Source organism: Myodes glareolus, chromosome 18 (genome assembly GCF_982192425.1).
Source record: "Myodes glareolus chromosome 18, mMyoGla1.1, whole genome shotgun sequence".
NCBI lineage: Eukaryota > Metazoa > Chordata > Mammalia > Rodentia > Cricetidae > Myodes > Myodes glareolus.
This window is the reverse complement of record NC_142043.1, coordinates 23,659,029-23,803,207: the sequence shown is the minus strand read 5'-3', so window position 1 is coordinate 23,803,207 and position 144,179 is coordinate 23,659,029. Positions and strand designations below refer to the sequence as shown.

The window sequence follows — 144,179 nt, the reverse complement described above, 5'->3', positions numbered from 1 at the left end:
CGAAAAACTATCATAGAGACCAGCATCCCCTCCCCAGAAATACTATCACAGAAACCAGCATCCCCCTCCCCAGAAAAACTGTCACTGAGACCAGCATTTTCATTTTCTCTAAGTTTTGGATTCATCCGAAGTGGCCGGGTTTAGGTTCAATGATTCCCAAGTATGTCTTCGTGGTACTAAGGTAAGGCTTAGGCTTAAACAGGGGAAGAAGTATGAAGCCTGCTTTCCTGCTGGAGTGGTCCCATCTGTCACTGACAGCACCTGTTACTCCAGTTATCAGAACTGTGCGGAATCTCTCCTAGAAGGCAATTTACTCCTGTGGCTGACATTTAGACGTTAGTCTTTCTCTTCTCCCAGTGTCAGATTCCTGGGGAAACTTTTTTCAACAGTCTGGGGACAAGAAGTCCCCTACTTTAAGATACAGGACCTTCTGCCGGAGAGTTGCAGTCGCACTGAGAAGTACTACAGAGGACACAGTGTCTTAGTGAAAGCTCACAGGTACCATTAGAATACAGAAGATCCTGAGGATAGCTTCATTTATGAAGCTTACACTATGTGAGGCACCTGCTAAGCTCCCTTAATTATTTTACTTGATTCCTGAGGATAATTCAATGATAGGATGATGTCCGTTGTTCAGATCAGGAAGTTAAGGTTTAGGAAAGACAAGCAAATGGCTTAGGAGTCACAGTCATTAAACTGATGTGAAATTGCTCCTTTTAACTACCAGTAAAATGTGATGGCTGATGCTGCTTGTCAAATTGACCACACCTGGAATCAACTAATATCCAGGATGCTGGGCACTCCTAAGAAGGATTCCTTAATCAGATTATGTAAAGCCGGGCTGTAAGTGGCCTAAAGAACCACCCTGAATCTGGACCACACCTTTTAGATAAAAGGACCCAAAAGAAGGGAGTTTTGCTTTGTGCCTGCTTGCCCTCACTCCCAATAGCAAGTTTCTCTGATATTCGAACAAACTTCTCTGGGATTCCACCATAGATGGAACACTAGCAGCTCACCAAGAGTCCTCATGGGCCAGATTGGGACTGCTTAGACATGCAGCCTTGGGGACTGAAAAACTACCAGATTCTCAGCCTTTTCGGTATGAGATAATTATCATTGAACTCCCGGTGCTATACCATATCCTGTAAGTGTACGCGCGCGCACGCGCGAGTGCGTATACACACACACACACACACACACGCATGCACGCACACATGCATATATAATGTCAGCATATATATGCATAAACACATATATAACTATCATTTCTGTTCCTTTAGGTAACCCTGACTAATACACCAGCTAAAGCAAGGAACAAACAGGTTTTGAAAACGCTGCCTATGGAAAGTTGGCTTTTTAAACCCACATCCACTCAGCCCTCTTTCTGTGCTGATGCGTCCTTCCAAGAAGGAGGCAGCAGCATTAGTCAGATCTCATAGCGCAAGGACAACTACTTCAACCCTTCAAACCTCTCTTTGCAAATGTCATAGAGATGTCGCCTGGAATGTTCTCCTCTGGTATCACAGTGTAGATTTGACTGCTTCCTACTAATTTTATCAAGGCAGATGACTTGAATGCACCCCAGTTCAGCAATCAGAATAGCACGATGCATTGAATGGACCCATGTTCGCCTTTTCCTAGAAGACAGAACATGTAAAAATAATTCCCCCTGCTGGACATGGCCAGATTCTGTGTGCGAAGAGGAAAATTAATGAATTCTTTCCTGATCGGCAAAGGATAGAAAGTCCAAGCGAGGCGACCGAAATCCATTCTTTAATTTGCAGCCAAGTAATTAAGCGGCAGTGAAACGCATCCTGAGTCCCTTGTAGAAAGCCCAACAAACAAGCAGAGAGAGAATGAGCCTGCAATTATTTCAAGACAGTGGAAGTTTGTATATATGCTAATGACATGATAGAAAATAAATCCCTTATCAAAAGAATGTCTAACAGCTGAGAAAAGTCCACAGCATCCCTATGATGAAAAGAGATTTAAAAAAAAAATGTAGTTTTTTTTAAAAGTGTCCGTCTCTAGAAGCCGTTGCTCATCAGACAGGAAAACCCTGGGATGGAAACTATTCAGCTTTTAATCCCCATGTTCTTCCTTGTTCAGAACTGATCATAATACTTTGGTACTGTAGAAATGTAGTTCTTTGAGGCTTGAAGAATATTAAAACTTGAGTGTCAAACATCTCATTAAACTGGACAGTTTTGCCTTCTTCCAGACAACAGAATAACTTAAAATTGGAACCTGGTATTTTTATTACAAAACCAAGGTCCTATATTTTGAATATAAAGTAATAAGTATATGTGTGTTTTATGCGTTTTGTATAAAATTTTTCTCTGATAGTATTTTATACACTGTAATTATATAGAATTACACGTACTTACTGTTTGCATAATTGTAAATTTTAAAAAGAAACGAAAGTCAAATTGTAGGCTGACATTTTAAAATATGTTTTAAGTACAAATTGCAAGTCGAGTAGCATCCACTTTTATATTTACTGAGCTGTGATCTTTGTATTGGGGGCTGGAAATGCATTCCTGTGTCACTAAAGAAAATTCCAAGCACATTGTCAGCTCCTTACTATGTTAAATATGATTTATGTTTATACTAACATTTTTTTTCTATTTCTAGCTTTTGTTAAGATTTCTTATTCTATTCATCTTCAGATATGGTTCAGTCCTTGAGTAAATTAACATTCAATTCTACTATTTCAGAAACAAGCCCTTTTGATTTTTAATAATTGCATTCATGAGTTACCTTGGTTTTGTTCTAACTCTTGACTCCAAGACTATTACTTGACTCCTTTTCCCCTATCTGACCTTCTGCTTTCATTTCACATGGCCCCTCAGAGAAGTGAGCACATGACTGTTGGCTTCCGCTGTGTGCTGGTTTGAATGAACATGGCCCAAGATAGGCACAAATGTTTGCATTCTTAGTATCTTGTTGTTGAACAGTTGAGAAAGGAATATGAGGTGTGGGAGTAGGTGTGTCCTTGTGGGAGGAGGTGCAACACTGGAGGTGGGCACTGAGATTTCAAAAGCCCATACCAAGTCCTGTGTCTCTATCTCTGTCCCTCTGTTTCTCTCTCTCTCCCTCCCTCCCTCCCTCCCTCCCTCTCTCTCTCTCTCTCTCTCTCTCTCTCTCTCTCTCTCTCTCTCTCACACACACACACACACACACACTCCCCACTGCCTGAGGATCAGGATGCAGAACTTTCAGCTAATGATCCAGTGCCATACCTATCTGCTCCCCACCAAGATGATCACGGGCTTGCCCTCTGAAACCCATAAGCAAGCCCGCCAATGAAATGCTTTCTTTTATAAGAGTTGCCGTTGTCATCTTGTCTCTGTCATACTAATAGAAGAATAAGTAAGACATGTTGCTATTCAGCTGCTTGTTTTTTTCCCCAGTAGTGAGGGGCAGAGTCCTAGCTCTCTACTGTCCTCTTCAGCAGGCTCAAAAGGTCTCTACATCTTTGAGGGACTTTGACTCAGTCCCATTCAGGATTCATGGCTTTGATGCAGAAAACAATTTCAGGCCCAGCCAATTGGATGCAAAACTGGAGATTTTGTTAAAGATTATTTCCTGTAGGCTTTAAGTGAGGGTTTGGAGTTGGAGAGATGTGCATAGAGAAGCTAAGACATGTCAAGTGAGTTTCCCAGGGGAAAATAAGAGCTAACTTTGAGTATGGGCTCCTCAAAGGAGAACCACTACCAGTATTACTTAATATTAGCCATATATACCATCTTGGTAGCTTATAAATTATAGTCCAAAAGACTGCTATGATGGCTACTCTTAGTTGTCAGCTTGCCTACATCTGGAAATCAACTAAAATACAAAAATGGAAGCCACATCAGTGAGGGATTTTTGCTTAATTTGAAGTAGGAAGATCCCCTTCAAATTCAGATTTTTGAGGTAGGAAGACATGCCTTTAATCCAGCTCTTTTGGGGTGGTAAGACCCACCCCTAATCTGGCCCATACCTACTGCTGGAAACCTATATAAGGACATGAAAGAAGGAAGCTGTGGCTCTTTGCCTGCTTGTTCTCGCCTTGCTGGCAAGTCCATTCATTTACTGGCATTAGAGCCTACTTCTTTGGGATTCCAGTATCTGCTGAAGACCAGCTGAGACATCAAGCCTCGTGGACTGAGTAACTTCTGGATCCTTGAACTTTCTGTTCACAGCCAGTCATTGTTGGATTGTCTGGACCACAGTCTGTAGGTCATTCTAATAAATCCTTTTAGATGACAGATAGATAGATAGATAGATAGATAGATAGATAGATAGATAGATAGATAGATAGATGAAAGATAGATAGATAGATAAAAATTCATTCTATAATTTCTGTAATTCTAGAGAATCCTGATTAATAGAGTTGCTAATAAAATTAACTTTCTTAACATTTTTTCTCTCTTTTGATGTTTATAGGGTGTCTCTGCAGTTGCTTTAGATGAAATTTTAATCTGATAAAATAAAACCATGTGCCACCAGGCATGCACAAAGGAGGGGGATAGTATATACCTTTTCTCTATAAATGGTACTTCTGATGAGATTCCTAGAAATTTTCAGGTTGAAAATTTTCAGGTTGAAAATAACTTGAAAGGGAACAAGGCCTTAAGGAGTTGTTATTTGTTCTAGAATTCTTGCTTCTTTACTGACGAGAAGCTTCAGCTGAATTCCTGAGTGAGAAGCTCGTCTATATTCTCATGTTCCCAATATTCTCCATCTCTTCATCCTGCCTTCTGCTTCAACTCATCAGTTGTCAAAGGGATTCTTAAATTTGGCCAGTGACAATATGGTAACCCTACACCCTGGATACAAGTATTGGAAGACAGAGGAGTCATTATAAATCAGGTATAAATATTTTTATTGCCTGAAAAAACAAAAGAGATCCTTTACATAAATTAGCAATCATTCTATAATACTGGTATCCAACGTACCATCTGTTGCTGGGTTTTGGCTTGCCATTCTTTGAATTTATTGGTTGCTTCTTCAAGGTGGGCTTACACATATCTACATCCTATCAGAAAAAATTCTCTGGAGTCTTCTTTAATTTATATTCACAAGGGACTATAGTTTATAATTACATTATTGATCTCTAGAACAGCATTCTACAACGTTCCTAGATTAAGAGAAAGATAATGAGTTTAGTGCTAGACCTGACCAGTAGACATTAGTAAACCAGAGATATAAAGAACAAGAAAAGCCACTTCCATTTGCCCAAGGTGTAATGACTGTTCTGTCTTTTTAAGAGAAGACACGCCCACTCCCTCTCCCATCTGCTGAGGCAGGCAGATCTTCCTTCCTGCTTGCAGTCTTAGTCTTACTCTCTTTTCCCTCTCAGAGAGGCAGCTTCAGTCTCTCCTCTCTCTCTCTCTCTGTCTCTCTCTCTCTCTCTCTTTCTCTCTCTCTCTGTTCTTCTCTCCTTCTCCCTTCCCTTCCATAACCACTAAAATATATCCAACCTCACTCTGCATGGTGTGCCTATCCATCTGGCTCTCGCCCACCACCGCCATATTGCTCACCACTGGGGACTAGCCACCTTTGGAGACCTGCCATGTGATCCCATGCGCTGTCCCTGCCTGGGACTGGCTACTCTCAGTACCCGCTTCCCCCTGCCTGCCATCACCAGGGATCCTGCAGCATTTTTAACTAATCCATTACATTGGTGCCGCAAGACTCGGGAGGCTTTCCCGCCCTAGTCTCTCTCCCAGGGTCAGGATCCAGAATCAGGTATTTTTTTCACAACAACCACGTGTTCCGTATGCCTGACCGCAATTTCTACTCACAACACTGGCTTCCGTTGGTGAGTTTCCCCCATTCTGCTGTGGATTGCTTCCCTTAGTTAAAATTGTGATGGGACCTCCCATGCTAGCACTACACACTCTGTGCCTTGCATTCAACTGGGGGGCCCAGGGTTCCTCAGATTCTTCTTTCTCTTTTTTTTCCCATTTCTTTTCTTTTTTTTCCTTGCCGTAAAAGACTGCTCAAAGCGGCCTCTGGCCTCCCTGGGTTTCGAGTCACCGACCGGATCCAGCCAGGCCTTACCTTACCACTTGTGGCCTGAGGGGACACCCTCCCATGAGTCTTGCGAACGTCATACTGATTCACACCCCACCCACAGTCAAGAAACATCTTACTGTGTGCCTTGTGGTATTGCCATTTGGTGGATTTTCACAGTTTTGGCCTTGGGTAGCAAGCCATCCATGTTCATCTCCCCTAGGAAGGATGCCTTTTAGAGGCCCTAAAACCATAGGCCATAATACCCTACTCCTTCAGCTCTTACCCTCACTTTGCTGGAGAATTGTTTGTATTCTGTCAATCATGTATTTTAATAAAACGCTGATTGGCCAGGCAGGAAGTATAGGCAGGAAAACCAGACAGGAAGTAGAGGCGGGGCAATGAGAATAGGAGAAGTCTAGGGAGGAGGAAGCTCCCTCCGCCATTCCTGCCCAGACCACTGAAGAGGCAACATGTAACCTGCCCAGCTGGAAAAGGTACTGAGCCATGTGGCTAACGTAGATAAGGATAATGGGGTAACATAAGTTATAAGAGCTAATAAGTAGCCTGACCTAATGGGCCAATCAGCTTTATAACTTATAGAGATCTCTGTGTGATTGATTTTCTTTGGGACTTGCCAGCTGTGGGGTATCAGGCGGGGACAGATACCCCAACAAGCCAGCCCTTCATGTTACATATGGCGCCAACGTGTGGACAACTGTATCCATATAAGGCCTGAGACAGCTTGGGAAGTAATTCTAGAACAAAATAACAGCATTATGCATGATTTCTTGGTAGCAGCAATTTCTCAGGTCTGCTCTGCTTGCTAGAGGCAAGTAAGCACTCTCATCTAAGAGAGGTTTCCTGACTCAGCTTTAGCTGCAAAACCCTGCAGCTCTTTAAGAGGTCCTGCCACGAAACACTTAAATAGTGTTGATGAAAAGCTGAATGCATGCTTTTCAGTTTTCAGTTGTAACAGGAAAAAAGCTGTGCTGTTTTAAAATGCCAGCTTTCTGGGCTGTCCTGCCAGGGCAATCTCTGACTCTTTCAGGCAGGCAGTCCTACTGAGTGTGATCTATGAGGAGAATGCTGCAGCTTGCTTGCTGGCAGGGACCTTGAAACACTGTAGAGTTGTGACGATAAAAATGGTTCTGGTGGTACTTCTGCCATGAGGCTGGAAAGCTAAGGAATGGGCTGGATCTAGATGTCAAAGCCACGGCTCTCCATATTGCTTAGTAAATTAAAGGCTCATGTGATCAAAAAAAGATAGATATACAGTAAAGAGAGATTCAAAGTTGAAGAAAACCTCTAAATGGTTTACAGTGTGTTAAAAATATATGCAGGATAAAAGTTAAAGTTCTTAAAGTAAAAAGAAAGAAAGAGAGTAGTTGGGTGTGGTGATACACACCTTTAATCCCAATGCCTGGGAGGCAGAGACAGACAGATCTCTGAGTTCAAGGTGTGGTAACACACACCTTAAATTCTAGCACTGGGGAGGCAGAGACAAGTGGATCTCTGTGAGTTCAAAGACAGCCTGGTCTACAGAGTTATTCCAGGACAAAGATATACAAAGAACCTGTCTCAAAAAGTAAAAATAAAATAGAGGTTAAAAAAAGCCACATAAAGATGGAAAATACACAGAGAATCTTAATACTGTATGCTATTATGCTCTCTTTGAATTGTTTGAATACTTTATATTTAATCCAACTTTCATTTAAAATATATTAAGCTGTTCTCTACTATTGTCAGTTCTGCCATTAACCTTCTATTGCAAGCAGTTTCTTCTTCTTTCTGTCTTTTTACGAGTGTAAATCTTACCTGTTAAGTTGAGAGTCAGTGCGTTCAAGCTCAGACCCAGCTCTTCAGGCAGATTCTATACTGTAGTTATATCTGACAAACAGCCCTCAACTGTTCAGAGATCTGGGGAATATGGCATTTAAATATTTAATTATTAAAAAAAACTTTTCATAACAAAAAGAGACAGGTTGACTCCTAGCAGCAGCACTCTATTTCCTCCAAAGAAGACAGAAGACAAATGGGCACAAAACAACCTCCATTTGCAATTTACTTCAACTGTCAAGCTCTGACTACTGGGCTAAACTACCTTTCATCTAAACTGAAGATCTCCAGACGTGGACAGAATCGCTGGAATCAACAACCTAGCTGTTCAGGTCAAGGTAGGCTTGTCTTCCTACAGATTTCTTAGTCCACAGGATCTTCTGGAGCCTGGCAGGCCCTGCACAGCTTGTCTTCCTACAGATTTCTTAGTCCACAGGATCTTCTGGAGCCTGGCAGGCCCTGCACTAAATAGCAAAAGGCAAATGTGACCCTCATCAACCATGGAGGACCCTGAAGAGTAGCTCTGGGTGCCTACTAAGTATGTTCTCTATTGTTTTTTAATCAGTAATTCAAGTAAAATTTTATCATTCTCAAAGATCTCTGATGCAGTTTGACAGCTGAGAGGTTTTGTCAGTTTAAAAGGGCAACCTGACCAAACAAATTTCAGATCAAATTTCTCTCTCATGCTGCCTTCCATAGTCTTAAAAATACTTTTCATTGTACAAAAATATCTGTCACAGTCATTCTGACATAAATATGCTACTGTTTATACAATGTATATGTCTAAAACTTCTGTTTTCACAAACCTAAAGAATTCTTGTGAATTCCAGGGAGCCGAATTGAAGAATCCACCTTAAACAGGTCAGATACATCCCTCTCAATTCCCTGGTCCTAAATCTTTTTTTCCTTAACTTAACTTTGTTCTCTGTTAAACAGGTGTAAGAGACACCAGACAGGAGCAAAGAAACCAACTATACCAACTATATCACTAGATGTGACCAGCACCCAGCCTTCTCAGGTTCCCCCCAAAGACAACGCCCACAAATAAGCAGGAAGAAATCTTAAGAATCCGCTGCCCCAATTCCTTTAACCTGTGGTGCCTAACCTCCTGCTTTTTTATTATAAAAAAGAGGTGGGAATGTAATGATTGTTCTGGGTCTTTAAGATACAAGCCATGCTCACTCCCTCCCCTATCTGCTGAGGCAGGCAAGTCTTCCTTCCTCCTGCTTGCAGCCTTAGTCTCTCTCTCTTTTCTGACTCCTCAGAGAGGCAGCTTCAGTCTCTCCTCTCTCTCTCTCTCTCTCTCTCTCTCTCTCTCTCTCTCCTTCTCCCCTTCTCCCTTCCATACCCACTGAATAAATATCCAACCTCACTCTGCATGGTGTGCCTATCTGTCTGTCTCTCACTTGCCTCTGGGGACCAGCCACCTTCGGAGACCTGTGGCATGGTCTTATGCACAGTCCCTGCCTAGGACTGGCTCTGGCTGCTCTAGGGACCCCCTGCCCACTGCCTGCCACCACCAGGGACCCCACAGCAAGCTACTCAGGGATCTGCATCAATTTTTAATAACCCATTACCCATGGGGCATGGGAAAGAATATTTGGATTTATCTTTAGGCCCCTGCTACTTTCTAATTGCTGATGTAAAAAGAAATTTTGAAGATCAATTCTATGGAACTGTGTATTAATAGAAATGATACCATTGGTCCACTTAGTTTAGCATGGATAAGCTTCTGACTCCAACCCCAACTCCCTACACACACATGTTAATACTCATAGCTTTTGAGATCAGATTAGAAAGTCATTCAAGTAAAGAAGAAGCCTATCATGAGAACTAATACTTGCTGAGGATTTAGTATCTGACAGGTACACTTTTTAATTTTCACACCTGTGAATCTATTTTAGATTTTTAAATCCCCAGAACAAAGCGTTCTAATCCCATTTCACCTGTGAAGCAACTGATAGAGTCAGTTACACAACTGGTACATAAAGAAACCAACATTGGACAACTTCAATACCCAGGCTCTTAATCAGCAAGCTCTGCTTCTCTGGATTTGCCCAGGAAAACACACACACACACAGACCCAAATACAGACAGACACACAAACACACAGACAGACAAACACACAGAAAGATGCTCAAACATATGGACAGGTACACAAACACACATCCAGACAGTACACACAAACAGACACACACACACAAACACACAGACTGACACTCATATATACAGACCCGCAAACACAGAGATAGACACATACACAGTGAGACAGACAGGTAAACACACACACATACGCACATGTCTGAAGCCAGGTACCCTGTTAAAGCATCTGAGTCCCAGCTTTCAAATGGCATTTTGGTTTATCCTTCATTAGGTCTGAACAGCCTCCTCTGCTATCCTGAGAAAGGAGGTCGGAAGAAGAAACCAGTAATTCTCCCACTTGCTGCATCTTACTAAAAGTTTCAGGTATGGTCTGTTGGGGCCAGCCTTGGCAAGATTCCTTTCTTCTAGAGTGGAGGCATGGGAATTAGAAGTATAGTGAAGAGTACAAAGACATGAACGAAAATAATAAAATGCAGAAACATATAAGACAGTATCGGGAGGAAATTTCAGTGAGTACTGAAAATTCATCCATGTTTAATTTCAACTGCTTAATATACCCCCCATTTCAAAAGGTAGGAGTAGAACAGAAGGACTGCATTACCATACAAATTGAAAGTCATGGGGTACATTCATAGTTCATGCCCTTGACTCTTGCCCTAAACCAAACACTCTGTAGGCAAACCACTCCCTGGGTGGAATCCCAAGTTATTTCCATAAAGGGAACAAGAACCTAGTTGGTTCCTTAAACTTTTGTTTTAGGTAGGAACCAACTACTTCCCTATTTCAGGGGCTGGCAACTAGCCACACCTGTTTACAGTGGAGGTGAGAGAGCAGAACTCTGCTTTACAACTAGGTGGAACCTTCCTTTGAGTTAGAAGCACAATAATCCCGAACTAAAAACAAGTCCCCAAACTCTGACTTTTGGCCTCTTTGGGCCTCCACAATGATCGAGTTCCGGTGGCCGTGTTTCCTTTGTGACTTCCTTCCTCACTGTAACTCCTCGTGTGTTTGTTGGTCTCCGAGGCACCATCACCCTTGTTGCTTCTCTTCCATGCTGCTCACACCACTGTGAAATGTCTGGTGAAGATTGACTGACGTGGATCACCAGTTTGATAGGATCTAGAATCAAACCCTAGCTACATCCGAGAGCTGGTTTCTAGACAGAGTCAACTGAGGTGGAAAAACCCACCCTAAATGCGGTAGTATCCATTTAAGGAGCTGGAGATTCTGGGCTGAATAGAAAGCAGAAAGTGATGTAAGCACCAGCATTTGTCTCTCTCTGCTTCCTGACTGCAGACGCCACCTCACATACTTGCTGCTCTGTCTTCCCTGCCTTGATGGGTTGCATCCTCTAAACTGTGAGCTGACACCCCTTCTTAAATTGCTTCCGATTGGGTATTTCATTTCAGCAATGAAGAAAGTAGTTAACACAAGTTTTGTAATTAATTGCCCCCAGCAGTTATATAGTCAAATACGGGTCTCTTTTATCAAGTGGACTGTCACATGCCTTTCCCTCCTCCCTGGTCCTCTCCAGTATCTTCAGAACGTCACAGTCATTAATACATATCAATAGATAAAGTGTAGAGTGAGGCATGAAAGGAAGGTTTGAAATGTCCCCATTATTTCCACTTGCTTATTCAAAATACACATTCTGAGCGTTTACGACTAGCTAGGCACTGTGCCGTATGCTGAGGGTGCAACCATAATAATAACCATGACAGAATAGGACCTTACTAGCATGCAGCTGACATTTCAGGAGATAGAGCAACAAATAATCAACAAGCCTTGTAATTTGATAAGTACTATGACGAAAATAAGTAGACTAGTGATACAGAAGGCAGCTGAAGGCTGAGGGAATGCTCGTTCAGCATGATGCTCACCAGAGGTTGCTCTGAAACACTATCCTTTTAGCCCAGCACAGTAGAAATCACTGGTGATGTGGAGAGATGAAAATGCAGATCAGTCCATGCATAAGCAATGAATACCAAGACCGCAAAGAACAGAAGCACTTTTGATGAAAGGAAAGAAAGTGAATGTGGCCTAAACATGGCAAGGAATGAGGAGAAAGACATAGAATGGAAAAAATAAAGCTTTCTAATTCTTTAGAAACTGATCATTCTTTGGCTCCAAGAAAACTTAAATCTGTGCAGTACTAATTTTGGTCAGGATAAATGCAAAGAAATTTGTCTTAAAAGAGTTCACTAAGAGGAACAATCAAGAAATCAGGAGGGCTCAAAGGTAACATAAGGCCTTGTTTCTGGTATGTTGTATTTTAGAGCCAATAATGAACATTTATGAGATTAAGAGCAATAGGTTTTTTTCTTTCTTTCTAAGAATAGCACTCTATGGTCCTTGGAGTTTCATATGGGACTTGGTCATCTGTGAGTCAGAAATAGCCCCTAAAGTCATGTCTCCCTAATTTTCATCTCTTTATATTTTGAATCCATATGGGTGGGACTCCATACTTCAGATAGAAGCTATTTTTCAGGACTGCGGAAATAAATCAGCTGACAAAGTGCTTGTCATGTAAGTATAAGGGCCTTGGTCCAAGACCCAAACCCATATTATAAAAAATAAAATAAAATAAAATAAAGGTAGGTGAAGCAACCCATGTTGGTGATCCCAGGACTTCAGAGGCTGAAACATGAGGATCTCTGGGACTCTGCAGCAGCAAGTCCAGTTGAATCAATGACAGCCAATTCATTGGAAGACCTGGTCTTGAAAGAAAAAAAACTAAAATGGAGGGCAATCGAACCAGTTACCTGGCATTGTTCCCCTGGCCTCCACACCTGCAGAGTTTCATTTATGCCTTCTTGCATACCCATGAGATACATGAATCCACTCTGACTGTGTTTTCTTGTGTCTGCTCCTGAATACACATTTGCAATCCTGTCCTAATTTAATACTTCAGTAGTGAACCCACTTCTCCTTACTCAAATTTAGCATGGAAGATCCAGAAATGAGGTTAATCTCTTGACCATACTGCATACTACATACTGAAAGAGTTGGATTTATGCCTGAAACCCTAGTGCAGCAAACAAGGACATGGCTCAACTTGAATATTAGAGTCAAAGCCTAATGAGCTGGGATGGGAAATACAAAAAGCAGAAGTGAAGTCTTCCTCGGTTGAAGGGCTTGTGGACATATGCTGATTTGTGTTTATTTGTTGACATTTTTAGGATTCGGGAGGACTTGTCCCAGTGGTCAGTGTCAGCACTTCTGGGCAGTGAGCAATTCTGCAGATGACGGGAGTGCAGTTAGAGGATTGGGATGTTTTATTTCTCAAGGGTCCTCTCCAAATCACACAGACATGTCATTCGCCCATCTCTGCAAACATCCAAGCACTGCTGATAAATGTTAATTCGGTTCCGTGTTAATTCCGCATCCTTCAACCTGCCAAGACTTTCTGATAGGAATTCGTTTTTATGCCCTGTGCCATTTGCTTTACTTCCATTTCCTATTTACAAATTTTAATTTGTCTACATTTATTTATCCCCAAAGAGGGATGAACAACACCCAGTAGTGCTAGATAAATAAGTATATGATAAAACCTGAGCACGTGTTTGCAAAGGTGCCAATACTGGAAGCTTCCATAAGGAACCTTCACATCAAGATTGCCTTCAAACCCCTGAGACAAATCTCCCCAGTTAACTGTGAATCTATGAATTCCTCAGTTCTGTAGAGAGGTCCTATCCCAATTCTGCTGTTCTCGCTGCTCTCCGTGAGTACAGAAGCTTCTCTGTATCTCCCCGATGCTCATCTTTGCCGTGACACCCATCAAGTTTCTGTGAGGCCCATGTGCTTGGGCCTAGGCAGTGATTCACATGCAGATCTCCACTGAGGCTGAGATAGGAGCCGCCTCTGACAGACACCATTGCTAATGAGCAATCCATCACTGGCTCCATACGCATCCTGATGTGTCTCTCTTTATCTCTCGGCTCTCCATAGCTCCATTTCCCATTTCTCTTCTCCTTTTTTTCCCATCCCATCTTTAACTGATCTACTCAGAAACCCTTTTATGCTCCTCACGTTGGTGACATTTCTAGGTGACCTCCTTCATACACTTAGCAGTCTATGCAGCTTAGCAGACTTGGTGACTCTGTACCTCCCTTTGGAAATATATCTCCAGATGAAGGAGTAAGACATATAAACTGGATCTGGGTTTTTAACTACTGAAGTGTTTGAAGGTGCAAAGGTCTTGATAAAGTTAGAATTATTTTGTTTTAAAATTACTTCTAAATTTACTTCCTTTTTCCATCAATGAGGTAAACCTAACATAAATATAAGCAATAAGGATGCCCGTTTAAGATGGTTGCAGAGGTGGCTCAGTGGGTCAAACGGTTGCTATGCAAGCGTAAGTGCCTGAGTTCGTATCCCCAGGACCTATGTACAAGTTAGTTGTGGAGGCATGTCCCTGCAAGCCTAGGTCTGGGCTTGTTGAGCCTTGGGAGTTTATTGTCCAGCCAGACTAGTCGAAATAGGGAGTTTCAGGGTCAAGGATAGACCCTGTCTTAATAATGATGATAATGATGATGATGATGATGATGATAAGGCAGAGGGACAGGGATATGGCTCAATGGGTAAAAATGTTCCCTAAGCAACTGTGAGACCTGAATTCAGACCCCTGAAGCCCATGTAAAAAGCCAAACGTGATCGTACCTATCTGGAATCCAAGCATTCCTAGAGCCAAGATGGGAGACATAGACAGAAGAATCCTCTGGAAACTAGCTGGCCAAGTTGAGGGCCAAGCACAGTGGCAGAAACAAGAGCGTCCCCCTTAAATCAAGTGGAAGGCAAGGACTGTCTCCTGACCACACACAGTCACACCATGGCACACATTAACATTCACATATCCACACACCAGTTTGAATTATATTTGGCCAGGACAGTTTGTCAGCAAAATAAACAGGGACCAAAGAAAACAGGAAAACCAAATTGGGTTTCAGAAGAAGGGGAGGGATGTTTTTCTTTCCTTGTCTAGTTGGCCAAACTACGTGTTTGTAAGTAGTATTTATTTCTTTGTGAAGAACCACCTTGCAGCATCAGAGAGGACATCAATATGATCTAATGAAGTTAATGAAGGTCTGTGGATGAGAACATACAACCCTGATTAACTTAGCTGCTTTTCCCCCCGTCTCTAAACTAAACACTTCTAAAGCAAAGTGGTTTAAATGGAGCAAATTGCTATTTCTCTGGTCTTTCCAGACACATCTAATAAAATGAACCCAAATCCATTTTTAAGAGATGTCGGCCAGTGGGTATTTTGCAGACAGAGTGATGCTTGACTCCTGGAAATTTGAGAACATCTACTGAGGAAGAATCAGTTTCCAAAACAAGTCAACCTGCATCATCTGAAGAGGATCAGTTAGAGTACAGAGTTTCAAAGAACAACAAGAAAAACTCCTTGGAAATCACAGGGCATTTGTTGTCCCAGAGGAAAGGGTCTCTACGTCACTGGAGTTTGCTGATCTAAAGAATAGGGAACCAAAGGATCGTTGCTGCCAGGATCAGTCTCCTTTCTAAAATCACATTTATTAATGAGTTTAGATATCAGCCATAGCAGCACCAGACTTCTCAGAAGCATATTCATGAGCAAGAAACAAAAACGCTAGAGTTTCATTCTAGCTACTGTCTTAAATGAGCGTACGTGACCTTCAACAGAGGACACAAACACCATTTTCAACAGAGCCACAAAACTCCTTAGATTAAATTCAAGGGAAGGCGAATAAACAGAAAACAGTAATCTGGGTTTAAACACCTATCTCCCACTAGCATTTTGTCCACACTAAAGTAGAACAAAACTGCAGGAGCTCAGAGGTAAACATTATCCCAAAGTACGTTTGTTGCAAAATGATTTTATGAAGAAGGTAAAACCTCTTCTCAAGGAGATAAAAAGTGGACGGGATATCTATTAAATAAGATAAATAAAACAAGTCCAAGGCAAAATAAAAAGAAGATGGAATCCATAGTAACTCAGCTGCGGTCGCTGTTGGGAGCAGCTACAAATGGGTCACACTGAGAAGACACAGAGGGCAGGGGAAGAGTGTGAGAATCGTGAAGGGATTGCTAGGAAGCGCATCACTTCACTGCCTTGAGGTGTTCAAGAACAGAGTGTCAGAGTACAGCAACGTCATCAGGTGAACTTCTACTTTGACAAAGGAATCTGTCCTTAGAGAATGGGCTACCTGGAGGAGAGAATGAATAGAGAATGCGATAACTTGCTCAACCTATGCATGGGGGTGCGGGGGGGGGGGGGGCGGAGGAGTTTAGGCCTGCCTCAATGTGGTGATGGGACAAACTTAGTTGACTTCCCAGGGGAGGCCTTACCCTCTCTGAGGAACAGCTGGGGGGTGTGGTGGGGAGAAGGTGCGGAGAGTGGGAGAAGAGGAGAGAAGGGGAACTGAGATTGGCATATAAACAAACGAATGAATGAATGAATGAATGAATGAATAAAAGGAAAAAGGAATCTGCCATGAAACCTATTCTTAGCACATAGTAGGCACTTTCACGCATGTTAATTACAGCCGGAAACATAAAAAGGCACACATCCTGACAAATTGGGGAATCAACAAAGAAGAAGGAAGTAGCCATCGTATTCTGGCTACTGAAGAACAAATATAAATTGTGGTGATGTTTTATTTGTGATCTAACAAATAAAGCTTACCTGAAGATTAGAGTGTAGAGCTAAGCCACTAGTTAGCCAGAGCGGCCAGGCTCTGGTGGCACATGTCTTTAATCTCAGCACTAGGGAGGCAGAGGCAGATGAATCTCTATGATTCATCCTGGGCTGCTGGAGAATCAGTCTAAAAGAGAAACAGAGTCAGCAGTGGTGGCTCACACCTTTAATCTCAGTACTTGGGAGTCACGTGCCTTTAATTCCAACACTAGAGAGGTGGAGACAGGAAGGGATATGGCTGAGCAGAGAGAAGAATATAGGGCAGGAGGAGTCAGGAGCTGAGTGCATTCAGTCTGAGGAGTCATAGAGACAGGATCCTACCTGTTCAGTCTGAGCGTTCAGAGAGCTAAGAACTCTAGTGGCTGGCTGCTCTGCTTTCTCTGATCTTTCAACTTTCACCCCCTAATATCTGACTCTGGGTTTTTATTTAATAAGACGAATTAGACTTGCATTGCATAAATAAATATTTAAAACATGATGATCAAGAAGAAGTCCAGAAATTTATGAATGACAACCTTCCCCCAAGCACATGGACATAATGGGTGTTAGCATCACCATGGTGACCCGCCTTGATTGTCAACTTGATAGTCATCATGGAAATGACCCCCTGTGTGTGCCTTCAAGAGATTTTTTTTTAGATCGAATTAATTGAGGAGGGAAGAAGAACCCCAAATGTGAGTGGAACCGTTCATGAGCTGAGACCCATGACCCGGTAAAGGAGAAAGTTAGCTGAGCATCAGCCTTATCTCTCTCAGGTCTATGGCTTCATTGTGACCAGCCACCTCATGATGCTACTGCCCCCACAGCCTCTGCACCGTAGTGTACTATACCCTGGAACTCAGCATCAAAGTGAACTCTTCCTCCCTTAAACTGTTTTTCTCTGGCATTTTGTCACAGGAATGAGACAGGTAATGTGACCCAAACATAGCAACATAACAACTAGGTTTAGGAATTATTGTGAATCGGTTGGACCAAGAGTGAGCACAAATTCGAATTCTCTACTTCTCCTTCTGTGACTTCTATCTGACCCTAACAAAGTGCTTTTCTCTGTATTTATTGAACAGCACAGGAAATATGGTATGGGGAATAGATGAGGGCTTCGTTACAGAATTTTTTAAATAGAGTTTTATAGGAGAAGTTACTTTACTGACTCCAGCTAACCCTTAAAAAGTCCTTAAAATCTCAATAGGTAATAACCTACATCCACATGTTCATTAATATATTTATGGGTTGTGTGTCTTAAGGTTGCTTTAAACAGCAAATACTTACATCCTCATACATTATTCTGGGTCAGGGCATGGAAGAATATGTACCTGAAGATTAGAGCTACACATTTAGTTTCTGTTGTAAAAGATGATTGCATGAGATACCAAATGCATGGCAAAGTTGGGTGCATTGTTCCCTTAGAGGCACGTTAGACTCAAGCAAGCTGAGCACACAGAAGGGCAGGAGGCTAAGTGCATAGTTGTAAACCATCTCAGGGTTTATCATCAACTTGACTGCAAGGTCCAGTGGAAGGTCAATCTCTTTGGGATCAAGAGATGTTTTCAGAAAAATGCATCCCCGTGGCGTTTCAGAGAATTTGTACAGTTTAACTTTTCAGATGAACATGATGTCTGCAGAAACACTCATGAATATATGTGTATATATGTGTATATTTACATATATAATATATATATGTAAATTTAGTAGGAAAGGTTTAAAAAAAATAAGAAAATTAACTATTCTAAAGGATTTTTAAATCCTGGAGTCTGGGTGTAACATGAGGGCCGGCTTGTTGGGGTTTCTGTCCCGCCCGGTACCCCACAGCCGGCAACTCCCAACGAAAATCACACACAGGACTCCATAAGATTATAAACTGATTGGCCCATTAGGTCAGGCTTTTTATTAGTCCTTGTAACTTATATTAATCCATTATTATTATCAATGTTAGCCATAATGTCTCAGTACCTTTCTCAGCTGGGCAGCTTACATCTTTCCTCTCCAGTGGTCTGGGCAGAACTGCAGAGGGAGCTTCCTGCGTCCCAGAATACTCCCAGTCTCTTTTCTCCACCCCTACTTCCTGTCTGGCTTTCCCGCTTATATTGCCTGCCTGGCCAATCAGCGTTTTATTAAAATATGATTGACAGAATACAGACAATTCTCCCACACCATCTGGGGTTCCAGGACAGAAGGACCATGAATGTAGCTTCTTGTCATCAAGCTTTCAAAGGAAACATTTTAATGTAAAACAATTCAAAATAATCTGATTTGATATTTGATTTTGAGGAGTGCTGATAGTGCTGAGGAGTGTTTAGGGTTAGGGTTACCGTTATATTTCTAAAAGAGCAGAAAACTTGGTGTGTACAGTAAAAAAAAAAAAAAAAAAAAACTGTCACCCATTATCACACAGGAGTCCTGAAGTGAATGTGAGCTGATGTATTCCAGGCCGTGTTGTCAATGTATGATGTCTTGGCATGCACAGTACAAATTACAGTTGTGTGTTCTGTGCTCAGAACCATGGCTGCAGCAAAGTCAGGTCAGAACCAGTAACAATGGCCAGGAAGTGTCCCAGATTCTTATGCCTTTGACATTGAATTAGTCACTGGTCACTGGGTGTTCAAGAAGCCCATTGTGTTGCGCCAGATGTTTGTTTAATGACCCCTCCCCACACATTCAGTTCTGCAGCTCGGGATCCTAGAACACTCTTTGTGAGTTGCAAGTGGAGCATCTCATTTAGTCTTACAGCTGACAGCCACCAGGCTGGCTATAAGGACCGCTGGTCGTTCTTCCTAGCTAGAATGGCAACTGATGGCTGCTTATTCTGCTCCACTCAAGCATGAAAGAAGTCAGGGTTTTCACAAACAAGTTAATAGCAAGGATACTTTAAAGAATAAAAGATTTATGCAAACATTGTCAAAGGATTAGAAAATATTAACACTCCGCTTTGACTTATGATTTGGAAAACAAATATGTACAGGCAATAAGTAGACTGATTTAGAGCAATACCAAGCACACTTAAAAAAAATTATCCCCTGTTCTTCAGTGGCCGTTTCCCACTTCCTCGTGTTTCCTTAGTCCCTAAGGCCATCTGAATACAAGCAGTTCCTAGTTTATAAATAATGTCAAAAACTTAATCAAATCTGCTTTTCAAAAGCACCCCTTTCATCTGAGCATTCAATCCTATATTCCCATTTTAGCAACATCTGGAGTCAACATTTTTAAAAGCAAAATAACTCTGGTTAAAAAGTTAAAAGAGGCAGTGGAGAAAATATGCCCTCCTTTCCAGAAAGTTGCTATGGGAAAAAAAAAATCTGCTTAAAAGTTTAAGATAGATCTGAGAGGCACATTAACATCGAACTCACCGCATCGCCCTTACAGAGCCTGAGACCTGCCTGTGTGCATGCTTCATTCACGTCAAACTTCTTAAGGCTGTACTCAGTCTGATTGGTACGGTGAAGTTTGATATTTCCGTGGCATTTCTCACTTTAAATGTCTTCAACCTTTTTAAACTTTCATACGTGGAGATCTGGGGGAAGGTTTTGTTATTAAAAGCTAAAGCGAGAGAGATTGAATTACATACTATGCCTTCTGTAGTGTTGTGGTTTCCTGAGTTTGGATCCCAGACCTGCTACAGAAGACTTGATACCCAGTAGGCTCTCAGAAAGGAGTGGTACTTCCAGGTTGTCAGACTGACCTTTCACTTGCCACGCCCTCCCTCTTTAGCTCGCCCTAGTTTTGCTCTGTGCTCTTTGGCCTGCTTTTGTTTTCCAGACTAGCAGAATTTTCTCTTTTGTGACTATGTTCTCTTTCAATTTGTCTATTGATTTTTGTTTGTTTACTTGCTTTTTGAGACAGGGTTTCTCTGCGTAGTAGCCCTAGCTATCCTGAAACTCACTGAAGAGCTGACTGACCTTGAACTCAATGTACAGCTGGGCTGTGGTGGTGCTGCCTTTGATCCCATTTACTTTCGTTGGAAGTATCATTTTATCTCGATGTCAATCTTATGTACTTTGGTATGGTTTATAGTATCTTGGGTAGGGTACACTAAGTTGTAAAACTTTTACCTTTTTCCACTTGTTTTGCTGGAGGGTGGAGAGCCAGGGTTTTAGCACTGTTGATCCACCTGGTCTCGAGCCTGCCTCAAACTCAAGTGACCCTCTTGTCTGAGCCTTCTGAGTACTGGGATTACAGTTGAGCAACATTGTGCCCATTTTCATGGCCATTTAAAAATATTTTAGAAGTAGGCGAGCCTTTAATGCCAGCTCTTGGAAGGCTGGGGCAGGCAGACCTCTGAGTCTGAGACCAGTCTGACCTACATGGCAAGTTGCAGGCTAGCTAGAGCAAAATAGTGATGCTCTGTCAAAAAAAAAAAAAATAGTGTTGAGATTTTGATGAAGTTTTCCAGAATCTGCATATTAATCTGGGGATAATTTACATCTGAAAATACAGAGCCTATGATTCGTGAATATATTTTCATTCACTTAGGAGCTTTCTCAACAATGTTTTACAGTTTTCTAAGTCTCGTATACATTTGTCACTTTAAATCTTAAGTATTTAATGCCTAATACTATTGGAAATTATATTATTTAAATTCTGACAGCACATTACTTGTATATAAAAGTGCAACTGGTGTTTTATATCATCTTTAAACTATTCGACCTTATTTAATTCATCTTTTCCAGAATTTTCTTCACAGATCTTGCTGCAAAGCCAGTTTTTCTTTTCTATTTCAATATGCATGCCTTTAATTTCTTCTGATTGCTTTTGAAGCTTTCCCTTTGAAGTATGTTTTCAAGATCACAAATGTTTGAAAGGGAGGGAATTTCCCCCCACAAATTCGGGCACTTTCCTTAAGAAGGGCACCCTCTAGTCAAAAATCTCCCTCTCTGTTTGTAGATACTCTGGCAGCTCCAAATTCTATCCTTTGATACCACAAAGACAGACATAAAGACATTCCTTGCTTGAGATGTAATGGTCTTGTTCCCTGCAGGATGGAGGGACCCCTTGAGAAATAGTTATCTAAAAGTGGGTTTTACTTCGTGTACTCCTTTGCTTTCAAAGCTGAATTCCTTCGGGTTTTTCCTTGCTTTTGATTCCTTTCCAGTGCTGTTCTCGTTCTTCTTCGCCTTTAAACTTTTAAACTTTATTTAGAATTTGTCATTGTTAAACTTAGGAGGGAGGCAATTCTCCATGATGCTACTAAACATTTAGTGACATAGTTTGCCTCAAAAAAAATCTTCCCAAACGTGTTTGAAAGAGTCCTGAAATGTACCACTTCCTGCTCCAATGCGTCATGAACAATATGGCTTTTATTTTGATCCAAGTCTCTATTTTAGGAGTATGGATGGGGCTATGGCAGCCTAACTTGTTATCTTGAAAGTCCAGTGCTGGACAATAAGCTGGTCCTTGTGCCTTTACTCCATTAGACAAAAGTCTGAGCCAGTTTTACTTATTTATTTTTGTGCTGAGTATAATATTCCATGGTGTGATGATATGATAACACATTCAACACAACATTTACATATTAATGGACTTTCCCTTTGTCTTAGTTTTCCTGGCTACCTCCCACTGCCACTTTGAATAATGTAGCCGTGTGTGTGTGTATATATATTTTGTCAAAATTCCATTCTATTTGGGCGTGTGTATTTTTTAGCTACTGTGATGGCCAGAAACATGATTATTCTTTTTTATGTTGTAATTCTGTTGTCAGTGTCATGACTGTATTTATTATCTTTTACCACAGGGATATTTTAGTGTTTGTATAGTCAATTAAATATAACTGTGCAGGTTTAAAGGTGACTATTTCTAGCCTGAATAAAATCAAACATAACCAAAGTAATTCTAAGTGCCGTAGATGACAACTTTGATAAGCCACCCTTGTCTTTCAGCTTCTTGATGGACATAAATAGGAGCCCTGCAGATCCTCTAGACTCCAAGTTTCAGAGAACTGCAGTCTTCTCTCTGCTCCCCCGGACCTAGAGATGGGGTGGTAGTGATAAGGGCAGTGATAGCAGAAGATCCGCACTGTGCAATTGACAGTCTTTGTGTCTTCACCGGCCCTGTGCCCTTGGTCCTTCCAACACTGTGCACTCAACTTTCTACATCAAATATTCTCTGTTGAGATGATGAGTGTATGTCTTGCTTTCTGACCCTTCTACACAATTATTTAACCTTCCAGAGTATGGTGGCTGAATAAGAATGAGCTCCATAGGCTAATCTATTTGAATACTTAGTCATTAGGGACTGGCACTACTCAGAAGGATTAAGAGGTGTGGCCTTGTTGGAGGAAGGTGTGTCACTGGGCACTGGGCGTGGGTTGTGAGGTTTAAAGAACCCAAGCCAGATGCAGTGGGCGGTTCTTTCTGCAAGGATCTGGATGTAGAACTCACACTACTTCTCCAGCACCATGCCTGCATGCTTGCTATGCATTCTCCATGCTGATAATGGACTGAACCCCTGAAACTCTAAGCCAGCCCTAATTAAATGCTTTCTTTTATAAGCATTTCGATGGTCATGGTTTCTCTTTCCAGCAATAGAACACTGAGTAAAACCAAGAGTTAAGTTTTAAAATATATTCCATAAACAATAGATTATGTTTATCTTCTCTTAAGTATTTCTATATGATTTTTTTCTATACATTGAAATCTTTGATATGTATGAAATTAGGTTGGAATCATGGTATAAGAGAAAATTTTAATTTTATTCAAAATGAATATTCTGTAAGAATAGTAATCATTTCCTAACTAGCTCACCCTAGGCTCTTTAAGTCAGAATATTAAATTGTATTGTGAATTACTATATACTAAGATATTTATGATTAACTTCTGAAATCTGACCAATTTTTAATTTTCTTCTGGACTCCCCACCATGAGAAAACAAATACACATGTTTAATATTGAACAATATTATGTTTTCTTCTTTTTACAAAGGAAAACATTTAATATGGGTGGCTTGCTTACACTTTCAGTGGGTAAGTCCATAAAGATCGTAGTAGGGAGTGCAGTAGCAGGCAGGCAGGCACTGGAGAAGGAGCTGAGACTTCCATATTATCCGCAAACACAGTGCAGAGTTGGGGGTAACTGAAAATAACAAAAGTTTTTTCAGTTTACAAAGTCCATACTTTTAGAACACCCTGTTATAGCTTTCTTTATGTCTGTATTATACAATGTTCAGTTAAACATTAATATCTTTCTAACATAATTTTTACTAAAAGCATTCAAGAGTCTTTCATCTAACTTTTAAAAAACATATGGCATGTTATCAGAGTCTATTGTCAACCACTATCCCACTATCCCAGTACAACACAGGGACCTTTCTTGTGTCAGTACAACGATTTCCCTTTACCTGCATTTCTACACTTCTACCTCTCTCCCTCCTCGACTGACCCCAATAACCACGATTCTAACTCTCATTTCCTACACGAGTGTCATTTCTAGATTCCACATATGGATAAAGTCATGTGGGGGCTCTCTTCCTGTGCCATTCATGTTGCTCTAAATAATAGGATTCCATGATTGTTTTTCCCCTTTTAACAACGCAATTATATTCTGTTATGGGTATTGTGATGGTTTTAAAGCCATTTACCAGTTGGTAGACACTCAATTGTTTCCAAGACTTGGTTTTTATGAATAATGCATTAAATAAATGTGAGTCTGTGGTGGCTGTTGCATTGAAGCAGCGTTTCATATCTTTCGGGTGGATTCTTGGGAGTGGTATTGCTAGGTCATAGGGCAATTGTATTTTTAATTTCTCAGGAAGTTGTACATTGTTTTTCACAGTGTGTGTGCTCTGATATTTATTCTACCACAGTGGACACAGCTTCCCACTTCTCATATCCTCATCAATACATGTTCCTTCTTATCTTATTTCTTTCTGAAAGTAGCTAGTACAACAGGTATTATCCCAATGAAGTTTTGGTTTGCATTTCCTTGAGGATTATCTTGACACCTTTTGATACATGTTGGCTATTTATGTATGTCCTTTTGAGAAATGCCTATTTGGGTATATTAATAATTTTTACCAAGTTATAATTTTCTTTTGCTATTGATGCTTCAGACTTCCTTATATGTATATATCTTGGTTGTATCAGATTTTGTAGTCATAAATATTTTCTTGTTTCTGTAAGCTGCCTCTTCACTTTGATTACTATCTCCTTTGATAACCAGAAGCTTTTTGTTTGATGCATTTATCTATTTTTGTTTCTTTTTCTTTTTCTTTGGGTTCTATAAAAAGAAGACCTGGCCATTCCAATGCAGTGAAGCAATTCTCTAGAGTTTTCTTCTAGTAGTTTCAGCTACTGTATTTTAAGACTTTCATCTATTTTGTTTTCGTAAGTTGGGAGAGATCAGCACTGTTTTGCTCTTTTGCATATGAGTATCCAATTTACCTCCATGAAACTCATAAAAATACCATACTTTTCCCAAAGCACTTTTGTCAAAAACCAGCCGGCTGTGGGGGTGAAAGTTCGCATCTAGGTTCTCTTTCACGTTCCAGTCATCTCTGTCTGTCCTTGTGCCGTATTGTAACAGAGTAGTACATTTGAAGGCAGGTATGGCAATCCTTCATCCTTAGCTATTTTTGGTCAAAGTTGTTCTTTTGAGGTTCGATACAATTTGAGGTATCTTTTTCTAGTTATACATAGAGCATTATTGGTATTATGATTGGGATTCTGTTGACTCTGTGGAGTGCTCTGGATAGTGTAGCCACTTCAACAGTATTTATTCTCCCAACCCATGAACACATGTTGTTACTCTATTTTTTTTGTACTGTATAATTTTCAGTATCTGTCATAAGTGTTTTAAAATTTCCTTTATAGAGATTTTTCCCTCTTTGACTAAATTATTATAGGTATTTTATTATTTTTAATAAGTAGAAATGAAAAACCTTTTGATTTCCATTTTGGCTAATTCACTATACATATATAGAAATTTAATTAGATTCTGTATGTTAGTTTTATATTCCAAGATATTCAATTTTTAGCTTATGATAATTCATTTCTTACATTTTGGTGGAATATTGAGGCCTTTCAATATATAATATTACACCACCCGCCAAGAGTGACAATCTGACTTATTTGTAATTTTGATGTTTTCTAGTTCTTTCTCTTGCCCAGTTGCTCTAAGACACTCAGTACCATGTTCATTCATCCATTGAAATTGTTGTTTTGTTCCAGATCTTAGTGAAAAGGCTTAAGGTTTTTTTCCTGTTTAATAAAATATTGACCATTGACTTATTACCAATGGTCTTTATTATATTGAGATATGTTTATTCTATTTCTAATTTATTCAGCAATTTTATAATGGATGTTGAATTTTTGTCAAATATGATCATATCATTTTTGTCGTTTATAACTTGAACTTTGTGTAGTATATTGCACTTTTTAACTTTTATGTGTAGAGCACTCCTAGCATTTCTGGGATTCATCCAACCTTAATCAAGGTGATTAGTCTTTTTAGTGTGTTTTTGAATTCACTTATTTCATTGAGGAGTTTTGCCATGTATATTACTAAAGGATATTTGTCTTCTCCCCTTTAATTCTGCTTTTGGTATCAAAGTGTCATAGGATTTCCATTGCTGTGGTAAAAGAACATGACCAAAAGACACTAGGGGAGACCAGGCTGCTTCATTTGGCCTACATTTCTCAGATCACAGCCCACTGTGGGAAACCAGTTCAGAAACCTGATGGCAGGAACTGAAGCAGAAGGGGATGATGCTTACTCGCCTGCTCAGTTTGCTTTCTTATTTGCAAGAGGACCACCTCCATAGGGTGGCACTGACCACTAGTAGTCTGGCTCTCCCCACATGGACCGTTAACTAGAAAAATAGTCCACAGATTTGCCTACTGGCCAACCTTTTTTTCTGAGAAAACCATTTATTCCATTGTAAATCAGAATTTTTATTTAAAACTTTTTAAACATTTCCTTTAATAGCGTGAACTTTTAAAAATCAAGGAATTCCCTCAAAATTCCTGTAGCCCTTTTTCCTAGATTTTCAGAATATATAATTTCTTTGGTTCGGGACTTAAAACCATTAAACAGTCTCTCTTTAGACAGGATTCAACACAACATGAGTAACAGAGAAGCAGAATTCTTGGCTAAAATGTGGTCTCCATTTTCTTTCACTGTAACATGAAGAGGTCGGGCCTGCTTGTTTGTGAGTTTTTCTGTCCTCCCACCAGGTCCCCACAATTGTTTAGTCCCAGAGAAAATCACCCACACAGAGGACTCCGTAAGTTATAAAACTGATTGGCCTGTTAGGTCAGGCTTCTTACTGGCTAACTCTCACATCTTGATTAACCCATTTTTCTGATCTATGTTAGCCATGTGGCTCAGTACCTTTTTCAGCAGGGCAGCTCACATCTTGCTGCTTCAGTGATCTGGGCAGGAGTGGAAGGAATCAATTTCCTCCTCCCCAGAATTCTCCTGCTCTCCTTGCATCATTTCCACTTCCTGTCTGGTTTTCCTGCCTACACCTCCTGCCTGGCCAACCAGAGTTTATTTAAAACATAATTGACAGAATACACATAATTCTCCCGCACCACTTCCCCCTCTTTTTTAAAAAACAAAGGAAAATATCCATAGTCCATTTTGTGAGAATGTGGGCGTAGTATTCCAGGCTACTTCCAGCTGGTTGGGGGTGCTGATAATTTTATGGGGACCTAAAGAAAATTTAGAGTTATGATCAAGTCCTGACTGAAGTATCCTGTGAGTCTTGATCATCTCAGGCAGCAGTCTTGAACCTGTTCTGGATGAAGAACTCAGACATCTGGGTCATCTGTTCTTACCAAAGATTGCTCAGGTGGTCTCCCTTGGTCAAAGATGATTTTTCTTAACTCCGAATAAATCCAGAGCCTCTCATTTTCTGTGAAAACAAAAGCAAAATCTCTTCTCCAAAGTAACATACCTTTTGACTTCAATTTTGAAGCCAAGGCATTTTCAAAATACCTATCTTGGATTAATTCAGCAGCATTTATAAGCAAATATCTTTTAGCAGCTGTTAATCCTTCCTCAGCATTCAAACAATTTAAAGAGAGCATAACAGCAAATAGTATCAAGATTCTCTGTATATTTTCCATCTTTATGCAGCTTTATTTTAACCTCTATTTCTTTTATTTTTACTTTTAACTTTGGCTTTTTGAGACAGGTTCTCTGCATATTTTTGTACTGGAACTCCCTCTGTAGACCAGGCTATCCTTGAACTCCCAGAGATTCCTCTGTCTCTGCCTCCCCAGTGCTGGGATTAAAGGTGTGTACCACCACATCCAACTACTCTCTTTCTTTCTTTTTTATTTTAAGGCTTTAAACCTTTTTTTTTAAGCCCGCATATATTTTTAACACACTGTAAACCATTTAGAGGTTTTCTTACTATTTGAATCTCTCCTTACTGTATATCTCTCTTTTTCTGACCACATGGGTCTTTAATTTGCTAAGGAATATGGAGAAGATAACACTCAAAAGCTCTTAAGGTGTTTCAAGGTCCTTGCCAGGAAGGTCCTTGGCAGTCTTTCAAGCAAGGACTGCCTGCTTGAAAGAGTCAGAGTTTTCCCTGGCAGGATGGCCCAGAAAGCCAGCATTTTAAAACAGCGCAGCTTTTTTCCTGCTACAGCTGAAAACTGAAATGCTTTACCCTAGTCTTTCCCAAGCTTTCTCGGGCTTTCTGTGGATGCAGTTATCCATGTGGGCGCCATTCTGCAACATGATGGGGCCGGGCCTGCTTGTTTGTGTTTCTGTCTTGCCTGGCCCCTCAGCTGTTTAGTCCCAGAGAAAATCACCCACACAGAGGACTCCGTAAGTTATAAAACTGATTGGCCTGTTAGGTCAGGCTTCTTACTGGCTAATTCTCACATCTTGATTAACCCATTTTTCTGATCTATGTTAGCCATGTGGCTCAGTGGGGCAGCTCACATCCTGCTGCTTCAGTGATCTGGGCAGGAGTGGATGGAATCAACTTCCTCCTCCCCAAAATTCTCCTGCTCTCCTTGCATCATTTCCACTTCCTGTCTGGTTTTCCCGCCTACACCTCCTGCCTGGCCAACCAGCGTTTATTTAAAACATGATTGACAGAATACAGACAATTCTGCTGCACCATTTCACAATGCCCACTAATTCAAGATTTTTGTGGGATTTTTGTTCTTATTGGATATTTTATATTTTTAACAGTTGAAGAGTAGGGGATGCACATTAGTTCTTTTTTGATTTCATACTCTACATCAAGACAGTACAATGGCGAATACTATATGTACCTATCTCATTGAATATGAATAAGTTGGGCTGGTGACTAAACAAATCCTTAATACCTGCTGATTATGTTGATGCTACTGGAAAGTACCCTGCATACTATCAGAGGAGAAGAGAAAAACTACAAACCCTGCAATCTACCACAGTGATCTGCCTGAATAATATGCTAATGTAACATTGGCACAAACATGCTGGGAGCAACCAATCACATTTTAACTGGATTTAAGGTTGACCCCACAAGATGGAACCCATGCCTCACACTATTTGGTAGTTAAGAACCTGAGACTCAGCAGATCATGGGCCTAAGAGAAAACCAAACACAACTGTACTGCTTAAGAAACACTGCAGCAAAATGATTCTCAAAGACACTGCCGCACCTATAAATCAGTGTCTCACTCAAGCATCATCAGAGAAAACTTCCCTTGCAATAGATAGGAACCAACACAAAGACCCACAACTGCGTAATATGCAAAGAATGAGAGACCCTAGAACACCCAGGTCTAAATGGGATGTCTTTATCAAACCTCTTCTCTCAGGGATCTTGGGGCTATGCTGAAGAGGAGGTGGAAAATTATAAGAGCCAGAAGTGGTAGATGATTCCAAGGAAACAGTGTCTTCAAGATACAATAGGATTGATGAGCATACAAACCCACAGAAACTGTGTCAGCATGCACAGGTTCAAACTAGACAGGACTTGAACTGACAGAGGGAAGTGTACACAGGCTCCCATCCCTAACCAAGAAGCTTTCTCTAACTGATAATCTCTTGCAAAGGAAAATTCTCTCTAGTGGAGTCTCACTGGTGTATCAAACAAACCCAAAAATCGGTCTATTATTGGATAATCTTTTTGTACAGTGTGAAGATGTGTTGTTTTTTTTTCTACCAAGGCACTTTGTGATTGGTTTAATAAAGAGGCTAACTGGCCAATAGTTGGACAGGATAAGGTTAAACTGGAGAACCAGACTAAGGACACTGGGAAAAAGAGCAATGGAGTCAGAAGGGTTGCCAGGGAGACATGGAAAGAAAACAAGAGGTACAAGATGAAAGGGAGGCAATATCATGTGGCAGAATGTAGATTAAAAGAAATAGGTTAATTTAAGTTGTGAAAGCTAGTGAGTAATAAGCCTGAGCTATCAGTTGGGCACATATAATTAATATAAGACTCAGTGTCAGTTCTTTGGGAACTGGTAGGTGGGAAAGAATAGTGCTCCTCCAAATGGCACCCAACATGGGTACCAGGTATTTACCTAACTATTCTTTATCAATAAAAAATCAGGAGTCAGATATCAGGGTAAGAACCTGATTGATCAGAGAAGCAACAGAGAACCCACCAATGACCTTCTATCTCTTCCATATCTCAATCCAAAAGCCTGCGATCTTCTTTCAGCCTTGCCTTACTAATTGCTGTCACTTATCTGTCCCCAAAACCCCTATGGTTAAGTTTGGTCAGCTAGAGGCGAGCTTCACCCTCTGATTTAAAGCAAACTTTATTGTCAGAATGTAGTGAAAAATATCATACAACATAGGTCCCATCCTCAATAGTAGATAGCTATCATGAGACAATTTTTTGTTTATAAACTTCCTATCTCATGTTTCTTTTTTGGACATTTTTCATCTTACTGGTCTCTTGTTTTTATATTTTGTTTTCCAGTTTTGTGGATGTGTGTGTGTGTTTGTGTGTGTGTGTGTGTGTGTCTATGTTTATGTTTTCTCCTTATTTCTATTTCTATTATGGTTTGCTTGCTTCTTTTGTTTATCCGTTTATTTTCTGGAGAGAGAGAGAGAGAGAGAGAGAGAGAGAGAGAGAGAGAGACAGAGACAGAGAGAGAGACACAGAGAGAGAGACAGAGAGAGACAGAGACAGAGAGAGAGAGAGAGAGAGAGAGAGAGAGAGAGAGAGAGAAAGAGAGAATGAAAGAGAGGGAGAGCGAGAAAAAGAGAGAAGGAAAGGGCTTGGAGTTGGGTGGGTTGGAAGGTGGAGGGAGTCAGAGGAGCTGTGATATAGGAAACTTTGATAAAATATATCACATGAAAAAAATTTCTTTATCATCAACAACAAAGATAGGGCAATAGATCTTCAAATAAATTGCTTGAAAGTGGAAACAGATGACTTGCACTGGAAGACAAAATATAAATGTGTGTATATAAATGCATATGTAATCTGACAACCTCCTTTACATTGATATACTTAAGTTTTAATTCACAAGATATGACTATTTCCCTCAGATAAAAGGAATGAAAGTTCAGAAGCTTAGTTGTGGTCACTGTGTCTCCCATTACCCTGCTACAGACTAATCTTATGGAGGTATTTTCTAAACTGATTGTTTCTTCCTAGATATGTCTAGGATAGATATGTATTATCAACATGTAAGGTAAAGCTGTTTAGAAATTTTCTTTATTTTCTTAAATATTTAACAAGAATTGTGGCAGTTCTTTAAATGTTTGGTAAAATTCAATAGTGAAACCATCTGGTTGTGGGCTTTTCTTTGATGGGGACTCCATGATTAAGTTTAGTTACTTATCATTGCTCAGTCCAGAATTTCTTTTTTGTTCATAATTTAGTGGTAGTAAGATCCATGTGCCCAGAAATGTCTCTTTTTTTATGATGATGAAATTTTCTCGCATAGAACCATAGAAAAGAATTTCCAAAGAGCTGTCATATTTCTGTGACATGTCAATAAAATCTTTCCCTTTGCATACATATTTTCTTTGAGTCTTGTCTTATTTTCTTAGTCTTTTTGTCTATTTTATGTTTTTATAGAAGCAGGTCTTTGCTTCAGTGATGTTTGTGTTTTGTAGTATACAGTCATTTGTTTCTTCTTTAATGTTTTTTCTTTCATTTTAGTTCTTTAAGCTACAGAGACAAGTCATTTATTCAAGATCGCTATAACTTTTTTGATATGGACACTGATTGCTATACACTTACCGCTAAGTATTACATATATTGTATCTCCACTTTGATTTATTTCAAGTATGTCATGTCTCCACTTTGATTTATTTCAAAAAAAATTAATTTACTGCTTCAAAGTCAGCCACAGAGGTATATGTCCATAATCCTTGCTCTAAGGCATCTAAAGCAGGAATAGTGCTTGTGGTTAGCAGGGGACACAAAGTAAGTTCAAGGCCAGCTTATCCAATAAAGTGAGATTATCTCAAAGAACAAAAAACAGAACTCAGAAATTTACTTCTTGATTTTTTTCCTTTTTTTGCCTCGAACTCTTATTGTATAGTAGGTTTTATAGAGATGGAGAGAAAGCTCAATGAATGAAGTGCTTGCTGGGTATGAAGACCGATGCTTGAATCTTTAGAACCTACACAAAGCTGGGCACAACACCATGTTTCTCTAATCCCAAGGCCCCTAGAGTGAGGTAAGAGGTGGAGACAGAAGAATCCCAGGAACCTTGGGCTAACCTGACATGGACAGTGGTGAACAACAAAGAGACAGTGTCTCATACGACATGGAAGGTGAGGGCCACTGACTGAGGTGGCCTCTGATCCCTAGTAGTGTGCTCCATGGTACATACTTATGCAGACTTGCCCCAATGCTTGCACGCTCACACACTCCCCACAAAAACACATCATACACACATATGCACAAAGTAGATTGCGTAATTTGTATGCATTTGTGTGTGTCTTAGTCAGTGTTCTATTGCTGTGAAGAGACACCATGACCATGGCAATATTTATAAAGAGTTGATGCTTGCTTAGTTTCTGAGGTTTTAATCAATTGTCATCATGGGACAGAGCATGATGACACGCAGGTAGTCATGGTGCTGAAGAAGAAACTGAGAGTTCTACAACCAGATCCTCAGGCAGCAGGAAGAAGAGAACCACTGGACCTGGCTTGGGCTTCTGAAGCCTTAAAGGCCATCCCTCCTCTCCCCCCCAGTGACATACCTCTTCCAACAAGGACACATTTCTTAATCCTTCTAAGTAGTGTCATGCCCTGATGACTAAGAATTAAGTATATAAGTCAATGGAGGCCTTTCTTTTTTTTTCTTTTTTCTTTTTTTTTTCTTTTAAAGTTTATTAAATTATAAAAGTTTCCATTTACGCCCCTCCTCCCAACACCCTCCCACTTCCCCTACTCCCTCTCCTCCTCCCTCTCCCTCCCTAAGAGTAGTCAGGGTTTCCTGCCCTGTGGGAAGTTCAAGTTCCTCCCCCCTCCTTCCAGGTCCAGGAAGGTGAGTATCCAAACAGACTGGATCCCAAAAATCCAGTATATGCAGAGGAAACAAGTCCCAGTGTCATTGTCAATGGCTTTTCAGAAAGACTCCGAGCCAGCCACATCCAGAGAATCCGGCCACATTCAGAGAATCTGGTTAGATCACGTGCTCGTTCAGTTCCAGTCCAGCTGTTCCAGTCCCCTTGTATCAGTGGGTGATGGCGCCCATCGCAGTCCTGATTTCTTTTTTCATTTTCTTCATCCTTCTGCTCCTCATTTGGACCGTGGAGGGCTCCGTCCGGTGCTCCAATATGGGTCTCCGTCTGTATCGCCATCCAACGTCAGATGAAGGTTTCCTCTGCTCTTGCCTTCTTTGTTCACGTTCTCCTTCCTTCTGCCTCTCCTTTGGACCTAGGGAGCTAGGTCCAGTGTTTCGAAGTGGGTCTCTGCCTCCATCTCCCTCCATCACCAGATGAGGGTTCTATGGTGATATGCAAAATGTTCATCAGTATGGTTGTGGGCCAAGGCCGGTTCAGGCACCCTCTCCTCTGTCCAGAGAACAATCTGGGGATCTAATGGAGGCCATTCTTATTCAAACCACCACAGTATTTAAATTTTTTTCTTGTAATTGATTTCTACTTTTATTGCATTGAAGTCAGAAAAAAATATTTGCTATAATTTCAGTTAAAAATGATTTTATTCAGAATGGTTTTGCAGCCACTCATAGGATATACCTGGGGAAAATGTAGCATGTGGTGACAAGAGAAATCTGTACCCACTAGTGTTGGGTAGAATGTTGTAGAGCTCCCAGGTTTTTAACTCTGGCTTACAAACTTGTATGGGGTTGTATAGCTGAATATGGAGGTTGGAAAATTTTGCAATGGCAAAATATATCTGAACATGCAAAAACCACAAGTGAATCTGAAATTAAATATAGTGGTCACAAATGATGGATCATGCTACTTAACTGTAATCTTGCGTACTTGGTGCTGCATCCCACTATGCCCCCTCAAAGTCAACAAAGCTATCTGAAACACCTTGGCTCAAATTCAAGACTATTGTCTTTTATGAACTGCAGTGGCTTTTTTTTTTTTTAAAAAAAAACATGCTTATAAAGCTTTCCGATCTTAGAGTAGCGTAACAGTTTAAAATCTTTCAGTATTTTCTTACCCCATTCCTCTGCATATAAAACCAAACTAGTATGTCTTTGTGTTGTGTTAGAACGTTTGATTTTAAAAACTGATATTTTAAGTGCTGACTTAAGTTTCATTAAAAATAAATTAATTTGGGCCTGAGAATAGGATAGAATTTCAAGCAATTTCTGAAAAGTACAGTTATGCTTCTACCATTTATATGAAGTGGTGTCCTTGGTATTGATGATTATAGGATCAATACAGATCAACTCTGGAAACCATTGAAGATGTTTTGCATTCTGCATTATCAAATATTCAACCTCGATCTGATTCATTACTTAAAAATATAGAGGCATATCCAAATAGTCAAGCTAGCTTTTGCCTTCAGTAAACAATAATATTACACATATATATGAATATATAGAGAGCAAAGAATTGTTTTAATTTTATGATTTCATACTAGTAAATGCTTGACTTGTGCACCTATTTTGTATCCACAATTACCTGGAGTCCCCATGAAAACTTCTCAGGCAAGGGCTTAGGTAGAAAGTGAAGATATTAAGAAGTCTGTTCTAGAATACCTGCTGACTACTAGAAGGCACCATTATGTTTCAATTGATTGACTATCAGTCAGATTCAGAACTGCTTTTGAGCAAAGGTTGTAAATTATGGAACCAGATGATACAGGATTTTGGAGATAATTCTCAACTACAACTGTCATCTATAGATGGGGAGGAGGCTTGGCAATGATGGCTATGGTATTATTGATGCTCAATGACTCTGTCATTCATTAATCAAATCTCTCTTTTTCCAAGATCTCATGAGGGCGTCTGTGTATGAAATGTGAGTTACTCCAAACTGTGATTGTACCTTTCTGCTCCTTTTGACTTGAAATAGCAATATCACCCAGGTTCTGCCACACAAAAAAGTTTATACCATGCTTCAGTTCGTATTGAGGATGTAACTGTCACCTCGTATAATGATAGCTGTTATTAAACAACTAAAGTAAGGATTCTTCTGTAATTAAAGACTTATCTAGATTCTCCGATGTCAATATCTGTTCATGAAGATTGACTAAGTTATCTTCTAGGCAAGATCTCTCAAAAACTGCACAACTTACAGGCATAGCATAGCAATGACCTCAACACTTGTGAGTGGAGTCAGTAAAATCATGGGCCAGTCTAGGATACGGAAACAGACAAGCAAACAAAACAGAAACATGCAAACAGACAAAAATATGACTCATAACAACTGTTGATGTTTGTTTTCTTTCCACAGAAGGTTGTCTGCTGAATCTTCCATGCCTAAATATTCCCAATAAAGGTAATTTTTATCCAGGTATAGGTATAGTGGTATCTGTATTGAGGGGACTGGGGTGAAACGTTGTAGAATAACAATTTAAGATGTGTACTTTAATTCATGCTGTGGAATATTTGTTTAATGATGCAATGATGTGTTACATTTATTTGATTAAATAAACTTAACCTGGGGTGAGGAGGCTCAGTCAGCAACTAATTTACAGGAAGTGGTAGGGAAGAACCATGTGTAGCAATAATTTTTTCCCCCTTTGGTTTTTCGAGACAGGGTTGTCCTGGCTGTCCTGGAATTCATTTTGTAGCTGGGGTTCTAAAGTGGGGGCAGAGCAGAAGGATGCCCATTTGCAGGGAAACATGCCAGGAGAGAAGATTAGCTACTTGCTATTCAGCCTCTCTGAGGGTGAAAATTTCACTTCAACCTTTGAATCCTTAGTTCTATAGAGAAGGATAGAGATCTAGATAACGTTTCCTTTAGTGGCTGTGATAGACCCAGTGCCCGAGGGAACAGAACACCTGCCTGAGTTTGGCCAGTGCTGCCATTAGGACAGCGTTTGCTTAAGAGGCAGCTACTGAATTAAATGAAAAACAATCGGTGGGGGGGCGATCAAAGAACAAACGAAGGGATTTCAATTATGGAAAGAGTGGGATGGGTGAGAAAAGTTTCTCTTGTGAGCAGGAACACCAATGTGTAAAATAATCACAGAACCGACTGCCTACTAAACCCAAAGCGTCCCACTGGGGGATTTTTGTGGCTCCTTCTCACAGTGAATGTGCCCAGTGCAGGCATACAGCTGAGCCAAACATAGCATCAAGTTCTGCCAGTTTCTGCTCTCACCCAGGGTGATTGACTTCTCCAGGGTAGAACTGTGGACCGAGATCGCTGAACTGCAGCAAACACAAAGGGGTTAGGTTTTCTGCGTGGTGAGCGGGCACAAAATTAGATACTGAGATTGACAGCTAAACTCAGCATGACAACAGCGAGTTTGCTTATTCTAGGTATTATTAATCTAGTAAGTTCCTGGTTTTTTCCCCCTCTGGTGGTTGTAAATGTGCCCAGTGTTTAAATACTGTACATAATATTTATTTATCAATGCAATAAGATAGTCTGTACAGAAGGTGCAACTTTGAAGTTGCTGTGGTTTTTATGTAGTGAAAGCAAACTGGTCTTTGGATTTTGGTTGCTTTATTTGACAGTTATGTTAGAGGTTTAAATATGCTGAGTCAGATCCATTTCTCAGCAGCATTTTGATGTCTACCAGGAGGGACCCTTTCATATCAAATGAACTGGATCAAGCAAGAACTCTGCAGCAGTCATAAAGGAATCCACGAGGAAGCGAGCTGACTGGGGCTCAGTCATGAGACATAGAAAAAGCATCATGCTGAGAATCGTGGGGCTTCCCTGGTTGAAAGTTTTCCTTTTTCTGCTAAACCAAAGGGAAGTGATAGTTTTGAAAGTAATGAAATTCCACTGGAGAAATTACTGCAACCAAATGGGGAAAGATTGAGCTAACAGACATCTACCATGTTGAGAAAGCTCCTGGAGGCCGTCCATCTTTGATATGCATGAAACCCCGTCTTTTTCACAGGAAAGTGATACTCAAAGTAGTGTAGATGAAACACCAGAGGTTCAGCTTTCAAAGAGTTGGGAGGAAGAGTAAAAGGATTGTGGCTGACAAGAGTAAAAGACAGAAATAAAGCTGCGCAGGCTGGGCTTCTGTGGTCTCTGGCAGCCAGGAGGTTGAGGCAGTAGGATTGCTCCTGCTCAGTAATCTGGGGCCTGTTTGGAAACCGAGCAAGACCTATGCCCCAAGCAAAACAAATTGAGAAGAAGAAAACAAGAACTCCAAGACAAGAATTCAATTCATCGTATATTGGTCTTCTTATGCCTTTAAATTTTCTTGTACATCTGTTCTGGCCCATAAAAAGTAATTTTAAAAATTAACTTGTTTGCAGTTTTAAAGAGGCATAATTAGCAAAGATCTTTTTTATATTTTTTTCAAGTATACAATGTAATGTTTTGATATACATAAACATTGAGAAATGATTACCAAAGTCAAAATAATTAGCATATTTCTCACTTCAACTAGTGTGTCACAAAAATAGTTATAATCTTCTCTGTAAATTTGAGTATAAATTATTATTAATTATAATCACTAGGATTATAGAAATTGTTCATATTATAATTGAATCTTTCTACCCTTTATCAGTAGTTCCTTTTTCACCTGGTCCTTGGTAACCATCTATCTATTTTTATGAACTTTATAGATTAAATTTCAAGTTTTAGAAGAAAAATCCATGAATGATAAAAATCTTTTGGTCAGGGCCATATTTTGGTAGATATCTTTATAGTCCTCTTCTGGTCAGTCAGTCACAGCAAATAATAAAAGACAAGGGTGCAGGACATATATGTGCCTGGTTTCGCACTGTGATGTCAGCATCCAGCTGCTTTGGGTGTTAGAGTTTACTTGTTTCACACATCCATCTATTTGAACTCTAGTGATAGAGTGTAAAGTCCAGTGCTCAAATAAACAGCCTTCGTGGAGCATGTATCAGCCAGTGTGCGTTGTTATTAAGTGGGAAGTGTGGCATTGTGTATATCTTATGCCATGATGTTTTCCTAAGGCTGTGCATGTGCCAGGATTATGGTAATGTCAGCTGAGAGCCTAATATGTTCTGAACGCTGTGAATTCTTTGGATAATTAACAAGATAGGAAATGTGAGTCTGTTTTTACATAGGAAAGAGTGTAGAAATAAAAATTGCTCCTCTAAATCCATCCTGTTACTAAGCAACTCAGGTTGGTTTTTGACCTAACGCATGTCTTTTCTTTGTACTTCTGCTATACTGTTAGGGGCAGCCAGTGAGTGAGATATGAGAAAACCAGAGTCTATGTAGTAAGTACAAACTGTAGCCTGCAAAGTGGCACCAAAGGTTTCATTTAAATTTATTCTGATTTTATACTCTATAGCGATGGGACAGGTACAAATTTTTCTTCACTTTTGAAAGGGGTAAAAAAGCTTTGCAAATGTTACTTTCTGAACTCGAAATGTTCTGTGAAGAACTGAAGAGAAGTACTTCACTCTACAATCAAGTAAGCAGAAAAACACAGCCTGGGAGACAAAGACTGCACTGTTGTCCTTTCTAACTGAACTGAGCAATGTGGCAAAGGAGGAGTCCAGTGGCTTCTGTTTCCTAAATAAGGGCTCTGATTGCCTCTGTTCTTGAGTTACTGTGATGTTTTATTTTTGAATTTCATTATGTGCAGGGATTTTTTTTTTTTTTTTGCCTACTACTCTACGCGGATCTACGGTGGACAGATCTACAGTGGATCTACGGTGTGTTGGTCGTTCTGTAGGCACTGACTGACAATCACGGAACTACATGCGGTGCAGGGCTGAAACTCGAACTCAGGTCCTCAGGTGGAGCGCTCGGGTGCTCTGCCCCCTGAGCCGTCTCTCCGGCTCATTATGTGCAGTTTTGAAAATGAGCTTGAACAAAATCATATCACTGAAGACTTATGTTAGTAAGTTTTGCGGGGTTTTGTTTTGATTTTATTTTTAAAGCTATTAGGAGTCGGCTTAATGCCAGGTCCAATTAGTAGAATGATTACTGTATGCTCCACCCTAGGACCTAGAACCTCTTTAAATCCAGCTTCTTACCCTCAGTAACATTGCCAAGTATGAGTTTCATTGTGTGGATGAGGACTTAAATCCTATTTGTAAAAGTAGTTGGTTATTCCCATTACACTTATGCCACTATTGTACTAGTGGGTGTTAGGGATATTTTCTAACGCGAGCTCTCTGTCGATGCAAAATAATCCTAATCAAGCCAAATTAGACCAGATTAAATGATATCCAGGTTTAATTAGACACCTGTGCTCCCAGGTGGCCCCGATGGGAATGGAAAGTCACCAATGAGACCACCAGAGAGGAAAAGGGAAACCACGTGTTTGTTTTCTGGGGAGCAGTTTAAATAGCCTGTGGGAGTGGTCTTGACCTTTCATGGGGAGGAATCGAGGTTTGGCAGGCCATTTTGACCCTTCTTGGGGAGGGGTCAAGGTTTGGGATGTACAGGAGAGGGGCCTCCAAAGATGGAGGCTGGAGGCTGGGATTTACACTGGGCATGTATTAGCAGGCTGACAGCGATTGTGGCTTTCAGGGTTGCACAGCTGGGTAAGACTGATGATGACTTTTCTCCTCTGTTAGTGTTTACAGACCTTTCAAACTCTATGAAAGCTAGCTGCTAGTGATGAAGCTTCCAGGTCAGTACCACTTTGATTTCTCCAAGTTCTATGACTCAAGTATATACTTTCTTCAGCAATAGGTTTTCACCATGAAGTTCTGGAGTGTATCTGAGAGCACTGGCAATAGCCTGTGCTGTTTGGGGCGGGGGTCTATGCTAGCTCACTGATCAACAAACCCAAAGAAAGAAAGAAACCCATTCCTGGCATTGGACTTTTTGTTATCCTATGATGTCTATGGGGCATTGCTGCCCCATTATAGCCTAACTTGATTTAACCCTCCCCTCTCCCCATATATGATGAAGTTAGAGTTTGCTTGAGCAACTAAACTCATCTTAGATCCGATTGGTGAATTAATCTGGCCTACATACATTCTGTCCTTATATATGAACAGGGTTAGGGTTAGTCTAGATAGGTCATCTAGACTGTACTCCTACAAACAAACCTAGTTTAAGCAATGCAATTAATGGGAAAGTCTAGAATTTGTCATGTTATATAATAAGCAGAACAAATTGAATTAGAAAATTATTTTTTTATTTTTGAAAGGGCTGTAAAGTAACAAAAATGAAAACAGAATAAATGACAAAAAATAATCTTTGTATAGCCTACCTTCCAAGTACGAAATCCCTAACTACTCTGCCCTTTCAGAAAGGATGCAAATGCTTAGAATAATAAAGGGGCATTCACAAATAATAGGTACAAGGAAGTTTCACTTTCACACTGCAAATGTAAAATTCTTTTCTTTGCTTCACCAGTGGAGTAACTAACTTAATGCACTCATGCTTATTGGTACAGCTGTGCCACATACCAACCTTTCCTCCCCAATTCTGGCATCAGAAAGATGTTCCATAGTGATTTGGGTTCTTAGCACACTGGAGATGAAGATTAATACTCATCTGTAGCACAATTAATAAAAACACAGAGATAGAAATTGGAGTTTAACCTGAAGGTCAGAAACTCAAAACAGCCAGCCACTGACTCCTACCTTAACCTCAGTCCAAAATGGTGATCCTGCCTCCAGGAATCCTCACAATGAGACTGTACCTGAGAACTCTCTCCAGTCTTACATTCCTATCTAGTGCTGGAATTAAAGGCATGCACCACTGCCGCTCAGTTTCTATGGCAAACTAGTGTGGTTACTGGGATTAGAGGTGTGTGTCACCACTGCCTGGTCTGTAAGTCTGACCAGAGCGGCTGTTTTACTCTCTGATCTTCAGGCAAGCTTTCTTTATTAAAACACAAATGAAATATCACTGTTCTCATCAACTTCTGGTCCCCACTTCCTCAGGCCTGCCTTACTTTGAGGTTGAAGGATGGTTAGTGAGTGCCATGTGTTCATACTGTTTAGCCAATCCCTCCTCACCTGGAGTTACCCAGGTGTCTCACTCTTAAGTTGCACATCCACTTTCCCCATCACGACGTCTCTGCCTCTCTTACAGACTCACTCAACAGCATCTACTCTCCTTCTGCTTGGATAAGTGATTACTGTAAGTGGGCTGGCATTTGTTATCTCAAGAGCCTCAGCCTTCCTTATGCGGAAGCCACCACTCTCTGCCTTGTCACAGGATGGAATGTGTTTTTGATGGCACTTGCGGCATCAAGCTGTCTAGTTTTAAATGTGTCTCATGGTTTCCAGCACCTTGAATATAGGCACAATTTTGTTTCTGTGTCTCTGGCATATAGCTGTTTCTAATACACTAGGCACTGAAATATCAGTTTGAGCAAATGCATCAGTAAATCCATTAACAAAGGCTTTCGGGCTTGATTATATTGATGCTAAGCTAGCATTTGAGCTCTTTTCCCCATAAATTTCTCTTATTAGGAAGACTGTTCTTTCCTTACACGGACGGAAATCTTATTATGTATATAAACATTTACTTACACATACTTCTGAAGTTTTCAAAAAACGTCAGGTAAATTTAGTGAAACTGCTATCAAGATTAATTGTGCTTGCTACTTTTCTCATATCTGTGACCATATCCCTGAGAAAAGCAATACAATGTGAAGAAGTAAGGGTTCATTTTGGGTCACAGTTTGAGGACACAGCCCATCATGGCAGGGAAGGCAAGTTGGCAGTGGCTTGAGGGAGTCACATTGCATCTCTAGTGGGGTGGCAGAGAAAAATGGACACTGCTGGTCAGTTCCCTTTTTCCATATAATTCAGCTTGGGATCCCAGCGTAAGGTACAGAGGGTCTTTTCTGCTCTGTCAGAGCTTTCTGATTGCAACCACACAGAGACACCCAGAGGCATGTCTCCATGGTGACTCAAGATAAAATTCACAGTCAAGATTGACTACCACAGGTCCACCTCCAGTTAACCCAACAGTGCCATTCACGTTCAGGATGGGTCTTCCCTACTCTCATCTTTGAAAGCACTCTCATTGACACACCCAGAAGTGTTTTGTGATATTCCTAAATCCTACCAAGCTCACAATGAAAATTAGCCATCATGTTGTTCTTGCCATTAAATATTAGAATAAACCACACAGCAGGCTTTGAAATATCACTATATTAAACTGTGTCATCAAATAAACTTTGGTTCCAATCAAAATAATACAATTTTAGACATACTATCAGTCTTGTTCCATGGATCAGTCTGAGGCATTGCGCATGCTAGGCAAGCACTGCACTGCTGAGCTCCACTGTCATCCAGTACCCTGGTGCTGAATGCGGGAAGGAATCTGCTGGTGAGCCATGTAATCTCTTCAAGTGGTAAGCCAGCTTATGTGGGAGTCCCCTTTGTATACTGTGATTATCATTAATAAATAAAAAAATTGCCTTGGCCTGTTGATAGGGCAGAACTAGGTAGGTGGTGAAGATACAACTGAATGCTGGGAGAAAAAAGGGCCGAGTCAAGAGACACTGTGGAGCTGCCGCCAGAGTCCGACTTGCTGGAACTTTGCTGGTGGGTCACGACCTTGTGGTGATGCACAGATTAACAGGAATAGGTTAAATTAATATGTAAGAGTTAGTCAGTAAAAAGGTAGAGCTAATGGGCCAAGCAGTGATTTCATCAATACAGTTTCTGCGTGATTATTTCAGAGCTAGGTGGCCAGGACAAACATGCGGCCTCCCTGCAACAGCTGGTCATCTGCTTCTCTACCACAAAACCCACTTTCTTCTGTGGACAACAGACGCTGGTGCTTCATGCACCTGCACTGTCATACTCAACTCGTTCTTGTTCATCAGCCTACAAGAACAACTCGTTCTTGTTCATCAGGTTCTACGGACCTGAGGTAGAAATAACACACAGTGAACCATGTGGAAAACTTAAAGTAAGTCATTTTATCTTGGGCCTCAGCTAAAATGCTATCTCTAAATTATGGCTTACTGTTCATTCATTGACTTTGTTATAAGTGTCATGTTCCTTGTCAACTCATCATTGAAAATTTTGAGTGGCTGTAGAGGTGCTTTATGAGAACTTGCCAATGAGCAGAAGAATAAGGTGGTTCTCAATGAAAATGATTGTGGGAGGATGGGATTTTCCTAAAAGGTGATATCGCTTAATCCGCATGTATAAAATTTTGAAACTGCATCATCTGGGATTTACTTTATTAATCATTGCTCACTTTTTCAGGGCAACACAGCTCAGTTTAGTAAAGTTGAGAAATTTATACACCTTGAACGTAGATGCTACTGAAGAGTGAAGGTGATGGCTAGTCTTGACTGTCAACTTGATCAAGACATATACATGGTCTATACTACATTTTTTATTGGATTATATGTGATAAAAAAAAATGGAGTATAGACCTAAACAGAGAACTTTCAACAGAGGAATCTAAAATGGCTGAAAGACACTTAAGGAAATGTTCAACATCCTTAGTCAGCAGAGAAATGCAAATCAAAACAACTCTGAGATTCCACCTAACACCTGTAAGAATGGCCAAGATCAAAAACACTGATGACAACTTATGCTAGAGAGGTGGTGGGGAAAAGGGAACACTCCTGCATTGCTGGTAGGAATGCAAGCTGGTACAACCCCTTTGGGTGTCAGTGTGGCAATTTCTCAGAAAATTAGGAAACAACCTTCCTCAAGACCCAATAATACCACTTTTGGGTATATATCCGAAGGATGCTCAATCGTGCCACAAGGATATGTGCTCAACTATGTTCACAGCAGCTTTGTTTGTCATAGCCAGAACCTGGAAACAACCTAAATGCCCCTTGATTGAAGAATGAATTAGAAAATTGTGGTACATTTACAAAATGGAGTACTACACAGGAGAAAAATATAATGACATCTGGAATTTTGTAGGAAAATGGATGGAGCTAGAAAACATTATTTTGAGTGAGGTAACCCAGACACAGAAAGACAGTTATCACATGTACTCACTCATAGGTGGTTTTTAAACATAAAGCAAAGAAAGCCAGCCTACAAACCACAGTCCCAGAGAACTTAGACAACAATGAGGACACTAAGCGAGACTTAGATAGATCTAATGTACATGGGAAGTAGAAAGTATAAAAAGACAAGATCTCCTGAGCAAATTGGGAGCATGGGGACCTTGGGGGAGGATTGAAGGGTGGAGGAGAGAGCCAGGGAGGGGAGCAGAGAAAAATGTAGAGCTCAGTAAGTATAAAGAAAGAAAGGAAGAGAGAAAGAAAGAAAGAAAGACAGACAGACAGACAGACATATACGGAAAAGAACTAAAGCATATTTCTTGGTATCTGTGAGGGCATTTCTAGGGAGAACTAATCTGTAGAGACAACTGAAGAGGAAAGCCCCTCACTGGATGATGGCAGCACTAGACAATACATAGGCTAGGCTCAGGAATAAAAGAAGGAAAGAAAAGCCTGGAACCATGGACGAGCTCCATTCTCCTTGCCTTTATATGCCTATTGTTGCTGTCATGGCTTGCACACACCATACCAGCGACTCTCAGGGAGTTTCCAGGTTTTCAGCCACAGGCAACCATCTCTGGTCTCCCTTATGCTAAAGTTTGAAACTTCTCACACTGAGCAGCTACTATCAGGTTCTACCTCTCCATCTTGCATGCTCCATGTTGGATGATCTAAGTTCTGATTATGTAAATCAGTGTAGCAAACCACCCCTTATAAATGTAGAGAAATACATTCTTTTCCTCTAGAAAACTCTAAATAATACAGGAGGTATTTATGCAAGATTGCAGTGACCCTCCCAACTGCATGGCTCACATATCTTTACTCCCACACTCATCAAATGTGATTATGGTATCAGAAGAGAATGTGTCATGGAGACATAAACTTTCTGATACTCTAACATCTTCATTGTAATTCAACTTTGATGAAGTAACTTTTGTATATTAATTCAAGATATGGGACACATATCATCTGAGTATATATCAATGAGCCCATTAACTGCCAAATGTTATGCATTCCTGGACCATGTTTTGAAAGGATGGGGCCTTCGTCTTCATTCCTAGAAACTTCTCAGTAGCCACTGTCATATGGAATATGGAGGGGCTTATCTATGCTAAGTAAAATAACTGAAGTATCAAAAACACAATGTATACTGAGAATCCTTGATAGGCAGCCAGGTTTTCCTCAACAAACAACATTCTGTATCTTTATATATGTTTATTTGGTTGAAGCTTCAGTAGTCAATAGCTCATTATTCAATTTCTTTATGTAAAAATTCCTTTCTAGATGAAGTTAAACTTTCGTTATTTGCTGACGATATGATAGTGTACATAAGCGACCCCAAAAACTCTACCAAAGAACTCCTACAGCTGATAAACACCTTTAGTAACGTGGCAGGATACAAGATCAACTCCAAAAAATCAGTGGCCCTCCTATACACAAAGGATAAAGAAGCAGAGAGGGAAATCAGAGAAGCATCACCTTTCATGATAGCCACAAATAGCATAAAATATCTTGGGGTTACTCTAACCAAGGAAGTGAAAGACCTATTTGACAAAAACTTTAAGTCTTTGAAGAAAGAAATTGAGGAGGATACCAGAAAATGGAAAGACCTCCCCTGCTCTTGGATTGGGAGAATCAACATAGTAAAAATGGCAATTCTACCAAAAGCAATCTATAGATTCAATGCAATCCCCATCAAAATCCCATCAAACTTCTTCACAGACCTTGAGAGAACAATAATCAAGTTTATATGGAAAAACAAAAAACCCAGGATAGCCAAAACAATCTTATACAATAAAAGAACTTCTGGAGGCATTACCATCCCTGACTTCAAACTCTATTATAGAGCTACAGTATTGAAAACAGCTTGGTATTGGCATAAGAACAGAGAAGTCGACCTATGGAATCGAATAGAATACCCAGATATTAACCCACAAACTTATGAACACCTAATTTTCGACAAGGGAGCTAAAGGTATACAATGGAAGAAGGAAAGCATCTTTAACAAATGGTGCTGGCATAACTGGATGTCAACCTGCAAAAAAATGAAAGTAGATCCATATCTATCACCATGCACAAAACTCAAGTCCAAATGGATTAAAGACATCAACATTAATCCGTCCACTTTGAACCTGATAGAAGAGAAAGTGGGAAGTAGTCTACAAGATTTAGGCACAGGAGGCCTCTTCCTAAGTAGGACCCCAGCAGCACAGACAATAAGAGAAACAATGAATAAATGGGATCTACTGAAACTGGGAAGCTTCTGTAAAGCAAAGGACACTGTCAGTAGGACAAAAAGGCTGCCTTCTGACTGGGAGAAGATCTTCACCAACCCCTCATCAGACAAAGGTCTGATCTCCAAAATATACAAAGAACTCAAGAAACTAGGCACTAAAACTCTAATTAACCCAATTAAAAAATGGGGTACTGAACTTAACAGAGAATTCACAACAGATGAACTTCGAATGGCCAGAAGACACTTAAGGTCATGCTCAACCTCCTTAGCGATCAGGGAAATGCAAATCAAAACCACTTTGAGATACCATCTTACACCTGTCAGAATAGCTAAAGTCAAAAACACCAACGATAGCCTATGCTGGAGAGGATGTGGGGTGAGGGGAACACTCATCCATTGTTGGTGGGAATGCAAACTCGTGCAGCCACTGTGGAAATCAGTGTGGTGGTTTCTCAGGAAACTGGGAGTCAACCTCCCTCAGGACCCAGCAATACCACTCTTGGGAATATACCCTAAAGATTCCCTAACATACTACAAAAGCATTTGTTCAACTATGTTCATAGCTGCACTATTTGTAATAGCCAGAACATGGAAACAACCTAGGTGCCCCTCAATAGAAGAATGGTTAAAAAAGGTGTGGAACATATATACATTAGAGTTTTACTCGGCGGTTAAAAACAATGACATCTTGAATTTTGCATGCAAATGGATGGAAATAGAAAACGCTTTACTGAGTGAGGTAAGCCAGGCCCAAAAAGAGGAACACGGTATGTATTCACTCATAAGTGGATTCTAACCATAATTAAAGGTCTTTGAGCCTATTATTCGTGATCCTAGAGAAGCTAAATAAGAAGATGAACCTGATGAAGATTATTTAGCTATCCACCAGGAGGTAGGAAATAGACAAGAGTCCCAGATCCTTCGTCTGGCGAAGGACGGCTATGCAGTCGGAGGCCCACATTGGAGCAACGGATTGAGCCCCCCGAGGTCCGGAGGGGGAGCGGAAGGAGGAGGAACATGAAAGACGAAATCAGTACTGCGAGGGATGCTATCACCCACTGATACAAGGGAACGGATCTGATGAGAATTTACCAGGGCCAGTCGGACTGGGACTGAACGAGGACGTGATCTAGCCAGATTCTCGGAATTTGGCCGGATTCTCTGACTGTGGCTGGCCCGGGGTCTTTCTGAAAAGCCATTGACTATGACACTGGGACCTGTTTCCTCTGCATATGCTGGATTTTGGGGATCCAGTCTGTTTGGACGCTCGCCTTCCTGGACCTGGAGGGAGGGGGAGGGAGCTGGAGCTTCCCACAGGGCAGGAAACACTGACTGCCCTGGGGGACGGAGGGGAAGGAGGGGGGGAGTGGGGGGAGTGGGAGGGTGTTGGGAGGGGGGGGCGGAAATGGAAACTTTTATAATTTAAAAAAATATTAAAATAAAAAAAAGAAAATAAAAAAAAAACAAAAAAAAACAAAAAAAAATTCCTTTCTAACTTCCTTCTAAGGTTCAAAATCACTGAGAAAAACAGGAAGAACAAGAAAATATCTGTAGTAAACTGAGTACTGCTACTCAAGTGTAAAGACTTCATCTATCATCTCTTAGTCTTGGTTGCCAGAAATTCAGAGACTGATTCATATATAATTGCAATGGACATTTTATCTTCTAATGAAATCTCTCCATAAGCAGTATGGTTTTTATTTTTAATATATTTGTTATAGACTATAAAACATCATTATCCCTGTGTTTGTATATTTTAAGTGTCACCTACCGAGTTGCTTTGATAAAAACATTTTGTTTGCTTGAGACAGCTCCCCCCACCTCCACCTCCTTCTTAAGTTATTTCTCTCCTTCTCCCATGCACCATCAGTCAGATGCTCGACTGATTACATTACCTTCACAATCCTAATAAAGTGCAGCGAGAGAACATAATCTTTCCTCTATCCATCTTAGCATTCCAGTCGGGGCTCAGTAACAGAAGATTAATAGTAGAAAAATCATACATGCCCACTTATGTTTGGAACAACACAGAACCTGTGGTATGCAACTTGAATGCTTCCACGCTGGACAACCATGCAAATGGAACTAGACATCAAGACACTAGACTCTAGAAGTTGGCCTCGGGCAATTGATGGTGCACAAGTAGCTAGGAAGCGAAGGGTTAATGAACAATTTGTATAGAATACATTGGGGGGGGGGCTGCTGATGACCAGTATGGGGCAGAGAGCTTCTGTAGGGGGGTCCATCTCTATTTAGGAAGACAAGTTCCCAGTGTCCTTAAATTTGCTGTTTTCTAAATACCTTTAGCTCAAAACAATCCTTATACCAACATATTTTCGGGTGGAGTGTGCTGCCACACAATAGCACTAACATTCCTCTACTCGAAGCAGCATCTTTTGACTGCTAACCCCTTTCCTTCAGTTTGCTTTTATGGTTCAATGATAAAACACTGACCAAAACTGAGCGTGACTACTCAATAGCTCTTCTAATCCAAGGTTCTAAACACTTGCACAGTTTTGAGGAAAAAAAACAGTCAGGTCTGTCAGCAGTCTTTTATACTCTCTGGGTCATTTTCTCTTCGAGTTTGGTTTCCATAGTTGAAATAAACACCATAACCAAAAGCAGCTTGGGGGAAAATGATTTATTTCTCGTTAACACTCCATCACTGAAGGCAGTCAGGGCAGAACTGAAGCAGGGGCCTGGAGGCAGGAACTGAAGCCGAACCATGAAGGAGTACTGCTTACTGGCTTGCTTTATGGCTTGCACAGGCTTTCTTACCACTTGCCCAGGACCACTTGCCCAGGGGTGGCACCACGCATAGTGGGCCAGGCCCTCCACATTAATCGTTTATCAAGAAAATGTCCTTCGCCAGATGAAGGATCTATGGGTGATAAGCAAAATATACATCAGTATGGTTATGGGCCACGGCCGATTCAGGCACCCTCTCCTCTGTCCAGAGAACAATCTGGGGGATCTCTCCTTGGACCTGGGATCCCATATATAATCAAGTCTCCTGTAAACCCTAAAATGACTCCCTTAGTTGAAATATATTCTTCCCTGATCCCATATTCATCCTTCCTCCCTCCCCCCCCCATCCCAGGCCACCGAGCTTTCCCCGTTCCTCCCCTACTCCCTTCTCTCTAACCCTCTCCCCTTCCATCAACCCTCCCACATACAGTCGGAGACCCACATTGGAGCACCGGACTGAGCCCCCCGAGGTCCAAATGAGGAGCAGAAGGAGGAAGAACATGAAAAACGAAATCAGTACTGCGAGGGATGCTATCACCCACTGATACAAGGGAACGGATCTAATGAGAGTTTACCAAGGCCAGTTGGACTGGGACTGAACGAGGAGGTGATCTAACCAGATTCTCGGAATTTGGCCGGATTCTCTGACTGTGGCTGGCCCGAAGTCTTTCTGAAAAGCCATTGACTATGATACTGGGACCTGTTTCCTCTGCATATACTGGATTTTGGGGATCCAGTCTGTTTGGACACTCACCTTCCTGGACCTGGAGGGAGGGGGAAGGAACTGGAACTTCCCACAGGGCAGGAAACCCTGACTGCCCTAAGGGACAAAGAGGGAGGAGGAGAGGGAATGGGGGGAGTGGGAGGGTGTTGGGAAGAGGGGCGGAAATGGAAACTTTTATAATTTAATAAAATTTACTTAAAAAAAATGTCCTACAGATTTGCTCACAAGCCAGTCTGAGGGAGGATTTTCTCAGTTGAGGTTCCCTCTTCCCAGATGATCCAGCTTGTGTCAAGTAGACAAAAACTTAACCAGCATACCCCTTGATAGGAAGGTTTTGGTATCCTTTCCTCTAAGGTCTTTCCTTTTCTTCCTTTTTTTTTTTAAGTTTTTAATTTTATATATATAGTGGAAAGAATTGAGTTCACTTGAGGTGTGCTCTGGGACTGAATATTGGAATCCCAGCCCCACATTTTCGCTGCTACCTGAACACCACCAGGGACTTTACCCACTCTGTGCTCCCCACAATGCCGTCTGGTCTTTCTAAAAGGTTTAATGCAAGCAGAAAATGGGCTGCAATTTTTGGAATTGGGAATCAAAATAAATCGGTCTTCTTTTCAATGTGATTCTGTTCCAGGTTGTCACAGTGACAGACGACAAAGTGACCGAGCCCGATATATACTTTCATTGCAATAGCCAACAACTACTGACTGTTCTTTGTGGGTTATTTCTAAAGTAGTGCATTACTCTAAATATGAAACACCCATAGAGGACCTTTGCAGAAAACACTATTAGTTTAATCTATGTGGTTTCAGAGTGCACGCATGTGGAGGTCAGAGGACAAGTCTCACGAGCCCCATTCTTCCTGGGTTACCTTGGGATCCTGGGACAGAACTCAGGTGGTAAGGACAATGCGGAATCTACCTGCTGAGCCATCAAGCAGGCTCACGAAAACATCCTTATATTGCTTTCTTCCCCCTGGAGCTCCAAACTGGTTTTCTTTTCTTATGCAATAAGATTTTTTTACTTCTTTGGTACAGCAGCTCTGAGCTGTCTAGAAGCCGGTGCCAGGTTTCTCATTTCTCTTCTACATGGCTAAATAAATTAATCACTTTGAAATCTGCATGGAACATGAGGGCCTTTGGTCTTTTGGAAACTCAATGCTCTAGATAATCTCTAATTTAGGCATTTCTGTGAGGACTTCAAAGGAAAGACATTGTTCATTAGTGGAAGTCCTAACACTTGAAAATCAGCTCTCTACAAACAGAACTCAACACATTCCATTCCATCAGGAAAGGGGCAAGGTGGTATTAGCACAAAGTAGGCTTCTAAACACACAGAATATGAGAGTGGCAAAATATACATTTACATTTTGTTGTTTAAATAACAAGTAAAGAAGGCAAGCTAAGAAGTTGGTTCCTATAAGTATACAGAAGAATTATTATAATAAATATTTCTAAACTTAATAGCAAAAAAAAAACCCTCAAAAAAGGCATACACTTAGACAAAAACACAGCTTATGTAGGCTTAACCAATGTAGACATGCTTACATCTTCAAATTAGCAAATTCACCTATCAAACATGCACTTTCCACATGTAAGGAGTCGTTCTGGGTCCCCAGAACAAAGTTAGAAAATTGTGTGCTCTGTACAGATTTGCAGTGTGGGGAAGGTAGAAATGGAGGCAGATAGTCACAATATGCTGTCCCCTACAAGGTCCACATGAACAGCAACGAGCCAGCATCTCACCTCCTCAGGTTAACCCTCATCTAACCCTCAGGCTTAGAGGAGGAACGCAACACTAAGCCCAAGGTTCGGAAAAAGACTCTGCCCAAGGGTCGGAAAATAAGACTCTTCTTAGGAGACAACAGGATGGCTGGCTAGGCATGACAAGCAGAAGGAACAGTTCAACAGACTTGGCTGCGAGGAATCACTCACAAATGCTGTAGAAATAGCGTAGAGGTCCAGGAGCAAATAAAAACACCAGAAAGGCCTTAAACTCACACGAGGGCTTAGAGGCTTCATTCAGAAATAAGTGAAAGCTTTCACAGCAAAGCAATGAACTAATTCCAGTTTTTCTTTAAATGTCAAGGAAAGGCTGATAGGAGCCAGGACTTGCTAGAACACTCAGTGAGGAAGTTCAGGATGTGTTAGTGTGCCTCGGCTGAATGACAAATACCACAGACTCAATGACTTGAAGCTGAAAGCATATTTCCTGACAGACATGGCAGCAGCTGATAGGGCTGGGTTGTTTTGTGGTCTCTTTTCTTAGCTTATGGCCGTCTTTTGTGCCCTTGCACAGCTTCCTCCCTGAGCTGCCTGCACATCCAGATGTTTATGAGGGATCCACTTAACTGCCTATTTTTACCCAAATTACCTTTCTCAGTGGCCTCTAAATAGTCATTGTCTAAGGAACTGGGGTGAGGACTTCAGCACATGAACTTTGTGTGCATAACATGGTAAGTGGCCTTGGAGCAGACAAAGAAAGGCAGTTAAATGCAGTCCGGCTTTGTGGTGAGCCTGGTATGTAAGGGTTGGAAAATTAGGGATCCTTGACTGACAAATCCCGCCATTTGCCATAACCAAACCAATAAAATAAAATCCAACAAAGGGAGGCTTAGTGTGCCAATAATGGGGTTCAATTTAACCCACCACAATTACAGCAGTAATGTACCTCACCCCCACCAAAAGGTTAGTGTTTGGGAAAGTAATCAGATGGAGGTCAAAGGATGGTCCACCCAAAATGTACACTAGGAGCAGAAGAGACTAGCATCCTAGTGAGCGACATAAGCGGGGGGGGGGGGAGCAAAGGGCAACATGAAGGTTCTAGAAGTGCATCAAGTGAAGCAGGGAATTGATCAGAACAAAGTGCTATTGACCCTTGACCATCAGGCACAGAAGATTCATCTGCAGTCTAGGGTTAACTCTTAAGTCTTCTCCAGAAGGTAAAAATATTTTACTTCAAGCATAAAGGTAAATACTTTTTAATGAGTATAATTGACATTAGCAAATTAATTTTATTTTTCACAACCTAGAACATATTCAGAGTATTCCATTATAAGTTTCCAAACAATAAATGAAAAAATAGCTGAGTATGATATCATTTATCTTACAACTCTTAGTAAACTCAATTTATGGCATTCAATATTCTTGATATTTCCACTTATGATAATACAAATTTCAAAGTCTTCTATAAACAAATACTATCTACATTGGTAGATGTGTCCTAAGTACTCCTGTGGAGGTAGCAACACTCTCAATGTGTTAAGATTTGAACAAAGAAACTTGTAACACATCCCAGAATACCATGGTCTTAAGCAGCTTAACAATTTTTCACGACCTCTACTTGAGTTGACTAATAATTTTATGGACAAAACTGCAAACAGGCTGTCCATGAGAGTTAGGCTTCTCCACGAGCAATACTATGACACGGTCCTTAGCCTACCAGAGGAAGACACTGATAAGTTTCACATTATTCCAGAAACCCCAAGGCACAAGACAAGTGACTTCTTTTGTTTTGAAAAAGCAACAAAGGGAATGTAAATTCTGCAAGGTTTTAATAATTTTAACACTATTATACAATAAAGAAAATTTCCACAAACATTCCCTCACAAACCTGGAAATATTGTATTTACACAGTATTATTATAGCAATTTAAAGTGTTAATCTATGATACAATAATGTTACTTCAGAAAACATAAAAAATAAAGTTCTTTTTAATAGCCATGCTCTCATTTTTGATGAAAGCTAGACAGTTCATCCTAATGTTACTTTAAAACTTTGAAAATGCATAACAGATCATCAGCCAGCTTCATAAAGCCCTTAGGACAGAGGCCGTTTACACGGAGTAGACAGACGGCTCATCATCACTCATGTCCGAGTCTTCATCCACACCTTCAATGACTGACTTCTTCCCTTTACAACAGGACACAATTAATCCAATCAAGAATACCTGTAAATTCAAAGATGTGGTGTTACTAAAACCTATCACCTAAGCAGCACACTGAAAATTCAGCAGCCGGAATGAGAGTGATAGCTCAGAGATAATATTGTTCTCCCAGGGGCCCGAGTTCAGTCTGCAGCACCCACGTGCAGCACCTCCCAACCTCCCCTGACCACTTCTGGGCTCACGGCTACCTGCACACATGTGGCTACATGCACAATGTCGCATTCGCTCACTCACCCACACAAAAATTACACCTTTAGAAAGCTCTCACCAGCAGTCCGTGATCCCAACAGACTACTGAGCTACACATAAGCTTCCCCGTGGAAGTGGGTGAAGGGAGGAGCTGTGCTTGGGCTACCGGTACTTACCCCAAGAAAGGCCCAGTTACCAAAATAGTAGGCAGCACTGAAGAACCAGAACTTGTGGAGGAATAAGTACGTGCGGGTAACGGTGCACTGATCTACAAAAGCAAATAAACAATTATGTTAAGTTGTTCCTTTCATACACCAATGACTCACCTTAGCCCAACTATCGGCTAAAACATAGCCGGTGAACAGCAGACAGAGGCGGGGTTTCTCACACAGCTACTCTCAATCCAGCCAGTGCTAAACTGCCGACTACAATGACATACGAAAAGAAAATGTCAATGTTAAAATTTTGATCCTAAAACTAAAAGCTTTATCAGCCAGTTCAATTTATTTGAAATAAAGAAATAAGTACAACTTGAAGTGCCAGGCATATAAAACAAAAAAGGCTCTCCCATCAAGAAAAAACACATGAAAGAGTAACGAGATATGGTGAGCAGACACTGCACTTTCTACAGAAATAACCTTCCTCACTCTCAGGACAGCTCACACTTGAGAGGACTTTATTGCCTTTCCATCCCCCTCAGAGCACACTCCTGAAAAAGCAGCCGGTTCTTCTAAGAAATCCCATCATTATTGTTTACAGAGATGGCACCTGTAGAATTATAGCCTTAAAAGAAAGCCAATTCATTTCTATTTCTCCTTCAAATAAAATGGAACTCAAAGCAGACAGGTTACTCGATAGCTGTGGTGGACTTTACACTCACACTATATTCATTATTCCCAGGAAGTTAGACACAAATGCATGTCCTAAGCAAAGTCTGAGGAAATGTTTCAAGCGAGTCAGACAGGCATGGCAGCACGGCTGGACACAGCTGTGAGAGACACCGTGTCTGCTGCTGCGCACAGGGTTTAATAACCTTCCTCACTGCAGGGGTCCTTTAGTCTCCAGAAGAAAACAGGCTTACAAAGCAACTTCTTTTCCATCAATTAAGAAAGACAGTATGACTTCTATATACTTACATCTGAAATGGGTAGGGATCAAACATCCAATTAGGTATTATTATCATATCCTACTACTGATTAGGAAAATCCACCTTTAATTTGTATTTTACGAACCAGCTTCTCAGCTTTAATAATGTTAAGTGCTGCTCTTTTCTTGGAACAAAATTAAGCAGGGAGCTTTGTTGTCCAGTTTATTATTATTTACAGCATCTAAAATACTTTCCTAAATTTTATGGCTGACACACAGTTTTCTGAAAAAGTAGAAATTAGGTTATATTTTACGAGAACACAAGACCTGTCCTAGAGATCCATTATGCAAATATCTAAATAACCTACATCTCATTTACTCCGACCCTTTCCAGTGTATCTCAACATGCATTTCTGAACTGACAAATATCAGTCTTTTGGCAGGGAACTCTGCAGTGATCAGGGACACAACCTCCTTCCTGCATCTGCCCATGAGGGCGACAGTGAAATTCCTATCTAACTCAGTCCCCAGGGTCTCATCGCATCCCTTCCACTTCTGTGGGAACTGTGTTTGTTTAGTTTTAGACAGGGTCGTCCTACGTAGTCTAGGCTGATCTCATGATCCTCCACCGAATGCTGGCTCTAAACACGTCTTCGCCCTCCTACCTGTAGCACTCAAGTTCATGGCTTTAAACTAGGTGCTGGGGTTCAGCGCACCAGGGGAGACACCCTAACTAGGAAATTATTTCATCATTGACTCTGCTCCTCCCACATTTTACTCTCCTCAATTATACAGTTAGTCCACAGTAATTTACAGTAATATGACAATCAGTCTGTTACTTTCATTAAATAAGTCCAACTATTCTGAAGTACTCACAGAGCATTCACCTGCCATCATACTAAATGTGATGAAGGAAAAGAAAATTTGGGATGGGCTTGGTCTTACTAAAAATTCAGATTGCTAGCCAGAACATTTTCTAACCTTCTTAAATTAAGATCTGACAGGAGTCTAAGGATGTAAAAACAAGACCCTTGAGTATGTCTTCAAATGAAGCATAGATAAATAAAGGCCACTGTGGTGAATGGGGGGTCAGGCTCCAGAGCCCGAGAGCTACGCAGGCGACTACTGCTTATCCTCTCTGCTATGTGAGCCAAGGAGCCTGTGAACTGTAAAGATGGCTACCGTCCTTTCTTCCCAGGATCACTACAGACTGAGGCAAATCAAAAATCCTGCACCAAGTGACGGCTAATATTCTTCCTTGTTTTGTTAAATATAATGAGATTCATGATATAACATGAAATATACAATGAAATAACATGATGGCAATTCTCAGGAGTTGCAGAATGGTTGCGAGGTAAAGAGCTTAACTCTTTGTGTCTCTCAGTAGTGAGGAACAAATCCTCAGGCATGAGGGGCATCACTAGTTTGTACAGGCTCAGAGTTTTTCTCTATGGAGAGTTGAACACTTCCACAATAAGAGATACTGCTGAAAAGTAAAATCCCTTTAGATTAGTCAAGTCAAGTGTTTATAAATGAAGTGAGCTATAAGCTGGAACTTAGGAAAAAAATTTTTTTTAAAGTTTTGTTTAAAACTGTAATGATCACTCTTCATGGTCAACTAGACTGGATTTGGAATCTTCCAGGAGACAATCTCTGGATGTATCTGTGTCTTTGTTTCCAGAGAGAAGAGGAGGGGTAACTGAATGTGGGCATCAGACTACAGAAGAAGAAAGAAGAGAGCGCAAGCTGTATTTACCCCCACTTCCTGACTGCGGACAACATGTGACCAGCTGCCGTACTTCTCCATCAAGATGGAAGTCAACTCTTCTTAAATCTAAGCCCCAGTAGATCCTCCTCCCCTTATACAGCCTTGCCATTGTAACAGAAACACAAGGAATATAAAATCATTGAAAAGCACGGAGAGTATCTTCTCTGGCTAAGTATTACATGAGCCTTATGTACAAGCATAAAACTATCCGGAAACTGTCCCTCAAAACTCTCAACACGAATGGCAGACTAAACAAAGAAGTAGAAGTTCTATTCATTTCCACACTGAAGGACACTTAGGGAGTTAAAACTTGACTGAATTAGAAATCTCAGGACCAGAAGAGGGATTACAGGGCAGCAGCTGAGCCGGCAGAAGCAAGTGCAAGTGAAATCAAATCATTCTTCCCCAGAGGCCTAATAATCCACTCAGTGACATTTGAAACTGGCTTAGACCGGATTACTTGGCCTACGACCAAAAACAGTATCTTAAATATTTTCCCAACCGCATTGTTTACGTGCTCTCCATTTTAAAAGGTGTGTCTTCGATGTAACCTTTCTAAAATTAAAAATATTGTCAGAGTTTGGCTTTGCTGCTAAAAGATGAAGTTCCCTAAAAATCCATACACAGGCAAGCTATAGCATTTGTTATCTTTATGGACCTTCTATATTCAGTTTATTTACAGAGCGTGGCATGTACTCTGAGAACAATGCTTGTAAATTAGTTCCTTGCTCATCTTTCATCCTAAGGGATGATTCCCGATTGAACAAAGGGAGGGAGATCCTTGTTTCCCATCTGCCAGCGTCCAGCTGCTCCCCTGAATCACAGACATCCAGCGCATCTCCAGCTCTCCAAGTTTACTGAGGAAATGACAGTAAGACACCCTAACTTTCTTTACCCTTCCAAATCAATTTCAGGATGGAACGAGGGCTGAGTGGGTAAAGTCCATCTGCTTAGGTGTGAGGACCTGAGTTTCGAGCTCCACACTCTATATAGTGGGGGTTACAGTGTAAGTTACTCATGTGTAACTTCAGCACTGTTGGTCAGATGAAAGGTAGCGATAGGAGAATCCGGTGACACTCAGGTCAGAAGCCTGATCACACAGCTGAGCGTAAGAGACCCTGTGTCAAGTCTCAAACAAGGTGGAAAGTGAAGGTCAACACTGAGGTTCTCTCTCTCTCTCTCCCCCCCCCCCGCCACACACACACACACAGCAGAGGGGGGGAGGGAGAGAGACAAGACTGAGTTGCTAGATGACCACTGTGGGGTTGTGCTTTCAGATAAGAAGTATTCAGGAGACTGACTCTTGTCATAGAATAAGGCACATAAAGTTTCAATAACACCATCAACTAAATGTACAGCGTGAAAACTTAAAACGTGTTTTTCTTTCTGGTGACAGAGATGTAAGGGCACACGGGCACACACACTCTAGCTACAACACACACATTATTTAATGTTGTATCCTCCAAGTAAATTATCACAGTTCCACTGGGGTTGACTTATTTTCACCTTATATACTAAATCTGATTATTTTATTTAATACTCTAATCACCACTTCTAAATATGTAGACTATAGGACAAAAGGACCACATATTCTTTACAAAGCAACAAGAACAACAAACAATGCCTTATATCCTTGAGTCCAAAGGACTGGGTGACTTTAAATTTGCTGAAGAGGATCATCGTGTTACAGAAGTTCAAGAAGCTCAAATGTGTTATCTCTGATTACTATGGGGCAGGTGGGGTTAAGCTGATGGTTCACATCCAAACCCGGCCTTCACAGCAGAGCAGAAGGCGTCTCCCCCATTCGCATCTCACATTATATTCGTAGACTACTCTGGGCACAGAGCACATGGAAACATTACTGAATCTGCTATAACAAAGCAGCACTACAGCATTTCTGACAAGACTTTTAAGTTCTAGAGAAACCTACGAACTCTACAAAGCCCTATAAAATAGATACTGTTTAAAACAACCCTTAATAGCAAATGCCAAGTATCAACTAGTGTAGCAGCTCTTCGAATTTCATTTGCTTTTAAAAGAAATATGCAAACATTTTTAAAATCTGAGAAGTTTTTATTTTTTTAATTTTTAAATCACACAAATCAACAAGACATTAACATTGCTTAAGCAGTATTGCTTAGGTGCTGAGATTTTAAAATAAAATTTCCTGAAACTTTAGATATTCAAGAATACCTAAGTATTTAAAGTTTGGGGCATAGATGGTAAAAGGAATTTAATGATACAACCTTCAAACATCATTTTCTGCTATCCACTTTTCAATAAATGCAAAAGAGCATTCTTTCCTAAAATAACTTCCTACCTGGCAAGTGTTTCACTGATTTTACCCTTAAAAATGCTCACTAGTGTTTCTTCTCCTTTAATTTTAAGTAACAGCAGGTATTTGGCTTCAGAGGCGCAAAGTAAATATTCAACTCCTGATGAGGTAAAACTAGAATTTCATACTTTGCTTATGTGTAAAAGTATTGACAAGACATATTGTTTAAATATGCCTGTACTCTTCCACCTACCATTACGTGGTGCTTGCGTTCTATGTGAAGGCATGTAAAGCACAGTTCTGCACTGGATGTACTGCTGTCTCAGGTTCTCCTGATGGAGAAAGCTGCAGCTGTTTTGTTGCTGTGATGTTTGTTAGCTATCATTGGTGGAACCTGGAAACTCGTTATTGGAAAAGAAGAAAACTATGAATACTACTAAGACTTTCTTCAGAGTTAAGTAGCTTAGTGGAAAGAGGAGGAATAAGACCACTCTGCCAGGGAACAGCACAGAGCAGCTAAGTGGAAGAAAGCAGGTATGGGGTTCAGTCCTAAGCTTGAGGTGAAGCTCTCTGGGGATGGCAGGATGAGCATGTCCATAGGCTAGGAGCCAATTATAAAATAAGAACAGAAACCTGAGACCCTTGATTTTGCCCCTTTAATTACTTAGCATGTTTAGCTTTTACACTGTTAACAGTCAATTTCCAAGCACCCCTAAAAATCCTTACTAGTCAAGTGAAGCTCAATTTATTAGAATAACTGCAAAACATGGGAACAAGAAAACTTAAAAAAATGGAAAAAGACAAAGTTTAGAGGTTGAGGTAGGAGGGATCATTTCATTCACGGTCTTTCAAGATGGAAAACTAGTAGCATTGCTGTAAGCTTCTGACCAAATAGTACTAGAGCGAAAAGTCTTGAACTAAGTTCTACTGTACAACTAATCTTGACAAACAAGCTATTTCACTTGTTTAAGGTGGGAATAGTATCTTCTAGAAACAAGTAGAGAAACATGATCTGTTGTCCCAAGAATTATTTAACAAGGCATAGTGAGGTAATCTTGCATTACTTAATGCAACATAATGCATTACTTAATGATTCAACTATCATGAACTACTTTGATTAGAAAAGAAATCTCAGGGGGCTGGAGAGATGGTTTGGCAGTAGGAGCATTGGCTTCCTTTGCTGAGGATTGGGATTCAATTCCCAGCACCTCCATAGCAGCTCAAAACATCTATAATGTCAGTTCTAGGCAACCCAGTGCTCTCTTCTGACCACCTCAGCAGGCACAAGGCACATATGTGGTACATAGACATACATGTAGGCAAAACATCCATACACAAAATAAAGGAAAAAGAACACAAACAAAAAAACTTACCTGTTACTACTCACAACTTTCAAAATCAAAGTTTTACATTAGAAAATATAAGAATGGTTTTATCATAAAAAATATGTGATACATCTGTAAAGTATTCAAATATTCATTAAAGTTGGATTATAAATACCAAATATGAAACACCATGTCTGTAATTAAATTTATGAGTCATTGAAAAATTTAAGAAGTCTTCAGTGTTTTCAAGAACTATGTAGAGAAGAGGTTTAATCTCTGAAAATTAAAACATGTTCTATGTAGATCTAAACTTCTCAGCACATCCACGAAAGGTGCAATTCCTGCAATCTGGGTCTAAGAATGACTCATTTTACATCACTGCATATGTCTATAAATAAGACAAAGGTCATTTCATGGTAAACAGAGAGAGATGGAAGAAGGAAAGAGATGTTTGAAGACAAGAAGGTTTGAAAAGACCATAGAGAAGGCTGTAAAGTTAAAAGCTTACATAAAAATACACATATTACTTGTGAGTGAGTGTGTGTGTCTATGTGTGTGTGTGTGTGTGTGTGTGTGTGTGTGTACACAGATAGACAGACAGACAGATAGAAACATAGTTTAAGGAAAGCCACATGGGGCATAATCTCACCAATATCCATGGATTAATAAAAGCCCCAGGGAAAGGCATGGGAAACTTCCCTGAACTTGGAGGTAAGACCCTGTTGCTGAAGATAGCACTTTGGACACAGGACTTCGAGAATCCAACTGCAGCTGACCTGGAAGCCGCTTCCTAGAGGACTAGTTCTCACGGTATCAGAAGTTACTCTGCAGGCTGCCAAGGGGAGAACGTAAGCAACAGTCCTACCTGTAAACAACTGTAAACGCCGACTGGACTGGTAATATATCCTTAAGTTGCAATAGTGGCACCTTTATTATATGGGCAACCAACACCTGTCTAACTGGACTTAAGGCCTGGTCAGTAGGAGGAAATTCATCCCTCATACTGTGAACCTGTCAGTTACCAGTGGCTGGAGAGGTCATAGACATCAGAGAAAACACACTACTGCCACCTTCCCTTAACCAGTAAAATTTCCTACTGTATTCTAAATACTTATCCTTACACTGACAAGTAAGAGTAGCTCTCATCCCTCCACTTGTGAAAATTCAGAGAATAAGCAGCTGTGGAACAGCTAGCCCCGACTGGAACATCGATAATGCAACCCTTACTTACTCCTGAGGGAAAACTGTGGAGGAGGAGGTATAACGCTCTAAATGCCAGACAGCCAGGATACCTGCTGCTACATAGTGTCCTCTGGACACAACAGGCAAGCTACATGTATGAAATCTCAGCAACACGGCTGTCTAAATAAGACCTACATAATGACAACTTGGACTGCTAGGGCAGCATGGTTGGGGGAAGTTTCACCCCTAGATGAAGAGCTATGGGCACTCAGTGGCTGGTGAGAAAGGGAGAGACGGTCTTTTCCAGGGATGAGCCCCGACAGGTTACCCAATCCCAAGCAGTCAGCCCTAAGATATGCACATACAAGCAACACTAAATAAACCCAGTAGATTTACATGTGTTTGTGTGTATGTATGTATATACACATATATATGTAACAATAATTAAAGAAGAAATGGATTTGAGAGGCAGTGTGAGGAACACAAATGGAGCTGGAAGGAAAAAAGGGAATAGACGATATAAATAACATTTTCTGTATGAAATTCTCAAAAACTTAAATAAAAAAATGTATACCAGAAAAAGAACTCTAAGACAAAATATTTCACTAAAGATTTAAAAATTAAGAGCAAATGAGAAAGATTTAACTTATTTTCACAAGGAATTAATCCTTTTATTTGATATTGCTCAGGGCATGTTCAGGTACTCACCAACATGTATACTCATTAAAGCCTGTTATTTGGTAGGATAAAAATACACTGTGTTAAATTGCTGGGTATACCATTTAAACTTAAAGAATTCAAGAAAGAGAATAGGTATACATTTAAATGTCAAGACTTATATAAATAATGAGAAATTAGATTTTAAAAAACCCAGTGTGTAATTAAACCCAAAATGATACTCAGAAACGCTAACTTTTGCAGTTTCTAGTCTCGGTCAATCCTTGGGACATTGTTTATGACAGCAGCCCTTGAGGACTTAGACTGGCTTTTCTTGTTTTTTTTAACAAGAAATATCAGACTTGCTTGCCTAATATTTCAGCATTTTGGTGTTGTTGATTATTTGTTTTTGTTTTTCTGAGACAGGGTCTTTTGTAGCCTTGGCTGTCCTGGAAATCACTATGTAGGCCACCTTGGTCTCGAACTCACAGAGATCTGCCTGCCTCTGCCTTCTGAGTGCTGGGATTAAAGGTGTGTGCCACCACTGCCCACTACGTTTCAACATTTTCAAAGCAGGATATTCTCTATGTAATTATAGTACAGGTATCAAACCCAGGAAAATTATCATTGATAGGACATGTTTTATTCTGTGTATTTTCCACCTGTCCACTTGAGCGTATCCCTTTTATGTCCTTACTTTTGTAACAAATTTTCCTATTGCCTTTTATGATACTGGCCTTCTGAAGGCCCAGGCTAATTCCTGCAGTTTGCCCTTCAGTCTGGCTTTGTCTTAAATTAATCCACTGATTCACGCCACCCAGTGCTGTCAGGCTGTCATTTCATGAGGTGCACAAAGCACATCTGCTCCTCAGCGATGTTGATTCTGACTGCCTGATGTAGATTTTATCCAGTTCCTTCGAGGTATAGCTGCTATTTTCTTCTTTATAACTTACTCAATGTTGCTTTCATCTTAGGATTTCTACACTGAGTTTAATTTCAGTCACTTCTGTTATATTTATCTCTAAATATTTTATTAGGCTCATTTGAAAATCTGCTAGGGATTTATTTATTCATTTTTAGCTTGGGGCCTGCTGGTATTTTAAGGTTGTTTTACTCTTTCCCTCTAGTTAGCCACACTATAGTGTTGATAATTCCAACATTAAGTCTATGCAGGTCTTTCTCCATACTCACTTTCCTGGAACCTCTCATTAACACTCTTTCCTGGTGCTTCCAGATTGTATCAAGTTGACAGCTAAGACCAACACACACACACACACACACACACACACACACACACACACACACACACATACACAGTTAAGAATACATTCATTTTTGCAAAAAACTTCGGTAAGAACTGATTAAATAGTGAGCTTCTAAGTGTCTTTTAGTATGAGTCTGTATTAAATATTAGATTTACAAACAATTATTAAGAGTACTTCAAAGCTATATTAAGATAGGGAATTTTCTTCATTTTAGAATGTCTTTTCTTAATTCTCTAGTACTGTAGTTTAGTATATTCTATAAAAGCTGTATTATTCAAGGCTCAAGGTTTTCTAGTCACTAGGAAGCATCTACACCACTGACCACTACACACGGCATTCTCTTGGTTACTAAAATGCTAGTCTTGTCTCCCCTCTCATTTTCCAGCCTGTGTCTTCTCTAATGACCTAGGTTAGCCTGTCAGTTTCTCCCAGTCTCCGTATACTGTCTGTGACTTCCATTACATCATTGCTTAGAATGAGTTTTCCATTTTATTTAAAAAATGGTAACAAAACTGTTCTTAAAATTTAAAGGACATATGATGTAATACTGTTAAATTTCCTCTCTTAAACAAAACAGAAAAACACTAAATGTAGAAGTAAAAATGAGACGTGGAACCTGGATCCTCAGAGAAGGCTGAGGGCTCACCTGTCAGCCCGGCTCTTCAGGCTTCTCTCAGAATGCAGGCTGGTCTGCCTGCCACAAGGAGGCGACTGCTCAGGTGCCATTTCTAGATGTTTCCTTCATACTATTATGACTTGTACTTTTAGAACTGTTTATAATTTGTGTGGTTCTTTATGGCTTTCTTCCAATTTTTATGATTTCCATGCAAAAAAAATGTATGGATGGGGATAAATTCTCTAACCCTAACCTATGCAGTTAGTACCTTAGACAAATGGTTTCAGGTCACCTTGCATTTGCTGGCAGAGAAAATGACTGGCAAACATTTTATTTAGGCAGCCTGGATTTTCAAATCATCACTGGATGCTAGGCTAATTTACTATAAAACTTAGTGGCCAACTCTTTCTACAGTAAGGCCAGTGCACAGCTTCTCTCCTAACTGCTCTGAACATTAGTATTCGTCATGCAAATATTTCCCATTTTCCTTTTACATCTCATATATATATATATATACATATATATATATATGTATATATATACATATATATATATTATTGTGTTTTCAGTTGTGTCTACTTGGCTATATAATAATTCATCTAGTTGGGATGGCAAATGAATTTATATTTTAGTATTTGAGTGTATGACCCTAAAGATTATTTGATTTCTTTTAAGGCTTTACTCTATTATGTGAGCAAATACACTAAAATAGAATGAACACAAAATGAGGTCTGCTTTACAGAGAAGATTACATGTTCAGCTACTCTAATGCCCAAATAAGACAATGAATTTACTTCAAGAAAGCTTCAAATGATGGAATGAGATTTTGTGTTTAGGGATCTCTAATGTTAACACCTGGGAACACAATATTCTCCAACCCTGAACCTGCAACTTGCTTTCTTAAATTCAACCCTCAAGGTCACACGCTCCCCAGACAACCTAATTACTGTTTTGGATCAATCATGTCAGTTCTGTTGACTGATTCAAGAAAAGCACAGATTGGTAACTTTTTCTCTTTCCCTATACATACTTATCTCGATCATTAGCTTATTTTCAGACAAATTCTTCTGAGCCCTTTTATGAACTACCAGAAACTACTGCCATTTTCTTTCACTGTTTACTTCATAGCCCAATAAATCCTGGTAGATGGTTTGAATTTAGACTTCAAGGAGAACTGAGATGATCAAATATTTCTGGTACTTCCAGCTAACCCTCAGATCATGGTAGGACCGTACCTAGTTTTGTAATCTAGAAAAAGTGGTACCCACAGTCTTTCTGCAGTGTTCTGTCTTGAATATCTTTAGTGTCATGTCCTCCAGAACTAGGTGACCAACAACCTTCTGTTTTCCTACTAATTCTATCCCATTACCTCCTAAAGCCTCTGGTAATCTAGATAAACAAAACCCTTCATTCTGTGTGCATGCCTTTTCTAGTTTTTAATCTATGTCTCTCCCAGTCTCTACTGTGCATTTCAGAAATGACTTAGGAAAACATCTTCCTTTCTTCATATTCCTCTTTACTCTCAGCTGGTTTTATGACCATCATCAAAATTTTTCCTGTTTTGCATCCCTCGCGTATCCACTTTTGATGTGGGATTCCCCTCTTTAAGCTGTGAATATGTTTAATTACCACTGGTTAATAAAGAAGCTGTTTTGACCTGTGACAGGGCAGATTAGAACTAGGTGGGGGAAACTAAACTGAATGCTGGGAGAAAGAAGGTGAAGTCAGGAGATGCCATGTAGCCGCCAGAGGGGAAAGACACGAGCTGCCAGTTGGAAACTTGCTGGTAGGCCACAAGCCTCGTGGTAAAATATATAATAATGGAAATGGGTTAATTCTAGATGTAAGAGCTAGATAGCAATACGCTTAAGCTATTGGCCAAACAGTATTGCAAATAATATGGTTTCTGAGTGATTATTTTGGGTCCAAGCAGCCAGGAACGAATGAGCAGCATCCGCCAACACACTCTATCTGTGCTCTTTTGGAAATGACGTTTTTGAATTCCAGTCTCCACTCCGTTGTCGTCCCCTCCCTTCAGATCAATTCTTAGCATGCATGTCCAAATGTCTCCAGTGACCTCAATACCCTCACCCCTCTCTCTAGTCTTACCAATGTCTTTCATCTTGCACTTTACAATTTATTCAAGTTTTTCCATCTGTCTTGGATCATTCTAGAATTCTTCCTTCCGTAATTTACTTCCATGCTCTGATCTCAAATCCCTTTTCTGTAAAACTATCAGATTCAACTTTTAGAAAAATAAATCATGAACTAACTTCTCTGTCCTTACTTAAAACTTTTCTTGGTTCTTTTGGCACTTCCACAGACCTTTCAGGACTCATTAAAATCCTTCAGTTTTCTTCAGGCATCATTCCAACCCTCATTCTCATGAACAAAAACGTGCAATGTTAGACTAACCATGTTTTCAACTCCCATGATCACACAACACAACTGTGCAACCTCAACTGTTTGTATCCCTTTTCCTTTGGCAGGGAACAGCTTGATCTTGATGCACACACTAAATACATTCTTCTGCAACCCTGAAATGCTACTTCAGTGTCTATGACCCAGAACTTCTCTTTGGCTATCATTCTCCCAGTCTCCACTAGGTAGAGTACCAGTCCTTCCTGTAGGCTATCTTATTAAGTCTTACAAATTATAAATTCTAAGACAGCTTGACAAAAGCTGCTTTACCTTCAGGGGCATCTGCATCACATCTTTTTGGCACAGAAACGGTTGAGTTGCCTTTATGGGCATCAGAAGTTATATTGCTCTAAAAGACGAAAATATGATTAAAATAAAAATATTGCAGTCTTGAATGGACTAATCACATTGCCAACTTCATATTCTACTTCCTACTAATGACATCTAATATTCTAAAAGATCAATTTAATATAAATTGTAAGACAAGAAGATAAAATAAATTTAATATTAAAGTGCTATTGCAACAATAATTTAGGTCTTATAGTAAACAACAGAACTTCTTTTCAGTGTAGCTTAATAACAAAAAAGAAAAAGGTAAAAGCCTGGAGTCTTGGATTTCATTTGAAATCCCAGCACATGGGAGGTTGAAGCAGAAAGATTGTGGAAAAAGAACAACAAAACAAAAATCACAACAACAAAAACCTATTCAAAAAGTATCCTTCCCCCCTACACAAAAAGAAACAGAGAAGTGGGGGTTGAGTGGGGAGAAAGGTGAATGGAGGGAAGAAAAGTAGGAAGAAAGGAAGGAAAACAGAAACAGGGAAAAATATCTTTTCTCAATACAAAAGAATATTTCCAGCAGAACAGTTACTGAGTATCAGCTAGGAAAGCAGTTAAGTGATGAGGCAGGAGAATTACAGGGTCTGCACAATGACACTCAGTTTATGTGATCTCATGATCTAGCACAGAGTTCCCAGACTCCTCTACCACATGATCTGACTGAAGTGTTCTATCTACGTTAGTAATTACTAATATTCTCTTAGAAGTGCCTTTCTGAGACGTTATTGACACAAAAACTGATGTGCATTTATTTATTTATTTCATGTAAAAATACACACGGAAAGGAGGAAGTCCATGAGAAAGGAGATGGGGAGGTCAATGGGAAAAACATGGGTCCAGTGTAAATTGTTAGGGAGAACGACCACAGGCATTTTAGGAAAGGAAATAAACTAGAGTGGTATTTTGAATGAGAATGTCCCTTCCCCAATCTTGAGTATCTGAACACTTGGTCCTCAGTTGGTGGTTCACTCTGGGGAAGTATAAGAGGTGAGGTCTTGCTTGAGCAAGTACATCATGGGGAGAGGGTGGAGGTGAGTTTTGAGAGTAAAATGGCTTCCAGTTACTCGCTCCTCTTTGGGCCTCAGCTGAAATGTGAGTTCAGCATCCTTCTCTAGGCAGTGCCAGCTGCTGCCTACCCCTGCCATCATATACTAAAATAAACTCTCCCTTTGTACACTGCCTTGGCCATGGTGTTTATCACAGCAACAGAAAAGCAAACAATACACTAGATAAATGTTGAATCCAATATGGCAAAAATACTTTAAATTGTCAAAAGTCCAAGCTCACTATATTCAATTAAACCTAAAAAGCATTGTTGGTTTTTATTAGTCAGTCATACCAAGAAAACAGAAAAACAGCACCAAAGAAGCCATCATGTTTAAAAGAAGTCCAATTTTTCACAGATAAAATATCTAGGAAACCTCTCACTGAGTTACAGGAGCAATACACAAACATGGCGCACACTCTGCGACTTTTGGCAACAGTTAGTACAAGCATGTAAAAGTGCTACTTTTGTAGAACCATTAAGAGTATTAACTATACTAAGAGTATAGTTAGTAAAGTGCTTATGAAAAGCATAGTAGCTTAGTATCACAGGATTCATTTAATGTATATTTATAATGAAATTATTTTATTTTTAAAAGTATGAAGCAAACATAAATACGTTTACAAGTATTAAAAAACCAGTTTTGTCAAGTAAATTTAATAATAAAATAAAATTTGCTTTGACATCTCTAAATTTATTTTAAGTTTATTTTTATTTCTTTCAATTTTATCAGTGTTTCTAAAATACAGAAGTAGTAGAATTTTAATTACTGCACTTACCTCTATTAAGTAATTTTGGCTTCCATACATAACGTACTGAGGAGCAAGACTATAGATCATGTAGCTAGTGTGAAGGACAATTAGCAGGAGTATCATGCAGAGAAATAAGAGTGCCTGAGGCCTGGTTCGCCCTCTTCTGATTTTATATAACTGGGGAAAATAAAAAGCAAACCGTGACAAAGTTTCAGCAAAGTTATTTTGAAGTTTCAAGTCATGCTACTATATAATCAGGACATACTGACACAGTTTCACTGTTCTAACATAAACACTAATAACTTGAAAACAAAAAAGACCTTTTTTTCCTATAAAACTTTCAGCATTAATCTTATGTGTACTTAGAAATAATGTCAGAGAACCTATGTTCAAAGGATCTTAACAAAATATTCCAGAGAATAATAAAATAAGCACGACTCATTAGTGAGTACGAGCTGACACATCACTGGCTTCTCAGCAAGGTTTCTGAGTTCTCTCCATAGTCCCTTTCAGTTTGTTTATAGAATAAGAACTCGAACTACCTCACAATCTATCTACAGGTTCAGAGCATGAATTTAAAGTGTATGCATTAGGAATATGTTTACAGTTCACAGTTCTGATGTCATGTAACAGTCACATATAAGGAGAGATGTAGTGAGATTATAAGTACTAATTGCTATACAATATCCTGATACCTTCACACTACAGTCTTAAAAACTAGCTTATGATCATTTATGGCAATCTGATTATAGATGTGATATTTTTATCTGTGCTAAAGGGGAATTCAAGTGTTAACTATAATTTAAGGAATTATGTGACTTGGTCTATTGTAATAAGCCTCACTTTATGAGTTGAAGTATCATCTTCCTGCTATTTTACCCAACAACAGCATATTACAGGCTAACATAATTTCTGTTCTGGATGAGATGACAATATAGTCACTGAGAAATGTGCATTTCCCAGATCCTCTTACACCCAGGAGTGGTAACATAATAAGATGTTCCTAATGAGAAACAGAAAGGGTCACATGACTTTTGGATCTTGTACTTTAACCACTGAAGCATTCCCCCCACAGAAAGAAGTTTTTCTTCAGTTCAAATGCATATTTACTACGTTTTCCTTTATTCATATCTAAAGTGATGTCTATCTGATTCAGCATCAACTTACAGTTTATAATTTTCTCAGGATGAACGTAAGAAAATAAGCAATGCTCGCAGCTGTCTTGGTATGGGGTTGGAGGGTCCAAGGTTTACTGTGACACCAACATCTGCACATTCTCAACTCCACTGAGTGCAGGCTGGAGAGTTTACATGGAGCCTATGCAGACACTCCCGTGCACTCTAAATCATGCCTATGCTACTGATAATTAACACAAGCGGGGCATCAGTATTTATGATGTTCAGGGGTAAAGGTCAGTCCCATTCGATCTGTTTGGTTGGGTAAATGTATAGGTGGGAAATTCATGAACAAAGAGGCTAACAGTAGCAGCCTCTGACACCCACCAGGAGGGGAATCTTTGAACTTCAGTGTGTTCGTTGTATGCCCAAAGCAATTCAAGGCTAAGACAAACAGCATACCTTCTAGACCAAGGTTTCTCAGCTTCAGAAGTTTAATCGGCAGTATTCCTGATCCCTAATTCTTAGAATTCCACAGTAGTTCCTAGTTACTATAACTAAAAATGTTTCTAAACACTGCTAAATGTCTGAGAGAGAGTGTGTGTGTATAAACAACTCTTACCTAAGACCTCCTGCTCTAGACAGTACTTTTATGTTAACATGGAACATAACGTTAGTATTTCTATCACTTTTAGTACCATACTACACATATATATTCTAAATATAAGAGTGGGCTGTGGCGGTACAAGCTGTCATCCTAGCACAAAGATGGGAAAGGTAGGAAAATCACAGACTTAAGGCCAATCTGGGCTACAAAGACTTCTTCTCAAATAACACACAAACTAACAAAGAAGATAAATTGCCACAATGGAAATAATGTACAAAATAATGAATACAAAAGCCAGAAGATATTACTTACTCTAATCCAAAAGAACCATATGCCAATATTTCGAATTCCCGCCATCGAAGTAAAAATAAAGTACATAATAATAATTGTTATAAGAATATAATCAAGAGGGAACACCTGAAAAAAAGATGAGAATCAAGTTTAAAAGCCAAGCTATGAAAGCTCTAGAAATTAAAACAAAATAGCTTGAAATAATTATTTACATGTGATAATTAAAATATTAACCTCCTTTCAGATTAGGCTAATATGAGAATACCATGAAAAGAAAAATATTTTAAAAAAATCCCAACTATTATTATGTTAATAATAGCAACATCCTAAGGAAAAAATTCTAAAATCAGTTATGTTGTATTTTTATATATGAAATAAAGACTTAATTAAAATTTAAAAACTAAATTGGTCTGGAAGAGTTCACCTTTGGTAGTAGTAAGCATCTCATATCAAAAGTCAGCCAATACACAGATATAATCATCTATAAACCAATGTCAATTTAAGAACAATTTGCCAATAAAACCTCAGCATAGAGTCCAACACATGTCTGGCTTTTGCAAGTCTGCATGGCAATGACTTTACTGGGACAGACAACACGGTGTTTTGCTGGACTGTAAAGTGACTGGCATATTACTTACTGTTTGCAGCAAAGGCAAGAGCATGTTCAATGGGTTACTCAGGTTAGTTCCAAAGATGATGAAACCAGAATCTATTCCAGCTGAATGAAGAGCTTTATCTAAACTAAAAGAAACCGTGAAGAATGAATTTACATTATACTGCCACATTTCCAGTCCAGTCAGGAAGAAGAGCACCGTAACTTAAGCATGCCACTTCTGCTGAGCTGCAGAAAGCAAATTAAACTTCGCTGAAATGTCTCACAGACACTGTCAATAAGTAAAAGGGAAATACTGTCAATACACAACCTTTTAGCGATTCTCTGGGTTAATGCTGTACAACACTTCAGGTAGAATAGGCTACACTAATGGAATTCAGCACCAAAATGGATGCTATCAAAGATTTTGTATATGCTCTTTAGAAAATATCTCTACTGTACTTACTTTGACAGGAAGAGAGAAGTTACAAACAGCAATGCGACTAAGATGAAAAATATTCCCCAAATGATCTAAAATGAAAAATATAATCATTAGAATACAGTCCTAAACACTGATATTGAAAGAATAAAATCAGTAAGCTGACATAAGTGGCTACCACATAATAATGACCTACTACAAGGTACAATTTAGTATATAGTCCCAGCATTTGTACCAAAATTTTCATCAAGACGCTTTGGTCAATAATGTGTAAGCAAAGAGGCAAAGTATTTAAAAACTCTTGACTAACAAGTAAACAAAGAAAACTTTAATTTGATCAAAAACATTTTATTCTATTACTGAAAAGTACATTAAAGAGAAAAGTAACTTCACTCACACATACACGCGTACATACATACTCATGCACAGGCACATACACACACACACGTGTGTGTGTGTGTGTGTGTGTGTGTGTGTGTGTGTGTATGTGTGCGTGCATGCACTGTAAAGCAGATCTCAAGTCAGAGAAGTGAAATTTCTTCAGAAACAGCATCAGCTTGAGGAACTGTCTTACATTTCTGTGGCAAATACATAAAGTACTTTAACTTGCATCCCCTACAATATGAAATCGGTTTTAGGAATGAACATAAAAGAGGAAACAAAATATCAGAAATGAGTTTCTAAACAACTGTTTCAGAATGAAAAAAAGATGGATTCTTTAGCAGCAAAATCTCGAGCTTTATTTATTGGTTTGTTTGCTTAGCTGATTGTGTTCAAGTTCAAGGCACACATGAGTCAAGGTAAAGAACTGGTAAGGCCAAAGGATTAAAAAAGACCCTGTTCTAAGTATAGGCTAGATCTGTTTACCTCTTCCTTTGGAATTGATAAGAGCAGATGGGTGTGAAATTTCATTTCACATGAAGTATGCTTCAGAACGCTGAGAGGATAAAAGAAGTAAATACTAACCTATTATTCTATCTGCTATATCAAGATGAGTTTATCAGATAATAATCTGACAAAGAGGTACAGATTTGTCTTCTGTGAATTGTCCAGTTCAAACATAGTGTTTTGGGGGTTTAAAGAGTAGGAAGGACAACAAAGCAGAGGGTCAAGACGATCTCATGGAGGGGAGCAACAGTCCTTGGACCTATCTCCTAAGACAGGACCTCACTGAAAACTCATTACAAAAAAGGGTTTTATTAACAAGGAACTCTGAAGTCATTCCTTTGTGGTACCAAATGGTCACTATAAAGGGCGAAGTTCTATCTTCCTTCAGTACTAGATTCAGATACCAATGTGTGCTGCCCATGTAGCATAGAGGCCGGAGTCTTATACTGAGTATCAACTGGTAAGGCATCTCTCTTCCTAACTGTTAGTGAGAAACAGCTTGTAAAACTGCCAGCTTCCAATTAGAGGTCCTGAAACATGACATAGAAATTACAGACCTTGAAGATCCAAAGACTCCCTTTTGTTACATTTTGGCAAAAACATTAAATACAAAAATCCTTAGCTGTCTTACCAGTCTAAATATGAGTCAGACTATTTAATTAGCTACTTAAGATCACAGAATCAAATAAAGAATCTAAAATACTTTATGCTCCTCCAACCTGCAAGTATACAAGAAGTTAAATTAACAATTAAATATCTCACCAGTGATGAGAAGATTGAGTTGACCTAGAAGCCATAGATTATGCTTTAGCCAAGATGCCAATTTCTATATGAAAATTAAGCTGTAGAGGTGGTGCCAGTAAAAGGCATGGAGTAAGAACCGTGAAGCATTTATTCTCCATAAAAGGAGCAAAGAAGCTAGCACAAATGAAATAACCTTTTCCACACTACAGACATTAATCAAAAACAGAGAGCAATCCATGGCTGTGAATTCATGACAATGTGGCTGAACCGGGGTAGGGCACAGCAAACTTGAACTTGTCCTAGCTCTAAACCTCCTATTTTCATGCTATGGCCTGAAAACAGCCACAGGGGCAGCATCTGGAGGTAACACAGCACACGGAAGTGGGATGAAGCTCTTTGAAAGCATCACTCCTAGAAAAACGCCATCATTTAACCTGCCTGGTGGTTATCGAGGAAGCGACTCATAAAGAGGTCTGTGCATGTCTTGGCAGTGCTAAAAGCCTCTGGGTAGGAGCGATGACTGCCAACAGTGACAAGAAATCCAGGGACTGCATGGACGCCAGGGCCAGTGGACAGTGCACAAAATACACTAACCAAAGCTTTAGCAAGAAGATCCAGGCAATGGGACGACCACTGGGAGTCTGGAGTTGTCATACTTTCTAGCATTCTAGAAGGAATGTGTATGTTTGTGCTCAGGAAAGATCCAAGAAGGCCCAGACTCCTGCCTGAGACTGCACAGGAAGGAATAAAAGCTAAAGCTAAGCTGAGAGTCACCCGCTGTGTTGCACTGCAGCCACACACGGAAATGCTCGGACAGTCTAAACTCACAGCTTGCAAGAATTTAAGAAAATCTCTATTAATTAGCACACTAACTGATAGGAGCTAGAGTGAACACACAGCAAAGAATAAAGACCTTGTGTAATTTATTCTTGAGGATTACTACAACAAATGCAAATAAAGGTAACCCCAAAACCCAAGGATATGACAAACAAACCAATAAACCATGAAAATAAATTCAAAACAAAAAAATATGGTAAATACAAAGAAGATAAAAGAATTAATAAGTATTCTGGGAAATCTAGCCTTTGATATTAACAGATAAAATCTTTAAATTTGATTACAACCTTAAAAAATTAAAATCAATACCTTAAAATGATGTTTTAGCAAATAAACAATACCAATGAAGACACAAATGCCACTAAAACGCAAACTGAAATGTTGAAGGGGAAAACAGGAAAACTGGAGTAAAAGTTCATCAGAAGAAGTCACAGCAGGTGTGAGCAGGCAGAAGAGGGAAGGAGGAAGCACAGTAGCTGAGGTGAGCCACACTGAGCCACACAAGGAAGCACAGTAACTGAGGTGAGCCACACTGAGCCACACAAGGAAGCACAGTAACTGAGGTGAGCCACACTGAGCAACACAAGGAACAAGCAACGAAGAGGACTGAACAGTTTTAAAGACACGTGGGCTAATAAAAACAATGGAATTTGAAGAAAAGAGGGCAAATATTTGAAGAAATAACGTCCAAATCTTTCTCAAACATGAAAACTATTACCTATATACTTAGAAAACTTCAAGTAGAATGAATCAAAGATACCATACCCGCCACACAATGAAAGGAATGAGTGAGTGGGGGGGAGCAGAAGAGAAGGAGGGAGATTGGGGAGGGAGAATACACCCTAAAGGATGAAGAGAAGGACTTTTTACAAGAGGCTGATGCGCATTCCTTCAGGTTCCACAGATAGAAGGCTGAAGACGAACCAGAGAAAGCCAAGGGATGAACAAAGAGCTCAGCTCAGTGGCAAAGAAGGTGAAAGGCACACAATACCCTTGTTCAACAGGCAAAACTATGAAACAAAAAGAACTACTTAAAATTTATACTGTCTGGGACTAGAGAGACAGTCAACAGTTAAGAGCACTGGGTTATATTCCAGCACCCATATGGTAGCTTAAAACCATCTTAATCTCTCGGTCAAGGGGATCTGATGCTCTCTTACATCCTTCAAGGACCAAACATGCTAATGGTGCATAGACATCTGTACAGGCAAACCACCCACAAACATAAATAATTAAATTAAAAAAATTGTAGAATCCTAGAAAGTCACCCACTATAAAACTGACATGAAAACTGAGATCTAAAAGGCTAATAAAAGGTATGTGTGTGTGCCTATTTTGTAAAAAATGAAAAATTCTGAACTTTACAGTGTATATGACCTAGGGATTTAGGCTATTTATAACATACTACTGTGTACTACTGTTATGTTATAAATGTATGCACATTCCCACCTTATGGATTTGTATCCTGAGGCCCTCACTCCAAAAGTGACCTTTGGGAGGTGGAGCTTTAGGAAGAAATGAGCAGGAATGTGGTTACATGGACGGACCCCTCACAACAGAACTGTATCCATGGAAGAATGAGAGATCAAAGATTTGCTCTCTGTACTGGGTAAGGACAAAAGAAAAAGGCAGACATGTTCACCCAGGAAACAACAACTAGGGGAACTGAACCCACCATCTTCCAGAACTCTAAGAAATGACTTCTGCTTAAGCATTGCAGACTGTTTTTAACACTTGCTCGGGCTTAGACAAATACACTGAACATGCACACAAAATGGGAAAGGGCAAAAACAAAACAATTTTTTTTAGTTGGAACATAATAATCTGTTAGGAAAATCATTATAGTTGTTGTTGCTGCTGTTGTATGTGTGTGTGTGATTAGACTGACTTTTTATTTACTAAAAGGGAGATAACAGAAATGGTAAATATGAGAAACTGAAGTGCAGACCTCAATACAGTACAGGTATCATGCTGTAGAAGAGGATGCAGACAACGTTTAAAAAGTAGCATTTAAATTTAAGAACAAAGCTTGGTTAAAAACAAAGACATATAGCCAAGAAGTTCCACACGAGCCTGAGTCTCTCTCCCCAGTGTTAACAATCACCAGTAGTTTACAGTCAGTCTTTCTCCTGAGAAAGTATGCTAGTGCCTGTGCAGGTAACTCACATACACTGTGAGTGAAAAGACAGCTCAGTCTTTAAGAGCCCTGTCTGCTCTCCCAGAAGACCCAGGTTCAATTCCCACACCCTAATTGTGGCTTATAAAGTAGCCTGTAGCTCTGGCTCCAGAGGATGGTCACAATTTTGGGGAAAAGGCTGTGGTGCACGGGCATCACGTGGGTAGAAAGAAGTGGCACTGCTGACCACCCTGTCAAGTCCCTTCTTCCTAAGCAAGTGACCAGACATCAGGCGTGCAGTATGAGGAGACTGGGACTGTGTGGGGCAGCAAAACTGAAGGAGTATGCTATCATTACTTCAAACATAAGCTCTTTATCACTCTCTTCACATCAGGTGTCTTTAAGAGTGCTTAGTAACCCACATAACGTCACGTCAATTCATTTGAAGAGTGTGAAAAGAATGGTAACTAGCCTTTGTTCTCCCTGTGTGCAGTGGCGGTAGGCATTCTGGACTGCCAATGGTCCCAGTTCTTGAACCGATGCTATATGTACTATGTTCATCAGTCACCAAGACTTCCTCACAGATCAAAGAAAGTCACATGGTTTCCATTGTTTAGTTTTGACAGGTCATATCAAGGGGAACGACGATTATGTGAACAGATTTGTGTTCTTTACATGTTACGAGTGGCCTCTAGTCCTGACAGGCCATATCAAAAGGAACTATGATTATGTGAACAGAATTATGCGCGTTCCATGTTAAGAATGGCCCCATTAATATGATTTTAAATGCTGAAATATAAAAGCTTTCAGTTCCACCACGTGTAATACTTCAAAGTTGCAAAATTTTGCATGGTGATATCAATGCAGCATCACTCAGCTCTTGAAGGCAGCTATTTTCCCTTGTTACCTACAAGAAGCAATTTATTTACTACACTATCACGCTAATGAAAGAGACTTCTATATAGCTGGAAGAAAGAGGGCAGGTAAAGATAAAGGTAAACCTGAGGAGGAAGAAGTAAGTAGAGGAGACATATACATCTTCTTATTTTCATCTCAGCCATGTTCAAAGACAGTACAAAGATCCTGGTGTATCCTTCAACCCAGTTCTCGAAGGGCTGCAGCTTACTTTGCTTTATTATTTTTGCCGTGTATACTTACGGAACAGTTTGAGGATTAATAATAGATAAAATGCTTTTTAGACATACGTATGTCTAAAAAAAAGCAATAATGTTTTTAACATAAGCACAATTCAGCCATAGAAGTCAGGAAATTAATACTGATATGACATGAACTTAGCCAAATCTGAAGCGCGTCACTCATGTCATTTACAGAAAAGCCATCTCCTCCAGTCTAAAAGGCAGCCCAGCATCTCACACTGCTCATGTCATTTTAGTAACCTTCAGTTTGGATCAAGTCCTAATTATTTTTTTCTCCATAACCTTGGCATTTTGAGAACAGGGCAATTATTTTATAGAATGTCCTTCAAGTTAAACTGTCGAGTATTTTTTTTTAAGAAACAGCTGAGGAATGTTCCTGAGTGCTTCGATTATATCATATTAGGAGGCACAATCAAGTCTATTTGTCCGACAACTGATGAGGATTCTCTTCTGTAAAAGTACCATTTTCCTTCTCTAACTAATACGTTTTGTGGTTTTATACTTGAGAAGAGGCAAAACTTTATCCTCAGCAACTGTTTGCCTTTAATTTTGGCATCTATAAGTCTCCTCCTAGAAACAGTACATGTTATCTGTTGAATTCTGTTTTCTAGCATGCTGGGTTTTTCTAATTTTTCTTATTTAATGAGCTTTATTTGGCTTATTCATTCACATCAATATAGACTCATAGATTTGTATTTTATTCATGGAGCTATTACCATTACTGTTACTATGTATACCATTCATATCATTACTCTGTATCTAAATGGTCCTACATTTACCCAGTGGTAGACCTCAAAAAGTTGGCTCCTTCCAGCATGTTATGTGAGCATTCTCCTTGCTGTCTGGAACAGGAAGCTGTTTTCAGCTCTTTGGCTCTCCCAGGCACAGGACTAGAATCAGGCATTTGCCCGGGTGGTCCTAGCTCCTTTTCATGGGGTCCATCAGGGATTGTCTATTAGAAAGCAAACCCTCTAGACAGGAGCCACTAACTGACCTGTCTCTTCCTCTTTGGTCTCAACTTTACTTTCTTATGTGGCTTTTATCTTTTGTTAGCTTTTTGGTAGTTTGAAATGTTGTGTTGGAGTTACATACCTTTTCACTCCCATTATCACTGATAACTGTGTTTTGGGCTATGTATTTCTCTGGTCATTGTTTTAAGTTGATTTTCTAGCACCGACAAAGACACGAAGCAACAGTCTGACAACTTGAAGAAACAGGATGAGTTCAACAATCAGAACGAACAGGAAGTGCTTCTTCCCGCAGTCTCTAGAAAGAGCCCGGTCCTCTTGATACATTTCTACTCCAGACTTGAGCACTCCTTATCAAATGTGTGAGTGCTTCAAATTTTAATTGTTTCAAGCTTTGGCAACTTATGTAAAGTTTACCACTGAGTATCTTTAACCCAAAAATAGAAAACGGAAATCTTACAAAATCTGAAATGTCTTGATTACCACAGACTACTAAATAGTAGGTCTGCAACATCTGGACAGGGGTGCTCAGGTAAACCATTGAGTTTTAGAAATTCTGCTGTCCACTCACTCAGGAGGTGTTGACCATAAGGTTAATTTTCAAGTGGAAGGGGCCTTAGTTTATTGATGTCGTTTAAATTTCTAGTTTCAATAAGCTATATTTAGAGCAATGTATGTACTATATCTACTTTATAGAATTTGCTGGTACTCTTCTTTCTGACCCAATTAACATTATAAATAATTTTCCACATGGACTTGGAGAAAAGGCATAGTCCCTATTATCCAGATGTAAAGTTCTGAAATATATATTGGTTATATTTGGGTTTTCTCTCTCTCTCAACATATATATATGTGTGTGTGTACACCATATATATACATACATACACACACACAAATATATCTACACACACATACATGTATGTATTTATGTGTGGGTGTTTTGCCTGCATGTATGACTGTGCACCACATGCATGCAGTACCCACCGAGGCCAGAAGGCCATGCCAGATTTCCTGGAATTCTTCAGATGGTTGAGCTGTTCTGTGGGTGCTGGGAAACAAATTAGGATCTTCTTGAAAAGTGGCCAGTGCTTTTAACTCTGAACCAACTCTCCAGCTCCCCCCACACTCCTCTGCAATACTGTTCACATGAAACACCTCACTGTGCACACGGGAGATGTTTCCTAACCACCTAGTACCATGTTACAATCTAGTTCTTGGATTCTTCCATGCCTTTTTCTTCATAAAACATAGTTGTTTGATTTCCATAACAAATATTCATAACTGCAACATTATCAACTTTTAAATTAAAATTCTGTTCATTTTCTATTTCAGCTATAGAAAAATTTTCAACACTCTGTAGGCAAAACCTATACCCAGTTAATTTTTTTCCCCTCTTTTAGCAGTTGTGGGTGGTCCATCTAGTCAGGATGTAGCTCTCATCTGCCTCATTCCTTAAAATCTCACAAGGCTAAAACCCAAGCTGTCAACAGAGCCACGGCCCTTTCTGGAGACCATAAGAAGGAAACACTTCACATTCATTCCCTTAGGTAGTAGAGTTGACACGTTCATCTCTTTACTGTATCATTTCTCTACCTATGATACTGCATCAAGTCATTCTTATGTGTTGGTGATCAATGTCATTTGTATGATTTCTGTCTGCTTTTAAGGTTCAAGTTGTTAGATTAAGACCACTCTGAAAGTCCCAGATAATCTCTGCCTTTAGAGGCCAATAATCTCAATCACATCCTCAAAGTCCCTTTACTTTAAGGTAAAGATATTCACAGTCTCAGGAAAGAGGTCATCAACAGCATCATCCTACTTCCTGACAAAAGTGTCTTTTTTTTCCCATTTGGTATTTTTTATTGGCTCTGACAGTCAAACATTATGATCAGTTTTTTTTCCATGGTTGATGCTTATCTGTCCTTAAATATCATCTTGTTTTTAGTCTTCTTGAGTTGCTGTTTTAAGTATAGCTCTTTTAAACAGCACATAGTTGGATCTTGCCTTGTGGTAAAAATTTGAAAATTGTTCTAACTGTGGGTGAGGTCATTCACATCGGTTGATATTACTAATATATTAAGTATACTAATAATATATAATATGTAAGTATATAATATATAAGTATAGACAGCTGTATGCATTTCTTACATTCTTTGCTTTATGTACCTAGACTATGTAAACTCTAAGAGAAAAACTAGAATAGTGGTCATAAAGAAATGGAATTATTTTTAGTGGGCAGAGTATTTTGTTTAGGAAATAAGATGGGGGAAGAACAGCGGTGATGATGGGTGTTCAAAATGATGACTGTACTATGGTCATTGGATATAGACTAAAAAATGGTACACCACTGTGGGACAAAGCTCTTGTACCCTGTAAAGTACTTGTCACTAGTATTGACTTAATAAGACGCTGATAGGCCAGTAGCTAGGCAGGAAGTATAGGCAGGGCAACCAGACTTAGGAGAATTCTGGGAAGAAGAAAGGCTCAGTGTGCAGTCACCACCCAGACATAGAGGCATGTTGCACTGAGAAAAGATACCAAGCCATGTGGTTAAACAAAGATTAGAATTACGGGTTAATTTAAGTAGTAAGAGTTAGTTAATAATAAGCCTGAGCTAATAGGCCAAACAGTTCATAATTAATATAATCCTGTATTTCTTTGAAGAAATTTCCATCTACAATAAACTTGAAAGTATAGAAATCAATCACAACTAAAGATTAAAAATGTCACTGGTAATATTATATAAGTATGTGCAGAAATAACAAAAACCTCAAATTATATTTAAACCAACCTAGATTACTCAGACCAGTGAGTATGTCAGAGCTTTAAGTGTGGTTTTGTTTTGTTTTTTTCTAGAAAAAGGTTTAAGTATTGATGAACAATAGACTATATACTTAGAAAAAATATTTTGTTATTATATATAGATTCTGACTAAAGGAACCTCTAACTTGTCTAACTTATTTGAATTAAATGCTTATTTTGTCTCAATAACAGAATAATTGTATTTCATTCAACTGTTGTATTTCAACAGTTGAAAAGTTTGCACATACAACTGTAGCAAGAGCAAGAGAAATAAAGGATGTATCCTACATTACTTCATTTAATTCCCATATGAAAACAAATACATGGCTCCATTCTAAAGAGGAACAAGCAGTTACATAGCTAACGAGGAGCACAGCAAGGATGGAACCACATACTAACTGCAAAGCCTGAGCTTGGAGTCATCACACTTTAGATGAGGTTTACATATCCTGGGGAGATGATGGATATGTAAAACCACAAGATCAACAGGCATCTTCATGGGAGAAAAAGCATTATTTTCGGGGAGGGGAGGGCAAAAATATCTCTGAATTTCTGAATATATATTTTATGATTAAAACAAATGGATTACAGAATAGAGCAAAAAGGCAATGCTAGTACCATATTTTGAGACAGAACATAATTTGAGCATGATGGTTCACGTGTGCAATACCAGAACTCAGGAAGGAGAGGCAGGCAGATTCCTGAGAGTTCAGAAACAAGCTGGTCTACATAGTGAGTTCAGGGCTAGCCAGGACTATATAGTAAGCACCTATCTAAAATAAATAATTAAATAAGTAAGTAGAACATCAGCAACTTTTGAAGTCAATTTCAGCACAAAATGAGCAGAGAAGATGTGAACCAACCTACCTAGACCTTATCAACAAGGCTGGCCTGGATGCTTATGTTTAAAAACACTAAACGAAAGGTAGGTTTCTATTTCTGAATTACATAAACTATAAACAAATGCTGAAATGATAAATAATGACTTTCATATCTCATTTAAAGAAAAACTGATGTGATTCTATCCTTGCCTTTTTGTTAAATTATTTGAAAAAAAAAAATCAGTCTATCCCCCAGGAAATTCCTTTAGACATTCCTGCCTTATTTCTGGCTAAGGATAGAATACTGGTAAGAATTCAGGCCACTATTCAGGAACAGCACGTTTATATAACAAATAGTAATGAATGTCGAGTTGGCTGGATTAGAAGTTTCAGATAGGAAATTGGAAAAAGGGGAAAATCAGCAACTGGAAATCTTTGAATTCATCATCATTTTCATCTACTGTCTATCACTGTGACAAAATATTTGACATAATAAACTTCTAAGGAAGAATGGTTTATTTTGGCTCATAGTTTTAATAAGAGTTTTGGTTCATGATCAGCTGGCCTCATGTTTTTTTTTTTTCTTTGACAAGACAACGTATCACAGACATGCAAGAAGCAAGCTGCTCACCTCACAGCTGTCAAGAGGTCCCAAATTTTGCCACAGGGCACCCTCCTGATGGTAGGACTCCCATGAAAACTTTGGAAAGTTTCATAGTCTCCCAAAAGTGTCAGAGTTGGACTCTAAGCCTCTATTAAATATCTGCTGGGGACACTTAGTCAAACCACAGGTCTTACATTAGAAGGGAACAAGTCAGGCTGTCTTTTAGCATAACTAAGAACAAAAATTTTCTAAGGAATCTACAATAAAGTTACTAGAACCGACAGTCCAGCCAGGTTGCATGGTAAAAGAAAAATTCTTAAATTTTACAAGTAAGTACTAAATAGTGAAAATTGAATACTAACAATACAGTTTTCAACAGGATAGAAAAAGAAGTGGAAGCATTTTTTCAAGTCTTTTTTTTTTTTAAACAATCTTTTCTCATTTTACATACCAATCTGCTATGGGACAATGGTCTTGTACCCTGTAATGATTTGTCACTTGTACTGGTTTAATAAAATGCTGATTGGCCAGTAGCCAGGCAGAAAGTATAGGCAAGGTGACCAGAACAGGAGAATTCTAGGAAGAGGAAAGGTTCAGTCTGCAGTCATCACTCAGACCAAGAGGAAGCAAGATGAGAAGGCCTCACTGATAAAAGGTATCGAGCCACATGGCGAAGACAGACAAGAATTATGGGCTAATTTAAGGTGTAAGAATTAGTTAATAAGAAAGTCTGAGTTACTAGGTCAATCAGTTTATAATTAATGTAGACCTCTGTGTGTTTCTTTGGGACTGAATGACTAAGGGGTGGAGTGGGACAGAAATCCCCACCAACACCAATCCCAGTTCCCCTTTCTTCCCCTCCCTCCACTCCACCACCTTTCCGCATCCTACCCCATCCCCTCCTCAGAGAGGGTAAGGCTTCCCATTGGGAGTCAACAAAGTCTAGCATATCACTTTGAGGCAAGATCAAGGCCCTCCCCACTGTATCTAGGCTAAGCAAGGTAATTCCAAAGAGAATAGGCTCCAAAAAGCCAGTTCAAGCACTGGGAATAAATCCTGGCCCCACAGACTAGCCCAGTCACATAACTGTCACCCACATTCAGAGGGCCTAGCCTGGTCTTATACTTGTTCTCCTGCTGTCAGTCTGGAGTAGATGAACTCCCACTAGCGTAGGTCAGCTGTTTGTGTGGGTTTCCACATCACACTTTTGACCCCTTTACTCATAATATCACTTCTCCCATCCTTTGACTGGACTCTGGGAGCTCGGCCCAGTGCTAGCTGTGGGTCTCTGAATCTGCTTCCATAAGTTGCTGGATTTTCAAGTTATTTTGAAGATATTATAATGAATATAAAAAACATTGACAGAGAGATATAAATAAATAGTTCACAAGCTAGAAATTCAGTAATGCTAAAACATTTCTCAACACATTACTTTTAGATCGTGCAAATTCAGAATAACCCTAGTAGACATTTCAACAGTTGTTACAGAATTCAAGATGGAAATTAAAATGATCTACCAATGTCAAAATAACTCTGAAAAAGGAAGATGAAATTGGAAAAAACTTCTGCCTGATTTCACGGCTGACTATGAAGTCTCATTAATGAAGCTTCAGTACAAGGACATCCAGAGCAGTAGGGCAGAGCTTGGGAACACTGGACAGATATCCCAAGAGAGTGAGAGCTGCCCAAGTTCAAGGAGGGAAAAACAATCTCCATGCAAACAGTGCTGGAACAGATGGGTACCAATATAAAAATAAACAAGTCACAAAATTAACTCAACATTAATCATATCTGAACTTGGAGTTAAACTATAGAATTTCTACAACAGAATGTAAGAGAAAATTACCTTAAGAGAGACAAAGATTTCTGGGAACATAGAACAAATGGGAAATAAATAATTTGGATTTCACCAAAATACAAGAAATATTTGCACAATAGTATTAAGATAAAATAATGCCACAAATCGGGAAAAGACACAAGCAGTGAATTTTTTTGATAAAATCCTTGACATAGAAAGCTTAATGATTTTATAAAATGTCATAGTAGAAAAACCCACTGATGATTACACACTGTAATACATACTGAGATTGTCACCACAAGTAAGAGTGATATATTAACTAAAACTATTAAATGAATAAAACCAGTGTACCAGTTGGAGGGAAAAAACCAATGGGCGGTTTCTCACAAAGTTAGCCATTAAACATTAGATGGAAAATCTTTCCTGCAAGGTATTTATCCACGAAAAATCAATGAAAACCCATACTTGCACAAAGATTTAGTCTCAAAAAGAAAATAAGCAAGATAAGCAAACTGCGATATGGACACATCAGATTACCTCTTGGCAGTAAAGCAGAGTGAATGATACAAAATGAAGCAACGTGGCTGGATACGGCAACAGTGCTGGGACTGGAGAGATATGTAGCTTAGTGGTCAAGCATGCTTGACTCCCAGCACCCATACTGGGAGCTCAGAGCACCTGTAAAACTCCTGCTCCAGAGACACAAAGGCTGCCTCTGGTTTCCAGGGGTGATTGTACACCCACGGCATGAAAAGAGATAACATAAATAAAGATAAATCTTAAAAAACATAGAGCACTGTGCTGTGGCAAAGCAGGCATTTCTGTGTTTCACATCTATGAAACTCTTGAGAGCTTAAACTAAACTGTGTCAGACCACTGTACCTGATCCGAGCTGCAGGGAACAGGGCACAAAGTTGATTTAAAGACATATGTGTGAGTTCTATGCATTGACATAGTTATTTGGCAAAAAAAAATATCAATCCATATACTTAACAAAATTGATTTGAAAATTCTAAACATATGTTCATTGAAAAAACATATGCATACATGAAGGCAGCTGATGACAGAGACTAGATTTTATTATAAATGTTCATTAGATGATACAAAGAATTTATTATTAAAGTTAAGATTTTTGGTACAAGATAAATCACCTTAGGAGAAAGGACCAGGGTGGGGTCCTTTAAAAACTTCATTCTGAGCTAAGTACATAGTTCAATGGCAGAGCACTTGCTTACCATACACAAGACTCTTAATCTCAGCCGCAGCCCCACAAAAGTATACAACCAAGCAAGCAAGCATTCCAAGAGACAGTCAGAGAGCTCAAGAAAGCATCCGCAGAGATGATCAGAGATGACCACTTAGAAGAATTAACTAATTTCATGGACAATATATTATTTTTAAAAAAAATCAAAAGAGTAGCTTTTAAGATAGTAAATAAAATACTAGCAAAATTCAACCTCTCTGACTCATTTTTTTTTGGCATTCTCTGAAACATTATCTTACTTTGTGTTTTTGAGACCGTCTCATCATGTAGTTCAGGCTGGCTTTGAACTCACAAGACTACAGTTGCAGTCTACCAAATATAGGAATTGGAGCATATGTCAGCCTACACCTAATAAGTCAGTCTATGTAATGCGCACCATAAATTCCAAACTGCATGTTACTGTATATAAAATTCTGACCTCTGAGAGTCCCCCAATGTAGAACACATGAACTTGGATATGCAGCTAACAGTGTCGATTACTTTCCAGAGTCACCATCACAGCCTTAGGTACCACAGTAGCGCGAACAGAAAGCGGGCAAACAATGGATTCCGAAAGGGAGTTTAAAGAACTGGTTCCCAGTTCTTTAACAGTGCTTTACATACTTCTAGATGCACATCTAACAAGGCAGGCTGTCACTGTCAGGCAGCTTCCTGAGACCTCGTATGCCTCCCCATTCTCCCATGTACAGCACAGTTCAAACCCACAAAATTTGCTACAAGCTTATTATACTACTTATTTTTACTTTCATTTGAATTTCCTAATGACACATTATAAGGAGTAAGTGGATCTCTGATGGTTGGTTATGTGCCTTTTCAAGCTACCAAACCACAGAGCAGTGACTCAAACCTGATTATTTCAACTCCAAAGTCCATGTTCTTAAGTTGCCTTGGTACAATACTGCCCAGGGAGAACTCAGCCTCTCTAAGAGGTCCTACATAAGCTTGCAAAATAGTGACAGGGTAATTTTTTTAAAACTCCATTTACCTTCAGGGGGCGCAGGGCACCACAAAATTTCGTCCACCAGCTGTTTTCAATGAATTCTAAGTGCCGGTCTCTTTTCCTAAGTGTTCGTAATCTTTCTTCACATTGCTTTAAGGTACGTCTATCCCTCGCAGGCAAAGGTCGACCGTCTTTGCTCTACAAACAATAGAACAAAATCAAGAGTTTCGTCTTTCAAATCCTTGAAGTCTCAACAAAATAATCAAGCAGCCTTTTTAAAGTTGGACACTCACAGGCGAACGCACAACTCAAACAATGTAACAGGCACAGTCTGGCCAGGGTCTGTGCTGAAAAGGAGCTCCCTGATGTGTGTTTCTGCAGTATTTCTAATACACGCTGAAGATATGTGAGCAGAAGGATTCATAAAAGCATTCCATAGAAACAAACCCAGAGAAGATAAGGAACACACCTGCTTTATTAGAAGCAGAGATATCTACTTGGGGCTCTATTTTAAAGACGCAAAGACACTACGAACAGGAGGATATCCATACTGTTGTATTAAGACACAAAACGTACACTCATGCTACTGCAGCCTCACTGTGAAAGAGCAAAGAGAAGGTAAGAGCTGAAGTACCTTTCAGAGACGCCTCCCACAGTAAGACATCCCCCCATAGTGTGCCAGGCCCTTCTGAAACCAACCAACCTCTTTCATAGCTTATCTCAATGGACCACTCCAATTGGAGTTCGGAAGTCCAGGATGTTGGACAGTGGAAGCAGGGCTCAAGGGGTTTCAGAGGGGAACGAAGCCTCCAACAGGAACCCAGCGGAGCCCATGCAGGTTCCATTTTGACAAGGAATCTGGCTGCATTCTGTCCAGGTGCTGAGAACTTGAGTAAAGTTAAGTTCCAAAGGAAAGGGCTGTGTCGTGTGGTAAAGAAAGTTTTAAGACAGCATACCCTTCATGCTGGGACAGGACGACTGTTCAATCTTCCTAGCTTATGCTGAGCAGACGGAGCATCCAGATAGGAAAAAGGAAGACTTTGGGGAGAAGGGAGCACGAAGAGCTCAAAGTTGTGACCAAGATGGATACAGACAAACGCCGGTAAGTTTTTCTGGGAACAGCACCACTACAGAGCAATCACAGACTCACACTGGCTGGTAGGAAAGGGGCTGGAAGGAAACTCTGCCCATTGAGAATTCCAAGAAGTAATATTTCCAATCCATTTGAATGATGATGCCTGAAAGATAGCTCCTTCAGGGCATTGTGCTGGGAAATGGCCATCAAAGGAAGTGCCTTCCTAGGTTGTCAAAGATACAAAGAGGCCACTGCACATGTGGGCCAGGGACCAGGCTGTATCTTGGGCTGGCATCAGAAGGTGGTACTCACAATCGTGATTTCCAAGCCTGCAATCTGCAAGAGTAGATTATGAGGCTTACAGCAATGTTCAGAAAGTCACAGAGGTCTGGCAATAAGTAGCAGGGATGGTATTTCTGCAGAGAGCTCCTAAGCAGGGTTCTCCCAGAGCTGTGAAGGGAAAGCCTAAGCTGGAATGGAAACCCCAGGATATTGGAGCTGCCAGAAGTGTGAGACATCTGCTGGGCAAAGCCAAGTTGTGGATACTGAGTAGAACCAAACCAAAAGAGCCCGCATGTGACATGTGCCACCAGTAACACGGCAGGAAGAGCAGAGCCACCTAAGCTCACTCTGAGAAATGAGATGATGGCACCATGAGCCCTAGAAGCCAAACCTGGAACTTTGGGTTTGGTGCCTGCCCACTTTCCTTGCTATCTTTCTGTTCATCCTTGTTGCAATGGAGACGTTAACCCTATGCCACTGTATGGTGGATTTATCAACCTGACTTTATAACTTTACAAGGTCTCATAGTGAAGAGATTGCATCATTCTTCTTCAAGACTTTGGCACTGTGGCAGCATCAGCACTGTTAACATGCCAGGGACTCTGACAAAACAGACTAGTTCCATTTCACAGTATGAGATGGGGTAGACTGCTATGGGTTACAGGGATCTTTTGGGGCATCATGTTTATAAAGGCTGGACTTTTGATGGTTAATTTCACTGTGAATTTACTGAGTTAGGAAAAAATGTCCGGCCTTGATAAGACACATTTTGGGACATCTATGAGGACTACTCTAAGGATGAAGTGAGGAAGAAAAGGCAGCACTACCCCATGGTGATGAAAAAGGAGGCAGTCAGCTCTGTACCAGCATGTTCTCTGTGCCGTGCCCGGATGAGAGATGCAGACTCACATCCCTGAATACAGAAGGAGCTGCTCCACGACCTGCTAGACGGTTCAGTGAGGACGGGTGCTGCCAAGCCTGACAACCTGACTTCAGTCCCCAAAACTCACACGGTGAAAGAAGATAACTGACGCCCATAAGCTGTGCTTTGACTTCACACATGTGCTATGCATGTGCCTATCACCCCGCCCCTGCCAGATAATGGATAAAAAGAAAAGAGTTGCTTGGCTAACACACATGCCAAGCCGACAGACACACTGTACCTTGAAGCTGAGTACTGAGTAAGCCCTTCTTGTTGTTAAAATAAATCCGTAATATGTTATTTGAAGACAACATAAAAAGAAAAATAGCTATCATGTTCTTAGAAATACTTTTACATCACACAAAATTAAAAGTAACATTAAACTGCTCAACAAATACCCAAATTTGAACCTAAGAGAGGCAACAAAACACATTACAAATAAAATCCGGGTGATTAAAACTGGAAAAGTCTTGGCCATAAGCAAGCAGCAGGCTATTTTTAGTTGTTAAAACACCAACAGAAATTCTCAAATTGCCATTATCCTATATACGGCATAGAAAACTAACAATAAGGACATAATCCTTGAAGTACTTGGTACACAGATTCAAACAATGTAAGAAGTTCTGGGTTTGTCCATGGCAAACACACATCAGGATGGACAAGGTAAACCACGCTTCCAATGACAAGACGGGAACTCACTTTTGATCGAATCGTTTGAATGTGCTGCTCCACTTCCTCAATGTCCTCAGTGTTTTCCAGGCGCTCATAGGCAGCATTTCTCGTGCCTTTTATCAGGTTTAAAGGTAAGGCTGACATGCCATATGCCTGGAAGGAAACACACAGCTCTTACCAAAGCTACTCAAAATATTTTATACACATTTCAGGTTCAAAACTGGTGTTCTTAGAGTGATAACTTAAAAGTGAGCAGTAGTGAACAAGTAAACTTGGTTACCTAGCAATGTGCCCACTTGGCTCTGAGCACACTCACCATCTCGGATTTCTTGTATTTACTCCAGTTAGACGTACACAGGTATGTTTCTAAACGAATTAGTCCGACTTTATCAGAGTGGTAAGATACAACTTCAGACTAATAATGTTAAAATAGTATGAGTTAATACAAAAGATAAAAAAAATATTTTTATTAGTATAAAAATAATTTTCTCCAATTACAAGGAGTAAACCTTTAGAATATATTCCTGATATTTTATGAATAGACTAATTATCTATATACAACTTAATATCCTATGTACAAATAACCAAACTTTTTACTAATCTTCATATATATTTCAACAATTAATTTTCATCATTAAAAATAAACACAGCACCCAGTTCCATATTCCATTCCCAAATGGTATTTTTTATTATACCTACCAACATAAAACTCAATGGCATTTGTTATGTGTTAGGTTTCAAACTCAGGACAAATGGCTGAGGGGCCTTCTTCACACACCAAAGCAAACCTGGCCTCCAGGTTCTCCCGCGCCCTCAGTCCCTACCTATGACAGGGCCCTCCAGGCTGGCACACCAATCCCCTACCCTAAAACTCTCCAGTCCAGGGGACTGGGTTTCTCTTCCCTGTATAATCCAACTGTTGTGGTTGTCCACTCTCTGTACCTTTGGGTGTCCTGGCTGCTGCTGCACACGGCTCCCCTTCCCTTCCCTCACATGGCGTGGGTTCAGGGTCATGTCCACTCTGTACTCTCGCAGAGGTTCCTGCCTCTGGCTGTTTTCTACATATGAACCTTCCCCTCCATCATACTTAGGAACAGTCATGTTCCTCTTCTTTTTTTTTATTTCTTTATTTCCTTCACTATGTGGTCATTATTCAGAGACACATTAAGTAGTTAAGAAGCATGGACAACTATCACCTTGTGGTTGCAACAGCAGACTCTGTTGTCATCTAAAATCTTTTTCACGTTTCTTCTATGCATACAACCACAGTACCTTACTCGTTCTCCCCATAGCTAGGAAGGGGCACGAATTGGGCTCCTCACTCCGTGCTGAACAGCTCTGAGTTTTTTAACATGGTAACTCCAGTACCGCTGCGGTAGGAATCTATTGCTTTAGTCATCATTTATGACATGCTCCCAATTCAGCCTGCTGTCACAGCGCTGCCTATGAACATTTTCCTGACTGTTCTGCTGCTCTGACTTAGTTCAAGTTCATCTTCTAAGTGCTTCAAAGTGATCGCGCTCTACCCACACCAGACTATGTTATCTTCTAATTAATAACCTTTAAGAGTCTCCAGGACTCAAGAGGAGATCACTCAAAATCTTCTCACAGGAGAGGATTCTGGGAAAGTGCTTTGAGGGTCAATGCAGAAGATAAGGAGAAAAACAGTATGTAGTATCCTCAACTGCTATAACCAGAGCGGTTCTCCTCGTCCATCCATTTTTAACACACACACACCTTCTCCAACTCTCACTAAAGATTGTATTAAAAAGGAGTTTTACTAATTTTTAACATGAACTAGAGCTCTTGTGGCAATCTTGCATTTCCATCATCTTGTTACCCTGACCCCCCAATTGCTCACCACTCTGAAAACACTCCAGTGACCCACTCCAAACTCTGCTCTGTCACTCTATAATACATGCATGGCCCTCCCTAGGATGCCACTTATTACCCTGCCTCATGAAAGAAGATCAGTGCATTTTAAGTCAGCTTAATTACGCCATGCCTGAGAAACTTGCCCTGATTTGCAAATGTGTCTTGCTTATAATACACAACAATGTGTAGTTAACATTATTGGTCTGCCAAACTTGGCTAATCAGACTTCTAAGCTAGGGCTAAGTAACAAGCGCAGAGACTATTTGATATGTTCAGATGAGGTCCCAATTCTTTTCCTTCATCTTTATTCTAAAACATTTAGTAAGCTGATAAAAGAATTTGCCTATGAGGATAGTACTTGATTAAAAACCTTCAGAAGAGAGACCTCTTAACATGGAGTTATTTTCTTACACACACTGATGTGCTTAGTAGAAGAACTAATGTGAGCTGCTCAGTAGCATCATGGAAAAAACTTAAAAAATAAAAAGATTCCTATGGTAATGACCTGTTTGAAGAGGACACCAGGGGACTCCACCTTTCTTTGAAGTCTCACAGAAGGTACTAAATACAAGACAGTAACCACTACCTGGACACCCAGCTTTGGCTTGCTTCTAAATTACATGTTTAAGCTTCAATGATTATTAAAAATTTATCTCTAATGTCTAGATTTTTGTAAGCTTGAAATAAACATTTTAAAATATTAAGGTTTCTAAATAATTTTTTGAATTTAACTTCATACTTCGTGGGGGGGGCGATGTACAAAGCACTTTTATTGCTTACTACTGCCCTCCAGTGGATTTCTAGGAAACTGACAAGTTTAACATGATAAGCCTTTAAAATGCTTGTAGGTTAGCCCTAATTGCCTCCAATTTTTGTTGTTTTGCTTTGCTTCCAAAAATAAGTCAACAACCAAAGTGTTTAAAAACATTATGCAGAAAGTTCAAACATTTCTTCCATCTTATTTCCCTGCTCAGTTTAGGATGGAAACTTTTTTATATATGTTACTCCTTCCTTAGAATGATATTTTCAACTCAAAATTCTTAGATTTTTGCTAAGGTTGGACAACAACGAGGACATGGAAAATAAACAAACATTCCCCATACACTGTAAAACCAGTAATTCAGGACACACGTGCTGTGATTTAGGTCTTCCTTACAAGGACACATACATTGTCTCCTCATTCCCGTAGGGAAGGCTGACTATGTCCTGACACTGACACTCTTCTAACTGCCGAGACAGAGTCGTGACACAGCAGTGTCCCTAGCAAACGCAATGCAGTCCTGGTTACAGAATAGTCACCTTCCTTGCGCTACATGCATCGCTGGTATAAAGTACTGAGTTTAACTGCCACCTGCATATCTAAGATGGTCTTAGGCACGACATAGAAACAGTCCAGACAGAGCGGAGGAGAGCAAAGGAACACAGAGTAAAATAAACATTCACTACAACAAACAGCTGCATGGCTTTTTGTAGAGCAACGGTGAAGTGTTCTGCGTTCTTAGAAGGGGCGAGACTCAGTTAGAAGTTGTTTTGCACATACATACATACATATATATGGATATAGATATATAGCTAGGCAGACAGACAGAGATGGGTATATATTTTTCTTTTTAAGTAATGCCTTAATGGTGAGACAAAAAAAACAACCCAACAATGTAAATTCACTGACTGGTGCATTAGCAGCCTCAAAGCAGATCCCAAACATGAGCGTAGAATAATGCAAACCAGATACATTATGAATTCTCGATAGCATAAAAGAAAATACTGTACTACACATGGCCACTAATAGCCAATCTATAGTAAATGTACATAGAGTAGGATAACATATGACATATTTAAAGTCCCCTGATGAGTATGCAGTTAGTGATCTTGTCTCTAAGCACACCACTGGCCATATTATGCACGGAAATATTTTAATTTAACATTTCCCCACGTGGTGGCACCAAGAAAATTTACAATATCTACATAGATATGTATCCCCAGAGGTTTCATTTGTTAAATTTGAAAGGTATCAGCTCCTTTTTCAACTTAAACTTAAAATAATAAGCAGATTAAACTAGTTTTTCATTCTCTAAAAACTGAGTGTGTAAGATTACATAGCTAATCCTTATGACATAAAACAATGTCAGAAGCAAAGAGAAAATTTAATAATCAACTAGTCTCTAAACTAAATTAAATACATAATATATATGAAATTTATATATATATATATATAAAACATAGTTTAAACATATATGAAAACCACACATTGTTGGTTTAGAAATGACTGTGAATTCAATATAAAAATTATTTATGAATTCTGGAGGAGACACCATTTCCTGTCTAGCTGACTGTCTAGTCAGGGTCATAGCAGTCTACCTCTTTGTCTGCCATGCTTTCTTTCATACTACATGTCAGAAGCTGGCCAATCAAGCCCTTCCATATAAGGTTGGAAACCTCTGTAGATCAATTGTAAACAAATATAATTAGTAACATTAATTACCTATTTACACTAAAGGTGCCATCTACAAATGATTGTGGGGTTATTTTTGTTTTTTGTTTATAATTTCCAAAAGAACTGGCGTGTTTCTGACTAGACTTTAATATTAAGATTACTGGCCCATTTCTACCAGGAAAGCAAGTGATCAGATAGGAGATGTCATATAAAACCCACACAAACTAACTCAGCTCTACATGCTTTCCTTCCTTCCACTGCCAATATCGGTGATAAAACGAGTCAAGCCCTGGGTTAGGTGTGAAATATTATTTCACTGTGCTCCAAGCATATTTCTAGTGCTATTGAAATGATATTTATTCTTTTTCTATATCCGCCCAATTCCAACTAACCATCAACTATGGATACATCTCTGACTTGCACATATTTGAATAATTCATTTTCTCACTGTTCATGATATAATTGCTTTGTGCATGTTTTTAGTTTTAGAGAGAAAAGAAAGAAGTAGAAATTGTAGTTTGGTGTAGACAAAACTAAATAGTCAGCAAAGTTAACAACAACTATTTCACAGGTGGTCAGTGGATTGTATCTTGTTACACTGTTTAGTTAAACTATCACACTGAATTTCTGGAATATTATTCACCTTGACCACTAAGAAATGGCGATGACAGAGTAGTTAGGGAAGTCTTGAATGCGAGATTCATAGTAAGAACCTCCATTTTATTAAAGAAAATCTGTGACTCCTAGGCTACTCCTCAGAAACCTCTTCCTTGACCTGGGGACCTCAGAGCCTTCCTTTCTACTCTGCAGGTCCTCGGTGCCCTCTAGGTCCCAATCCTAGTAATAAGTGCTACTCTGGTTACTTTAACACTATTGTGAAGGTCACTCTTTTGTGTGTGAGAAAAACTGCTTTAAGAATATTTCAATTCAACATGATCATTTGGTTTAAATGATTAAATGAAAAAATTTCAAAGTTTTATTTTGAACAACATGAAACATTAGTTAAATATATTTTTCTATGGGCTGGAGAGATAGCTCAGCATTAAGAACACTGGCTGCTCTTGCAGAGGACCCATGTCTGATCCCTAAGACCCACAAGGCAGGTCACAATTATCTACAATTTCCGTTCCAGGAGAGCTGGTTCCCTCTTCTGGCTTTTGCAGGCGGCCGAACACAGTGGTACACATACATGCAGGCAATACATCCACACATAAAATAAAGTTAGTGAATTAAAAACATCTATTTCTCTCTATCATAACACTGCTCCTGCAGGAAGCTGTCTTTCAAATGGGCTTAGTGACTTCCCTTACTTTCCTCCTAACTCACAAATTACAAGTTAGGAATCACCTGACACCCCCCGACACACACACACACACACACACCCATAGTCTCATTTGAAGGACATCTGCGTAGCAAATAGCCTTGGCAGATACAGGCAGTGTGTTTCTTTGGAAGAAGGGAGTCATGTTTACTATCCATATAATGATTCAGCGTTCCTGAGCTGGAACTCCTATTCTGCAAAGCATCCCACCTCATGTTTTCTCTGATTCTACACACAGTTGCTGGTGGAAACTGAAACCCAGGAAACCTGAACAAGGCAACATCAAGTCTATGGAGCACTGCTAATTGGTTAACAAAATCTTTTGTCTCTGACATGGAAGTCTCCCATAATCTCAAGAATCCAGAGAAATGCAGCAGACTCCAAGCAGGGTGACTCCTAGACCTTATAGAGCTCCTGACAGTGGCATTACACATTGGTTTTCTCTTGTGTCTATTTGTTTCTCCTGACTAATCTTTCATCTGTTGTTTGTCTCATTTCCCCATAAATTACCCAGGACTTCTATAAACAACACCTCAAACTTCACAAACACCTGTGAAACTTCTCCTAGTCCCATCTAATCTAGAAGATACAAACTCAAGAAGGTTAAGAAACTAACTCAAAATCAGTACGTCAGACCAGCCAGAGAACAGTGGCCCCAGGTCTAACTCCTGATTGGGTTACAATTTGTGACTTCTCTGCAAAAAGACAAATAACTAACAAGCTATAAACATACTCTGTGAGGCAGACAGACTACCCACTACTAGCAGATGGCAAATTCCTTATGCATAATACATTAAAACATAGAAAACTGAAAATGAATAATAAAACTAAGTACCCAAATAAGCACCTCAAGATGTTAAAGATATATGCATGTTTATTAGGCTAATTTTTTAAAAAAAATATCTTTATACATTATCTCTCTCTCTCTCTCTCTCTCTGTGTGTGTGTGTGTGTGTGTGTGTGTGTGTGTGTGTGTGTGTGTGTGTATTTGGACACGTATGTAGATAATTAGTTCCAGAAATCAAATTCAGAATCTGTTAGTCTTGGTGGCAGATACTTTTACCCACTGAACAATCGTGCCAATCCAAGGTCTTTTAATGATGTGTGTAACAAAACATGAATGATCATGTAACATGACTTGATTCTGCTATGAGAGTAACAGCCCATCTCTTTTATGCCTAAAGAAAGATATCCAAAAGTGTTTCCAAAAGAACAGTATTTCCCATCTTTACAAGAATCAGGAATGCTCTATGAATAATTTTATTAATCTCAAAAGCTTCCAGATCATTTAGATGCTGTTTATACAGTTCAGTGGGGAAGGGGGTAAGATAGAGCATCGACTATGGCCCTTTTCTTCTTTATCTGACCCAACCACAGAGCAATGTGTATACATAGTAGTCATCTGCCGTGCCTTGCTATTTCAAGGACACTGGAACAAAATCAGAAAGCTAGAAAATACAGCACCAGGCTCTACAGACTGGAGGAGTGTCAGTGTCTGGTTGTAAAAGTACATGTGCAGACAGAATAAATCTATAAGCTAGTAACATAGTGGCCTACGGTTCTGGGGTCTGGCACGTACCAACACTAAATCCACTTACTGCACAGGATAGAACTAGTTGTAATTCATTCACAAGTTATAAGATTCATTTCTCAGTACTAATTGTGCAAACATATAACTGTGACCAAGTTACTGAAAATTTATCATCCTCTCAATCTCTTAATTTGAAGAGCGAAGGACGGTGCGTAGATGACTGAAGTGCAAGATGAGCGGGCGCAAAGGATGCTGCTGTGCGGAGCTCAGACCCCCACTGCACTTACTGTGTACGTGATGGCTGCCAACATCCCAATCAAGGTCAGAGAACTGATAGAAAATGACAGCGCAGCTAAGCCATCTGCGGAAAATGAAAACACACAGTTAATGTACATCTTTACTACTCTAATGTTTATATTTATTACAGCAATGTAAAATATATAAATAAGGATCCTTAGGCATTATGAAGGAATAAAACAAATAAATATTACTGTGTCCTTCAAGTGCTAATCCTATTCAAGAGAGGACTTTCTAAAGAAGTCTTTATAAATTGATCTGCACACAATCCTTTAGATCAGCTAAGAATTCCTTTCCTTCACCTTTTAAAATTATAAAAAAAAAAACCCAGTTTAATTGTTGGACCTAAAAAGAAATCAGTAAACTATTAGATGCATAAGAAGACGACAAAAGGATTGCCTGGAGCTTGTCCTCTGTGTCCACGTGTGCGTGTGGAGGTGGAGGTACAATGTCCACACTCTGTCTTCCTCTGTGGTCTGCACGTTGGTCTTTCATTGAACCTGAAGTTCAGCAATTCATCTACACTGACTAGCCAGCAAGCCTGGGGGCTCGTCCTGTCTCCAGTCAGTTGTGAGGTTACAGACCTTTTATGCTGGTGGCCAGGATCCATACTTATGTCCTCATGCCCACTGAGGTGCCATCTCCCCAGCCCATGCCTGGACTACCTAGGAATACCCTACCCTTCTCTTTTTTCTGCCTTCCTTTAGTTGTGATAATTTGGGGTTAATTTTTCCTTAACTTGAAAATATTATTTTATATGTAGCCTAAAATCTTTAGAGTTTATTTCATTTTTTTCAAGATTTACTTTTAAATTTTATTTAAATTAATTGTTTTGAGAATTTCATGAGTACTGTATTTACATTTCCGCCTGTCCCTCCAATTCTGCGCATGCCTCCAGTCTCCAAACCCGCTCAAGTTCTGATCTCTTCTATTATTACATGCATATACAGGTTACTAAGTTCATTCACTGTTGCTCTTGTGTACATGCACTTAGGGATGACCTCCTGAAACTGGATCACCTAGCAGGGGCTCATTCCTGGATAACGATCCACTTCTCTCAGCAGCTATCCATTACCTAGCTCTGTATCCAGGGGTGGGCCTGGGAAATGCCCCTAATGCACTGTCACCTCAACTGGTATTGCCATTGTGGAGGTTAAAACCCTACCAACCAAATAAATTAGAAATGCTGTCTAGCAAGTTATGAAGGTCAAGAGCGAGAGTCTACAGTGGAACAAAACTGTATCAGGTCACATAAAGAAATACTACGGAATATAGCTATTATTAACTGAGAATGATATTTCCTTGATAAAATAGGATCAATGAACTGGGAATGGACATAAACAGATTCTATTGACTGAGAAGTTGTGGCATAGTTATACAATCTATTACTTTGCTACAAAAAACAATTATATAAATTAATCTTAAAGCACTGTTCGGTGAAAGAAGCCAGATATATACGAAAATGGCAATATATTGATAATACTTTTAAACAAGTAAGGTAATATATAGTTTAATAAATTACATCATGGGAGGTGATATTAACTGAATAGTACACTAAGCGATTTTTGCTGTTGGACTTGTTCAACACCCTGACTAAACTCAGATATGCACACACATATTTACATAACATGCATGTGCACAATATGTTTGTTTTAGAACATATTTAAACATACATTTGAAACAGTTAAATGTACTTGATCTAACATATACAAAAAGTGGGATGGGAGAAATGAAACTAGAAACTCTTGAGTAGAGACTGAAGAGACGGTTCAGTAGTTAAGAGCACTGGCTGCTCTTCCAAAAGACCCAGGTTCAATCCCAGCACCCGCACAGCAGCTCACAAGCATATGTAACTCCCGTTCCTAGGAAAAAGATTTCCTCTCTGGCCTTCATGCTACCAGGCATGTATGTGGTGCACAGACATACATACATACATGCAAAATACCCATACACACAAGAAAGTACAGCTGGATAATGAAATTAGACTTTAAAATATATTATAGCTAGATTATGTAAAATGTGGCATTTTAGATTTAATATAAAATAAAACCGAGACTAAAGAGAGACAAAATTGTAAGAGAATGACAAAAATCAAGAATGCTACCGGCTAAGCACTGATGTTTGGGGCAGAAAAGCAACCCAAAACTGTAAAGGAGTTAGCAGCAAGAAAAGCAGTGGCCAGTGCAGCCGTCGGGTCAAGGCCACAAACCCACAGTGACTGCAGCAGTGCCAGTCCCACTGTCCTTACTCTTGCTGTCGCCAGGAGACACTAAGGGACTTTGGTGTATAAGATGAAGCATCAAGTGAAAGTCGAGAAAATTACAAGTTTCATGGCAGATCCCACGGCACAGTTTAATCATTATTTAATGCGCCTTATGGGTAAGAAACAAGAAGGCTGATCAAAGGATGTACAGGACTATGAGAGAGCAAACACAAAGCAAGAACACCTCCGTACAGCATTTATAAAAGTTAGGAAGCTACCTTTGTTTAGAATTAGTTGATATGTTCAAACACACACACAAAGTTTTGAGTAATATTTTTACTGTTTTAACCTAACTTCTCTTTCTAATAATAAAGCTATTTTTCGAAAACTAAGGAACTCTTTAAATGTAGCCACCTGAACTTGCCAATTCCTCCCCCTTAAAATAGTGGTTCGCAGGATGGAGCGATGTCTCAGCAGCTCATAGCTCTTACAGCTCTTGCCGAGGACCAGAGTTCAGTTCCCAGCGCCGACACAGGGCTGTAAGTGGCTGCTCACCACCATCTGTAACAACGTCTCTGCCCTCACCTGTATTCATGTGCACATACCCATGCCCTCCGCACATACGCATACAACTAGAGAGTCTTAAAGAATTCTTTAACTATTAACCTATTCTCTATGACCTAGGCTTTGTTTTGTTAGAATTCCAAGAAAAGCAATCCTGATGTGTTCTGGTGACATAAATCTACAGCCAAACATTATTTAATTCATATGAAACATGTAATTTACATTCTCAATGAAATACTACTTCATCTTTAATAGCATCATAGAGCATTCTATTAAAAATGTAAAATAAAAATCAATATGCCACCATCATACTTCTTTAACATATTATTCTGTTATCATAAAGAATTAAAGACCACATTAAAATAATAAGTCCATTAAAATACTTTGCACATTAAAGTTTCTTTATAACATGGTAACTTCATGCAAAATTGAAGAATCTATTATGTATTACCTACATAATAGCTGGAAGGCAGCTTGAACCTCCTCATTTAAGTAAAGAATGGTAGAATTAAGTTCCTAGGAAAATAAAAACTTGCTAATTTTCATAAGTTCCCAAAAAACACAGACAAGAATTACTTGAGAAAATGTTTTCAATACTTACGACTACTGCCAAGTTCTTCAAACAGGAACTTCACCTTTTCCCACTCGGTAGAATTCTTGTTGCTGGGAAGATTCAGTGGCACAAAAGCACTAAAGGAAAAGATAACTCTGTTTAAACGCCTCAAAGGAAGTTACAGAAAACCGAGAGGTCTGAAACTCAATTTTCAAGATTTTTAAAGAAAAATCAATTTTTCCAAAAGCTAGTCCTGTACAGACACAGAGGTATGGGGAGTTTCTCATCTACGTACTAACTGTATACTAACCTGTACGAACACAGAGGTATGGGGGTTCCTCATCTACGTACACTAACCTGTATGGACACAGAGGTATGGGGGTTCCTCATCTATGTACTAACTGTATACTCATCTGTACGGGCACAGAGGTCTGGGGGTTCCTCATCTACGTACTAACTGTATACTAACCTGTACGGCCACAGAGGTATGGGGGTTTCTCATCTATGTACTAACTGTATCACATATTTATTCTGACCCATGATATAAGAAAAATTCTATGGTGAATCATCAGAAAAATAAATAATACAATCATTTCAAAATATTTATATGTAAACTGAAACAAATGCATCACAATAAACAGTAAATATTAAACAGTGAAACTAGAGATGGCTTTTTGTTTTTCTTCTTTTCAATATCTTTCAAGATCCTACTCAATACAAATAATAAATACATTTGTCTTTTGCTTTCTAATCTACAAGTGAGAGGAGCTCACTCAAACAGAAACACAACTACAAGAGCTTACACTAAGAAACAAATGGAAAACAGAATAGTCAATTTATTTTCTAGCCCCAAACAATAAACCACATCAAGACATTCAGGTAAAAATCAGATGTCCTAAGTAAACATACATGGGAAACCACTCTAACGGGCAAAAGAGAACTTTGACACCTCCTTCCTAAACTAATTTAATTAGAAGAAAAGCAGTAAGGTGTATGCAGTTTTTTTAATAGAAGAAATAATGAATATGTTGATATGGTAAAGTATCTGTATAGAAAACATTTTCCCAAAACAGCAATTATTTTTAAACTTTAGTATTCTAACCTTTACTCCAGTTCTTCTAAAAAGATGGATGGGATGTATATGCCAGGCTACTTAATTCCGAACCAGTCAGCTGCAGATATGGGTCAGTGGTATAGTGTTTCTCAAGGTTTGCCTAGCATACCAAGGCTCCGAGTTCAATTCCCACCTTGTAGAGGGCAATTCTAACTATTTGCATTGCCTTGAGTCTTCTTAATCTTGAAGACTTCAATTCTTATCACATTAAGAAAGAAAACTAACTACTCAAAAGCACAAGCATAAACTTCATTTATTGTCCAGCAAAAAAAGTCAAACAGAAGAAGTCAAGTGGAATAGTTTTTTTAAAAAAATAACTTCTATATCCTAAATATATCAATACTATTAATAATTAATTTAACTACTAAGATTTATTTAACAGAAAAATAAGCAAGAAAGAACGAGTTATATAATAACTCAATTATTTGAGCATAACTTTTTCTTGAGAGACCACAAAGTATATTTTGAAAATTTCTGTTGGGAATAATCATTTTGTGAGCATAGAAAAATATTTTATAAAAAATTCATTTAACTACAATTATAACATATATTAAATACTTAAAATGTAGTAGTCAATCTCAAGAATTTCATTTGGTAATCAAAAATATTATGCATAGGCAGAATAAACCAAGCTTTGAGGAACCTCATAATCCAACTTCTGAGGTTGGCTGTTCAACAACACAAAAGTAACAGTGGAAAGGCCAAATGACTTGAATTTTTAAACTAAACTTTAAGAAATGATACAAACTGTTAGTCAGAGTGACTTTAAAAAATTAATTATTTGAATACAATCCATCAGAGACTTCCCAGTCATTAGTTCAGGCAGAAACTAGAGCAGAGACTCAAAGCACTTCCTCAACCACATCACGGCTGGGATTTCATTATTAAGAGACAGAACCAAAACAATTTTATGCAAAGAGAAATGTCAATAGGTAGAATAAAAAAATAACTCTATAACTAAATCCTAAATCCTAAACAACAGTCAAGTATCTAAGGACCGGTCCAGAAAAGATAACAATGAGGAATGTATATCAGCACAAGTTTCTCTTTAAATGGGGCCTGGCTCCGGTGAGAAGACTGGAGAGAGCAGACCACAAGCAACACTGTCTTCTGGAACAGATAAAGCTAGCCAGGCTTCGGGCATGGCATAGGAAGGGCTCATGACTGCCCACATGTAACTAAGGCTCACATGTAACTGAGCTCTCATGAGGCCCACATGCAACTGAGGCTCTCTGGACAGGCGATGGCTGCTGGGTGAGGACTAGCCGGCTTTCCTGAGAGCTGAGCTCCTGGCAGGCTGCCCGTGCTCCAGTGGATGGCCCCACATGCAGAAGTATAGGAAAGGCACAAATTGGAAAAAGTATAGGAAAGGCACAAATTGGAGTCCATTAGTTATTACAGTTTTTTTTAAATGGGGAAATATGAAATTGGGAGGGGGAGGGCAGTGGGGAGAGATAGATCTAAGAAAAGTTAAGGTGAAGACTGTGGGGTGAATTTGATGAAATATATTGTATGAAATTCTCAAAAATTAATAAAAAGCCAATTAAAATCAAATAATGATGTGATATATCACTTTTTGGGGCAAAAGCAGTTAATAAGACTATCAGGCATTTAGTAAATATCGATGACTTTTGGCAATTGAGAATTATAAGACAGATATAGCCAAATCAAATCAGGATCTTCTTAATTTGCCTTTTTCAAAAACAGCGAATACAGAGCACCCCAGTTTCCATAGGCACAGCAGCAAACAGAATGGGAACACAGTAATATTAGAATTCTCCCTCTAATCACGGAAAATAATAAACTACAAAGCTGCTTAGGAAAAGCATTCTACACTCTGCTGACTTACTGAATTATCTTAGTTCAGTGTCTCACTGGGAAGAGGCAAAGGAGAGGCTAACCAATGACTTTCTGGGATATGGAATTGAAAGGATGAGTTTAGCGCAATCAAACACAAGCTTTTCACCTCCTACCCTCAACCAGCACATCACGTCTCTCTCTCTTCCCAATGGCTCATCTTGTTCCTTCCTGCTCTCTTGAGAAACTGCTCTTTCAGATCCTCACTCACTTGAATTACTAGATGCTTACCTGGCTGATCTTGCTACCTTTTAATACATCACTTCTCAAACACGATCCCCAAGAGCCCTGTCCACACATTCTTCATAGAGCTGTAACTTTTAAGTCAGAGTCATATATATTAACTTTCCTGGAGTCACAATCACACATCTCCAGTCTTCTCATGGCTAAGTAGAGAAAATCCACTATTTCCTAAACATGGCACACTAGAGCCTACATAGCTGTCTAATATCATGTGACAGTGGTCCATGTGATCACTGGAAACATCACATTGTGGTCTGCTGGTTGTTTGCTAGTTGTTTTGAGGGGAAATGTGGTTTAAAGTTACATACTTCTTATGTCATTCTTCAGCTGAGTGGGGTCCCTGTCCCATAAGACTGGTACCCTTGAAATAAGTGGAGAGACCAGTTTCCTTCACATAGCACAGAAAAAATGGTATAGTAGGAGGTGGCTGTCTGTGAGTTAGGCAGAATTTTTACCAGAGGCCACACGTGCCAAGATCTTGATCACAGACTTCATGTTTCAAGAACTCTGAAAATGAAATGTCCACGGTTTAAGCCTCTGGTCTGTGGCACTCTGCTACGGCAGCATGAGCAAACAAACTACTGCAGACTGCGCATCGTTCGCCTTTTCTCTTCAGGTAACTAACCGACTGAGCAATTCAAATTCCAGCTCAACTGCCACTCATTGCTAGTCTTCTGATTCCGCAGAGAAGAGTAAACTTCTGCTCTTTCTCACCAACTGCTCGTGTACATCTCTCACTGGAGGGCTTAAACCTGTGTTCACTTGTTTACACGTGTCCTTGTGTGAACATTCACAACAGAGACCCTCAACTTTCATTTCTGGCCCCAAGATCTAGCATGGACACGAGCCACAGTGCTACAAAAATTGATGAGTCCAACAAATGTCAAGCCTAGACCAGACCTTAGTGACACAAATTATCTACAGATGTACGAATAGGAAACCCTTTTCAAAGAAACTAGGTGGTGGTGGTGGTGCACCTGGGAGGCAGAGGCAGATCTCTGTTAAGTTCAAGGCCAGCCTGGCCTACAGAGCTATTTCCAGGACAGATAGAGCTGTTAAACAGAGGAACTTTGTCTTGAAAAACAAAGAAAGAAAGAAAGAAAGAAAGAAAGAAAGAAAGAAAGAAAGAAAGAGAGAGAGAGAGAGAGAGAGAGAGAAGGAGAGAAGGAGAGAAGAAGAGAAAGGAAAGGAAAGGAAAGGAAAGGAAAGGAAAAGAAAAGAAAAGAAAAGAAAAGAAAAGAAAAGAAAAGAAAAGAAAAGAAAAGAAACGAAACGAAACCAGGGTATTTTTGTAGGAGCCAGAGAGGTCAAGGACACCAGGAGATAGTTCACAGATATCAACTAAGCAGTGCTCACAAGGTTCAGGAGACTGGGGCAGCAATCAGAGCTTGCATGGATCTGAGCTAGGTCCTCTACACACACACACACACACACACACACACACACACACACACACACTAGCAGTCCCTCCTAACGGTGGGTGTCTATGACGCTTTAGTCTGCTCTTGGGACCCTTTTCCTCCTACTGAGTTGTCTCTCACAGCTTTGATACGAGGGTTTGTGCTGAGCTTGTTGTACCCTGTTATGCTGTGCTCAGTGGTTAGCCCTGGGAGGCCTGCTCTTTTCTGAAGGGAAGCAGAGGAGGAGGGAGAAGAGGAGGAGGAGGAGGATGTGGGGGAAAGGCAAGGTGAGGGTGGAGGATGGGAGAGGTGAAGTAGGGGAAACTGCAGTAGGGATGGATTGAAAACAAAAAGTAAATTTAAAATAATTCTCAAAAAGTTCAGTAAATCACTTAATTGACATACATGCCTCATTCAAATCTTTACATATGGTAATGAGAAGAACACAGTCTCAGATAGCTGAAACATTACTAGTCTTTAATTCATAACTCTTGTACACTGGTTTCTGCAGGGATAGGTGATTTTATTGGTAGTTCTCAGTTACATTCTAAATCAGGGATCTGCCACATATTAAATGACTGTATTTATGAAAATATAAGTTTTACTGTCACTTTTTGAGTCTATGATTACCCCAGAGCTACAAAAGAACCCACAAACCACACAAACTAACTGCACTGAAAGTCTAAAGCATTACTTCCTATCTTCCCCTTAAGCTTGCTGACCCCTGTTCTAAGTAACAGGCTAACAGACAAGATTTTCATATCATCAGAGAAAATTAGCATAAATACCTCTGGCCTGCTTTAGTAGGAAAGGGGGGCTTGTAAAAGTATATTCTGTAGCTAAAACAAGTAACAAAACTCTGAACGCATGGTCTTTCAATGCACCCTTTTATGACCCAGCAAGACAGGAAAAAGAAACAGGAATGTAACTGAACGAGAAACATAAGCTCCATGGTCCTTGGGAGCCACGGCAGATTTCATTTCCATCACAATTACATCTAATGAATGTTTAAAGTATTGTAAGTTAGTTACTGAAATATAAAACACCAAATTATGGACAGAAAGGATGGTTAGTGGTTAAGAGCGCTTCCAGAGGATCTGGGTTCAATTTCCAGCACCCATATGAATGCTCACAATTGTCTCTAACTCCAGTTCCACGGGGCCAATGCCCTCTCTGATCGCTACAGGCTCCAGGTCCCAGGCGCTGGGCCCCAGGCACCAAGCACACAGGTAATGCATAGATACACATGAAGGCAAAACAACCCTACAGATAGAATAAAATTTATTTCATTAAAAACTCACCAAATTAATTATAAACAAAAATTCAGTGCATATTGCCACCTAATGTATGCTCTCAACAGAATGTGAGCGCATGGGTTTGGAGGGATGAAAGGGGAAGGGGAAATGATGCAATATATTATAATAGCAGAAGAATTTTAATTACAATTTTTAAATACTGCATCATTGCAAATAAGGATCATTTTATTCAGCCCTTTTGCTATAAAAAATGTGAAGCGATCAGATCTATTTTAACAAAGGTGAAAGTCTACAATGAACAAGGACAGACATGATATGTGTGAGTCAGTGTGAAACTTCACTGACATTTCCACTGAAATAAGACAGAAGGATTCAGAAGGGAGCTCACTGACAAAGATTTGGCAGGAGGGTCAAACATAAGAGCTCTAAAGTTTAGTTTTTAACGTGTGAACATCACGTATGTCCTGGGAGCTCAGTCACAAGAAGGCCCTGCCACAATCAGCTGAGGAATCCACATTCAGAGACCTGAGGAGTCACCTAAAACACTGCAGCAGTAGTGTTAACTTTGGAACGTCACCAAGACTGGGAAAAATACAATGTATAAAACACAAATTGTTTGTGTAAAAAGTAATAACAGAGGGTACATGCAGAGATGTGTGAAATGACTAGACACAACAACCACTTCACTACGTCTGCATACAGTAGTTACATAAAAAGCCATTTGTTTAGTTTTCTCTCCCCCCACCTTTTTTTTGTTTTGTTTTTCTTGCCTAAAATTTTCTGAATGAATCTTCTGTTACTACTACCCAATTTTTTCCCATTGGCACAATGAAAAATCAAGACTTACCCAACAAGAAGAAGAAGTGCGCAAATCACAACAAATCCCACAGTGTACTTGAGTGCCGTTTTAATTTGCTAGAGGGCAAGGGGGAAAACATATCACTTAGCAAGTCTTTACATACAGAGGTATTATGACACTCCAATAATGCTCTCTTTCCTAGCAAATATACATTTCAAATCAAGAGCACAAAGTTTCAATTATTGGACAGAAAAGCCTTCAAATTAAATTTAAAGAAAACCATAATCAGTTTTTGCATCTTACGTGTCTTTGCAAAAGTCTAAAATATGGAATGGTTAGACCTTTCGAAAAGTACATGCTGAAAGCATAATTAGGTGAAACTGTCAAAACAGAAAAATATTCCCCAAAATGAACAACATTCAGTACCCATAATAAAAACTCTTAATACAATCACCAAAAGCAGTGGAAAAATAAGCAATATTCTTTTTGTTTGTTTGCTTGTTTTTATTTTTTTGAGACAGGGTTTCTCTGTGTAGCCCTGGCTGCCCTGGAACTCATTCTGTAGACCAGGTTGTCCTCAAACTCAGAGATCTGCCTGCCTCTGTCTTCCAAGTATTGGGATTAAAGTTGTGTGTCACCATGTCTGGCTAAGAATAAGTAAGTAATAGTCTTATGCATGTACATATGTAGGATCCAGCCATGATTAGCTTAATAGAAACGGAGCACCCAAAGGAAGTAACTTCCAACCATTATCACTTGCCAGGGTTGGGCCTGGTCATGAAAAGCTAAAGGGAGGCCTGGGTCTCAGTAATTTACCCTAAGGCAATACTTGGTTTCAGGAAGGCCCTTGGCTGCAGGAAGGACCACAAACTGAGATTACCCAGGCACCACCCAAGAACAGACCATCCAAAGGAAATGCCTAATGTTTCAACTATTGTAGATAGGATCACCTGTCAGCACACATTCACCAGGTCACCCCTAGACAAATGTCAGGCAATCAGGGGTCCTGAACCTTAGAAACCCCTCATCCCCACCTTTACTACTATAAAAACCCAACTCTAACTGTGCTCAGGGTTCTCCGATTATTCCAATACATTGGACACACGGAGAGACCAAGTTTGCAAACTTGTATAAAATAAAGGCTCTTTGCTTTTACATACAGGACTCTGGTCTCCTTGTTGGTTTTTGGGGGACTTCGCAGATCTGGGCATAACACATACAAGTTTATGTCCATAAAATATAAATACAAAACAACTATATAAACACCTATATGTTATAAATCACTATGTGTTCAGATTGGCAATCCTCCTGCCTTCTCCTAAGTGTTGCACCACCACCATGTAGCTTGTGTGTGTATGTTATTTAAATCTATGCACAACATTTATCATGACAGGCACTGGTCTAAGCATTTATGTAAGTTAATTTACCCAATCCTCACAGCAAGTGTACTGTAGGTAGTCTGACCTCTAGGTTAGAGACAGGGAGCCGAGCCGAAGAGCAGAAAAAATTAAGTTTTTCCTGTATCACCTACGTCATTAGGGTCTAAACATGAGCTAGAACAGAATCAATGCCATTTTTTGAAAACTGAGGAAGTAATCTCTGACTGAGACGAATACTCTCGAGTGAGACAACTCACAGTGCATTTACTGGTGTCATCATCGTCCTTCTCTTCATAGTAGAAGTAGACGAAGGGGATCCAGAAGAACACACAGAAGAGAATAACAGAGTACAAGGCTGTGGGGAAGAATAACAAATGGCACAATCAAATTTACCAAACTGATATCCTGCAATCCTAACTCTGTTAGGATTCAAACAGTCTGTCCTCTTCCCAGCCCAATCAATCAACAGATAGATTAGAATAATATATGTAACAACACAAGTTAACTTCTAGGCAATGGATAACAAAATTAATGATGGCAACTGTGGAAGCTAACATGCAGGTTCTTATTATGTGTACAGTACACAGACGTGTACACTATCTCATTTCAATTATTATGTGTACAGTACACAGACCTGTATACTGCCTCATTTCAATTATTATGTGTACAGTACACAGACCTGTACACTGTCTCATTTCAATTAACTTTTGTACTCATTCCAGCCCAACATTTACCAGCCACTCTGGCAAGTTAAACACTAAGCTAAAATGATACCATAATTTTTATAGGAACAATTTTTCTATGCTAAATATAAACACATAGAATTAGCACACTGATCTTAAATGAAATAAGGTAAAGAAAAGGTAAGAATAGCACTAAATCAGTAAAACTAGGTTCAGAGTCATTTGGCAAGAATTATTTTTTCACTTTAAAATAATATTAGATTTGAAATATTTTCAGATAGTAAAATATTTAATTCAATAGAAAGCTTAAACCATGAACAACGATCCAGTACATTTATGAGGTAAAGAAAACAATGTAAGTAACTTTTGGAGACTTTAAGATCCACCAAACCTGTTTTTCAAATCTGTGCATCAGCATTTTCTGGCACAGACATAAATCCAGGAAAAATAATAGCAGGACAGCCTTATAAACCAGTTACCAAGCAGCAGCTACCACATTACTCCATACAAGGGAGCAAAGCTACCTGCTCACACACTCAGAATGATGACTGTACATGAGAAAATAACAGGTTGACTAGAATGCAGAGAACCCTGTGTACTCCTGTAGGAATGTGAAATGTTACAGTTACCATGGAGAACACCACAATGATTTCTCAAACTCTGAAAGTTACAACTGCTGTGAGTGAGAATTATACTTCTGTGTATGTATCCAAAAGAAATAAAAATGGTATCTGATTTACATAACTGCATCCCGTGCACAAAGATTCATTATTAATAATGGCAAAAACACAGCCACAACCCAGGGTCCGCTAACAGACAAACAGTGAAGTACAATATAGCACATATGCAAAACGACTATTAGTCAAAATACATTACACATACACTATAACATGGATGAATCTACAATCATGGCACTAACTGAAACACACCGCTCACAAATTAGACACACAGAGACCAAAAGCACTCTTAAAGATGCTCATTGTCCTGATCCTCAAACAAATCAAGCTAAATTATTTGTAATGATTAAAAATCTGCCAACAGCCTGAGTATACATTTAGACAAAAGATATACAGCGAGCCGGGCAGTGTTACACAGATGAAGTTCACAGACCTTACACTGAGTAAAACAAGTCCTGGACACAAAGGTATGACTGATAAAGAAATTCTACAAAGTAGCTAAACTAGTTTCATGGGAAATCAGGAAAAAAAAATGGAGAAGAAGAAGAAAAAGGGAAAAAGAAGAAGAAAAAACCTTGTCTAGGGCAGTGACTGACAGGGAGGAAAACTCAAGAGAAAAAGACTTCCGACACTGAACATTTCTCCAAGGCAACAAGAATCAGAAGAAACTGCAGAGACTGTATGCTCTATAGGTAGTGGTCACAAAACACACTAGACACTTTCCCTAAATGCTAGTTACCTGAAATCCCAAGCTAAACCCTGTTCTCTGTCAGGTTATTTTTCTTCAGTGCCCTTCATCAGGATTTCGACCTTTAGCTCATAAACGCTGACCTGTAGAGGTGGAACTAAATCAACGTTTATTCCTGGGTTATTTCTATCTCCCAGTCATCTTTCTATATCTACAAACAGAAAAGGAAAAAAAAGTGTCTTATACTGTCACGAACCAGAACTGTTTCATTTAAAGATGTGCCTTGGACTGTCACCTGTCAGCAAAGGACGTCCTCCTTCACTCCACGTCAACACCCTATCAATCCTGACACCTTTATAACTCCACATCAACACCCTAACAATCCCTACACCTTTATAAAGTGTACTTTTACTTGTGCTTGGATTAGAGACTGCCATTAACAAATTACAGGAAGCAGGTTTTGAGCTAAGAGGCCTATTAATATCAAAGATTACATTAACAAATAATTTTATATGCATAGAAATTGACACAAATTAAACTCATGGTCTTTTAGGAAATTTAAATAAATTTAATACATATGAACCAGCAAAACAAGCAAACAGAGAGCGACTGGCAAAGACCACATCCTAATCTCTCACACTGTGTTTCTTTAGATACACAAAAAGCAAGAAATCTACCTTATAAGTGCTTTGTGTCACTAGGGGCCAACACATGTAAAATGAACTTAAAGACACCAAGCTTCTGAAGTATTCAAATTCAAGAGCGCTTTCTTCCTGACTACCAGTAAAATGGTTAACCTTTAACCCAACGCACTATGATAAAGGTAACAGGTAAATCTTTCTGCATAGAACTGTAATCCCAGATAATTCGAAGGCTGAAGTACCAAGATCATAAATTCAAGCTCCTCCTCATCCCCCATCTAGCTAAAATCAAGTTCAAGAACACCTTAGACAACTTATTGAAATCGTGTCTCAAAATTAAAGTTTAAAAAAAAAGCACAGAAATTTAGCCCGGGGTTTGATGCTTGCCTGGCCTGTCAAGGTCCAGTCCCCAACCCTAAGAATAATTAGTCACCACAAAACTTTTAATTTTGGAGGGTCAAAGTACAAAGATACTATACTCTGGGAATAAGAACATTTTCAAATTTCTTCAACATTTATCCTACTGAAGAAACACAGGGGGGCTGCACTCCCAACACCCATATTCCTTTCAGCTTCTATTCCCTTTCTCCTGCTTCCTATTGGAAATTGATAACACAGTGGCTTAAAAGAACTCCAGTATCATTTTGTACTTGTTCTGATCTTAAGGGACTATGAACTGAGAATGAAGAGCAGAGAAGAAATGAATTTCAGACTCTTATGACAAGACATACCAGCCCTGGCCAGTCTCCCATTCCAGCTGCTGTGATAGCTGCGATTTCCTGGTCGTTCTGCGGAATGAGACCAAAACGGTCAGGAAGGACTCACACTTTGCTCCCTGTAAAGAGAGAGGGTGAAAGCGATGCCTCACCCTCTACTGGAAGCATTCCCAAACAGCTTCTAAGAATTAACAACCACCACACAGTTAAGAAAGTTTCATAACGAAAGACTTGAAAACTTCCTGCTGATAACAGACTACTCATTAAGGGACCGGGAATGGTGGTATAAACTGCCTTTTCCCTTTGGTAATTAGTAACCCACAGGATATGGAGGGGAGAAGCCATGCTGTGCTCTGTGATCCACGGCATTCTCCAAGAGAAAGATTTCTCAATTCATTTTATACAGCTACCTGAGTCTTCATACTTAAACCTGACAAGAATAAGATAAGAGAAAAATCACAGGCCTGTATCAATGCAAGTTGCCTGAAGAATTCTAAATGAGAGAAGAGCAAATCAAATGCAGCAAAGAACTTTTTAAAATGCCACCATCTTCACCAATTCTGATTTCCTACGACATACAAAGTTGGTCAACTAATAATTAACCTATATAGTATGTATTACGTTTAAAAGACATAAAACCCCTAAGTGGAATGATCCTCTCCATCAAGAGAAAGACTCTAGATAATGTGTTTCATGACTAAGCAACATGAATATGCTTCAGCCTTCACTCCTGAGGTAGGCAAACACCTAAATAAAAATGCAGAGACCTACTCTAAGGAGATTATATTTCAATAAGGAAAAGATGCAACATCTCAACTCTTGGGACATACAAGTCATTTGCATAAGGAGAACATAAAGAACGTAATCAGGTCACGCTGGGATTACATTACAGAAGACTCTGGCTTCGGTTTTGACCACCCGGTCCCTCTCTTTCTTCTAGAGACCCCAGCTGTCATGCTGTAGTATGGCCTACAGAAACGCTGCTGCACAAAACTCAGGCTGCTGGTCAACAGGCGAGGGAGAACTCAGGGAGCGGATGCTCAGGAGGACTCACACCCACAGATAGCTCCCCAGCAGCTTTCCAGGAGGCCCAGCTGAGATGCATCCAGATTCCTGATGCAGAGAAACTGCAACATAAGGGCTGTTTTTCACACCGCTAATTTCTCAGCTACTTTGCTAAATGTAAGAGATAAGTGAGATAAATTCAGAAAGAAGAGCAAAGCCACTCAAGCGTTCTCCTATATATGCACTGAGAATACAGAACGGTGAGTAAGGTTGTTGGCGAGTATCAGCTTGGAATTGGTACAGTGAACAAGTCATTTTGTTCATGATTTTGTTGTTGTTCCCTCTTTATAGTATTTATTCTACAGCTCACACTACAAGGTTATTTTTAAAAGAAATAATTGATAATTAAATAACCAGAAAAAAAGATTAGGCAATTTCTGTTGTTACTTCCACGTTGTCAAGCAACTGAAGAATAGGATGTTTGCTTCAAAGCTACACAGACATTAGCTGAAATAGCAGTAGGCAGGAACAAGGCAATAAACTTTACAAATAGGTGACTCTCAAGGCCATGTTTCACACAATGCAAAGAAACACATTCCAATTCCTAAGTCTTTGTCTTCATAACTTAGCCTCATTTTCCTTTTTTTCATCCTCAAATTAAGCATAATATTCCAACTACAGAAAAGCACATAACATGATAAAAAACAAAAGTTAAGTAGTTAAGTTTCATGTTATCATGAATACCTGAAAGGCTAATTTGGCTCACCGTTTGGAGAAGTCAGTCGAAGAAGGTGGATTAATGTGAGAGGGCGGTGGGGCTGCCAGATGGCGGAGCATGGTCAAACACAGTGCTCACTTCAAGGCCAATGGTCAAGGAAAGGGGGGGCAGGATGTCAGGTACCCTCGGAGGGCACACCCCAATGACTTTTTTCCTAAAGCCATGGTGCCTCCAACTAATAGTTTCCAGAAGAGTGGCCTCAAATTTCCAGCTATTTAGCTACTACACTGGCTGTTCACCATACTTGTCTCTAATGTCAACAAGGAATGTACTCTGACAAAACTCATACATTACACATGCCAAAGGAAAAGAAGTAGTAAACTTAAAGACTTGTGTACTATTACTATGGTCCACATTTAGAGCACTTCTGTAAGAGGCTGCCTGTGGCAGTCTGCAAGTAATGCCCAACTGCTTCCCAATCTGAGGCAACCGCTGATACAGAAATTTGGCTTTTCATACACGTGGAATTACTCAAGATCATCGTTTTCATCTGGTTTCCTCATTAAGCTCAGAAGTTGTTTGTTTTTGCAAATGCTGACATAAAAAGGAGCATGCTTCAATGGCTGTATATCTATCTCTCTTGCAGGTATTCAGCATTTGCAGCACCAACGGCAGAACACTTGGCCAGGTGTAGAACAGTCCTAGCAGCTTGCTGATCTCTAACTTAGCTTCCTGAATACACAGTCCACTGTAAGGGCATGCATTTATTTAAGCTTCACCAGCCTCGGGCTACTGTGAACACATGTGGCTTGTGGGCACTGCCTGCTTCTGTTAGGTAGATTCTAGAAGTGGAACTACAGGGTCACATAAGAGATTAACCTTTTCAAGAAAATTACAGGCTGTTTTCCAAAGCAGTGTAAAATTTTACATCCCCAGCGGCAGCATTCGAAGACTCTCTCTATACTTGACAATATATGTATTATAATCTGCTATGGACTTGAACAGCTAATGCTCCCCAAATTCTAAAAAGTATTATGAGTATTAAAAAGCCATGAACCTGATCAGGCACCCCAGCAGAAACATCTCCAGTGTGAAGTGAAGGGGATGAAGGCGAGATGACATTAAGGTAGACAGACAGACCTCTCATCTCCTACAGGACTAGATCATTCAGGCCCTCATGAGGAACTTGCTTGTTTAAACCACCAAGTCAGCTGTATTTTAGGAGACAGGTTCAGCTAAGCAGTCATCTCAGCTGAGGTATTGCATAGCTCTCTAGAAATATATTTCTCTAGTGATTAATAAAGCCAGCATTTGTATGTATTTATTAGCCATTCATTTATTTCTACCAGTAAGAATGCCTATTCAATATTTTGCTCATTTCTAACCAATCAGCTTGTGTTGTGAATGATTAATAAGCAATAGCATCAATGCACATTCTCTGTCACATGATTTACAATTATGTTCTTCCTGTCTGGCAATTATCTTTTTTCCTTTCTCTATGGACCCAAAAGAGGGCTTTAAACTAAGAGGTTCAAATAAACAAGACTAAAGATATGCACCACCACAACCAGCCAATCATGTTTTGTTTGTATCTTGGGTCCTGAGGTTAGAGCATATTATGTAATAACAGTCTTAACATTAATAATACACTAAAAATTATTATTATTACATGTTTTAGTGTATTAGCCCTTTAGCCACTATGAAAATTCCTAATTTGTCTCAGGTAATACTCATTTTAAAGTTCATCTTGTTTGATATTAATACACTTATTTCAACTGCTATAATTACTGTTTGTATGGCATCTTTTTCTAGTCTTTTTACTTTTCTTTTATTTGTAACCCTGAATAGAAGTTATCTATCTGAGAGTAAACTGATTAGAAGGATTTTATTTAACCCTCTATGTCAATCAATGGCTAATGTAAATGAAGTAGTACATCACTTACATTTAATATAATTTCTGATAAAGATATATTTACAGTTTCTACTTGCATCTCATCATTACTCCTGCCTTTCTCTTCATGACTCCCAGCCCCTCTCTTTTACTCTCTTACTTTGTATTAAATAATTGTTTTCTAGTGTAGCATTTTGATTTCTGATTTTTCTCAGTGTATATTTTTGGAATGATTTTCTTGGTAGTTGCTATAGCAATTAAATACATCCCTCAATTTATTGCAATTTAATCCAACTAATAGTCCCAGGGATATATATATATATATATATGTATATATATATATATATATATTCTTGTATAGTTCCAATTTTTCTTCTTTTTCTTTGTAATATTACTATTGAGTAGTCAGTTGGCTTGCCTATCTATTTATCTATGAAGGAATCCTAACACTGTAGTGTTATAATTACAGTTTTATGTAATGTTGAATCTTTTATAAAGATGAAAGGAGAAAATTATATTTATATTAACTACCTTACAAAGCTTTCTGGTGACACGTGTGTGCATGTGTGTGAATGTAGCCTACAGTCTAGTGTCATTCCATTCCATCCTTAAGGGCTTCCTTCACTATCTTTTTTGGGAAGTCCTGCAAGCAATTACTTCTCCTAAGTTTTGCTATAGAATGTCTACTCTGTCTTCATTTCTTGAAGGATAATATCAGTGCTTACCGGATCCTGAATTAACCTGTTCATTTCTTTCATACCTGGACTACTGGAATCCAGTGCCTTCTGCTGCCACTGTTTCCCATTAGGGACCAGCTACGAATCACACAAAGGCGCTCAGGAATGTCCCAACTTTCAAGACTTTTTCCCCTTTGTGCTACATTTTTCGAGTGACATTGCAGTGGTTCTCTGTTCTTCCTATTGGGGCTGCACTGACTCCTAAATGTGTGGGCTGGGTTATAATTTCCTCTAACTTTTTGCCCCTTCCTTCTCCTTTCCTTTTGGAAAGAGTCCGATCGCTAACACACAGTACTTTGAAGCTCTATTGATTTCTTTTCAACCTTTCTTTTCCTTGGATCTTCAGATTAGGTCATCTGTCTTCAAGTTCACTGAGGTTTTTCTCCTGCCATGTCAAACCTACCAGTGGGGCATTTCAGCAGAATTTTCATTTCCTCTATTCTAACTCCTCAACCACAGAATTTCTATTTGGTCTTTCAGAAATTATTTCTAGCTCCTTATAGAAAAATTTCCATTAGTCTTACTTCCCTCTAATTCTTTAAATTCTTTATGCTTTGAACCAGTTCACAGAGGCTGCTTTGAAGTCGGCCACCTAAATTTAACATTTAGAAGTCCTGTTTGATGAACGGCTGTACCCCTAGCATGGACGTTCTCTGAATTCCAACATTCAACACAGTACCATCTGAGCTCTGTATTTGGACAGCACTCACTCTGGGCCGCTGCACAGCTAGGAGAACGCTGTTCCTGCTTTGTCTCTTTGATCAGCCACTGTCTGCGTTAAATCTGTCAAATCTATTTCCACTAAGTGTCTTTATTCAGCCGTTTGATTCTTGTTTTAATTCCTGCTTTGTTTTGATCCTTTCCAAGCCTGTCTTTCTAGTGTCTGTCTTTGTGTCTGAGTAAATCAATGATCACCCAAAGACTAGAAAGTACTACTCAGAATGAGTGCCCGCAGCTGAGCGGTCCTTCTAGAGCTGCCTGTCTTTGTGGCCTGGCCTGCCTGATAGATCTCCAGTAATCAACTGGGGCTCCAGGCTGGGGCAGGAGGGGTGGCTAATAGTCAAGGACAAACTATAACTCCAACACAGTCAGCAGCAATTCTTAAACTCCCCCAAATGTAATAGACATTTGGTTTCTAAAGTACTTCAGTGGTAGAGTTTTATTCAATTTTAGTTCAATTTTCTATTGGGCGGGGGAATCTGCCAATCTTGTTACTTGACTATGGCCAAAACCCTACCCTAGGCTCACACACTAATGCAAATAATCTCTTCTTCCATTTACAAGTGGGAAACTCAATGAGCCGCCCTTGGTTACAAAGCAAAGAAATATTCATTTCACAAATATCTGCACCCCACTCTACACCTATTAAGATGTAACACACACTTCTGGGTATGTTCATGAGGAATTTTCAGAAGCAGATCATGAGGGCTCTGACCTAACCAATATTTAATTCAATGATTATTTTAACTGAGTGGACTGTCAGCAGACGGTGAGACCTCAAGAGTGGCCCCCACTGGGGAATGCATGACTTGAAGAGGATATATTTAGTCTCAGGCCATTCCTGTTATTCCTCTGCATCCGAGCGAGTATGGGCTGAGAAGCTCTGCATTGCATACCCACCATCATGATGTTCTGCCTGATGTCAAGACCAAAGCAATCGATTCGAACCTGGACTGAGGCCTCTGAAGCCTGAGCTTAAGTTGTCCTGTAAGATTTATTTTTTTAAAATAAATGTTTCATCAGATGCTGATACAGATACCTAGCAACAGATACTGATGAAGATATAGATATTGATGGCATGTCTAAACTTCACGGCTGAAAGGGGCATGGAGAACCAGCACAATGGTATACACCTGTAATCCCAACATTTAGGATTCTGACTTTAAAGCAAGCTGGACTACACAATGAGATCCAGGCAAAAAACAGCATCTCTCTCTCACACACACACACACATACACACAAAAGAACAGAAAGTACATTTATAAAGAACATGAACTGTCAAAGATTCTATGGGTCATGAATATGAACAAAGTTTAACCCATTGGTCGTGCTCAGAATTTCTCCCATGGCTACAACAGGCCACTAGCAGTAACTGCAAGGCTCAACTAGGGATGGATCTGCCTCTGAGCTCACTGTGTTGTCTAGTCTATTCTATTTCGTACTGGCTATGTCTGGAAGCTACTTCATTCCCTTATTATGTGAGCCATTCTATACAAGGCAGGAGACTGCAAGGCAGCATGCTTAATCAAAACAAGGGAGAGATAAAAACCAGGATGCACAAGCAAGGCAGAAATTCATCTCTTAAAGCCCCACCTCAGAAGTGATATGCCATACTTTTTGTTTGATTTTCTTTGTTAAAAACACATTACTAGATCCAGCACACAAGAAGAATGGGCAACAAAGGGCACAGATCTGAGGAGGCAGGGAGGATTAGCATCACGGACCCTCTTAGGCATTTGCATACAGAAGAGCGTTGTATGAAACAAAGCCAGCGAGGTTTAGGAGATGAAAAATGCCAGATCCCAGAAGGCCCAGTGGGTTTCAGTTACAACTCACTCCTCCTGTGCCTGAAAATAGGAAAGTATTTCAGGGCTCCGAGCAGATGAGGACAGGATCACTGTTGTTAAATAATCTTCAAGATAACCATGTCATGAATACTCTGGGGCAAAGGAGAGTAAAATGACGTATTAGAAAGCTGCTGCAATAACCCAGGATGAGACAACAGTGCCTTATGCAGTAGAGTAGCAAGAAAGTAGTGAGTAGCAGTTGGATTTTGAATTAATTGGGATGATCAAGCATAAGAAAACATCTTGCCTTGCCGTATTTGATATACAAAGTGGGGGGGGGGGTAGTGATATCTCCAAGATTTTTAATCTGAAGAAACTCAAACCCTCCAATTTCTATCCATTGCAAACAGGAAAATCAAGAGGTCTAGCAAGCTGAAGGTCAGTTGCTTTAGCTGTGCTATATTTGAAGTGTCTTTGACTTCTTAGTAGAAATTTCTTCAATAGTTACAACTGGAATATGAAGTTCAAGAGATATCTGCACCAAGATTTGAATCTGGAAGTTAATGAGTCAAGCCACAGTATGAAACAAGTAAGAGACGGAGATAAAGAACTGGTCTGAAGATTAAACAGTTTAAAATAAGCCAGGAATTAATTGAGATAAAGAACAAGTCAGAATATTAAACCCTGGGGCACTGCCACATTAAAGAGGTAGGCAGCAGAGAAGACAGCAAAGACCCAACCAGGAACACTCAAAGGCATAGAGGGATGTAAGAAGAAAACCTGTAGGCTCATGTGTCTCTGAAATCTCAAGTGGGCAAGCTCTGTGACTTCCAGGGGACCAACTGACAGTCTGTTCGGATGTAGAATGTGCAGGTCACAAAAATGAAGATTGTTTCAGTTTTCCTAGCTTCAACTTGGAGACAATGAAAACAATTTTTACAAGAAGAGGAGAGGAAATGACTTCGGAATATCCTGGGTGACTGACAACATTTTCTTTTAAAGAGGTGAAGGGACAGGGGACAAGACACACCGTTTTACCAAAGGGACTTTACAGACCTGAGCCACAAACAACAAATCTTCCCTTATCTTGTCTGGAAAGCGCTGAAATACATCACTACAGACATTTCTAAAATAAAAAACAGGCATAAAGATGAACATGAAGAAGACTGTAGGCTAATGCTTTCAATATCGACTTTTCCCATCACTAATCTCTGATAGGGTTTGAATGAACATCAGGAGGAACACCTACTTATCACTTATTTACATGTTACTAACCATGTGTCTACAACCTTAATAGTATGGAACTGGTACTATTTCAGCATTTGCAGGGAGAAAAGTCACAAAATTCTGATAAATCCTATGAGCTTTTTCAAACAAGATTCTAGGAATTATAAGCCCTGCTAAACCTTACATACATGCCTTAAGCTCATGTATTGGAAACCTGGGCCCTAATACAGCAGTGCCAGAAAGCAGGATTTGATGGAAGATACCTAGATTACATACTCATGTGTGTAACACACATTGCTGCCATTATCTTAGGAGTATGCAGATTGTGGAAGAATGGGTCTCTTGTGCTGTTTGCTCTTCTGTCACAGGATGATACAGCAGGAAGGTCCTCTAGGTGCTAGGAATTCTATCGTGGATTTCCCTGGCTCTAGTACTATCACCCGACGTATTTCTGTTCAATACACTCAGTCTCACTGTTCTGTTAAAGTAACACAAGACAAGCAAGACTAATTTCAGGTTCAAAATACACAGGAAAAGGATGGAAAGATGCCTAAGCAGCTGGGAACACTTGCAGAAGGTTCCCAGCACCTGTGCGGGGTAACTCACAATCAAATGTAATTCCAGTTCTAGGGAATTCCATGTCTTCTTCTGGCCTTAGAAGACACCTGCATACTTGGTACACACACTGGGCATACATGTAAACACACAAATAAAATAAATACACGGGAAGGACTGCAGATACAATCAGCAATTAACCAAGAGGAAATGAGGACCAACTTCCTGGACACTCTCTCGGGTACTCAAAGTCTGACAATGAAACACAAAGTGAAAGCTGCAGGTCTACTTTATCTTCCCTTAGTTCCGTACTTACTACGTATGTGTCTACCCTGGCAATTCTGTTCACTACAGAATTTCTCCATAGGAAAAGAAAAAGAAAGACAGAGAGAAAGAAAAGAAAATAAAGGAACTTAATAATCTGGAATTATTTACACTATAGGAGCATCCACAGAATGCAAACCAATAAGTTGACTAAATCATTTAATGTATACATAGATCTTATTAGAAGATGTGTTTCAGTTAGCTGAAGCTAAGAACAGCCATGTGGTCACTACGCTAACATGGCTAGTAAACTACAGAATATTAATGTAACAGAAAGAAACAACAAAATGCTGTCACTTGAACTAGCCAGTACCAAGGAGGAGAAAACATTTAGAGGTCACCAAAAGGAAAACTACAGATGAACAAAACAAAATTCTTATGAATTCCCACACAGGATTTGCACATTCCTCATTTCTACAACCTCTATAGGCATCCAAAACCTGAGCCAACAGCTGGGGGGGGGGGGGGTGAAGGCCAGGGTAATACATTTAAATGAAATAATATAAGGAGGTAGGTGGTAAAACGGTTGGCTTTGCCATACTAGATTTTCAAGTACGATTAAAGCAACCACCAGACTAAAGGCAACAGTACAAAAACTTACAATGAAGAAATGGTAGAAAGCTAAAGACAAGAGTCAATCTGAAACTATTTAGAGAAATAGACCTGAGGGACAACGGTAATTTGAGTAAGAATGAACCACAGAGACTCCTACATCTGAACATTTGGTTCCTGGTTGATGGAAAAAGATTGGGAGGTATAGACTTGCTGGATGAGATGTGCCACTAGGGTGCCAGGTCCCAGGGTTGTTCTGTCTGTCTGTCTGTCTGTCTGTCTGTCTGTGAATAGGATATCAAGTCTTAAGTTGCTGCTCTAGCACCTGCCTGTGTGCAGCCATGCTACCCACCATGATGACCATGGATTAAACCCCTGAAACTGCAAGCAAGTCCCTAGTTAAATGCTTTCTTTTTTAAGGGTTGCCTTGGTCACGGTGTCTCTTCACGGCAGTTGATCAGGGACTAAGACAAGGACAAGGAGAACTCTGTACCAGACCTTAACAGAAAAGTCAAGCGCAGCTGAAAACTAAAGTGCCACATAACAGCAGTCTGTCACACTGCACAGAAGTATGAGAACAACGAAGAAAGATAGAGAAACAACAAGAAGGGGTAAAAGAACCCTTAAAGGGTCGCGGGTAAGAGGACGCCCCAGGTGGAGCTTCTGGATTAAAGACCTGTGACCGGAGAGCAAAGGGGCAGGACCAGCAGGTGACCTTTTCAGTCTCCAGCAAGTTCTAGGAAGAGGAAGTGAGTGGCAGTAACCCCCACTAGCTGGGAAATACCCAACTTCTGACCACCCAGCAGCACTCAGCCTTACTTGTGGAAACTTTCTATGAACAAACAAAACAAAATTCTATGAATTTCACAGATCACTAAGAACATGGTCTCTAGATTGGAAGGTCTGCAGGTGTCCCCACAGGGACTGTTCGGCCTGCAGCACAGGCGCTGGCTGGCCTGGCACTGGGATAGGACCCGCCCTTCCGCTGCACTAACACTGGAACTGAGGCATGATGCCGGAACAACTGGATAAACCTGCTGGCTTTAGGAGGAACGGCAATGGTGGGTCCAACTATACTTGTACTCGCTGTGTTCTTCAGAGGGCGAGAAGGCTGGAGACTGCATTCAGTGTCCCCCTGGAAGCAGCAAACTGCCTCTTAAATACCCACCACTGAGGATGGAGCTTTCAGTGCTCCGTGGAAGAGCACAGTAAAGCACACATCTCACAACAGCACAGCAGGATGTGTGTGATTGCAATTGTGAGCCTCGCTGTCCAAAATTTTAGTCCTATCCCCCCCCCTTTTAAATTGGAGAAAACAGATGGGAGACAAACAATGGTTACCCAGGTTTGAGTGGATCGGGCAGATTAGCAAACAAGGGCATGGGATGCTGTGCACAGTGGGGCAGCTGTACTTCCAGTTCTTCCACAGTCTAAGGAGCCTAAAAGCTGGGTTCGGCTTAGAGAAGATCTATTAATCTCAATAGTCTAGGAAAAAAACGGCAGTTAAATAATTTGCAAGTAGATTTATTTTTTGGTATTGAAAACACACACTCCAAGACTATACCAAATAAAATAGATCTCAGTGATTCAGTATTATTGTCTGCAGCCTCCAACTCTCCCCACACATGCACACAAGATGTCATAGGAAGAGCCACTCACTTACACCACGGTTTCTCAACATGAGTGCTAAATCAGAATCATTACTTTTTACTGCTAGATTTCCAAGCTGTCTATCAGATCCTATGGTGGTGTGACTAGCAATGGCCCCCCAAGACTCATATGCTTAAATGCTTGCTCACCAGGAGTGGCACTATTTCTTAGGAAGTATGGCCTGATTGGAGTAGGTGCGGCACTGCTGGAGGAAGTGTGTCACCGGGAGTGACCTCTGAGTTCTCAGATGGTCAAGCCGTCTCAGCTGCTGCCAGTGATTCCAGATGTAGAACTCTCAGCTCCTTCCCCAGCACCACGTCTGCCTGTAGGCTGCCACACTTCCCACCATGACCATAATAGACCAAACCTCTGAACTGTAAGCCAAGCTCAATTAAATGTTCTCCTTTACAAGAGTTGCCATGGTCATGGTGTCTCTTCATAGCAATAGAAACCCTAACTAAGACATACACACTAAATCAGAATCTCTCCGGAACAACTCTCAATTATTTAAAGATCCCAGATGATCATGAAATTGCGCTGGGGTTTTAATACTACTAATTATTCCCACAGGTCACATTCCCAGAGCCACTGACTAGAAAGCAGCTTAGCTCTCTTAACAGCAAACAGTCACAGCTAAGGTTGTAACATGCACTTTGGGCACTGCCACTCACTAACAGGATGATCACTAACACCAATTTCTCCATCTGTAAAAATAATGGGTCAGGAAAATTCATTGAGATACTAAGTGTGAGAGTCCACAGTGCATAGCAAGGGTAATGTTATGCCTGCATCATGAGCCTTTTTTAAAGGTGAACCTTTAAACATAAAAAAACATGTTTTGAGGTTGACATATTTTAAAACAGTCAGAAATGGAACTAAAGGGGCTAATAAGCAAAGTTTAAACATCTGAATATTTGCCCAGAACTATAGACAGGGATGGATTAGATTTCTGTTTCAAGGCTACCTGTGTAGCTTTTTAATTATTAACTCTGTGTTAAAGTTTTGAGTTAACTTTTTGTTACAAAGATTACAGATTTTTAAATAAGTCCTGAGCTCAAGTCCCAGCAACCGCACTGGTGGCTCACAACCACCTGGACTGAGATCTGGTGCTCTCTTGAGGAAGAGACCTGGTCAGCTGTCCTCATCAACTTAGACCATGAAACCCAAAATGGAGAAGTTCAACAGAACCACTACAAGGCTACCCATGCATGCTTCAGCATTGCCAGGGCATAAATTTCATTCCAATAAATTTATAAACCGATAATTTTTGGTTGTTCTGCTTTTGTTTTTCTTGTCTGCCTGTTTTTGATTCCAGATAGAGACTTTAAAAGCAAGTGTGTGTCTGAGAAAGGGTGGGCCATAATCCAATTTCAGAGCCAGCTTCTTAACAAAACAGAAGAGCACAAACCAACTTTAATATGATCTATATCCAACTGACATTTAGATCCCTATTCTATTAGTTTTAATGGCCAGAACGTCAGAGATAAATTTTGAGTTTGGGTGGCTGGCTGCAATAGTAACAGCTGAGCTGTAACCAAGACATACTGAACACACTAAACTCATACATTCAAGACCACTCAGACATAAACATGTAGTGGCAACATTCATTCATTCCAACACTAAAACAGACAAATTTTTTTTCACTTTTTTAGCTATCATTTTAAGGAGAGGTGCCTTGTTACCTGTTGGCTCCAATTTTCATGGGCACTGGAGTAAGCTGCCCCACAAGCCCAGGCACTGCATTCTGTAACTACACATTGTCACTGAATTATTCCAAGCTGCAGCTCTGGGCAGCAGTGATACTCGGCTTAAAGGAGTGGCGGGCGCAGCACGCCCATAGCAGAGGGAGCTTGTCAGCTTTTGTAAAAGAGCTACTTTAAAAATCAATCGATAAATTAATTAATTAATTAATTTTAAAAAACATAGCAACAATTAAGCAACTAAACAAAACTACAGACAAATTGACAGACATGGACAGACCGTTGCTCTAAGGACAACCAACAGAACTCCGGAAAATGGTCAAGTCAAGGGAGTGGGAGTCTTGGCTTCTGTCCCAGAATGTCAGTCCAATTTGTGTCAGACACAAAACAAACAGTCCAAAAGCAACAAAACAATGCAAATTCCTCCTGGCCATGGAGGAAAAACTAAAATCGAGATGCCAACAGATGTTTTTTCAGCACGCCTTATCTTCTGCAGAGAATTCAGCCCTCCACCCCCATGGCACCCCACTATTAGTAATGATTAGCTTACTTCCTCTGCAGTTAAAATGAGACCAGGACACTTTATCTTTGAGGAGACAAAGACTATCCTTGGGAAGATTCAGAAAAATACTGAAATCCTTCTCTATAGGTTGACAGAATCAAATTTAAAAGTCTGCCTAAAGCAATAGCCTTGTTTACAAGTGTCTTGTGACCTTGGTAACAAAAGGTCATTGCTGCCTCGCTGAGGCAGCCAAGTTCAATGATAAGACATGGTTCCTAGACTCAGAGTTCACTGGCAGTTTGATTATCTTGTCCTGGGGCCTACAGGGTGGTGACTATACTGTAGCAAGGGCCGACACAGTCCCTGTAAAGGAATGTTTAAAGAGGTTGTTTCTATCATTTCAGAGGATTTGTAGAGAAAACTTAGAACAGAACTGTTTATATCTTATCGTCTATTGTTACTATATTAACCTGAAGTATTGAGCCACATATTGGGGACGTGAGGCTCCTCTCCCAGCTGACTAGGAGACTTCTGTTTACAGCAGGGCTCATCATTTCTTAAAAGGCATTACTATTTTTTTCTCTCTCTCTCCTGGAAGCAGCCGGGATTTTCCCCAACCTGCACTATGTTTTCCTCTTAAACTCTAGTAAAATGTTCTGCAAGCTCAAAAAATAAAAATAAACAAGTAAATAAAAAATAAATACACTCTATATAAATACTATGAAAATCTTCTAAAACCTAAACTAAAGAAATTTCATGGTTCTTATGGATCAGGAGGAAAGACACAAGGCAGAACCAAAAGTACTGAATTACTATAATCCAGTAAGCCTCTTGGAAAAAGAGTCATTCACTTAGGACCAACAAAACAGTTCAGCGAGTAAGGGGTGTGACCCCAACTATGCTGACCCAATTTCAACACCCAGGATTCCTATGATGGGAGGAGTGAGCCACATCCTGACCTGATGTGCACACGATAGCACACACACACACACACACACACACACACACACACACACACACACACACACACATTTTCTTAACTATTCCTGCATTTGAAACGTCTGTTTTTTTTCAGTTTCCAATATAACCTAGTAAAATCTTATTAACATCTTGATTTACTGATTTAAAAATGGCATCCCTTTCCAGAATATACATTTAAACCATATTTTAGGAAAGCCTGAATCTGGGACTATCCACACAAAAGGAAGCATTTAGGTGGCTCTTTACACCTTCTCCAGTCTAATACCAAATGAGAGGAGAAAGGGAAAGAGGCCAAGCCATCATGGCCCCTGGATTAAAGCTGGCAGAGGAGAAGAAGCTCCCCAGAGTGCACTCTACTATCCTCAAGTCTCTGAAGGAACGCTAGAAAATACAAGTATCAATACAGAGTACAAGTGGGGGAAAGGGCTCATTTAACACAACACAGGAGATTTCAAATAACTTGATTAAATTATCCTCAACAAGTGTTACAAGTAAAAATTAATGAACACAGGGGAGGTTTAAAATGTCTTAGAATATTAAGAACAAATGCATATTCCTCGTGTTCAAAACTATAATCTTGTAACTAATATCAAAATTAAGAGTCTTCATTTAGTCTCACTCTAGATTTAATTGGCAGGTGGAAGAGAAAATGAAACTAAACAATACTTACTATAGTAGCCATACAGAACAGTGTTCTCAATCTGGACGCTGACATTGGCATTTGCCCACTCCTAGGATAAAAGGGAAACAATAAGTGTATTATCTTTAACAACAGTTATGCCTAACATGCAGAGTACGACTGAGTATCATCTCTGGGGTCTGTCACTGGCTCAAATACAGGATGATTTCTACAAGAAATGAGAGCAGACAAATAAGCAAACATGCGTCAACACTGAGATGGCCACAGTCGCGGGGAACAATAATCAGGAATGATGTGACTCAGAGAAGAAAGGGCAATCTCGGAAAAATGGAGAGAAGATACAGGGAGAGAAAAGAGAACAGAATATATAGAGCAGGCTTGAAAAGAAAAAACCACTAGAAGCTCAAGGCAGACTCAGCAGAGCTGTGGAAAGGTAGGCAGTACAGAGTGAATGCAGGCACAGAATGGGCTAACGTTGGAGATGTCTGGGAGTCAGCGTAAGTATTTTGCTGTTTGTCTTAAGAGCAAAAGAAAACAGTGCAGTGAAAAACTGATTCAAAGTAACAGTTGTGGTTTGTGATTTAGGAAAATCTGGATATTGGACATGGTGGCAGTCTTCATCATCAACTTGGCTACATTTAGAACTGGGCTTTGGGATTTATAGATTGCTGAGGTATGCCTGTGAAGGTTTTTCCAGAAAGAATTAAGACACAACTAGAAGGAGGATCGCATCACCCTGTGGGCTGGGAGCCCTGCCGCAGATCAAGAAAGATCAAGGCGAGCTTGAATCCTCGCCTCTATCTGCATGCTCTGGAAAAACCTTCACAGGTTCTTCGATCGAAGAATGGATAAGAAAAATGTGGTACATTTACACAACGGAGTACTACACAGCAGAAAAAATGACAGCTTGAATTTTGCAGAAAAATGGGTGAAGCTAGAAAACATTATTTTGAGTGAGGTAACCCAGACACAGAAAGACAATTACCACATGTACTCAATAATAGGTGGTTTTTAAACATAAAGCAAAGAAAGCCAGCCTACAAACCACAATCTCAGAGAACTTAGACAACAATGAGGGCACTGAGAGACTTACATAGATCTAATCTACATGAGAAGTAGAAAGTAGAAAAAGACAACATCTCCTGAGTAAATTGGGAGCATGGGGATCTTGGGGAAGGGTTGAAGAGGGAGAGGCAAGAGGCGGGGAGGGGAGCAGAGAAAAATGTAGAGTTCAATAAATATCAATAAAAAAAGGAAAAGAAAAAAACAAATAAAACAAACAAACAAAAAAAGCTGAAGACATCATTGACCAGAGGAAAAATGAGAAAAAGTTTATCAAGAATTTTTAAGATAAAATATCACGTAAATACTAAAACCTAAGGTCTACTTAAGAAAAAGTGGCCTGGAGTACTTGAAATTAAGGCGAACAGAACACATTGTACCCAACAGTTTCAACGCATTTAACTTCTCTCTTTAAAAACCCAACAAAGGAAGACATCCAAACACAAAGAAACTGAAATTGTAAGTAAGATCACTGCCTACCATAGCAAAGCACTGAAAAATCTATGGCCCAAGATATTTTATGGTGTTTGTGGCTATCGTGAAAGGTGATGTTTCTCTGATTTCCCTCTCCGTTTCTTTATCCTTTGTGTATAGGAGTGCCACTGATTTTTTGGAGTTGATCTTGTATCCTGCCACGTTACTAAAGGTGTTTATCAGCTGTAGGAGTTCTTTGGTAGAGTTTTTGGGGTCGCTTATGTACACTATCATATCGTCAGCAAATAACGAAAGTTTAACTTCATCCTTTCCAATTCGAATCCCCTTGATCCCCTTATGTTGTCTTATTGCTATTGCTAGAACTTCAAGCACTATATTGAAGAGGTATGGAGAGAGTGGACAGCCTTGTCGTGTTCCTGATTTTAGTGGAAAGGCTTTGAGTTTCTCTCCATTCAATTTGATGTTAGCTGTCGGCTTGCTGTATATTGCTTTTATTATATTTAGGTATGATCCTTGTATCCCCAGTCTCTCCAACACCTTTATCACAAATGGGTGTTGAATTTTGTCAAACGCTTTTTCAGCATCCAATGAAATGATCATATGATTTTTTTCTTTCAGTTTATTTATATGATGGATTACATTGATAGATTTGCGTATGTTGAACCATCCCTGCATCTCTGGGATGAAGCCTACTTGATCATAATGGATGATTTTTCTAATGTGTTCTTGGATTCGGTTTGCCAGTATTTTATTGAGAATTTTCGCATCGATGTTCATGAGTGAGATTGGCCTGTAATTCTCTTTCTTGGTTGTGTCTTTGTGTGGTTTTGGTATTAGGGTGACTGCAGCTTCATAAAGGGAGTTTGGCAGTGACTTTTCTTTTTCTATATTGTGGAATACATTAAGGAGTATAGGTATTAGCTCTTCCTGGAAGTTCTGGTAGAATTCTGCATTGAAACCATCTGGTCCTGGGCTTTTTTTGGTAGGGAGATTTTTGATAACAGCTTCTAGTTCTTCGGGTCACTCTAACCAAGGATGTGAAAGACCTATTTGACAAGAACTTTAAGCCTTTGAAAAGAGAAATTGAGGAGGATACCAGAAAATGGAAAGACCTCCCCTGCTCTTGGATTGGGAGAATCAACATAGTAAAAATGGCAATTCTACCAAAAGCAATCTACAGATTCAATGCAATCCCCATCAAAATCCCATCAAACTTCTTCACAGACCTTGAGAGAACATTAATCAAGTTTATATGGAAAAACAAAAAACCCAGGATAGCCAAAACAATCTTATACAATAAAAGAACTTCTGGAGGCATTACCATCCCTGACTTCAAACTCTATTATAGAGCTACAGTATTGAAAACAGCTTGGTATTGGCATAAGAACAGAGAAGTCGACCTATGGAATCGAATAGAAGACCCAGATATTAACCCACAAACTTATGAACACCTAATTTTCGACAAGGGAGCTAAAGGTATACAATGGAAGAAGGAAAGCATCTTTAACAAATGGTGCTGGCATAACTGGATGTCAATCTGTAAAAAAATGAAAGTAGATCCATATCTATCACCATGCACAAAAATCAAGTCCAAATGGATTAAAGACATCAACATTAATCCGTCCACTTTGAACCTGATAGAAGAGAAAGTGGGAAGTAGTCTACAAGATTTAGGCACAGGAGGCCTCTTCCTAAGTAGGACCCCAGCAGCACAGACAATAAGAGAAACAATGAATAAATGGGATCTACTGAAACTGGGAAGCTTCTGTAAAGCAAAGGACACTGTCAGTAGGACAAAAAGGCTGCCTTCTGACTGGGAGAAGATCTTCACCAACCCCTCATCAGACAAAGGTCTGATCTCCAGAATATACAAAGAACTCAAGAAACTAGACACTAAAACTCTAATTAACCCAATTAAAAAATGGGGTACTGATCTGAACAGAGAATTCACAACAGATGAACTTCGAATGGCCAGAAGACACTTAAGGTCATGCTCAACCTCCTTAGCGATCAGGGAAATGCAAATCAAAACCACTTTGAGATACCATCTTACACCTGTCAGAATAGCTAAAGTTAAAAACACCAATGATAGCCTATGCTGGAGAGGATGTGGAATGAGGGGAACACTCATCCATTGTTGGTGGGAATGCAAACTTGTGCAGCCACTTTGGAAATCAGTGTGGCGGTTTCTCAGGAAACTGGGAGTCAACCTCCCTCAGGACCCAGCAATTCCTCTCTTGGGAATATACCCTAGAGATTCCCAAACATACTACAAAAGTGTTTGTTCAACTATGTTCATAGCAGCACTATTTGTAATAGCCAGAACCTGGAAACAGCCTAGGTGCCCCTCAATAGAAGAATGGTTAAAAAAGGTGTGGAACATATACACATTAGAGTTTTACTCAGCGGTAAAAAATAATGACATCTTGAATTTTGCATGCAAATGGATGGACATAGAAAACGCTTTACTGAGTGAGGTAAGCCAGACCCAAAAAGAGGAACACGGTATGTATTCACTCATAAGTGGATTCTAACCATAATTTAAGGTCTTTGAGCCTATTATTCATGATCCTAGAGAAGCTAAATAAGAAGACGAACCTGATGAAGATTATTTAGCTATCCGCCAGGAGGTAGGAAATAGTCAAGAGTCCCAGGTAACCTTGGGTGCATGGGGGGGTGGGGGGGTGGGAGGGTTGTTGGAAGGGGAGAGGGTTAGAGAGAAGGGAGTAGGGGAGGAATGGAGAAAGCTCGGTTGACCGAGATGGGGGGAAGGGAGGAAGGATGAATGTGGGATCAGGGAAGAATATATTTCAACTAAGGGAGTTATTTTAGAGTTTACAGGAAACTTGATTATATATGGGATCCCAGGTCCAAGGAGAGATCCCCAGATTGTTCTCTGGACAGAGGAGGGGGTCCCTGAACCGGCCTTGGCCCGGGACCATACTGATGAATATTTTGCTTATCACCATAGATCCTTCATCTGGCGTTGGATGGCGATACAGATGGAGGCCCGCGTTGGAGCACCGAACTGAGCCCCCCAAGATCCAAATGAGGAGCAGAAGGAGGAAGAAAATGACGAAGGACTGCGAGGGATACTATCACCCACTGATACAAGGGGTCGGATCTAATGAGAGTTTACCAAGGCCAGATGGACCGTGACTGAACGAGCATGTGATCCAACCAGATTCTCTGAATGTGGCCGGATTTTCTGAATGTGGCTGGCCTGCAGTCTTTCTGAGAAGCCATTGACAATGACACTGGGACTGGTTTCTTCTGCATATACTGGATTTTTGGGATCCAGTCTGTTTGGATGCTCACCTTCCTGGACCTGGAGGGAAGGGGGAGGAACTTGGACTTCCCACAGGGCAGGAGACCCTGACTGCCCTTGGGGACAAAGAGGGAGGAGGAGAGGGAGGGGGGGAGTGGGAGGGCGTTGGGAGGAGGGGCGTAAATGGAAACTTTTTATAATTTAATAAAATTACTTTCAAAAAAAAAAAAAATCTATGGCCCAGGAGAACATTTTTGTATCACCATCCTAAGACCCCAAATGAGAACAGACACAATCCTGAGTGTCAGTTCCTCAGAGCCAGGCGTCCCTCATGATTCTTTATATATCAAAGTCGAAAACTAAAAAAGGATCTTAATTAAGTTGTAGTGTAGGAGAATTGTCTGTACTCTGTCAATCATATTTTAAATAAATGCTGATTGGCCAGGCAGGAAGTATAGGCGGGAAAACCAGACAGGAAGTAGAAGTGACGCAATGAGAACAGGAGAATTCTGGGACGGAGGAAGCTGATTCCTCCCAGTCCATCCCAGACCACCGAAGAAGCAACATGTGACCTGCCAACTGAAAAAGGTACTGAGCCATGTGGCTAGCATAGATAAGAACAATGGGTTAATATAAGCTACAGGAGTTAACAAGAAGCCTGAGCTAATGGGCCAATCAGTTTTATAACTTATGGAGATCTCCGTGTGATTTTCTTTGGGGCTTGCCAGCTGTGGGGTATCGGGCAGGACAGAAACCCCAACAAACAGGCCTACAAAGATGATCATATCAGTGAGCTGGAGGGTAACTGTATTTCTCTCTTTTTCTTTGTTACACATCATAGAAGCTCCAACACATTTCCCAGACAATCTAAGGGAGAAGTGCTGTCCTCACTGAAAACCACTTAAAGTAAAAACTTGGAAATTCCACAATTTCAAAATATAAATTAAGGACACAAAGTATAAAAGTAATTTAATGGAAAATATTCATTGAATTTTAACATCTTTTAATTTAGAGGGCTCTTCTGTCTAACTCATTTTTTAAGACAATAGTCCAGTTAAACTGCTGTTATTTTGAAGCTCCAAGTATGTGTAAAGTACACAACAGGATGCAAAGGTGATTAGTGTATTGGCTTTCTATGCTGCCCTGCCTCCCGAGGGTCTGATTTTAGACAGCCTTCCTTCTAGCACACTTTGGGAACTGCTATGGCCTTGATATGGTTTGTAAGCTCTTGTCTCCCAGAGCAGAAACTAATGGGAACTTCAGCTATTTAAAGGTCAGAGGAATGGGGAACAATCAAGAACTAGGACTAGAGACTAACAGACTGGAATATTTCAGGAGGGTTCTGGATTCCACAAATAAAGGGCATAACATGTGTACACATATTTCCTTTGCTATTCTTTTTTTTAAATATTTTATTTATTTATTATGTATACAATATTCTATGTGTGTGTGTCTGCCTGCAGGCCATAAGAGGACATCAGATATCATTTTAGATGGTCGTGTGCCACCATATGGTTGCTGGGAATTGAACTCAGGACCTTTGGAAGAGCAGGCAGTGTTCTTAACCGCTGAGCCATCTCTCCAGCTCCCTCCTTTGCTATTCTTGAGGATAACTTTGACCTCTCTGTCCAACTTGAGCTCCAACACAGCCCTCCCCACTCTCATGTAATAGCCTCACCTTGGGAAAGAGCTTCTAAGTCAGGAACGATTTCTTTCTCTCAGGGCATCGGCAATGTCCTGAGACATCAGAAGCTGGCAGAGGGGAAGGGAAGTCCAATGCTACAGGTAGTACAGTGTTGGAGAGTCTTCTACAACAATTATCCAGGGCAAAACACCAAGACTAGGGAAGCAGTCACTTAGAAGTAGGTCTCAGAGTTCTGACTCTGAAATACAGACATGACTCAACTTACTAACAAATCTAAAACTGATCTCTATTTGCACTCAAATTTTAGGCCTGGCCTCCTTCAAAGTGTCCACACTACTTTATAGTCACTCCTCCTGTTAGAGTAGCAATAAAAGTCTCATAAGGAAAACTCCTGGTCAAGAGAATAGGGTCTATGGCCTGGGCGGAGACCTAACACCCGAGTTAGCAGAGGACAATCCTCCTAAGACAGTGGGCTCACCTCAATCCATGCTAAAGACACCTTAGTTCTTGCTGAAATACTGTACTGGAGTACACATGTACTGGAGTCCACAGCCATGCATCCTGTAAGCCAGTCTGCGTTTCCCCCTTAGAGTGCCTCACTTCCTTCTTTCTCAGTATGCTTTCCCTATCACTTTGGGTTCCCCTAATGTTTCTCTTAATCCCCCTCCCCTTCATCTCCATGTGTCTGCCCTCCATGCCAGCTTAAATGGCATGGCTTTTACCTTCTCCTCTGCACAGCAGTGGAAGTTCACAGCTGGCCAGACTTTTAAATGCTAATAAAATTGTTCTGCAGTTTCCACTTGAGTCTACTCTTAAATCCTTTATTAGTGAGACCAAGAACCCCTAGAGGGGACCCCAATTTCCTCTGTATCACAATCATATTGAGATCTCCAGCCCCTTCCTTCTTCAGGACACTACTCTTACAACGTTACCCTTTCTTGTCTCAAAAAAAAAAAAAACTTCCTTCTCTGATTCATAACACACACAACTCCAATAACTTTCATCATAAGACACAGAGAGAGGAACACATAACCACCGCGAGTGAAAGTACCTGCACTGCCCCTCCACTTCCCTCTCACAGTGTCTCTCAAACTTCCCAATGCTGTGACCCTTTAATATAGTTCCTCATGGTGGGAGGACCCCCCAACCATAACATTATTTTCCTTGTTATTTCATAACTGTAATTTTGCTACTGTTATGAATCATAATGTAAACATTTTTGAAGACAGACGTTTGCCAAAGGGGTCAGCCTACACATGAGAACCCACTGCTATAAATTAAAGCCCTCAAACATCATCAGCATTCCCTAGCCCAACTTCCTCCCCTCACCGCCCACACTGAACTGACTCTTAGGGTTCAGGAAGCGAAAAAGCTCCAGGGTGTCATTATCACAATTAAAATAGGAGCAAGAGTAGCGTCAAATTAGACACATAAAAATAATAAAAGGCATAAGGTGATTAATCAAGACAGGAGGGAAGATACAGTCAGCACCAAAACACCAAACATTCTAAGGCTGTAGCTTGGATAATTTTTAAAATCCACACATGTTGTAAAAACATAACATTGTTCACATCAGTGTCGAGTCATAAATTTTATCAGTACACTTCTACTTTATTATATCTTTATTCAAGGTCAGCCTGATCTACAAAGTGAGTTCCAGGACAGTCAAGACTTAACACAGAGAAACCCTGTATCAAAAAACCAAAAAGTTAGGAACAAATTATTATGCTAAATTCATCTATATTATCACATTTGAAAAAATGTTAGCAGAAACCACTCCGGCATTACCACACACACCTGGCATCGAACGGTGAGGACACCAGTAGGGTTAGACGAGAACAGGGAAACAGTGTGGACTGCCACACAGGGAGAAGCAGCACCTGTACCTCTGCAGAGTTAGCATCACTACAAATAATCAAACTCTGAAAGCAAAGCCGTGAGTTTAAAAGATTCAAAATATACGAGGTGGAAATGGAGAAAGATGGCGTATATAGTACATATTCATGAAGGTGTGAAAATGCACACTAGGATATTGCATCATCCAGTGTGGAAAACAACTAGAAGGCAGTAGCTCATCTCTACTCAGCATGACAACTTACAATTGCAGCCTAAAGTCTACAGAAGCAACCGTCACAATCTTGGATTTGACTTTCACTGTGCACCGAACAGAACGGAGCAAGAACTTGGAAAGAAGATTGGGCTACGAAGAAACTTTGTCTTTTCCGTTTTTACTTTGGTGAGGCAGCAATTAGGCTTCAAACGAGAACAGAATTTCAGGAATAAAAGACACAGTGCGTACACGCACATGAGAACACACGTGGGGCTGGGTGTGATGACGACGACGTTTATCTGTCATCCCTGTGCTCGAGAGCCTGAGGCGGGTGGAGGTCTTCTGGCCAACCAGGGTTACACATGGAGATGATAATGATGATGATGACAAAAATAAAAGTAACATTCGAAGTCAAGTAAAAGTTACCAACGAAAAATACTATCACAGCATTTAGATTATAGGAGCTAAAAATAAACAAACTAGAGACAATAAGATATGAAAACTGGATTCGAATCCAGAGTCCAAGGTTGCAGACATGCTTGGCAAGTGTTCTGCCTATGAACCACATGCCCAGTCAGAAGGAAAATGCTTCAACTCTTCTTATAAGTAAAACAAGATTTCCCAAAGTAAACAATACCAAGGCTAGGGAAGCAGCTCACTGGTAAAGTACCGGCCTGCGTGTGCTAACCCCGAGTCTGATCCCTAGCACTGAGAAAAGAAGGAAAACTAATGAACACAGACTGAACGTTTAAGAAGGAAAATAACTGCAACCCAGAAAAAGGCTACTAATTTAGGCGTGAGTACCAAACATCAACAATACGTAACAAAGTTCATAAGCTCATAGAAATATTTACTTCAGAAATTCAAAGATAAAAACAGTTTTCTATAATGTATAAATAAATATTCAAAATTCAAAACTAAACCCAATCTCGGTTCAAGCAGTAATTATGCAAGGGGTAATTACACTGCTTGTACTATGTCAGAACAGTTATGCACACACATACACATATGCATTAATTTCACAGACTGCAGGGAGAAAAACATCCCAGAAGTTGATAATTATGTACTTCCTGGATTTCATTATACTTCTTCAAAATAAAAACACCCCCACGTTCTTACAATGTCAGAATCATTTATCTAAGAAACACAGCTGTGTACCCAACCACAATCACAAGAAATTAGACACTTCTATATAATTTAATACTAAAATGACATCAGAGAAAATGGCCTCGTAATGCTAAGATAAATTACTTAATTACCTGTATCCAAAATCATTAAGGTTATTTACTTCTTGACCAACAATTTAAAAAAAATTAACAAAAAAATCTAATGAAACCATTGAAGATAATCATCTCCTCCTAAAATGTCTCAGTGTAAAACACAAAATGTAAATTAAATGAAAAATTGGATGAAAATAAATGAAGACAGGAAGAGACTCTTCGCTGAAAAGTATATTTATTAAAAGGGCATCTTCCCCCACAAAAACAAAATAAATGAGAGAATACCTCTAGAGGCAGATAGTAGAGCTCATTTTTTTTTATATTTTCAGGCTTAACCTCTGTTTTGTTTTTTGACCCCTAAAGCCATAGGTAATCTAACTACCTCATAGGACTGCTTGGGAGGTCAAAGGAGCCCAATGTATGTACACATTTAATAGACAGATGCAATACAGGTGATGCCAAGAACTATCCTCCCAACACTACACTCTGGCACACACTAAGACTCCATTAACACTTACTGGGAGTCTGCCCTACAGGAGAAAAAGAAATTTCAGTTTCTGTAACAGTCAGAATATACCCAAACATAGTCACAAAAGAGTTATCAACTACTGAAGGCATTTGGACCAAAATCAGAGTCATCAAAATACTACCAATTACTGAAACTAAAAAATGTCTACTTATTAAGTACCATATGCAGATACTGACATACCCACTTCACAGAGGCTGAGCCAGTAAGGAACAAAATAAATTTACATAACTAAAAAAGAACTTCCTCCAAGCTATGTGTTTCCTTTTTAAAATGAGGAACCCAAAGTGGAGAAAAGTTAATTATCTTGGCCAAAATCACTCTGCTACATCTAATGGCTGCTAGCATAGCAAACTCTCTCTATACTCTATGAAGTACATGCTGTTCTGTCGTTACTAAAGTCCTTCTAAAACATTTACTTGTGCCATCACTGTCAATAAAATCAAATATGCTGCAAAGAAATTATAAGAAGCACAAAAATAAAAGCAATTGTAATGAAGTATTTTCACATTGAAAAAAATGACTCCCAATACAGACGATTCTCATATAAGACAGTTATCTGCACCTAGTCTAGCACTTGTGTTGGCATTCCCTACGGTTCATTTCTACACTTACCTATTCCCACACAAGAAAACAGGACTGGAGGGATTGTTCGGTGGCAACGAATGCTAGCTTGCTGTGTAATGTGTAATGTAATGTTTAGATCCTCAGCACCCACATGCAAGCCAAGCATGGCAGCCCACACCTATATTCTCAGCATTGGGCGGGTGGGGGCAGAGACAGGGAATGTGGGAAGGCAATGTGACCCACCAGCCTTGCCTAAACACCGAGCTTCGGGGTCAGGCACAGAAGATGTTTGACTCTGTAGTCTGGACTCTACATGACTATGCAAAGGCACACAGAGAGAGAGAGACAGAGAGAGAGTCAGAGAGAGAGACAGAGAGACAAGGAAAGAAAGGAAGGGGGGGGAGAGAGAAAACAAAATACACTGGTTTGCTAAAGAAACAACTGCTAAGTCCCACAAGGAAAAAATAACCACAAAGCATAGCAACACTTACCTTAAATGTACCATTTTGATTTTTCATGTAAGAAACCAAAAATATGTCCACTGGCAGAAGTGCTGACGTAATCAGTGCAACTGCCAATGAGAAAATAGCTGTTACAGTGGAGACAACTTCACTCTCCCGCTGACTCTGGTATTTACGAACATATATCCAGCAAAATGCCAAAATAGCCTGAAACACAGCAAAAAGCAAGACCTATTACTACCTCATACAACCTTTAGCACTAACATCAGCATGTATTTGGAATTTGGCCAAAAGTTCTTTTACATGTGTAAAGAAAACTTTTATTAACTTGCACAAGATATAAAGTTAAAGTCTACTTATGAATGAAAACGCAGTACAATTTTACGTAAGTCCATACATCTATGAATAACAGTGGAGTAATGCATACATGCATACGTCCACACCAAACATTAACACTTACATGCAATGTCATGCCCCAATATCTCTGTCCAATCTAAAGGAAATGTACCAGAAATTACAGCCCACAGATGCCATCCACCTAGAAGTTAGCTGCTAATCACCACACAAAAGCTGTAATGCAAACTTTAAAGGGCATTTAAGAAAAGCCAATAATGAAAACAGATTCATGTGCCTAACAAGTTTTCCTGTGAAAACTGTGCCCAGAGGCAATGGAGTTGACATCTTTAGCTGAGTGGCATTCTTTAGACCTTTCTAGAGCATACATAAGTCCTAGGCTTCTACATCACTAGGCAGCATTGGGATCCTACAGGGGACCTGCTGAGGCAGGGTGCTGGGCCCACCTCCCAGAGGTTCATAATTAGAGGCCCAGGTAGGCTCCAAACATCTCCATGTTAACGGACATGATCGTGGCAGTGGTCAGGAACTACATTTTGAGCTCCTATGTTCTACCCCATAACAGAGAGTTGCCGATACATACTAAGTCAGTGTCCTCAGCCCTTACTGCAAGCTAGTTATCTTAGTAGTTTTTAAATACCTTTATGCATCCCCTACTCCACAGCAAATCAACCAATTTATACGGATCCTCTAGAGTCGGGGCTTTACAAGAATCACTGTTCTAAACAAGATCTGTCAGAGTGCAGAGATACAAACTTACTTTGTATCATCTAACTCTTTCTGTAAGCGTCCAAATCCTACCACAATTAAGATACCAAGATGTTTCCACTAAACTGAACATTCTGATTTGTCTTGGCTAACCTCACTCTACATGTCCCGCCCCAACCACTACTACCTGAAATCTGTTCCTACACTTTGTATCATTTCTCAAATGCCATTATGTATTCATGTTACAGTTCATCTTTTCGGTCTAGTTTCTTTCACTTGGCTCATTGCATTTGAAATCCATTAAAGCTGCATGTCATTCCTATTGCTGTCATTTCAATATTGTTATTTACAAAAAGGAAAAAAAATTGGTGAAAAGAAGCTAGATGTTAGGCAAAATAACAACAACAATAATAATATATACAATCACAGCAAAGATGACTTAAGCTCAAATTCTGGTTTAAAAGTTCAAACTTTTTGTTGGTTTGTTTCGTTTTCAGGAAGTTACTGTCCATAAAATGTTATATTAACATGTAATAAGTTTCTAAGGTGAATTCAAAATTCTTGTAAACTTTCTTTAAGTTCATTTTGAACTCACTGGAAGCTAAGTCTCTTCTCTCTACACTGAATAGCACTTAACACAGCGCTCAGTGCATTCGTTTACAGATCTCAGGAAAGACTCATGGGCATTTTTTCCCAAGCTGAAGCTGAAAGCAAGCGTACAGAAAGCATATCCTAACCTCAGAGAGACAAGCTACAAAGAGCTGCCAGGTAGAATCGCCAAGCAAGAGGTTTTGGCTATTTTAAGAGGACCCCATGTTTTCTTTTAGGTTATGCTACAGATGACAATAGTAACTGTATCATGAACCAATTCTCCTGGCCTCTAAGAACCAAAACTCTTCGAATGGGGGTTTTCAAGATTAAAGGAGCCATTGTGTAGCACACTGCATAGCTACAGTAACTGCTTAACAAATGGCATTGTAGTTAATACCTCATAAAATAACGCCTCAGGGCATTTTCTTTTCTTTTAAAAAGCTATTATTAAACCAGGGAAAAAATTTTAAATAGTTCTCCAACTCTTCCCAGTTTGGATTTAATTGTTCTGGGCACTAGGATTTTAAAAGCTCCCTAGATGGTTTTAACAAACGGCCAAGGTTGAGAACCAACGGGGGTAGAGGAAAGAATGAGAACACTAAAGAGTTTTGTCAAACTAAGCAGCAGAGATGCTCCCAGGGAGTTTATTAGACTACTTCAGAGGGGCTGCCCACAGACTATGTAGTGGTCACAACTCCACAGGTGATGCCCACACCTCAAGAACACTAATAAATGTGTGATATACACATTTTATTTATCTGTTACTACTTGCCTCTGTAGTAACAGAAGGAGCTGGAAGGTGGCGTAGGCCAAATTACTGAGAACATGGGGAAGTCAGTAAAAGTGCTTACATTTTAGAGCATAAGGGACCAAGCGTAATTATTCTGCATGTGGTCCTAGAAACTAACATCCATTTTGTTTGTCAAAGATCGTAAAAAGGAAACACTCATTACTTGACCCTCTCTACACAACTGACAATCGTTCTCAAAATGAGAAGTCTGCAGATCCTGTGTTTCTAGAGATTCAAAAACTGAAAACTACTCTCAGAATAATACATCATTTTAAAAACCCGTTCTGACATTCAGGTGCATGACTTATAAACCACTGCAGGTAACACTGTTGATATATTATCATGAAACAAGACAATGGGACCAAAGCGCCCCGGAGTCTGCACTCTTCACCACACACACACACACACACACACACGCACGCACGCACGCACGCACACACACACTAACTTATTACTATGTTTGATGAAACAGAAAATTCACTTATTAAATTCCAACTCATGAGACTTAAACTCTGCAGTAAGATAAAAAGCATGCATAACGTCCTTTTGTATACCAAAGTTTGGTGGTGGCTATCAGGCAAAGATTCTGAACACTTAAAAGGAGCTGAGAGCCAAGCAACCTCCCTCAGGCAACCGCATTCTTTCCTCGAAAATCCACTGAAATTAGAGGGATTTAGGCTTTGCTTTATTTATTTATTTTTTTAATTTTTGATTTTTCGAGACATGGTTTCTCTGTGGCTTTGGAGCCTGTCCTGGAACTAGCTCTTATAGACCAGGCTGGCCTTGAACTCACAGAGCTCCACCTGCCTCTGCCTCCCAAGTGCTGGGATTAAAGGTGTGCACCACCACCGCCCTTTCTTTTTAATGGACTTTATCACATGAACAACAACAAAATATCACCTTAATACATCCACCAGTACTTGTTGCCAGTGACAAAATTCATGCTTTTGGGTCAGTGAGGGAGTTTAGCCAGCAAAGGTGTTGTTGCCAAAGCTGAGTTTGCTCCCGAGACCCACACAGGGGAAGGAAGTTGTCCTCCAGCCTCCACCCACACACCCTGGTGCACTCGAGTGCAGGTACACACACATACACACGTACGCGCGCACACACACACACACGCGCACACACACCTGCATTGCTCCCTCAGGCCAACATACATATACATGTCACAAATGAATAAGTAAAATGAAATTTAAAATTTCAAGCTTTCAAGTGAGAATTAGAATTTTGCAAAACTTGTACATAGTACTGTGAGCTTGACAACTTTTCTGTACTTGGAACTTCTCAGGACATTTCTGACAAGGTCTGTGGTGATTTAATAAACGTAACATCTGATATTACATAATACATGTATCCAGGTTTTGAGAATGCACCTCAGTTAGTTAACAGCACCTCCTCCTGAGTAGCAAACACAGATCGCATGGAAAAAAGAAAGGAGTGGGTAAAAGAGTCGCTCAAAGCACAAGTTGGACTAACAGTCATGAATGTAAAGAAAATGCCCACTGTTTTAGAGTGCACACAGAACCTGAAGACGCTGGTGTTTGCTGACTTCTGGTGCAGTCGCAAAGAACATTCCCAGCATCAAAAGCAATTCTCTACTTCTGATTCCACACTAGATTTTGTGCATACATCTCAGTCGAAATAACTTACTTCAAGTCTGAATGAGAAGCAGACGTGAATACAGATCCATTCTAATAAGTCAAGCACTAAACAGACTGACATTAACTACATTTTGAATAAATCGCTATTTTTTGCACCTCACCTATGCTCAATTCTATCAGTCTCAAAGTTGTTGCTGATGCAATTTCACTAACTTTCCAAAGTCTGCTTCCGCTTGCACTTTCTTCCAACAACGCCTCTCCCAAGTTCTATGTCATTTACAAAATCATATTTTGTCTTTCAATACTTAAAAAATCCATGTTTCCCACTTGTCAGTCCTTTATAAAAGTCATGTTATTATTCCCTCTGTATCCTTCTATGGTCTACAGCAAAACTACTGTGATTTAATTTTTTTTCATTAATCAAAACAGTCCCACTATACTTTCATCCTGGTTACATGTTTATTTTCTTTTAAATAAATGGACTGGAAAAGTCAGTGAATTCTCTAAGTACAGGACTGCATGGCTTTGGATACTACACCACTAACACCTTAGGGATTTCCAATAGCCCTCCCCTCACACTCCCATGCCCCAAGAATGGTCCAGGGCAATGGGATTTGCAAAAGTGAGGGTACTATCCTTGAACTGAAGATTCGTTTTAGGATCCCTGATCATGCTACACAAGTGCTGTGTGTATGTGGTTCTTGATGAAAAACTCTACTAGAAGAACACACTACATAAATGTCAGTCTAGGGAATCGGGCAAACTACGTCCAACGTGTTTCAAAAATGCAAACACTGAATAACCGTAGGACTGAAGTCTTTGAAGAGCAGGGGAAGGGCTTGACAACGTGAAAGGCCCCAAGAGAAGCAAATTAAACAGAGCCCATTGCCTTTGGATAGCAGAGTGATAACCAGAGTATTCAGGGCCATTACAGTAGAGTTTGTGCACTCAATAATCTAAGACGAGACGGTTGGAAAGACGGCACCTGAGGCCAGACAGGTAGTAGTATAATCACAGTGTTAGGGTACCCTAACACTGGCTGACAGGAGGGCTGTCACACTGGCTATACTCCTGCTAATAATGTTCTAAGTGGAATGTGACATCTAGAACGTGACATTCACGTCATCAAGGCAGAATCACACAATGAGCACGGGGAAGTCTGGGCACTTAATACCCCACGGGTGGGAGTAGAGAAATGGGGCATTTAGAAAAACAAACAAGTGACCAAAGCAGCGCCCAGGAGACTGGCACAGAGGCGGCGCGGACTCCAATCAAAGCCATCACGCTCTTCTCCACCCCGAGGGTCGCTCGGCCCCAAACAGACCCTCCAGCCACGTCCTCAAACAAGAGACAGAGGCTGAAGTTAGGGAGAAAACCTCGGGAGTCAGAGCCTCGCCCACCTTCCTCTGGGGACCCTCGCGGACCCAGCAGAGAGCAGGACGAGCGAGGAAGCTCTCCGGGCTCGCAGGGCCGGGGCTGGCCCGCCCTTCTCCTCCCACCTCCGCACCCCGGGAGAACTCGGAGCGCCTCCCCTACCAGGAGCAAGAGGCCGAAGATGCACCAGCCGATCACCAGCTCGGCCGCCGCCGCCGCCATCTTCGCTTCCGGTTCCGATAGGCCCGAAGGGGAGGGGAGGGAAGGGACAGGGACGGAGAGGGACCCGGAACCGCGCAGCCTAAAGGTTAAAGGGGTGGAGGGGCGGAGCGGAAGGTTGCCAAGGCGACCCGACCCGCGAGCGTCCCCTGGCGACCATCCGAACCGGGGCGGGGCGCATCCGACGCGCCGTGACGTCACCACGCTGCCCGCCCACGCGCAGAATGCGTTCCGGGGGATCTTGGTGGTTTCCGAAAGTCTCTACCGAGAGTGGATTCTGTGCCACTGAATGTTCAAGTGAGGTTTAGGGGCCTCCATGACTCCCCCAAACGAGGTTTTGTTCCCAGTATGCAAGCAGAAATCATCATGGTGCAGGAATGAGTCAGGACAAAAGAATGCTAGCTGTCCAAATGACTTGATAATTTGCTGGTGACCAGGCCACGTCGTTGTTTATCAGGGCACTTCGTTATCACGTGATGTTTTCATCTGCGAATACCTATCAATTTCCCTGGTAGTTTCACACAAGACATCGGAGTCTATAAACATACT

At 39.9% G+C, this 144,179-nt stretch overlaps 1 protein-coding gene across 1 annotated transcript; it reads right to left on the bottom strand.

Annotated features, from left to right (window-relative positions):
• Window positions 1-52,704: 52,704 nt before the first annotated feature.
• Lmbrd1 (LMBR1 domain containing 1) lies at window positions 52,705-143,754 on the bottom strand. Its single transcript, XM_048430444.3, has 16 exons — window positions 143,574-143,754; window positions 138,024-138,200; window positions 126,790-126,850; window positions 108,623-108,720; window positions 107,035-107,102; window positions 100,366-100,454; window positions 96,988-97,061; window positions 89,567-89,692; window positions 86,634-86,786; window positions 71,677-71,741; window positions 71,257-71,359; window positions 70,640-70,744; window positions 68,633-68,782; window positions 66,740-66,818; window positions 54,051-54,142; window positions 52,705-53,688 (listed from the first exon to the last, which is right to left on the bottom strand). The coding sequence occupies exons 1-16, from the start codon at window positions 143,631-143,633 to the stop codon at window positions 53,575-53,577; spliced, it is 1,614 nt and encodes a 537-aa protein (XP_048286401.3). The 5' UTR covers window positions 143,634-143,754; the 3' UTR covers window positions 52,705-53,574.
• Between the last annotated feature and the right edge of the window lie 425 nt (window positions 143,755-144,179).

Coding starts and splice junctions, on each gene's coding strand:
- Lmbrd1 (XM_048430444.3), bottom strand. CDS start 143,633: ATGGCGGCGGCGGCGGCCGAGCTGGTGATCGGCTGGTGCATCTTCGGC. Junction 71,742..86,633: donor GTGCCCTGCGCCCCCTGAAG/GTAAATGGAGTT, acceptor TTTTCATTTTAG/ATCATTTGGGGAATATTTTT. Junction 54,143..66,739: donor TGATGCAGATGCCCCTGAAG/GTAAAGCAGCTT, acceptor TTGCTTTTGTAG/ATCAGTGCACCGTTACCCGC.